Below are 138309 nucleotides of genomic sequence, written 5' to 3'. Positions count from 1 at the left end.
ACATATATAATGTCTCAGCAATGTTTCTTACTCTGCCAAAACTTCTTAATCTGTTGCCTTTAGTCAGGCTGGTATGTTGAATGCAGCTCTGGATTTTGTTCTGCTAGCTGATCAAATCCTTAGAAATTGTCTGCAGTCATGAAAGTGTTTATAATTTGTGTACAATTTGCATATGGCTATATCTTTGTTTCTGGGGATCTTTCCTTGTAGATACGTAAAGCGCTATTTTTCCAATGGCAGTAACATCAGTTTCAGCTATGGTGATCTTCTCAAAAGGTGATATTAAACTTTTTACACCCACAAGCAAAACCCAAAGTTGCCTCCTCTGAACATACTTGCATGTAATATTTTTAGTACACAAAACCTGCTGCCCTGTGGTTTAGATGCTGCTGTTGTTACCCCGGTAGTCCTCTTTAACCTGTCCATGAGGAAACTGAATTCTACCTCTGATGAGAGATGGTCAGAGGGCGTCAGGAGCGGGGCCTCATCAGTTAATTTAATAGAAGATAATTCACTTAACAATAAGATTTGCATCACATGAAAAACAGCCATCATTTTCCTAGTGTCTGTGGTTTGCTACCTTAAGCCCACGTTTACCGTAGCAAGGAAGGTTTGTACTGCGTTCTTGCCCTTCACCACCACCATCTACTCCACTAGCTCAGTGCTTCCTCCAGGCCAGTCGGCTTCCTACAGATTTTAGGGTTTAAGTGTTTACTGCCACCCCATGCTCGGAGGCGACGGTGCCCATGCGTGTGGTCTGCTCCTGGCGCTGGGACCTGCCGGGGCTGGGGAAAGCGTGCTGTGACCCAATGGCCATGCAGGAGGTACGTCACTGCTTACAGACTCATTCTCATAGACGATTCTCCCTTTTCCAGCCACTGGCATAGCATGTTCGGTACTTGAAGTAGTTTGTTGCTTCTGATGGCTGCTTGGTTAAACGGCATTTATTATACTGCATCGATGCTCTCCGTGAAGCAACCTCTGAGGTGCAAATCCTACAGCTGTGCCTTGCATAAAATACAGGTGAAGCCCTGGACTGGTGGAACATAACAGGAAAAATAAACGGAGACGACTTCCAAGCTAAAAACCTTAACCACCTCAGAAAAATCCAATAAGTGTTTATGCTCTTTCCTTTTAAGCAATTCAATCTGCTTATTTTAAACCCAGAGTTAGTACGGACATGTCCTGTAGGGCCATAAATCAGAGCGGTCTGTCTCTTTGCCAGTACGAGATGGATGCCTGCTTCGTGTTAATGACTATTCAAACTGTACTCAGGCTCTGAAAAGCAGCGTTGAAGTGCAGGGCTGTCAAGGCACGGTGCTGAGGGTGTATCATCTGGTTCTCTTCATCCCGCAGAGCAGGAATATACCAGCAGCTGCCTCGGCAGTCTGGCCCTGGAGAGGCTCCCAGGCCGCTCCGGCACGGCTCCATAGCTTGTTTAGTGCCTCTCGTCGAGCATCTGCTTGTTACTTGCCCAGTAACTATTCCTTAGTGTTTTCCCTCCAATTATCTCGATTTCCTGGATCCTGTATGATTGCTCGCATAAATGTTACTTTCATTACGTGCATAGCCGGGGCAATTTCTGCAGCTCCCCTGTGTAACTGGTGTGCCCCCACCTCCGCCGGCGAGCGTTTCTGGTGGGTTTTTATTGCTGTGAAGCTGGTGCACAGCTGCTGGAGAACGGCAAAAGCCTAGGCGAAAGGAGCGCAGGAGCATAACCATCTTTTCCCAAAACTGAGCCTTTACTGAAATGCCAGGTACGAGAGCTAAACTCTTCCTGGGGCTGTGAGAGTTCCCTGATAAGATCCTGCATAATGTGCTGGATAACAACGTGGGGCAGGCTTTTTCCTTACCTCATGAAACAAAATTAGTGGAGGTTTCACAATGTGTAAAATAACAGAGAAAATATGCCAGTGGGTGGCAGGGAACGGTGCTTAGTCACTGGATATTAAGCAACGCAGGGCAAGGTAAACAAGGATTACAGACTCTTTGGGGATACCACGTCAAGTAACCATTTGGAGGCAAGCGGGAGCCCCGGCATGGGAGCCCTCGCCTGACACACGCAGGCACAGGCATCTGTCACCGCAGCCATGCTCTGGCCCAGGGCAGGGAAGCAAGAAAGGAGAGCTCCTCAAAGCCAAAATGGCTAAATGCACCTCAGCAGGGTCTTGTTACTCACCTGGGGAAGGTAACAGGAAAAGACTGGAAAAGTTCATCTTAAAACAGAGCTAGAAATGCAGCTGGCTATTCCAACAAATCCTGATTTTATTTTATTTTTTACTGTAATTTCTTAAATAAAGACATATGACTTTTATTGAGTAAAAATTAGTATCACCTTGATTTCCACCAATGTGGAAATTATTTGGTTTTTTAAACCTGATAGTGGATACTTCATTGCTAAATTTCAGCTCAGGTATTTAAACACAATCTTTAGTATACCTTCAGCTACATATTTCATTATTTTTTTATTCCCTTCTGAAATACTAATATATTCAGGCATGAACAGAGGATGTCCTCAGATGTCCTCAGCAGAAAACATTAAATGCTAAAGGTATGTGGTAATTAACTTGTGCTTAGAGAACCTCCTATGAAGCTGTTGTGTAAATCCAAAATTACAGCAGCCAGAATTACTTCAGAGTTTATTTCATTACATAAATATGCATCACCAGATCCTGACTTTTTACTCCTGTGGACAGAAATAGTCAGAGTTTTAGCTAATATTTCTTACCTGTGGTTTTGGAATAGCATAAAGTTATAGATGCTAGAAACAAAAGAGAATCCTTAGTTGCCACAGAAGCCAGGTAGCAAAGAGGCTTGGGGGGAAAAAAAGCATATTCTGAGAAATTGCGAGTGTCAGACTTGCTAACTGTCAGGCTTATGTGGAGAAAAGCACCAAGCAGGCTTCTGAAAATAAGTTAGAGACAATTTTAGTACAGATTTCTTCAACCTCACACAGGCAGGCTCTGGGCTGAGTAAGAAATCACACCTGGCTGTGCTCAGTGCGAAATGGCACGTGCAGAGAGAAGAGCCATGACATGTCCATTTGCATACACAAAGGTTTACTGAGGCATACGAGGGACTTTACCTGTTGCTCTAAATTTAAATGCAATTGGATCACAAAAACCCTCTCTGAAAAAAAATATAGCCTATCAATATTAGGGCACAGCAGCATTTCCAGGCCCTTAAAACATTATGAATTGAGTTAAAAGGTGCCCTCGCTTTGCAGCTCTGGATTTTTTGGCACCCTGCTCCTGGGGAACACCCATGTGTGAGTTGGCATCATTCCTCACCTGAACCCCTGAGCAACTCCACTCCACATGTACTACTCCCAGCTTTCAAAGATTTGGGAAAGCACATCCTTAAAGAAATGTTGTCAACAGAAATACGGAGAATACAATTGTGCTGCTGCCCCACAAACACACTACTGTGTAAATAGCAATGAGAAGTGATGCCAAAATAAGCAACGGGTCACCACCTCCCCTGCCCAAGCATCCGATGTGCAGCAGGAGGGAAGAGGGCCCTTTCTCCTGAGCTTTCTCAGCAAGCTCAGCATGCTACTCCTTCCTTACCTGTAAAAAATCACTTTTTTAAGCCCATAGCAATGAACACCTGACACTTTCTTAGAATGGCTTGGTCTTTTTGCCACGATTTAACCCATCGGCTTTTTACCAGTACCCCATACATAACGGAACTCCTTCCTCTGCTTCTGCCTATCTGTTTTGGTTTTGTACCTTTGCATGCAGCTGGTCTATTTTAACTCACTGGCTTACAGAATTTATTTTTCCTTTAGAAGAGAAATAATTTGGAAAACACTTTGGTAGGCGTGCCTCTTGGGTCTAGCCAGAAATAGTAGCTCAACCTTTTCATGTAAATAAGAAAAGATTAAGTGCATTATTGACCAAATTTGGAGAAGGCTCCTTAGAAATATGTTTACCACTAAGTTGCTGGGCTCAAGCAAGAATTTCCAGTCAAAACAAGAGGTATGAGAAAGAGGGGAAATGATGGAGCAGTTCCAGAACAGGCAATATCCTCGTGATTACTTTATTCACCTGGAAAGAGGTAGCTTAGGATCCTAATTTGGAACTAGAACTAGGTGGTGGGGGCTATAGGTATTTATATGATTTCTGTAAGTGATTAATATGATTTCTATAAGTGATTATATACTTGCCTCTTTCTTTGAATGGAGCTATTTAATTTTGCGTACATATGTCAATATACATTGAGCCAAAGACTGCAAATTACTCAGTTATTTTCACCAAAAAAATGAAGAAAGAAATCTGTGATTCTTGTAGTTGGTTTCGATCTGCACTGCAACAAAAGGAAGCATTTAAAGGGGTAGGGAAAAACTACAAAAAAGTGATGGATGGTAGAAAAGCCTTAGAAAATACACTAGCCCCATGGCTAGTGAGCTGACCTCAGACATGGCGCACGTGGGTTTTACTCCCTGCTTTGCACCCCATCTTCTAGGGAGCTTCCTAGCCACAAAATTCCTGGGTATTCTGGAGTCTTTTTCTCTCATTCTGGCTTATCATTAAAAATTTTAAGCATTTTGGTTTCCTCTTGACGCAAACAAAATTAACTTCCAAGCCTTTTTTTTGTTGTTGCTTTTATTTAAACTAAATACTAATTTTTCCGACCAAGCCTGCTCCTTCACATTCACTTCTAAACGAATCAGGCTCTTGCTGGAGTGCCAGAGACAGAGTCTGGTTTTTCTGGTTTTTCCTCTTCTAGAAAATCGTTTACACTTGAAGCACCACAAACCTTTTAATCCTTCTCTCGACATTTGAAACATCTTATGTAACCTTTAATAAAAGCATGGCTACAGAAATACCCATAATACTGCCCGGACTTGTGGGTGATAGCTTGGACTAGGACTTCTTGTGGTTCTCAGCTACCAGCACATTTCGTAAGTGAGGAGGAGTATCTCGGACTTCGGGCTCTGGTAGGGTGTTCTTCACAGTTCTCTGAGCAGAAGGGATTTGCCCCAGTTGTTTTGGGAACAAAAGGACACAAAACAAGATAAAGTCTACCACTGAGTATTTTGGAGCTGAGCCAGGCTCCACACTGCCTTACCGCATGCCCTAGGGTTGGTAAACCCAGCCACTGATGGACACTTACTTCTCTCAGATTTATGCATCATCCACCCCATAATAAACTTACATTGTTAATGCATGAGAACACTCTTTCACTCCGAGGACATCATAGAATAACATACGGTAACCTGTTTAGGATGATGATTTTGAGGATCGTTACACCTGCAGAGATGGGACATTTCACTATGTATTACAGCTTTCTCTAAGTTTTACTGTGTGGTGAGTTTTAATGATAAAATTATGTGCTCGCTTTAAAAAGTGTGGATTTTCACTATGAGAACAAAGATAAAACAATAAATCTCACTATTATTATTATGCTTAATATTAAAATTTCTTTCCTCTTCCAGCTAACTCACCTTTTCCTTTTTTTTTAAGTGAGAATCTCCATAGCATCAAGACATATAAGCCATAACCCAAAGCACAATGCTACTGAACGCTATTGAAATCTTTTTAATTAAACTTCTCCTTCTGAGGACTTTTCCTCAGGAGGAGAAATGCTTTTGAGAGGTCTCTTTGGGCGCTGCAAGCAACCTGCAGAAAAGCAGGACTTCTGACATCCACTCCACTGGAGTCCCTTGTGAGCTTCCTAAGCACTTTCTGACAAGCATAACATAAATAGGAAGCAAGCTTTTGCCTTTATGAGATTCCCACCGGGAAAATAGAGGAAAACTCAACAGATAAATAAAATGTGTCTGAATTCAAAGATTCTTGCCAATTTGGCAAGATGGTTCATTGACCAGGTTGTGACTAGGTTGTATTATAAAACAAGAAAAACTGAGTGAGTCTAGATATATATTGTCTCCAGATGAATGTTGTGATTTTAAAAACTCTTGTGCTCTAAAATCTATGCTGTCCTTTAATAGCACGCGTTATCTTTAATGATGCAGTTCTTTTAGCTGCAGAGGAATACTAGCGGCAATTGGACAAGCTTGGCTGGCCTCAAAGTTTAGTGTTCTCTATTTTTCTTGTGTGGCTCAGTGCAAAACCCCTTTTTTATTTCTTGCTAAACAGAAATGGCAGGGTGTGGAGAAGAGGCAGTGTGTTTGCACTCCAGAGGATGGGAGCTGGCTGTACTCCTTTTGAACCACCATAAATTACTAGGAGCACAGGAAAGAGATGAAAGCTACTTATAGTCCTCCCTGCAGGGTTGAGAGATGTTTTTGTTGTGTTTTGTTTTATTTTATTTTATTTTATTTTTATATTAAGGGCCCCAGGCTTGTGATCATAAAACTCACAGGACCTGAGTAGAGGGGATAAAGCCTGGATCTCATCAGGGTTTCTAGATGTAAATTCAGGGGTGTTATATGTGTATTTGCTAATGCAATCTTAGGGATGTCTTCAGGTCCGAGATCCGTTCAGGGTTCCAGATGAGTTCATCTGCTGATTTTTTTGCATTTTTATTTTCCTTTGTGTTTGTAAATGAAAGCATTTTTCTATTACTTGCCTCCTGACTTTTAAGTGTATTTACTCAGTATACAAAGACTTTTTAGACATTTTCATAAAGTTTACTTTCTAACTGTGTGAGCCAAAACCAGACATGACAAGGTTGAAAGATAAATCCACATAGATCTTTCTGAATAATAAAAAATATTAATTTCAATGGACTCTTATATTTCAAGATCACCTTAAAAAGAAGAGAGATGAAAGACTACTTTAAAAAGGGTATTTATATCATATTGGCTTATATTGATGAGACTATATGGAGGAATAAGAATTGTCAGACTATTTAAATAGCCATATAATTTGCCATAGACAGTTGCATTGTACTCTGTAGAGTGTTACAGCTAGGGTTAGGTAAATGTACGACAAGCAGAGTGTAAAATCTTTCCTATTTGATGAAAAGGGTAAGACTGAATGACCTCGTGTCCATTCCCTTGCAGACGTCTCTGCCTTGATGGGTGTTTCCACTCCTGTTCTGCCATATTTTTTAATGTAGTAAAGCTAAACTACTTGCGGATGAAGATAATTCTTGGTTGTTGGAAAGCTTCTAGAACAGCTTCTCAGAGGAAGTGATGGAAACTTGGTTGAGAACACTGGGACTGAATGTTGTCATGGCAGCATAAGAGGCTCTAAAATCATAAAAAGTAGAGTTAAAATGCAGACACCGGTCCTGAGGACCTACCTGTTGGAGGCTTATGCAGCTTAAAAAGCAGGGGTGTTCAACTGAAAATAAACAGTACAAGGCAGAACATGGACTTAGGTCTTCTGAGGAGAACACCTATTTTATCTACTGTCCTGCAAGGAGAAAGGGAAACTATGAGTAAAAGTAAGGCTGGTGTTTATGAGCCTTGGAAGTATTAGCTCCGAGGCTTTTTGTCAGGAGGGTAAGATGCCAAAGGGTTAGCTTGCAACAAGCTTTCTTTCAGAAGTTTGATGGGGCTAAGTAAAGTGCTTACACTGAGCTGCAAGCACACCCCTGCTTTACCATGGGAGAGGTTTGTCTCCCGAGTCACGTCTAGCACCTGGGGGAGATGGGCACAAAATAATTCATCCTACAGAAAAATGGGTAGTGTGGTAAGTCGAATTTGACTTGCCAGCATTGAGCTTAAGATGAAGGAAGGCAAGCATGTGATTTGCCATTACGGATGTTTTCTGCTCTGCAGATAGGCAAGGGAATGACTGTCACTTGCTAGTGACAGTGACATTGGGACTGCTGCTTTGGAGAGCCCAGCTGTCCTACTGTGCTACATGCAGGGGCTAAAGAGAGGCAAAAAAATGATGCAGAACACAGCTGCCTCAAAAAGCACAGCAGTCCTGCAGGAAATCCAGTCTCTTGGTATTTCAGGAACCATGTCATAACCCCTTTCAGAAGTGAACTGATCTTCCTTCTGAAGGCATGTTTTGGGGTTTTTTTTGCCAGTTTCAGCTGCAAAGCTTCTTCAGAATCAGATTTCATTAATGGCAGGCAGCTGCTTAATAATTCCTAACTTTACTGCTGGCTAATCTGTATCTATTTGTTGTCATCTCTCTCTCTTGCCCTCCCTCAATCCCCAGCATATATTCCCCAATAGACTCAAAGAAAGTAATCCTTTCCTCTTCTCACCCTTCCTTGTAAGTTAGGCTCTCCCTTCACCTAATCATCCAAGCAGTCTTTCTTCCCATCTGTTACAAATCACCAGTTTTAACGTTTGACACGAGTGAGAGACAGTATAGGTCTTTTTTTACAAAGGTTGGAGGATTCTATTTTCCTTGCTGTTACAGCAACTTGTGTCTCAACTTCTGGTATTAGAATCTGATTTTGAAGCTTTTTCATGCTGGGACTCTTCACATGGGTGTTCCTCAGCAGGCCAGCGATGTCATGCAGAATTATTTTCACTGAATTGCAAGGCTAAAATCTATGGGGTGTGCATCACTGAAACCACAGAACAAATAGGACCTAGGGAACACAATCCCAGTTTGTAAACACTAATGCACCGCTCTGATTAAAGTATTTATGTTCAGAGGTGCATAAACCCATATTAAAATGTTTTAGAAGTGCCTAAGTTGCCAAATCTCACTGTCTTGCAGCTGGATTTAGGTTCTTCCATCATTTATTTGCTTTTGGTGTTACCTGAAGTTCTAAATTTCATGAATTTACAAGCTGCCATGGAAATTCATTTTGTCATAGGCTGAAAATAAGTAGCAGTTGCATGTACTCATAAACCCCTTTTATTGCCTTCCTACACAAATTTAATTTCAGTCCTTCGGCTGAAATGTAAAACACAAGGAAGCACACTTTAAGAAAACTAAAACCCCATGTTTCTAAAATGTGCAAATGCAAACAAATAAACGTGTTTCAAATTTCATTCTGTACTGATCACTCAAATATAGCTTGACAAATCATATTATGAATTGAATTGCTTCTTCCATTTTTTTGGCAAAAAATAATTTTAAATGTCAAATCAGTTGTAAACCTTTATTCTTTGAGCACAGAGAACACTTTTATCACCAAACTACCAAATATTTTCCCATGTGCATCATGCTCCCCATATGTGTAACTACAAAACAGATCAGAAGGAAACAGGAAAAGATAAAATCAAGACAAATAAGACATATTTCTCCCTTCAGCATATAATCCTAAATGCAGAATCTGGAATAATTAGCGCCTTTTACACTCAGAAACAATTTTAATATAAATGATACTGTAACCTGGGGCCCAAGCCTGCAAACATTAAAGAATATGAGGTTATTTTATGCATGTGAGTAATTCCTCTTGAGAATATTTGCAAGATTAGAAACCAGAGTAATGTGATAAAACAGTATGGAAGGAGATTGTATTACATCTGTACAGGCTGCATCAGTTAGATACCACTAATGTAGTCTATTTAATATTAGTCAAGCTCACAAGCTTCATAAAGATGACAAGGTCAGATATTTTAACAAAACAAAATTAATCTATCTAGCACAATCAGGTTGGCACGTTTGACAAGGAGAGGAAAGTCTAGCTAAAGACACCATTTTGGGAAACAATCACTATATATTCTTCAGTATATAGAAAGTAAGCTCTGAAAATCCTTACTGACGTGGAGAAAATATATTAATGGTATATACTGCACTGTACACACAAATAAGTAGCATACCTACTTGTTACCTGTTCAGAGCGGTCCAGCCCTACTGCTATTGCAGTTAACAACAAAACTCCTGGGATTGTAGGAACCAAACCCTGCCTATATTGTCATTGCAGCTGTAAGATACCAGTGAGCCAGAGACAGCAGGGTTGCATGCATCTGCATCAGCAAGTGATCTGGCCCTACGCAAGTCTACAGGAGGATAATGTTCATTTTCTATTATTTAAATATTTTAAAAGGAAATTTTACATATACACTTTAAATGCCTTTCTCTGAGTTTTAAAAGTGCGGTAATGTGCAACAGAACACTTCCGGAGCTCATCAAACTTCTGTGATATTACTAAAAACACAGTCAACGTCTTTGAAACTTACATTCCTTTCTGTACGAGAGGACCTCATTATGTGGAGATGGAGAATCTGCTGGGGACCCTAAATGGTGGATGCATTTTTGTAAGCATAAACAGTTCGACAGTAATTTCACTTTAATGTTACGTTAGCAGTTTGTATCCGTTTTGTTACAATCAGGCCTTTGAGAAAATGGTATTTACAAATCATTTTTGGCCAAAAACACTGGGGGGAAAAAAAAGTCTCTGTACAAAGCCAGAAATGTGTTACCCATCATACAGCCAAGTCCATCTGCTCTTCAGTCCTAAATCCTAAATATATATCTTAATTGTGTTCAGATTTTCTCACTTGCACCAGAGGAGAGCAAGAACCACCTTACTGAACTTGAGTGGTCTTCTGGGGTTTAGTCCAACTCCCACTTAGGTCAATGGGACACATTTAATGACTTAAGCAGAGCTTAAACAGAACGATTTCAGATCTTAGGAGTCAAACCAGTGTATTCCAGAGACTTTTCTGATCCCAGTGAGCTTTCTTCTGAGATAGCTCATCTAAAGGTACCCAGAGAAATGGTTCATTGCAGACGGACTAGCCAAGGAACACTGGAGTCAGTGAAAGACTCAAATGCAGCCCGAGGCAGCAGAGAAATTACCGCAATGCAGGGAAAAAAGCCAAAAGGTGAAATTAAATTCCAGTCCAAGCACTCACAAGGTCCTGAACAGCACAGATGCTTATTCTGTACGGTGACCCTTGCTGATCACAACAGTTCATCTGCTCAGGATAGCTATTCTCAAAAGATGTGAAATAGCAAACTTTGTATTGCCCGATGAAGACATACAATGTAAGATTTCATATAACTCTGATGAGTTTTGGTTCCTGCTCAGTTGTTTTCTTCTGTAAAGAGGAAAATCTCTCATACATACTGTAGAAATAATATATTGTCTGGCTAACATAAAGCCTACTCTGTGTTATAAAACAGTGATATCATTACAAATAGCCAGTGGTTGTCTAATATGTAGTAAAAATATTTTCCTACGATTATTTTTGCAAGTGTGATGTTTTGTGTGTGTGGTAATCAAGATCTGGAGAGTTTTCCTTAAGTCTCTTTATGAAAGGTTTTGTGGATATTTGTATTATATTTTAGGGGGAAAGATTCCCTCCTTACGAACTACTCCCTTACAGTGCAGTCTAAATTCAATAAAAGCTGATCTTTGGAATTCACTGCTAACTCATGCCTGTATTTGTGCAGGACACACACTGAATTTGTGACTTCACCCCTTTCCTACCCAGAAAGCCCTGCCAAGTTAAAGTGGGAAGTGGAGCGTACTGCAGAGGCAGAGTTTCTTCTTTTGACCACCCTTCCCTGAGGCTGAGGCAACACGTTGCTTCCAGTGATGAAAGCAGAGGGAGACTCAGCATATGTATATTCTTCTATCAAAAGGCTGTTCTGCCAAATCTATTTTGGGTAGCTTTAGGTCAATGCTAGTTCTTTTTTAAAGTAAACTCAAACCTTTAAGGGTTGAAATAACTTTTCATAAGTAAAATGACATTTTTTTAATGTTGCCATCTGTTTGCCCACCACTTTGTCTTGTAAGCTACTTTAAAACAACATTAAGCAAAGCACTTGAAAGGCAGGCAAATGTTGCTAATGCAAACTTATCTCTGTGACTGTCCAGAAAGACACAACTGAATAGCAGTCTTTTTAAAAACATCCCTGACCCATTCAAGGTGAAATTAAACATCCTGTGTTTCTTCTGAAATTCACTAGTTAAACACAATTTCATTCCCTGAATGATTTCAATTGTGTACCAAGGAAAATGTGCTTATAGGTGAGAACTGTGCCAGCTTAATTATTCTATTATGACCACTTGCAGATGGAAAGTGGTAAATTCTGTCAAATTAGTGTTTGAAAGAAGGTTTTAGTTCTGTATAGAATGCTATATATTCTGGAATTATATATAATATGTTATATATAATGTAGAATAATATGTTATATATAATTCTAGAATATATAGCATTCTATACAGAATGCTATACTATACAATACTACTATCCTGTTTTGTAAACAGGTTTGCTGTCCTTCAAAACGTAATGGTGAAGGGGCTCCTGCGAAGCTGTACTACAGGGTGTATGCTTACTACATCATACAGTAAGGTGAGTCCGTCTCATCTATATGAGGTCTTTCATAGATATTTTACATTTTATTAAAAAGGAGCATTTGCAAGATCAAGTATTTTCCTCTGGAAAAAAAAAGCAGATGCATTTAATTATTTCTGAGTATTAATTATAATTAGCATTTAGATGCATCATTGACTTTCCAGTTTGACTTTGCTTCCTCTGTCAGCCTTGTCATCAGTAAACAGCATTTTCATCTATAGAAAAGGCCGGGGAGGGTGGGGGTGGGTGATAATGACAAGATATCCAAAAAAGGCAGGGCTTTCTATATGTCTGCTACGTGCTCCCACATTCGCTAGGAATGACTAGAAAATTTCAGAGACAACTCACATAGTCAAATTTTATGTGGAAAAAATAATTGGCATGGAGATTAGGTGGCACATACCAAAACGCTGGACTCTTTCTACACATTAATCAAACAGTGTGCGAGAGATTAATCAAAAGGCATATTCTGTAACATCTAACAAAGCAAAATCTCTTGTCATATGAAGACAGAAAAAATTGCTAGTATGTGCACGACCAAAAAGGTACCAAGTTCTTCAATAGGTATAAAAGCTTGGACTTTGACGGGGACAATAGCAATCAATCACAGTGTGTGGCAGACCATGAAACTCACTCTGGACTAGGCCAATGAATCAAAGTATTGCTGAAATTGCAAATACTAATGCAACTGTCGAAGATTTAAAGTGATTAAATTCAGCAGTATTAAAGCAATAAAATTCTACCAACATGGTAGTCCTGAGGCAAAGGGATGTCTTCATAACCTTAAAATTGAATTTGCACTTTCTTCTCTGCCCTGAATCATAAATAAAAGTCCTATCATGGTTAATTTGGCCTTTCAGGTTTCCAAGGCAGACACTGTTCTTTGTGGACAGCAGAGGTTCCTCTGCAATTTTTATAAGTGTATATTGTGTCCTTATACCCATTTCTAGCCAAATTTTGTTTTCTCCACATTGGTGTACTGTGTTACATGATTGCCATTTCCCCCTTAAAGGTAACTGGATGCATATATACCTTCTACAGCAATTAGCTAGATAATTATTCAAGTAAAATTCCTTTCAGTTTGGACATCACATTTGCCTAAAAATGTTAAAAGCACTTTGAGATCATTCTTGTGAAAACACATACATAAATAAATGCTGTGGGTGTGTGATTTGTACTATCTGTGCATTAAAATAATGCACTAATTAGCACTGTTACACTTCTAAAGATGTTATTGGGATGATGAAATTTTAGAAAACTGTGTTCCTATGTTTTCTATCATCTAAAGAATCTTATAGCCCCTCCTTGTGAGTAAATTCATGTCAGCTGCATGCGAAGGAAAATACTACCTAGCTACAAGACCACTATAGACTGGTCCTGTTAACACAAGAACACCTATACACATGTATAGGTCCATACATAGGGAAAATAATTTTCCAATAGAACTAGGATGTAAGTTTACACACTGATAGAATTGTACAGAGACAAAGCTAGCCACAATCCATGTGCATTTTTTTATTCTTCTGATGGCTTTTTGGGTTTAGCACATCCAGTAACAAAGTATTTAAGCTAAACCAAATCAAGCTATTCTTGTAAAAAAAAAAAAAAAAGGCTACGTGAGAGAGGTTCATGAGAATGACTGCCTGCACAGTTGTAAACAGTGTCTCTTTCTCATGTGAAGCTTGAGCCCGAACCTTGGACCCGAGCAGAAGCCTGAAGGAAAGTGAACAAAGTTTCTTGAACCACTCTTCTTCCTGCATTTTGCCTAGCTAATCATAGAGAATATCCTGTCATATATTCATTCCCTCCGCCTGTGTCTAATGTCTAGAATAAAAAAGACCCATGTTTAGCTGCCTGTTAAGACACTATCATAAAAATATTAAGACCTTACTAATTAATGTATAAAGCAAGCTCTTCCTCTCAGTTATGGATTAACTTCTTACACACTAAGACCTCTCACCTAAAACAAACCATCCTTTCATTTTAAGTTAGCTTACACTAGAGACTGATTTCCATTTTCTCTTCAACTGGTAAAGCAACTATTTTCCAATAAAGACATAGGCTATATCACTTAACTATTGATAATCCTTCAACAATAAGTCTAGAGTGTCACCACACACACAAAAACCTACAGGATGTGCTTCCTCCCAGAAGTCCTACTGACATATACTACAGCACACAGCACCAATATTTCATGTGGCATTAAAGTGCAGCTGGTAACACACCTAGGCTAATTCATCAATGAAGATGTAAGTAATGTAACTCTGGTAAAAATGTCACAAGCTTGAGTGACACAGACAAATGGGTCTAAACTAATAATTTCATTATAGTTAGCAAAATACATCAATTGACTTTTAATGCTTAGATCTTTCACGCTTCTCAGCCACTACTGTGCACATACATTTACCTAGTAATTTGGGAGGAGCATCCCTCACTCTTTGGGAATCACTTCTGGGACCTGTTTTCCTCCGAACACTTACCAGGATAGGGATTTCCTGACCAGGGTGGCACAAACAGTTTGTCATATTAGTACTGAATCTATCAGCATCCACCTATTTTTTGAATTTTTCTTGAGAAAAATATAGCATGCTATAGACTCAGCAGTTCATTCCCTTCTAGTGGGACAGGATTAGACTTCTGACTTACACAGTGGCTACTTCTTTAATTCAAATACATTTTCTTATTTTTTAAGACAAAAAATGCACTAAAATACCTCTGCCATAGCAATGCCTAGCTTTGTAACTTAAGACACCACTGCAAAAATCTGGCAGTCCTGCAAAAATGCAGCAATGCACTTAAGTGCAGTACCTCAGAAAGGAAAAAGCAAATGGGTATTCGTACTTTTTCTTTTTCTACATATTCTGTAGCCTTATTTTCCTTCCCTCCATTGCGGTCCTGCACTGGCATTCCACTTCTTCCACTGGAATATCAAGCCTGTCATTCTTTGGTTCTCCTGGAGGACACAGAAAAGGCATACATGCCAACTTTTAGCTTTTTTATTAAAACAGACAGCAATGGCAAATTTTGTACCAAAGTTTTCTTTCTCTCAGATATTTTTCAGGTGGTTGAGTTCCACTGGTGTTACAAAAAAGCAAACACCAAACAGAATAAGCAGTCCCTTCGACTGCTTCTTTTCCATTCTTTTGTAACATTATAACCCCACTAGTTTTCCTGCTATCCAAAGAACTTCTGGTGTAAAAAGACCTAGCTTTCTCAAGTAAAAGATAATCAGAGAAAGTAAGTTCCCTTTTGGAAACAAAGAACAAACAAAACCAAGTAACTACTACATTATCAACATTCTTCACAGATCACAAATTAGAAACCCAAACTTAATTTTTTTTTTTTTTTTCCCTTCAGGTATAAATCAGCGCATATTCCTGGAGCGATATGGTTTAAGCTGAACCGTGCTATAAAGTAGATAGTGGAAGCACTACATAAAATTTGCTTTTCAGATTTTCTTATTCTCATAACGTCATTGTCCAGTTCACTGGCTCTACAGGAAAGTTAAAGCAGCTGCTTTAACTTCCGAATCTTTAGTCTTTACTGAAGTCAGAATAATGCTACTTTAAAGGTATGTTTAAACACGTATTCTTATCACACGTCTTTTGGAAAAATCTTAAGACTTATGAAATGTTGCTGAACACTCATTTTTCTCCATAGGCTCATCTGTCCGAAGTCAGAGCAGGATATTTAAAATTTCAATCACTTGTAACAGAATGGTAGTTCCTGCACCACTGTGATAGAAACATCTGGATTTTATTCCAGAAACATTCTCTGGTTCCAGCTGCTAAAACACTTTTTCTCGCTGAAAACTAGTCTGTGAGGATTTAATTTTGTTCACCTGCAAAATTCCATTCATATGACCTTTTCATTGAAACGCACAGACAGCATCCTTCAAACTGAGAGGAACTGGCATTAAAATGAATCACAGAAAGGAGAGAGTACATCACTGTCACATTAGCAGACACTTTGAGGCCTGTTGAGAACTATTCTCTTTCAAAGCAAAAAGTACAAAATGCAGACAAAATCAAAGCCGAACATCAAGAGTTATACCCTTAGAATAAATTAAGAAGATATAAATACATGTCCTGAAGTAGTCCCCTGCTCTTTTCCAGAAAGCGCCTCACAGAGTAAGTATATCATATTTGTACTTACATCAATTTAATACAGAAGGTAAATGCAATACATTAGCCCCACACATAGATTAAATTGATGCCAAACAATAAACGTAAAGCACATGCTTCACATTTCCCACAGGCAGAGCAGTATTTAGATAGATTCCATCTCCAGGGGCACTCAGGGTGCACAGAAAGATACGCGCTGCCTGTGTGGTGTTTTTAGCCTGTAAAGAGTCCTCAGTAATGTTAAGGGCGGGGGGGGAGGGCATTTTCTAGTGAACTTGCCATAATTTTGGCTGGCATCTGGGAAACACAGGGCCAAGAGGAACCACGTCCCACCACATTGACGGGCCGGCAGGCAGCTGCCAGCCTCTGCAGAGACCCACTGCTGGTCTGCGCTGCCAACACGCCTTTGCACATCCAAGGTGAACACGGCAATGGTTCCCAAAGCGCAGGCCGCTACCGCGATTAAAACCGCTGTCGCGATCGGGGCCGCCATGTCGCCCCCTGTCGGCGCCAGCCCCACCGCCCCCCCCCCCCCCCCCGCGGCCCATCCGGCAGCGCTGCGTCACTTCCCGTGCGGGCCGCAGCGAGGAGAAGATGGCGGCGCTGGGCGAGCCGGTGCGGCTGGAGCGAGGTGAGCGCAGCTCCGGCCGAGGGACGGACGCTCCTGGCCGCTTTCTGCCGCGGGCGAGCTGGGGCGGTGGAGCTGCTGGTCCACCCGCTGCCTGGGCCCGGCTCTGGGGCGTGTTGCCGGGGGTCTGGCCCGAGCCTCTGGGACGGTCTTCCCCGTCCTTCCGTCCAGCCCCCCCCCCCCCCCGGCCTGAGGCCTCGGGGAGCGGAGCACCGCCGTGCCGTGCCGCGGCCGCGGAGGAGGCGAGAGCGGGCAGCGATGGCGGTACTGCCCTCTCCGGCCCGCCGCAGGGCACCGAGCGACGCCTCTCTCCCGGAGGCAGCCGGAGAGCAGCCGTGCGGTAGCTGCTTTGCAAATGTTTCCCTTCACTCCTGGTTCTTTTAGTGTGTTGGTGGGACTTGCTTCTTCGGCTTTTCTTTATACAGCCCCCGAAGATTTTCCTCGCGTTTCAGTTTGTGGCTGGGTTTCCATGGGTGCGCTCGCCCCAGACCTTCTGTAGATGTCTGTAGTGTCAACACTTCTGCCAGCTCTTAACTCAACGTGCTAACTCCTTGTTTCTGTTTCCTGGGAAAACACAGCTGAATTCTTAGCTTTAAGTTCAATATGTTAGGTGGTGTCTTAGCAATAATAATTTACTTGTTTTTACAGAAGACGACAGACACATGCAGGAGTCCCTCTACACTTGTTCGTGGTTCTGCTCAACTCTATTACTCTCTCACATTTATGTTTTCATCCCGATTTTCCAGTTTATAGTCTTAATTTGTATTGTTAATACTGTGTAGTGCATAACTAGAATTAGTAGGGAAACACATAAAATGCAAAACCTAGTGTGTATTTTTTCTGTAGTACGTTTGTGTCTTTTATCTAGGGCTTTTAAGAAACAATGATAAACTTCCTTTCAGGGTGGTTCTTCAGAACTGTGCAAGGTCCGCAGTAGCTCAGTAAACACATGCTTGTATAACAATATATATGATTGGTTTATTAGTGTGTTTTTAGGAAAATAGGGAGGGGAAACTGGAATTTAAATGGGAAAAGAATACTGAGAATGAGGAAATCCTGTCCTTGAAAAGGAAGGCAATTAAGTGGACTGTAGGTGATTGGATGAACTGACTGTTTTTCCACTGCCATTCGCATTGGGACCACCACCTTTGCTCACGGTGCTAGATGCTTTTTTGTAGATGTATAACGCACTGTGTATACCTACTTTATACCACTTGTTTGATACTATCACGTGTTACCTACCACAGAATTTGTTTTTTCTATTTGCCTAACCCTCCTTCCCATTCCATAAGTGAAGCGCTTGTAACGTGTGAGAGAAGGCCTGTAAATAGTGACTTGCCTAAGAACTTTGCTTCCCTCTCCGCAGTTCGTCTACCCTCCCTACTCTAAAGCTTTTCAATTAGGGCAGCTGCTTTGGTAGTGGATTAGTTGCTCTTAGTAGGTCTGCTGAGTTAAACCTCAGGCAGCATCCTCCTCCACCTCATTACCCTGCCGCTATGCTCTATGTGAAAACAAACAAATCTGCAGAGTTACTTAGGGATCAGTGGAACAAAGGAGCTATTTAGTATTCTGGCATATAGGTCTTCTTAAGAAGAAAAAAGGGGCACAGTATAATGGGCCTACAAAAGCAAGAGCTTTATTTACAGAAATAAATAACCTCTGTTAATTGTATGGGGTTGACTGCAGATAACCTGATGATGAATCATCAGCAGCTTGAAAGTGAACATCACTAATGTTGTTGGCATATAGCATAAGAAAAGAGAGAATAGTGTAGAAAATTAGCTGATTTAAAATGGTTACCATATGCTTACCATCAGGGCAATTGAAAATTCTCCCCGTCTGTTCTCTCCTCTAAACTGTATTGCAAACACCACCACCCAAATTCACTGGAGTGCAGGGGTGAAAAAACATTTAACATTTCAGAGTTATTCTTATGGTTTGGTGGTGATGTGTGATAACTCTACGTACACCTTAGGAATCCAGACTATTTGAACATAAGCAGCGGAGGTGGTTAATCAGGAGTATCTATGAGGACGCTGCATTTTTCCTCTTTCTGTGTTTTGTTCACACATATGCTTGGAGTGGTGGCATCTTGCTGGCTTTTTTCCCCACATTCTTTTAGTTTAAATGTATCTTTTTTTCAGAACTTCAGTCTCGTATCCTGTGATCACAAAAAATGATTTGTGAAGAACAGGCAACTGATTCAAACAGGACGAAAAGGTTAAAAGAAAATAAAATTTTTAATTATGTCTGGATTCCATCTTACAATGAGTTTTATGGGTTTTTTAATCACCTACCTCTGGAGTTATTTCTACATCATTCCTTGTTGAAATCCATCATGGAAACAATTATGTAGTGTTCATTTCAGTCTCTGGTTCCGAACGGTTGGCCGAACTATAGTGTTAATATTGCAAGGAAGACAGCTTTCAGCTGATCGTACCCCGAGCAGTGGTTTAGGAGGAAGTAAACTACATCAGCAGAGTAGTCAACAATCTTTCCTTCTCCAGGCACAGTTGCAAGAAGGTGTGTTTTGCCACCTGTTCCCAGCCAAACTAGTTCCTTTCCAGAGCAGTGTTGCTGGGAGAGATTGAATCTTCGGCTTTTGACTAATAGTGCCTAATGCAGTTCAGTATGAAAAGGTTACACTCATTTCACTTTCAGACTGGTATAATGGGGTCCTGTAAACAGGGTAAAACAAAACAGCTGGGGGAAAAAGTGTCCTGGTAATGGGATCCATTGCCTATATCTACCTGATCAAGAGGTGCAGTGTGATAAAAGGACATCTGTAGAGTGCTGAGGACCCAGCTTTCATGCTGTGTTTGTCTCCTTTGGGTTTTTACTTTACAGCAGCAGCTTAGTCCTCTGATCTGAAAGCCCTTTTTTATTAAAGTGCATCTTCTGCTTTAGCTTCATCTAAAAGGAATCCAGTTCAGTGTATCCCAGACACTTTTTGACAAGCTGATTCTGTGCTCTTAGTCTACGCTTTATGAAAGACACAGCTGGTTCCCAAACTAGCCAATTTTACCTTAGGGTATACAATGCTATGTAGTTGAACATTTTGGCTTATTAGGAGATGCAGGTAGGAAATATATCTAGTTTATTGATGAAACATGGAGGTCAAAAAAGAGGAGAAATTAGCAAATGGAGTTCTGGAGTCTTGATTTCTGCAGCTACTCTTTGGATCAGTCGATTGCTGTCACCCTTTAAAATTTCTTGCAGTATACTAATCAAACTGTTAGATAACAAGTTCATGTACCTTACAGCTTAACATGGTTCATGGACCACAGACTCGAGAACGGCTGCATAGAACCGTACTCTTTATGTGCATGAAACAGTCATTTGTCTGCAAACATCTGCAAGTATTTAAATGATAGCTGTATTGTAATTTACATACTTACTAGACTTTTCATGAATATATGGAGTGTTGCAGGATTGGAAGTGCTGCTATTGCCATTTGTTGATCATTCTACTTCAAGCTGTTCAGTGCAAGACTTCATGAAATTAAGATAATTTGTACTGCTGTTGCTGAACACAAAGATTACTAAGGATGTTGATGATTTTGCATCATAAAAAGATTGAAAGACTAATAAACAGTCACATCTAGAACCTCTTCAATTTCATCAAATATTTTGTATATTAAATGAAATACAAATGTTTGTTAGGAAATTAAAAGCTTTAGAAACATTTTTTCCTTTTGTAATTGTTGTACAAATAGCAAATACTCATGCCTGTGTGAAATGAGTTCTCTGTAGACTTGGGATTAATAATAGCTAAAGTTTAGGTTTTGCTATTTCTTTGCTTTAGATGTCTGATGCTTGTAAAGCTTGAAAATGCTTGCCAAAAAATGCCAAGTTCTCATGGCACGTAGAAACCTTAACTCTCATCTGAAATAATTTGTGTCTTGTGGCTGTAATGATAATACTTGGATGTTCTTCCATGAAGGGTTTGTTTCCAGTCTGTGATTCAGACACAGCTTTAACTGTGCTAGTGGATGATCAGTCTGTGAGGTTAAGTTGTACCTTGTTTAATTGACTGCGCCACTTGATCTCAGTGTCGTAGTCGGTAAGATGTGTCTGACTGATAGTTTACGAAAGTGCACAGAACATAACTGTGGGTAGTCTCTTGCCAGTGCCCTTCGCTTTAATTTCAGAACATACATCCCACTGTTTTTTCATCGTTACGTAAATTCTCTCTTCTTACACTTGGCCTTTAGAAGTTCGTGGCTCTTGCACATCTTCTGTGCTGCCATGATGCCATTGAGTAGACATACAGTCACATGAAAAATGATTGCCTAAAGGTTAATTACTGAAAAAACAAAGTAATGTGCTTGGGATATAGCAGTGTCCCAGACTTCATCCTTTTCTAAAATAATCTGTGTCTTATTTGTATAGTAGATTAATCACTGCTGCTTTGCCTTTGTGATAACGAAGGTAATCCTTTCTGTCTGCTTTTCTGAGAGACCGTTCTTCTTCTCTTCAAGGACTTCCGTGATTCAGAATCATAGAATACTTCGGGTTGGAAGGGACCTCTAAAGGTCATCTAGTCCAACCCCCCTGCCGTGGGCAGGGACATCTTCAACTAGAGCAGGTTGCTCAGAGCCCCGTCCAACCTGACCTGGAATGTTTCCAGGGATGGGGCATCCACTGCCCCTGTGAGCAATCTGTTCCAGTGTTTCACCACCCTCAGCGTAAAATGTTTCTTCCTTATATCTAGTCTAAATCTACCCCCCTTTAGTTTAAAGCCATTCCCCCTTGTCCTGTCACAACAGGCCCTGCTAAAAAGTCTGCCGCCATCTTTTTTAGAAGCCCCCTTTAAGTACTGATAGGCTGCAATAAGGTCTCCCCAAAGCCTTCTCTTCTCTAGGCTGAACAACCCCAACTCTCTCAGCCTTTCTTCATAGGACAGGTGTTCCAGCCCCCTGATCATTTTCGTGACCCTCCTCTGGACCCGCTCCAACAGGTCCGTGTCTTTCTTGTGCTGAGGGCTCCAGAGCTGGACGCAGTACTCCAGGTGGGGTCTCACCAGAGGAGAGCAGAGGGGCAGAATCCCCTCCCTCGACCTGCTGGCCACGCTTCTTTTGATGCAGCCCAGGATACGATTGGCCTTCTGGGCTGCGAGCGCACATTGCTGGCTCATGTACAGCTTTTCATCCACCAGTACCCCCAAGTCCTTCTCAGCAGGGCTGCTCTCAATCCCTTCATCCCCCAGCCTGTATTGATACTAGGGGTTGCCCCGATGCAGGTGCAGGACCTTGCACTTGGCCTTGTTGAACCTCATGAGGTTCACATGGGCCCACTTCTCAAGCTTGTCCAGGTCCCTCTGGATGGCATCCCATCCCCCTGGCGTGTCAACTGCACCACTCAGCTTGGTGTCACCTGCACACTTGCTGAGGGTGCACTCGATCCCACTGTCTATGTCACTGATGAAGATATTAAACAGTACCGGTCCCAATACAGACCCCTGCGGGACGCCACTTGTCACCAGTCTCCATCTGGACATTGAGCTGTTGACCACTACCCTCTGGATGCGACCATCTAACCAATTCCTCACCCTTTACCGGACAGTCCACCCATCACATCCATACCTCTCCAGTTTAGAGAGAAGGCTGTTGTGGGGGACCGTGTCAAAGGCCTTACAGAGGTCCAGATAGACAACATCTGTAGCCCTTCCCGTGTCCACTGATGTAGTCACTCCATCATAGAAGGCCACTAGGTTAGTCAGGCAGGACTTGCCCTTGGTGAAGCCATGCTGGCTGTCTCCAGTCACCTCCCTGTCCTCCGTGTGCCTTAGCGTAACTTCCAGGAGGATCTGTTCCATGATCTTCCCAGGCACAGAGGTGAGACTGACTGGCCTGTAGCTCCTCCCCGGGTCTTCCTTTTTTCCCTTTTTAAAAATGGGGGTTCTGTTTCCCCTTTTCCAGTCAGTGGGATCTTCTCCGGACTGCCACGACTTCTCAAATGCGATGGATAGTGGCTTAGCAACTTCATCCGCCAGTTCCTTCAGGACCCGCTGATGGATCTCATCGGGTCCCATGGACTTGTGTACCTTCAGGTGCCTTAGATGGTCTTGAACCTGATGTTCTCCCACAGTGGGCGGCTCTTCATTCTCCCAGTCCCCGCCTTTGCCTTCTGTGGTTTGGGCGGTGAGGCTCGAGCACTTGCCAGTGAAGACCGAGGCAAAAGAGTCATTGAGTACCTCCGCCTTCTCCATGTCCCGGGTAACCAGGTCTCCCGTTTCATTCCAGAGAGGGCCCACATTTTCCCTTGTCTTCCTTTTATCCCCGACGTACCTATAGAATCTTTTCTTGTTGCCCTTCATGTCCCTGGCCAGATTGAATTCTGTCAGGGCTTTAGCTTTCCTAACCTGATCCCTGGCTGCTCGGACAATTTCTCTGTATTCCTCCCAGGCTACCTGTCCTTGCGCCCACCCTCTGTAGGCTTCCTTTTTGTGTTGGAGTTTGTCCAGGAGCTCCTTGTTCATCCATGCAGGCCTCCTGGTGTTTTTGCCTGACTTCCTCTTTGTTGGGATGCATCGCTCCTGAGCTTGAAGGAGGTGATCCTTGAATATTACCCAGCTTTCTTAGGCCCCTCTTCCCTCCAGGGCTTTGTCCCATGGTGCTCTACCAAGCAGATGCCTGAAGAGGCCAAAGTCTGCTCTCCTGAAGTCCAGGGTAGTGAGCTTGCTGTGCGCCCTCCTCGGTGCCCTAAGGATCTTGTACTCCACCATTTTGTGGTCACTGCAGCCCAGGCTGCCCTTGAGCTTCACATTCCCCACCAGCCCCTCCTTGTTGGTGAGAACAAGGTCCAGCATAGCACCTCTCCTTGTTGGCTCCTCTACCACTTGGAGAAGGAAGTTATCATCAACGCATTCCATCACTAATGTAACACTTTGGAAATATAAGTGAGTGATATTAATGTATTCTACTCTTGTAGAGCTGCCAGGAGCATGTCACATAGTGTTTGATACCCATCTTGAGTCATACTGGTCTGGAATCAAATCCTTCACAGGGAGTTCAGTTTCACAAAGCAGCATCTGCATTTATGAGAATATGGACAATGTGAGTTCTTAGGAACAAATTTCTAGGAACTGGAACAAAGGGGTTTGGGGTTGAGGATTCTAAACTACAGAGATATTCTCTCTCAGCTGAGAATATCAAAAGGAGTTTGGTTGTTTTTCTGAGCACTTTGGGGGAAAAAAAAAAATAGGCCAGATAGTTCTCAGCCCTGTTGTAGGGAAAGCATCGAGCGTACTCTTGTTGAACTAATTTTTTTTAATATAAAAGGAATGTTAGCTTATTTTACAATATTCTAGCTGGTTTTAACAAAATGTTATCTGTGCAGTAGATAAATTATGAAGTTATACATATGAAATGTTGATAGTGTATATATCAATGAAATATTTCAGCCTGATTTAATCTTCAAGAAAAAATCAAATTGTCTTTAAAATATACATATGGCAGTGATACCTCCAGATATGTTACAGGGTTGGATTGCTGTGGTTGACTTAAAAATAGTGGGAAAATATGGTGTTTTATTGTAACATTTTGTAGATATATAGTTTTATGGGAGAAATGAAACTAATACGTAGTTTTAAGGTGTATACAAGTACACACACAGACTGCTCCATTAACTTAATTTAAAACAAAAACCAAAACAAAAAAAAAAACCCTTGAATTTCCTCAGGCATTCCTCATTACTAGTACTTTCGTTTTCTGTAGACATCTGCAGAGCAATTGAGTTGCTGGAAAAATTACAGAGAAGTGGAGAAGTGCCACCACAAAAGCTACAGGCTTTGCAAAGGGTCCTTCAAAGTGAATTCTGTAATGCTGTAAGGGAGGTAAGTTAACTTGATGGAAGCAGTTATCTTGAGTTAAAAAACAGTATGTTACACTTTTTCCTTTGTGTTCAGTGCAATAATCTGATTTTGTTTTTTCTAAAAGCTGAATTTGACTTATGGAGCTTAACAGAACAAGACTTATTTTTAAAGGTTCAGAAGAAGATAATTTGGGATACCATAGGTGTATTAAATAATGGCTCAGGAGCAAATAACATTTTAGAGGTTATCTTGAGAGCCTGTCCTTACTGGCAGCTAGCAGGCTGTTATCCTCTTGGAATGTCAGAATGGACAAAGTACGAATTGTCTCTGTTTCTTCCAAGCTAAATCCACATCACCTTGAGGTGGAGCCTTGCACCACCTCATCTTCATTCCAGATACTCTCTTGGAGATTTTTAAGTGATTGAATACGCCTTGCTTTTGCTGTTGGTGCTACCACTGATGACAAAACCTGGAATGATTTAACAGATCTGTTTGTAGACACAGGTGTCATCTTACTGTTTTCATCCTGTCGAGGACAGTATGTTTATTGCTTAGCAAGTCTGAATGATTGGCAGGTAGATGTGAGGATGGGGATTAGCTCTCGGTGTAAGCACCTCCTTAGCATTAGTATTCTTACTGCCTCTGTGGTTTTGATACCCTTTTTTTCTTAAGGTATTCAGTCAATTGCATCAGTTGAAGGAAAATACGGGGTTTTAGGGGGAGGGCTGGGTTGTTGGGAGAGCTTTGAAGAGCTGTCCTTAAGTGGTTTTGCATGCATCCTTACTGAAGAGTTCCAGCTTGAATCAAACAAGAGCATGTCCATGTCTCCAGTCTGGTGTATTAGACTAGCCATAAGCACTTCTAAATTAATGGTGAGGTCTGAATGCTGTGGAAGGAGGGAAGATTTAGGTTGAGACCTAGATATGCACGGATTAACTGAGCAATAAAGATGCTGAGAGAGTTGTTTCTTCATAGTATGGTAGATTGTCACTTGACACCTTGTAGTGAATCAGGGAGTAACTTATTAGAGGTGTGTACTTTTTAATGTATGTATTTTTAAGTTGTAACTGATACTTTGTTACACCGTCTAAGCAGAAAAATATCTGTCTTCCCCATACTTAAACTGTTTTGTCTCTAAAGGTGTATGAACATGTATACGAAACTGTGGATATCAGCAGTAGCCCAGAAGTTAGAGCTAATGCAACAGCAAAGGTAAAAGCCAAACTAAACTGTTTACAACTGTTTGTAAAAACAAACTTGTGTAAAATACAGTAGTTTGTTACTTTAGAATCAGAAGAAGATTATTTAAAATTCAGAAGGATATTATCTAGATGTCTGATAAAACAGGTAAGCTTAACTGGTTATTAAAAGGTATAACAAAAGACTTGTTCTTTTTAAGTTTCTTCCCTTTCCATTTTATTCTTGGAGTTCTAAATTTTTCATGCTAATGTCGGTATCTAGGGAATTAATTTCATTTGTCTTAATATTTAAGTACTTTGAGATAAAAATACTTTTTCAGCCTGCTCACTGTGTCTAGCTAAGGGTTCTATGTTTAATTTCTTACAAATAGGAAAATCTTGTTTCTCACAGGCCACGGTAGCTGCATTTGCTGCTAGTGAAGGTCATTCCCATCCCAGAGTGGTTGAACTACCCAAAACCGAAGAAGGTCTTGGATTCAACATTATGGGAGGCAAAGAACAAAATTCTCCAATCTATATCTCTCGAATTATCCCTGGCGGTATAGCTGATAGACATGGAGGCCTGAAACGTGGAGACCAGCTGCTTTCTGTAAACGGAGTGGTAGGAATTGGTTTTCACTTTATGTAGCAGTAACTACTTGTTTCCACTTGGGGGCATACAGAGAATATACATGGCACAAGCTCGATGTCGTCTTTTAATCTTGGCAAAATAGTTTCTTTTTGTCCTTGCAAGAACAACTTGCTTCGGTTTCTGTAGAGTTGTGTGCATTGGGAGTTCTAGGATTATACTTTGGTTATCTGTCTCAGCTGGGAACTGTGCTATTTATGTCGTATTTCAGATTCTGAGGGGTTGTATAAATCTAACCAAAGTACTGTTTTGTGAAATAGTATTAAACTGCCATTATGGCTTCCTCTTTCATCCAAGTTGCATGATGCAGATTTTAATTAATATAGTTTTCTGCACCTTCTAAGGTAAGTAGTAAATTATGCTATGTTGCGTTAGACTGACCAGATTCTCATTATCCCAATGAAAATGCTACTGCATAATGAAAGCTGTAGTAAGATGGAACTACAAGGTGGTGTTACTTTCAGTTGTGTAGTATTTTTTTTCCTTCCACTTAAGTGTACTGAGCTTCAAAAACTGAGACTTTCTAGCATATTTTAAGGGGTATATGTCTAAAGTGCTGATGTGGATATTTATTTTTAATAAGTATCCTCTTCTGAAGATTACAATACAAAAAGCAAAACACAGGGTGACTGGAAAGAGGAGGCTATGGAAAGAGGAGGCTATGGACAGGCTTTGACTTAAGGCAGCTGCTAGTCAAATGCATGTAAATATCTCTCAAACTCTTGCTTTTATTTGCAGAGAAGCTGTATGCTAGCTTAAAATTCATGTTCTCATAATTACATCTGGAAACCCAATTTTATTTTAAGACTGAGGGTCAAACTAAATCCTGTGCTCTTTAACCTGAGTGGGTTGTTTTGACACGTGAAAGGGATAGAGACTTACTGGGTGTCTGTACTCTGGGAAGTCCCTGCTAGCACAGATCCCTGACATGCTCGGCTCCTGACTATTACCTGGGAGTCCAATTGTCCTTTTCAGGAGATGTAAGAGAAAATATGGCTGTAGTGATGCGACTGTCCTTGGCCTAGTCTTCCTGTTATTTTGAAGTGTTGAGGGACAGGTGTAGAACTGTCTTCAGATGAGGCCTTCCTCACCCACAGACCCTCTTAAAGAAAACAAAACCACCACTCCACCCCAAAGTGAACCTGATCATCAGACACTTGGTACAGCTAACAATGACTGCGTGTGTGTGCGTGCACATGTGTAAATATATATAGCCATTGTAAGAATACAGTGAGTGAGTGCATAAAATACTGTTAAGAATGCTAATGTGGTCTCAGAAGAAGAATCTTCTTCTGATGTTTACAGATGGAATCCTGTCATCTTAATACATATGACAGGCATTTTCTTGTAATTGTAATTTGTAATTTAATACTTTAAAAAAAAATTGCCACTGCCAAGACTGCAGTGGATGTGCGTTAAAACAAGTTTATTTTTTTTCAGCTGGGAGATTTTGAGTGTACTTCAGAATTCTAGGTGTTTTGATATAATTAAACATAGAACTTTACAAACCTTTTATTACCAGTTTTAAACAGAACAGCCTACACATCCACTTGAATAACAAAAATGAAAACATTCAAATGTATGTGTTGTCTAAGTCTGATAGAAGAGAAATAACTTGGGTTTTTTTAACTGTTGTCTTTCTTTCTGTAAGTAACTTTATAGTAACGGGGAAACCCTCCAATCAACAGGTACATCACCTGCCTTCTAGCTTCTAATAGCACCAGTGGGAGGTAGGCTTGGGGTAGTCCCATCATTGTGTTTAATAAGTTTGGGAGAAATAAGTTTTGCTGATAAAATGTATGCTGTCCAGGAATGTATATTTGGATGCAATTGTTGAGAATTGTTGCTTAAATTTGTAATTAGATGAATCTAATATAACCCTAATAAATTCTGAGAGTTGTTTTAGGAAAGTATTTTTATTCTGTTCTTGCTGAGTTGGGTTAGGCTGTTCTTAATCAGTTTAGAGGAAATTAACTTGAATACCTTGCATTTACTGAGAGACATGTGGAGCACTAAGATAAGCAACACACTGCATGTTGGCTGCTCTATTGCAGGTGCCCAGTATGCACTGTTATGCCTTGTCGTAACACAGGATAACATCAGGAAGGCAGCTATCTTGCAGTTGTCTGTGGCAACTTACTAGGCAAATTGAGGGTGACTACTGAATATAAAATGCATGCCAAAAGAAGATAAACAAGCCTGAATTTTAAATAAGTGTCATCCTGAAGTTGTTGATTTTTAAGTGTAATTTCATAATTGCCTAATGTTATCCTTATTTCACTGACTGTATGTAAATACAGAATTTAATTGATCAGCATAAATCTAACCAAAAGTTTCATGCCACTCTTTTGTTAATACTCATTAGTATATTCATCATCACCTCTTACTGATTTGCTGAAGAATAAATCCTGAACTTGGGTGACGCTGTCCATGTGCAGTCTTCAAACTAGAATACTTCAATATTTGATTATATGGAAGTTGTACAAAAAATGGAAAAAATCTGTTTTCAGTGTGTGTCTTTACTAATATTGTACTTAATGGTTTATGCTTTGCAGAGTGTCGAAGGTGAACATCATGAAAAAGCAGTAGAACTGCTGAAGGCAGCTCAAGGAAAGGTTAAATTAGTTGTGCGATACACGCCAAAGGTCCTGGAAGAAATGGAGTCGAGATTTGAAAAAATGAGATCGGCAAAACGCAGGCAGCAAAATTAACATTGTATGCAATAACTTAAAGAGAAAATATATTCCATTTACATTTTATAGTTTGCTTTGTGACTCAGTTGATGCAATGCCTGGGCTACAAAAGACATTGTCCTTTTCATAGAATCACAGAATGATTGAGGTTGGAGGGGCTCCTGGAGATCATCTAGTCCAACCCCCCTGCTCGGAGGAGGGTTAGCTAGAGCAGGTTGCTCAGGACTGTGACAAGCTGCGTGTTTGAGCATCTCCAAAGATGGAGACTCCAGAAGATCTCTGGGCAACCTGTTCTAGTGTTTTCATCTCCCTCACACTACGAAGGTCCATTCTTATGTTTAAATGGAGTTTCCTATATTTCCATCTGTGCCCATTGCCTCTTGTCCAGTCACTGGATGCTACTGAGAAGAGTCTGACTCTTTTTATGCCCTACCAGGCATTTACACACATTGGTAAGATCACCCCTAAGCCTTCTCTTCTCCAGGCTAGACAATCCCAGTTCTCTCAGCCTCTCCTTGACTGTCAGATGCTCCAATCACATTATCACCTTTGCGGCCCTTCACTGGACTCGCTCTTGTATGCCCGTGTCTGTATTGAACTGGGGAGCCCAAAACTGGACCCAGAACTTGAGTTTTGTCTCACCAGGGCTGAGCAGAGGGGAACAATCACCTCCCTCAACTTGCTGGCAGTGCTGTTCCTAATGCAGACCAGGAGGCTGCTGGGCTGCTTTGCCGCAAGGGTACATCGGTGGCTCATGGTCAGCTTGGTATCGTTCTCTGCAAGGCTGCTTTGCAGCTGGTCAGCCCCCCAGCCTGTACTGGTGCATGAGGTTATTCCTCCCCAGGTGTAGGACTTTGCACTTTCCTTTGCTGAACTTTGAGATTCCTGTTTGCCCATTTCTCCAGCCTGCCAAGGTCCCTCCGAATGGCTCGCTGAGAGTGTACTCTGACCCGTCACCCGTGTTATTGATGAAAATGTTAAACAGCATGGACCCCAGTACAGACCCCTGGGGTACGTCCGTAGTGACTGGCATCCAGCAAGACTTTGTGCCACTGATCGCAACAACCCTTGGCAGTTCAGCCATTTTTAGAATGTTTTCAACCTCCATGTGTTTCACGGCTTAAGAGGAATGTGTACTTTTAAAATGGCCTAAGATACTCTAAAAAAAGTATGTATGTTGATATTTCTATTGATTTTTTTTTTTTTTTAAATAAGTCTCTCTCATGTCAGACCTTGAAGCATGAAAGTGAATTTACGGATTTTTCAAAGGCATTTAATAAGACATATTTCTACAATTGGCATCCCTTTTTTCCTGTTTTCTTTTGGTATTACTTAACATAGAATCTGCAGGTTTTTTTGCTGACTGATTTGGGAAAAAAAGGTTCTTATGTAGCAGTATTTTGGCACTTTTCTTAAGAATATGTTGTATATCAACTACAAAACTAATCATGATCTACTGTGTAGCTGATAATGATACCAGATTTTGTAATGTTTTGGTGAGTACATTATTTTTACACTTCTGCTAAATTGTAATTCGTTACTCTGGAAATTGTATTACCTCACCTGTAAATAATTTACAGTTGGTGTTCTCACATAATGATTTTGTAATAGCTGACATTTACAAATTTGCAACAATCATTCCTGTAACTTATATTATTTTGTACTGATTTTAAAGCAGCAAGGGGGAAAATGTAATTGTGTATGCAGTTCTGGATTGACTCTCTAGATGTATTTTTATATTCAGAAATAGAAGATACGTTAATGCGGTGCAAAAGAAGTCCAGATGTTTTCCTGACTTTCTGCTGTTTAAAAGAAATACTTCTCTTAACTGTCATACCTCTCTTGTGTTTTTCAGTATGTTCTGTTGTAGTCTTATCTACAGACTGCCTGTATTGGTCTCGGAATAGTTAGTACCTAAATTATTGATTATTACATTTATAAGAGTAAATGTGCTGAGGCTTATGTGCCAGGTTACCCTGACATGTGAACTTGTCTGGGGTTTTATTACTGACTGCTTCTGACTTGGAGGATTCTTGTTTGTCCTGCAGAAGTACTACATCACCATTGCTATAAAACTTTATGTGGAATGGTGCTGTAGTGGTAAATAAGGAAACCTCCGGGTATAAGTGATTAATATCTTATCTCAAGTGTGGTTGATGGTGGCACAGTTTTTGTGTGCCGTTTTGAAGAAACTTTCTGGACAGAGATCCACTTATTGGAATCTACCAGGTTTGAGGCTGTACTTGTGTAGTTTAGGTTTTGGGTTGGTTGGTTTTGGTTGGTTTTTTTTTTTTAAAGCTTCACCTTTTGGTATGTATGTAGAATTAACTTGATTGTCTACTGGGTGTCTGTTCACTTGTATGGCAGCTATGAGTGCATCCTAATTGACTGTTAGTAATTTGATTCTTAGAGGCTTAAACTGAAAAGTGCAGTTCTTGCTATGTGGCTAATCCCTAGTCTTTTCACATGGAGCAGTATGATCCATTGTGAAATAATTCAGTATGTGAAAGAAAGGAAAAGGTTAGCGATCTAAAAATGACAGCATGAAGTTTGTGCTTTGTCAGTTGATCTATTGGAAAAGAAAAAAATGTGATTGCTACAGGCAAGTGAGAAATGTGATTGCTTTCTGCATGTTTGTAAGCATGGTAAGCCTGCAAAGAGAAATTTGGATTTTAAAGATACCGATAGTTTGAAAATGCAGTATAAGTATTTATCAGTTAGATGACATTGAGCACTGAATTGCGTGGTTGGTATCTCTCATAGGCCTCTCTCAAAAGGCCTCATGTTACTGATACAACTGTGTTGTTGAATTGTATATTTTTATGGAACAGCTAATGTTTAAAGTATTGAGACCAAAATCTAGTTAGACCAATTGTGGACGTGTTTTAATTTAATTGTAAAATAGTAGAGATTTGTTTTAGAGCTATATATAAAAATATATATATTAAAGAAAGGTATGGATACAAGATAGAAATGTGCGTTTTAAAACCTGTATCCCTTGTGTTACTGAACAAAGAGGTGTGTTTTGTTACTCTACGGAAATACTTACTCTAGTGCAGCTAGAGCTGCTAAATGCAGTAGCATTTTCATCCTGAATTGTAGCATTTGGATACAGTTTGTCAATTACTACCGAATGTGGGGAGGTGTATCTGGGCATATAAATTGTACGTGTAGAATTTAATAAGTTTGTAAATTGCAACAACAAAAAAATCAATAAACAGACAACTCATTAACCGTCATCTCTAATACTATGAAACCCCTATAATATTAAGGAGAGGGTGGATTAAAATATGCCAAGAAACTTGATCTCTGTTACTACTGAGCAGTGCCTGTACTGTGTTAATATGCAGTCCCTACACACTTGGCATACTTGGGTATGCAAACAGATTAAGAAGAGGTATCATTTCTGCAGGTAACTTCTGCATCTATTGCTGCTGTGAGGGATCTTTGGGTTTTATCAACAGAAAAATAAAAGTTAAATTTCATGTGCATTGTGTTTGTGCGTTTTTCTTCTGACTTTCCATTTTGAGTACTGTTTTTAGACTGCTGTAATTGGCTGTTTATAATCTCTAGGGCATAACATAAACACCCTGCACCTGTGTGGGCATCTGAAGAGAAAAACTTTAAATCTGTTATTATTTTGTCCTCCTGATTGCTTACGGATCTGCCCTTTTCTACCCCAATGTTTTGTGATTTGTTGGAGAAGAAAAGTAGAATGCTATAAAGTATCTATCGTATCTTGGACCTCCTGCATTTTTGAGACCTCCTTAGTCTCAGCTGCATAAACTTACATGATGCATATTATTCTGTCAGATATTATCTTTTAATTGTTTGAAGCAAGTATCTCAAGTAAGATACTTGATGTTGAATTTCTGTAATTAATTATTTAAAGACCTTGTAAGGTTGTCTGCTCCTCAGAAAAATGTGCCTGGAGTTACGAACTGAGATAAAGGTAGGAGAAAATGCTTCAGTTCTGAATGTAAGACGACTTTTTTTTAATGTAGGTAGGTTGGACTGCAAATTGAAAATATATGCAGAAATACTTATATGAGTATTTTTATTCGATGTAGAGGACTGATAACACATGAACTGGAAAACTGCAACAGAAGTTCCAGGGAAACCTTTTAAAATTTAATTAGCATTGAATTTGAAGTTTTGATGTGCTACTATTTCTTCTCGTTTTAGAGACCCATCTTAGGTCTAGAGTGACAAGATCATGAAAAGTAAAACAAACTCTTTGCATCCCTCACCTTTGTTTGTTGGGGGATTTTTGTTTGGGGTTTTTTCTAGGTAAATTGGGTGTTTCGTTGGTAACAAAGGCTTAAAAGGTTTAAAATAAAGTCTTCCGCTCACACACGCTAATAATTTCTTCCCCACTTCTCAAAGAAAAATGAAAGGAGCCTTGTTGCACATTGCAAGACTTAGGAAACTGGATCTATTCATTCCAACCTGAACAATCCTCAGATACCTATAAGACTTCTGTATCTGGTTAATTGTGTAGTTTGATGTATTGATAAATCTTGCTTACATAGAAAGGCTTCTGTTAATATAAAAGCTGGAGTAAGATGGATACATTCCGATATTGCTGGGCATTTGTGTTCAGTCTCATAAAACCTTGCATTGAAATGATGTGTCCTGTTGAGAAATGGTGATATTTAAACACTCGTTTTCTCCCTCTAAAGTAAATTTCCCCCCAACCCTCTTTTCACCAGTGTTTTAAAAATAGTGTATTTTCCTGGCTGGTTAATCTGATTTGATAGCATGGAGGCAAACGTGGCTATCTACGAGTTACCCAGGTTTTTGTATGAAGTCACTGGATTTTTTCCATCATATCATCTGTTACAGGCACTCAGACATATGTTCTTCCATGTTTCTTTCTCATTTCTCCTTGGCTAGCTAGAAAATAGATCTGTAGAGGGGGAAAAAAAACTAAACCACCCCCACCCCCACCAACAAAAAGTCAGCTTCCCGAACAGCGCAAGACTTGAGTTGTGTACTTCCAAAGGTAAGTAAAACCACCTGTACATGGTTCTTATCGCAGCTCAGCTTCTCCGCCCGAGCAGTACAGTAGCACTGCCTGAATAAAATCTAATCTGTGTTGGAGCCTGGGTGGCTAACAGCAGGGAAATATAAGTCATCAGGCCTTTCACCTGCTTCAAGTAGCTGTAAGTAAAAGGCAAAAGTTAGTGATTTATTGTATTACTGGCATTGCAGTAGCGCCTAGAAGTCCCGGGTGTGGATCAGGATCCTATTGTATTTTGCAGTGTACAAACACAGAACAAATAGTTTGGCTCCAGAGAGCCTCAATCTATTGCTAAGAAATCAGAGGTTTTGTGGCTGGTATTGTAAGATAAGTGTTTCTGAGAAGTGGGGGGGGGGGGGAACAGTAGAAAATGAAATAAGACTTTTTGCAGTTTCTTCGGCGATTTCATTTGGGGCACATTTTTTTTTCTTCCTCCAAGGAGTACAAAAGTGAGCCTGTCCCTCAGCAGGAGCAGACAGCTTGAGATGCAAATACCTACTCTGGTATACGTATTAAAACTTGCTATGTTTTTGGCAGGCTCCTGACCGTAACCTTGCTGAAGCCAAGAGCCTGCAGTAGCCATGCTTTGTTTCAGTCATCTCCATGGTAAATGTGGAGTCCCTAAGAAATTGTATTTGTGTTGCTGTCTTCTGAAGGTATTAAATGTGTATAACGTGTCTGAGCTGCTGCTGGCATTAGACGTGGGTCACGCTGCAATTCAATCATACAGCAAGAGCTTTAGATAAATGTGAGGACGTATTCAAATGAAATAGCAAGAGTAATTCTAATTAGACAAGCAGAATGCAACGAGGTAAGTAAAAAAAAAATGGATCATGGTGATAAAGGATTGCGGTTACTTGTGAAAAGTTATGGTTGTGTCTTTGACGTTTCTGTCATCTATTAAGCATTGCCAAATAGGTTTGTTGCTTGGTCCTAGGTGTCCCCCAAAGTTTTCACATTCATTTCCATGTCCTGTCTGGCGTGCTAGGCAGTAATATCGTGGTGTTAGGCCATTCTTGTTATGGTGGCCAGTGGATATATGTCCCAAGTAGCGATTCATCAGTGGCTGGTACGTTTGCTCCCCTCCACCAAAAGCATCTTTGAAAAGTGCCTGGCCCCCTTGGAGAGCATCAGTGTTTAGCGTGTGTCAGTTCTCGAATCGGCACCAGCCCCTCCGCAGTGGAAATACATACTGTGACCTTTAGCATTGGTTGTGATTTCAAAACTTGAAGTATTTGTTTCAGCTTTTATATACCCTTCTCAGTATCTAATGACAGAGAAGACGACATAAAAATATTTCCAAAAATGGGCTGGCTGCCTCCAAACAAGCCGATGCCCAAGGTGGAGAAACGCTCCTGGCTTCTAAAGGATTTATTTCTCTGGCTTCTGTTCTGCGGCATACACCCCATCTGCAAATACTGAGGGCAAGCTTGGGTTAAGCCCGGCTTGGCGAGGGGTGCCACCTGGCAGAAGAACCGTGACAACCCGTCTTCTGCGAGTTAAAAGCAGGACCGTTCTCTGGGCGAACAATAGTGCGCTGGCATTTGCAGCTTTTCGGTTTGTTTTGCAGGCGCAGTCATTTTTACATTAACCTCACGCTACAGAACAAAACTTGAACCTCCCTGCATGGCAAGCCAGACAGAAATCATGGGAAATGACTTAGCAGTGAGCAAGAAAGACAAGGATAAAGAAATTGGCAGAGAGGATAAAATAGGCCCAAAATGATGAGTGTATGCTTATGCCCCAAATTTTGAAGATAGCTTAGTATCTGATAGCTCAACTTGATGATAAATCTTAATTACTTAGCAGTCAGCTTCCCCTCCTCCCCCCGAGACACAAACTACTTAAAATAAGGCTGGGATTCCTCAGTTACTCTGGCAATAAGGACTCTGCCGAAACCTGTTGAGTCAGTTGCCTTGTAACTCTAAGAGCTTTTCAAAAGGACGTTCTAAAGTCAATCCTACAGAAACTAAGGCACCCACAGATTAGTAATGTTTATACTGCTTCAAAATGCGAATAAAAATAAAATATTTGTTCCACTGCAGCGTTTGAGTGAGAGACAAGGAACAATACAGACAAAGCGTTAGATAGCGGTGAGGAATCGCGTGCTATAACAAAACAAAGCCAACGCTTCTGTTCATCTTCAAGGCTCCACGCACAGGAAGAAATCAGCCTCATGCAGTGACTTAGTCATTTCAGAGAACATCCCAAAATAAGGTATCTGGCATGTGCGCAACGTGATTTAAATCAATACATTGCACTTGGGAATGTTATCGGGTTAATTTATACTAATAAAAAATTCAACTCGAAACCTATGGGGAGTGTATCCCCTCGGTCTTCATCAGGGATATTCTCATATCTATGACTTAAAAGGAAATCATTTGTTAGCACTGCACTGAAAATTGTTCATTACCAAATGATTACATTATGATTAACCATTCCCTTATACGATTCCATGTATTTCTCCATGTGTGGTTTTTTTTTTTCCCAGAGCGTTTGGGTTATTCTGTGGTGATGATAGGTAATGTATCAAATCAAGTTTTCTTTGATAAAGAACTTAAACAAAAGGATTTTATTCACTCTGACACAGAAGCTTTAGTAATATTTTGCGAAACAGCTTAGGATCGTGGGCATGTTCTGGCAATAATTTATCATCGAAGTTTACTCCTTTACATTGCTTCAGCTCCACTATAATTCTTCAAAATAGGGTTTAAGTAGGATTTAAAGCTACATAATCCTTAAGCTGGTCCTCTGCAAAGGCAGATTTCACCCCTAAAGCACTGCTTTGTTTAGGTTTTTTAATTCCTAGTATAACGTCTTGCCTTAAATTTTAAACTGGTCAGTGCTTCAGTGGCTTAAAAAATAGGCTGCGTGACCCAAAAAATAAAATTCTTGTTGTTTCCCGTGGGGGACCTCGGGAAAAGGGGTATCGGCAGGGCAGTAGCCGTTCCCCGTGCGGCGGAGCGGGCTGGGCCCGCGCTCGCCCCCGCTAGATGCTGCCGGAGAGCCGCCGCCGGGGCTCCCGGCCCGCCCCGGCCCGCCCCGGCCCGCCCCTGCCCGCCGCCTCACCTAAACGGCTCTCCTCGCTACCTCGCACCTGGCCACATACCGTGAAATATGCCAGAGTGCTTAAAATACGTATCAGTGGACGTGGACGTTGCCTTCTTAGCAATTCAACTAGTGGGTAGGCTTGGCTTTGAGCGATTAGGCTTTGTTCTTGCAGGTTGTTTCCCTATTCAGCTCTTAATAACAGTGGCTCTGTCTTCACTGAATTACATGTACTTCTTTGTAACCTCTTCCCTGCGAAGTATTTGCTCATCATATATAAACCTTCTGGTCATGAGCTGATTTCACTTTGGCTATGATTTGATTTGTCTTAATGTTAAAAGTATTTCACGCTAGAATGTCTGTAGAAAATCTTGATCGCGCCGTGCTTGTAGTAAGTATTTTATAGAAGAAAATTAACTTTTAAAACTATGACTCACCTGCATTTTAGCACAGACCGTTCCCATTTCTTTAAAATGCGTGAGAGTCCGTTAGCTCAGCGTAACTCAGAAACTTGTTGAATTACCGCGAAGTGCATACAAAGTCAAGTGATGCCCGAATCTAAACCAGCATATCGGAGAAGGAGGCAAGTGGTCCGACAGAGAGGAGAGGTGCGCAGTGTCTGCCCGTCCCGGGGGGTTCTGCCAAAGGCCTGCAGTTTGGGGGGAATTCATCTGAAAGCAGGAGAAGCTGGGATCCTGCCCAGGGAATCAGACTGCCCATCGCTGCTCTGGGTTGGGTGGGAGTGGACAGGAGGGGACGGTGCCCGAGGGACGGGTACTCGATGCTTCCTGCCTTATGCCTGCTTTTATACAGTAAGACGAAGATGTGCTGTTCTCTACTTACAGTGGAATATCGTACTGCCCTTAGAATAAGATGCACAATAGGAATTAAAGCCTGTTTTAGCATCTTTCAGTACAACAATTTCTAGATGGAACACAGATTGACATGAATATTGGGCTAAAACCTAACCTTATGTACTAGTTATTTTGCCCTAAATCACTTTTTCGTTCCTGTGTAGTTACCTATTTTCAACTGATCCCTGGGTTAAAGTGCTAAGATAAAATTAGTTATGTTACGATGCTATTACATTATAGTGGGAACTGGTCTCCCTTTTATTTAAAAGAGACTACATCGTACTGGAGAATCTCCAGAGCTAATTCTAGACAGCAGAGGAGCTGACACTCCTAGGCTAAAAAAAACGCCAAACCAACCAAAAAACCAACAACAAAACCCTCCACTCTCTGGGCTGTCCTCTCTTTTAGCTTCGCTCTATTCAGTTTACTGAAGGTGTTGGAATAAACTGTCTGGTGTTATTCTCTTGTATTTATGGTGTAACATCCCTTTTCTATTCACAGCCCAGCTCACTGGATTCCGGAGGCAGCTTTTGGGGTGACTGAGCAAGAATAGATTTACCAGGCCAGCCTGCAAAATACATTACGCTCTGGAGCATCTAGGCAATGCGTATACAGAAATAGTGTTAGAGGCACTGTACCGTTGGAAGTTAAGTATTGTTTACATACAGAGGTAATATTTAATTATCAGCATTTTAAAAATTAATTTTCTCTCCTGTTTTTATTCAGTATTTAAGTTGTGCATTTCTTCCCCTTACTCTCCATGTCCTGTTTTCAAACTGTGGATCTTAGTGGTCTTGCTTGTCTTCGTTAGTTTGTCTTGTGTTATAGAGGTGTAAAGTAGGTATTGACAAAGCCATTTTCTGGGCAAGATTTTGGCCCTACCAAAACAATTCTTAATTATTTTTTTTTCCCAATCTAATATTTTTTTCTGAAGTCTTAAATTGTTTCTGTGTTTCTGCTATATCAAGGTTTGGATCTTTGCAGTCATTTTCTTGACAAAACTCTGAACTCTGTTTAGCCTCTCTCTTTCATTTGACACTTGTTTCCTGAAGCGATTTTCAGTTCTACTTCAATTGAGTAAAAGTTTCAGCCTCGGTTCTGGGAAGGAGTAAACTTTAATTTTTAAGAGAACTTGCTTTGTCAGTGCAGATATTCCAGACTTTGTTCTTTTTCTACTCACAGCAGCTCTATGTGATGTTCTCCGGCATACCATTAAATTCCTTGGAACTGGAATCAAAGTGTTAATTAATTTCTCGACAATATGGGACTCGAATGGGGGGATGGAGCAGCTCACAATATAGGACCAACACACCAACAGCGTGTCGGTCCCTGCCTCCCTCTGCCAGACCTCTCACCCCCTTCAGACCAATATTAGCATTAACCATTTGCACAATTCCATCTTAAATCAGCGCTGCTTTCATGGCATCAATTGGCAAAAACAACGCCGGAGAAGAAAAATCTGAGGATGATGCTGCTGGTCCAATACTGGTGAGCTTCCTGTTTTATAAAGTCTAATCGTTTCTTAAAGCAAAACAAACTTTTTTGTCATGACTATGAGCTTTACGCCATCCTCCCATGGCACAGCTCCAGCCTCGAGGAGTTCTGCTGCCCCCGTCAAACTTCAAATTGTATTTATTTTTGTGTCAGTGCTTCGGGTGTTAATCTGCATGCTCTTTCACATCGAACTCCCATCAAATCCAAATGAATTCGTGTCTTTGAAGTGTTGCTACACAGTTTTGTGGCAGTAGCAGAAAAAATCCTACGTGCAGACTTTTGTCATTTTTCCCTACATCTTTCAAGCTTTCCTAATGTCTTTTCAGCAAACGCCTGACAAAAGTTTCACAAACACCTGCCTGTACGATGGGCTTTAATTCCAGAAGATCTTACGCAGCGATAGACTGGTTTATGGTGCTTCCTAGTTTTGCTGAAGAGCAGAGCGTAGTTTCTCCACAGCTCAACTGAAGCAAATCTTTCATTTTTTTTTTTTTTTAATTAACTTGGTTGTTACCACCTCATCTCCTTCGGCTGGCGTATAGCACACCTTGGGGTTTTTCTCTCCTTTGCAGCTTTTTCTATTAAACAAGGTAATTGCTGCCTTATGCTGTATTTTGGAGGATGCTTCTTGGAATTTGTGGTGTTGAGGATTGTTTCAGACTAGGTTTTTTAACCATGATAATTTCAAAGCCCATGGGTACAATTTTTAGTTAAATAGGTCATTTAATAAAATGTACCCATTATTTTTTTCAGCTTAGAAATACCTTAGCATGTAGATCTTTGTTACATAAATAAACCAGCTTTGCAGTAAACATTAGGGGTTTCCTTATAAAGGAAAATAAAACAAATAAGTGCCTGCAAACACGTGGCTGCATAAGAAGAAAGAGAGAGAACTGTGGGATGTTGATGGAGAGGAGAGAGCAGCGCTCCAACAGTGCTAGTGAGAGGCAGGCAGAAGTTGAAAAAATAAGGAAAGGATGGAAGTTAATTTGCCAGTTAATCCTAACTGGAAGAAGCAAAGCAGTATCATCTGAACGGAAAGGACAAGAGATTGCTCCTAGGACAGGAGTTTGGAAGATGGAGACTTGAGATAGCTCCACTAAGGAAAAAACACCTGAAGCAATGCTGGGAAAAGAAATCAAAAGATTGAAACCAGGCAAGGATTGAGAGGAAAATCTAAACTATTCCAGTGTTTCAAAGGATGAAAAAAAGTGCTTTGTTGTTCTGCTTTTACTAGAAATCTTGTCCTTTTTTTCCAGAAGAGAAGTTCTGCGGGCTTTGCAAGTCGCCAGTACTGCAGTACAAAGTATGCTGCATGCCACTGTTTGTCTTCCGAACGCCACGCAGCCGCCGAGGGCTGCTTCTGCTCCCATTATTTTTGGTTAGTGAAGTGAGACTATTTGCAGAGTGAGTATAAGCACTTTGCTATTTTTCTTTGCCAGTTGGGAAAAAAAGGTCACTTTTTCTTATCTGGATTGGTTCGGGTTTGTTTTGTAAAAGTATGCCTAGAAAATCATTCCTTTTAATTTTTTTTTCCCCTGCTATTCTGGTTCCTACCCCTCCATCGCTGTCCCTGAGCGCTGGCACAGAGACAGTGACATGAATGTGCAGTCTCTTTGGCCCTGACAGTTGTTAGAACAACACGGATTTGACTCGGTGTGTTTCCCCTGCCAAGATCAACCAGGGAGAAGGACAAGAGCTAACCATATGTGTCTATATACCTATGGAAAGCTTTATCATATGTTGGTAAATTCAGCTTTGGTGAGAACTTTGTACTGCTCACAGGGTATAGGACAAGCACGCAGCAAGTTATTAAAATGACCTTATTTTTGCAGTGATGAATGATGATGTTCATAAAATATCAGTGCATCAGGAACAGGATTCCCAGTATGGAAGAGAACGATATTTTTAGTAACTAGGTAAATATTTTTAGAAGGGAATGAACAGTTGAAAAAATGATGGAGAGAAAGCTAGGAGGTGGAGGTGGTGGCTGGAAGATCTGTATTTCCAGCGTCCTCAGTGTGTACTCTACCTTCTTTAGCACAAGTGATTTTAAATCTTCAGGTCTCCACTATTTACATGCCTGATTTTTAAATTTCACCAAATGACCGCTTTTAGGCTGACAGTTTTCTTCCTTGCACTGACTGAGGTGGGGGAAAAGACGGTGTGATTAGCCCAGACCTCAGCTTGGCATGAAGAGTGTCCTCTGCGATGTCCGTGTCGGTAAGGGCGGCCCTTGGTAAGGTATAAGGTATGGGCCCCTCAACCCTGACTCGTCTGCATGTGCATCGGAGCACCGGTGCTGGGCCAGGGTTGCTGTGAACGCTGCCTCTTCACTGCATGTCTGCTGGGGGCAAGCGTGCCTCATCCCCGACGCGTTTGACTTGCTGTGTGTGCGCGGGTATTTGGGATTTTTCGGACGAGATTGCAGCAACTTGAGGTAAGTGCCACCGCGCCATGTGAAACCCTTGCACTGTTGCTCTTGCTTTGGACTGAGGGTTCAATCACCATTGCAAATCCGCTCCTGGCATTGGGGAAGTTGGCGGAGCTCACTGTGCGCACAGCGCTGTGGTTCGTCCCATTTCCCTGCTGCAGCGGAGGCAGGTTGTCAGTCACTTACCCGTGACTGTGCTCCTCCATCATCCATCCATGAAATGAGGAGAACGATACCTACCTACCTACGTAGCAGCAGAAGGGCTTAGGAAAGCTCTGCTCTTTAGTGGGCTCTCTGGGTATCTGTGCTGTTTATGTTGGGCTGCACAGGCACCTGCCTGGGTGTGATTTAGGCTGCAGCTGGGGGCTGTGCCGGCGGCGGAGGAGCAGGGCAGGCAACTCCCCAGGCGTGTTCAGAGCATCCAAATGAGACATGTAAAGTAGATGGTGCAAGTGCTTGCCATCAGGGCAGGCTCCGGTGCCTTTGCAGTGCTCGCTTCAGCCAGGTCCGTCTACTCAGAGCCCGTTACAGGGTCTGGGCCGTAGGAAGCCAACAGTGAGAGGCCCCAACTGGTGTTACCCGAGTGCTGCCGTGACATCCCCAGTAAGATACGTGATTGCACAGAGCACGCTGCGTGGGTGAGCTGAGCTGAACATGTAGCGGGCTCATTCCTGGTGGTGGCTGCAGGTTAGAAGTGTCCAAAGGAAAGAATGTAAAAAAAAAAAAAAAATTAGTTGAAGAGAAAAGCAGCACACACATGGTGATGGAGGGTCCTAACCACAAGGACAGACAGGTTTTCAGTTTTGTTTTGTTTTTTTTCTTAAGGCAGTAAGGAAAAGAGGACACAGACTGGCTGCCGGCACGAGTTTGGTTACGACGTATAGGTTTTATAAAAGCCAGAGAGCATCGGTGGTGTTTTGTGTGCCAGGGAAACAGGTCTTTAACAGCAAAATGATTTTGAGAAAAGTTTGTGATGCAGTTGCGCCTGCTTTGGTAACGGAAGAGTGAAATGCTTAAGGTCCATACGGAAGAGAGACGGCATGGTACCATGTCCCTGCACCAAGATGGATGTGCAACGCCAGTTGGGATCCTCTTGTACTGGGCACCGCACGGGGCACAGGAGCCGGCTGCTGCCCTTGTCACCTCTCGCTGCAAGCCCCAGGGTGGCTTCATACCGGTGCTTGACGGCTGGGCTGCGGGATGAGGGTCTGGGAGCGGGCACGGGTCCCGCCGCGGCAAAGGTCGGGCCGGAGCAGGGGGAAATGGTGTCCTGGGGTGGCGGGGCCCGGCGCTGGCCTCGTTCACAGGGCCAGCCCGGCCCCGGCCCCGCGGCTCCTCTGGTCGTTCAGTCGCGTTTCCGTAACCAAGCGCACCCCGGCGGGCACCGGAGCGAGGGGCCGGGGGTCCCGGCCGCGCCTGCAGAGCGTCCCCGGGGCCGCGGCGGGAGCGCGGGGCGGTGTCGGGGCCCGCCGCCGGGCGGCCCCGCCCCCCGCGCCGCCTCCCGCGCCCGTTGGCCGCGGCCGAGCTCCGCTTTGCATATTCACGGACCCCGCGCCCGCTCTGCGCCAATAGGGGCGCGGGGGCGTCCGCCTCATTAGCATACGCACCTCGGCGCTGGGCGCAGAGCAGCCGCCGCGGCTCGCAGCGACCGAGGGCCGGGAGGGGCGGGCGGGCGCGGAGGGCAGCCCCGCCGCAGGCAGCCGCAGGGGCCGGGGCGCACGGCCGCCGGCGCGCTCCCTGGGGACCGCCACCCGCCGGCAGCGGCGCGGGCGAGCCGGCCATGGCCGCCCCCGCGCGGTACCTGCTGGGCTGAGATGAGCGGCGGCGACGGGCGCTGCGGGCGTTGGATGGGGCGGGCGGGCGGCGGAGGGCTGGCTTCCCGGGCGCGCCGCTGAGGCAGCCCCAGGGCCGCGCCGCGCCGGCCGGAGGCGCCTTTTTATTTTTATTTTTCGTTGCTATTTTTTTATATATTTTTCCGCCAGCCGGTGGAGGGGCTTGGTGCGCGGAGAGCGCCGGCGGAGAGCGGCAGGCCGAGCCGTGCCGAACCGAGCCGGGGGAGGCTGGCCGGCGGTCGGCGGGGGCCGGCGATGCGGTGCCTCGCTCTGCTCGGCCTCGTCGCCTGGGGCCTGGGGAGCTGGGCCGGGCCCAGCGGCGGAGCGTCCCCCCCGCCCTGCCCGGCCTCCTGCAGCTGCGACGGCGACCGCGGCGTGGACTGCTCCGGGCGGGGGCTGGCCGCCGTGCCCCCGGGACTCAGCGCCTTCACGCACGCCCTGTGAGTCGGGGCGGGGGCCGGGGCCGGGGTGGGCAGGTAGCCGCGGTGGGGCCGGGTGCTTTGTCCCCCTTTTATTTAAGAAAAAACCCAATAATTGCGTGTTTATGTATTTGTTGTCGTCGCTGCTGCGGGCGTAACACGGCCGCCCCGGGGCCGCCGCGCTCCCCGCCGGCCCGGCCAGTCCCGGCCCGTGGGGGGCGGCCTGTGGGCAGCGGCGGGGCCCGCCGGGCCGCACGCAGGGCCCGGCCCCGCCGCCCCGCTGGGGCAGGTGAGGGCGGCGGGGGCCTGAGGCGGCACCTGGCCCCGGGCCCGGCCGCCGCCCCGCTCCTCGGAGCCCCGCGGGGGGGCCCGGCCCGGCCTGGTGGGCGTCCCTGGGCTCCGGCGGGCGGAGGTGAGCCGGCTGCCGGCTGTGAGACCCCTCCGAAACCCCGAAGGGATGGGCCTCGGCGATTTAAAAGGCCGGGAGGGTTAGCGGAGTGAGGCGGGGGGAGCTGCTGGGGTCCTGTGGCCCCTGTGGGAGCGAGGGGGGAGATCCCGGTGGAGTTTGGTGGGGTCCGGGTCAGTCCTGGTGCCGTCCTGAGGCGGGGGGGAATCGCCTGTACGTGTGTGTGCCTCTACTCGAGGTCTTCGTAATGAAGCGCCTCTCTCTTCAGTTCTCTTCAGAAACCGGTTCCCAGGCTAGCCGATCTTCTCCCAAAAGTCAAGGCATTTTCAGTCCACAGCATGCGTAAATCCAGTTAACTAAGGATGCCTTCGCTTTTGCAAAATCTCTCGGTATGGGATGCACAGCTGAACCTTGAAAAACCAACGTAAATAAGGCTCGGGAGCTTTGTCGAGTTTTGCTTATGGATGGAGAAAAATATAAACTCTTAAAAAAGTTTCTCCGGTGTCCTATGGTATTGTAAACTAGGCACAAGCTGGTGGATCTTGTGCTGAGTTTTGATAACTTTAATAATAAAACCTTAATTGAGGAACGAACACTCTCTTCCGTAGAGACATGACGGAAGAGGGATTTGCAGCTTTCAGTACGGTAGTTTTGCTAATCCACAAACCTGTTAAGTTTCACAATAAAACCTGTCAGTCTTGCCCCACTTCTCAGCAAAGATTTCACAGGCTGGATTGAGGTCTTGTATGGGCCAGTGGTCAGGTCTGCTATTACTAAAGCTTCGCTGCGTTTACAACATATAATAGAGAGCGCACTACAGCAAATTACGGCGCGTGGTTTCAGATCGGTACTGACCTGCTGCGTTGTCAAAATACGGTAGTAGTGTATGCCTTCGAAAATGTCACCTTTTTTTTTTCCTCTCTGTTTGCATACACTTAATATGCAAAGGGAGTCTGATTCTTAGTTATTGGAGGTTTTGTTTACTGAGCAGGTTTCCAATTTCTCCTACCTGTTTGGACACTTTTTTCTTTTAGTTGTTCAAGCTGGGTGGAGAAAGATTACTGGGCCTTTTGCTTGTGTAGTACTTGATGAATGGCAAAAGTTACAGGTCTCGCTTGTTACCTGCGCTTAAATATTTTGTTCCTTTTTGTGCTCATATGGTGCTAGTAGGAGCTCACTTTGTGGTGGTTTTTCTGTGGCAGAAATGGTGTTTTGTGAGTGTTTGGGGTAGGGCGTCAGAAGCTGCCGTTGTGAAGCCTTGGACTCTCTGGTAAACCGTCTTCTCTTTCCTCCACAGGTTAAACCAGCGATGTTACCCAATTTCATAAAGTACTTGAAGCCTATCTGGTAAAACCCGCATTTAAGCGCGAGGTTTTATGGCTACTACATTGTCTGGCTGTCTTGTAAAATGGGCTGGGTACATCCCTGCGTGTCTGCAACATGGCATTCGTTGTCTAATTGGGTGCAAGTCGTCATAGCCAACACCCATTAGAGATAAGGTTGCCAAAGAGTTTCCGTTTGTAAGTTCCTACTTACTGTGCAGGTAAAATTCCAGAAGCCGACTTAGGCTTACAGCAAAAGTGAGAGGAGACCTGCACGCACTTCATGTTTTGGGATGAGTTTGTGTCGCTGTTAGTTTTGCATTCTTTAAACTCGAGTAGAAACTTTTTCACTATCTCATTCTGTGGCAGTGGAGGATACTTTTGGTCCCCATTTGTGTTTAGTTGCCGTTTCCTTATTTACAGAAGGAAAAAAATGGGTGACTTCTTGGCACTTCTGCGCTTGAATAGTCTCTGTTGTAGCGAGGCCACTGGAAGTTTAGGGTATGTGGAAAACAGTTTTGTAGGCAATAGAAAACTCATATCTGACCTGCTTGGGCTGTGCAATGTATAGTTTTGCCAGAGAAGCTGAGTTGGCTTGTGTGGACAAAAAAAAAGGAAAAGGAAAATAACATCACACCCCCTAGCTGACATGTTTGTGTCATGGCAAAGCGTCTTAGCTATGTGAAGAGAAGAAAGCTTTTCTATGCTTCGTGTCAGGCAGCATAACGATGCCAGGAAATCCCCTTAGCGTTGCTACGGGGCTTCTTTTGATTATAGCCATAGCAGCAGAGAGTCCGTAGTGTAGAGATGGCTGAGAGTGTGTTACAAGCGATGTTCTGTAATACTAAAGCAAAGTTGTGCCCACGGTTTGGCTTTGGCCGGGAGAGAGCAACTGAGGAAAGGTTGCTCACAGTTAACCCAAGTTAGCAGTGAATGAGTTTCAAGGCAATTGAGAACCATGGAAAGGGGCTGATGTTTAATTTTTACTACTTCTGTTTACCTGCAGTCTTAATTTCTTTGCATTGATTTTAATAATTTAGCATAACTTCCAAGGTGTATTTTTAAAATACAGCCATGTTTCTTGGGCTGCCACAAATGGTCAGGCAGCGATTTCTGTAGAGCCTCCGAAGTGTATCCTTTCGGATTCCCCTTCTCTTTCCTTACTTCTCTTTCTTCAGCTCTTGACTGATCTGCTGCTCATTCCTTGCTTACTGCGGTGGTTAGAAAGCTCCTCCAAACACAGCAGATTTTTCTTGCGGAACATGCATTGAATAGACACTCCACTGCATTCATACCTGGCTAAATGCGTTATAACCATAATGCTGGGGTGCAGGGAGAGAAGGACTGGGGTCATAGCAGGGGGGTTATATGGTTACCGAAGTACGGTGTGGTCACGTGAGGGCAGTTGCATCAGACCGAGCAGCTTGGAAAGACAGAGTATCTGCTCATTACTTTTGAGTCATCGGTGTGCTGTGAGAGATGGAATTTGAATGAAGAAAGGTGAGTACGTCGTCCCAACCGCAGTCATCTTGAAGAGATTTTTGGGAGATGTACAAGTGCTCGGAAAAGACAGAGGTGGCAGCACTAGATCCAAACTCTCTGAGGGGCTGGAGGGGAGAGGATGGGATGGATGGGAAGGAACACAGAGGGAGTCAGGAGGACATGACCAGGGATAATTACCTGATACTTTTACTGTAGGCGGCCATTTGTTCTGTGTAATTTAGGTAGGTGTTTATGTAACTCCTAATTACTAGCTGCCTGTTTTTCTGTTTATGAAGGTTGTGATTTTGCTTTGTTGCAAAATAACTGTCGTCCAGCAAGTTGAGATGCCTATGCAAGAATGTGAAAATGTTGTTTGTTTGGGTTTTTTAGTCAATGCAGTACGCTCCTGATCTTTGCTATGATATTTCATGTGCCGTGTGCTAGAAGACATCCATGTTAGTGGAAGACAGTTAAGGTAGGGCACACTTGTACTTGTGTTTCTCATGGGTGTCAGTTTGAGAACTCAAATTCCAGTCGTCCCAACCGCAGTCATCTTGAAGAGATTTTTGGAGGGCCTGGCTGTTTTAGGGGCTTGCCTGACAACCATGAGGAATGCAGTCCCTTCTCAGTGTCTGCTATTATATTTTGGGCACTTGAAAAACAAAAACGGTACTGATAATTTTCCTTCTAGTGCTTCTTGCTTGTATTTTCAGGGAATGGCAGGGTCCCTTGCTTTAATTTTACTTTCTTCAAGTTGTGAAGGGAGGGCTTCCGAGCCCTGGCTGCACTAGAGAATAGACCTTCAGGATGAAACGATTGTCTTGGCTTTTTGGTTTTTATTACTCATTTAGCCTAATACTGTCCATCTTTGTGTGCTGTGTTATGCACTAGCTTTATAAGATCAAGATGTGGTGGTTGTGAAGGATCCTTTTTTCGCTTGTTTCATACCGCAGGTTGCTTCAGCAATTGCAGAGTGTTGATTGTCTTAATTTTCAGTATGCAGACTATCTGGAAGTACCTACACTGTCTCATGTTTAAGTTAATTCCCTACTCCGTTTATGTATAAACAGAAAAATGATATGGTTCTGTTCTCATTCAGCAGAGCTTGCACTTTTTTTTTTTTGTCTTTTCATCTGGCACTTTTATTTTTTGTAGAATGGTGATGAAACGCAGTAGGTAGATGTGAGATGTCGTCTTCTAATACGTCCGGTACTGACACACAGATATTTAGCATCCTGCTATGGTCAGATAAGCACAGTAAGGACCTGGCTGAGGTTTTGTGAATGCTGTCTAGCAGAGTTATTATGGTGAAAAGTAAAGATGTCCAGACATGACCTTGAGTCTGGAAAATGTAGCATAATTGCAGTCCTCCTGAGATAGAAAAGCCTTATCTAATTAGAGGTTTGAAGGTTTTACAGTTACACTGTTTAGTTTTTCACTTGCCTATGCCATATGCTGGTGATGTGATGGCAAGTAATAAAAGGCTTATTCTGTCTTTTTAAAAACATGCTTTCCATACTTCTTTTGGAAAGACACGATCATGTCATTTTAATATGAATATTCCTATTAGTTGGCAGAAACATTACATTTGTGCAGGCCTGTGAAATCCCATGGGCAGGAGAGGGACTTGAGTTTGCCAGCGCAGCATCCAGCGCCTGATGGTGGGCAGAGCCTGGCAACGGGACCAGGGTCCGGTGGCTCCAGTGGCAGTCTCTGGAAATCCAGTGGATTTCACCCAAGAATTGGAGTCTTTATGATTCATTTTAAACTGGCTGATTTTGTCTGTCAGTTGTGTAAAAAAAAGTAGACACTTAGGTAGGGCACAGAAAAGTGAAGTTGTTGTTTCAGAGTTTAAGTATTTTTTACCCCTTTTATGTTCTCTATTGGCAGCAAATTTGGTGTTTTCCTTTTTTCCTTTTATTCCTCCCCCAGAAAACCCAGTGCCCTGCCATAGCACGTAATTTGTCAGGTATTTGGCATTTATTTTGTATGTTGACCTCATTTGTATCAGCAATATGTCACTTCTCGTTTGGTGCTTACTGGCAGGGGCTCGTAAGTGTGACTCTGGGGAATAAATACTAAGATAAGTCTGCAGCATGGAAAAAAGTTGGACTTTAGTGTAAGTAAGTTTATACTAGCAAATAATTACCTTTTCAGTTCTTGAGAGGAATTTACTTGAGATGGAAAATATGGAAGCTGTAATATAAGGACTGAAAAACAAAACAAAACCCAAAGAAACCTCCTCCGCAAGGATCTTTATTTGTTTTGTATTCTACATCTAAGCCAGCAATTTTTGCAGAACACAAGCTCTTATTTACCCAGAGAAAATTACTGGCCTATATTTCAGAAGGGCTGAGCACCCATATCTCATTTTAGAGAGCATGGGAGCTGCGGGGCTCCGGGAGTGTCTCTGAATGTTGGAGACCCTCCTCTCCCTTCCCTCCTCTCGGCCACTCTTGTGCTTTTCCTAAAAGCTTGTTCCTAAAGATGGTCCTCTTGTTGGGAATGGGCATGAACTAATGTTGTGTTTATGTTCTGGAGGATTTGCCAACAACTCAGGTTTGCCTGCTTCTTGTTTTGCAAATAAGCAAGGGAGTGAAGTGGATGGGGCTGGTTAGCTTCAGCATGGCCGCATGGGACTTCATGGCCAGCAGTTATTCTATTAAGGGATGAATGTGTTTCAGGCTGCAGCTCTGTACTGCCAAGTTGTGGTTTTGGGGTTCTTTACGGAAGAAGCAGAAAGTCAAAAATAGCTTGAGGAAGAATTAGAGAGATCTGTATGATCCTAGAAATACGAGACAAAGGTGGGAGAGGGTACATAAGAGAGGATAAGAGGAGAAGAAGCCGTCCCTATGTGAAGAAACCTCTTAATTGAGGCAACAGAGATTTAAATGTTACGAGACCTTTGTTAACAGAAGTATCAACAGCATGTCCCACATTAGAGGTCCCTGGCCATCCTCCGCACCTGGTAGACTCACTGTCTGCTGCAGTGGCGACCTAGGATTTTGCCATAGGGAAATACTCTTCCGTAGTTTCTCATACCTGCCTTTCAGGTACTGCTGCAGTTTTCTGATAAGATGTTCTCAAACCTTGGTCTGAAAAGAGATTTCTGGTCATGTGATGTTGGTTCTTAATGCTTTCCCACCGCCAGGTTGCCCTGCACAACCCTTTTGGAAATGTGGAGGTAGCTGTTGATATTTCCTTTGCTGACAGACAGGCAACTGGTTCAGTTGATGTAGAATTGCACGCGGCGATGGCTGTCACAGTAGCTCACACAGAGGAGAGGAAGATCTTGGTGTTACTATGTCCTCACCATAAACGTCTTTGAAAGCCTTTGTTTCAGAGTCAGGCCCAGATTTATTCAATTTTGTGTTCCAAATAAAGCTGGTATGTCCAAATCGGAAACATCTAGCATTAGATGTATGGGTGCCTGGAAAGCGTAATTAAATCATGCAGAAACGGCGTGTGATCTACCTGGCAAAACAGTTGACCTTTTGGCTTTTTTTTTTTTTAAGTGCTGAGTTACTGCAGCTGTCAGTGAGTTTCACTGAAGTTGAAAGTTTCCAATATTTTCAAATCGTATGTCATTTATTTTAAAATACATAGTTGAAATAGCAGAATGCATTTTATTTTACTGTTGAATGACTTAACTGTTACAGGATTGTGACAAGGTCAGAACTTTCCACTTCCCAGAAACATATTACTGTCACTGAAAGATTAGGGGAAATCTGTATTTTAGCTTCACCCTGAATTTGAAAGCATATTCTGCATACAGCCAGTCAACTTATATTATTAATGATATACATCTTTTACAAAACAACAGGGAGGACTGTAGTGACCTCAGAAATAACAGTTTAAAGTAGGTGTCTGAAAACTATTGCTGAATTTGAACATATAACTGATGGCATTATACATAATGTGAGCCAATATGATAACGTGTTTTAAAAAATGCAGTTAGCTATTTTTGAACAGATGATACCGATATATAGTCTCTGGTGGACTGGGGTCTGACATCTGTGAGAAATGTGTTTGGTTTTGGGAAGTAAGAATATAACTTCATGAATTTTTGTCAGCCTTGTTTTCCTGGTGTGTTTTTTATATTTGCTGTTTATACTTACTGAGTTATAGGGAAGTCCTATTTTTCTTAGGTGGCCTGTTTCAGTCATACAGTGTGTTTTGGAGTTAGTAGAACTTTGTTGGCTAAGCTTTTGACATAAATTTTTTTAAACCTATTAAAAAGCATATTATTCAATATATCTTGTTTAATTGGATATCTTCTCAAAGGAAGAACGGTCTTCATGGCATGGCAGAAATAAAAATGAATTCCTCATAGGCTTCTCTTGTGTGCTTTTTGCATTTCTATTTGATGAATACAATTCATTAAGGACACCTGAAAAGTTATGAGCATATGGAAGATAAGAGCAATACATTTTTCACTATTGAAAAAAGTTTCTTGTGTTTCTCAAGCTTTAAACGTAGCCGGATGTTTGTTGGCATATAACTCTAAAACATGTAAGGTCTGTTGTTGAAATTTGATGCTCAATGTGCATCAGTGTTGGCTTTTTATTCAATCTAATATTAATAAGTACACATTACTTATTAAAAGTAATTAAAAATCTTGTTTTGTAACTTTGTTACCTGTAGGTAATTCAGACAATGGATGGTGATTTTTGACAACTCAACCTCAAGATTTTGGCACAGTGAAGATATAATAGAATTAATTTTTGAGTCTGAAAATTTTTTTGGTATTTTTTTGATCTGAAGTTAAGAAAATACTAAAGTTAATTCTTTTCTTCAGGGGTAGAAAAACTATTATGAAGCTTAAGAACTCTATTACTTTTTTAAAAATATAGTAACTAATTCCTGTAAGCTTTGCATTAAAAATGCAGGAGGAGCCTCAAACCGTCAACATGGTCTGGAAGAAGGGATAGGAGTGACACAGACGGTGCTGTCTTTGGGACAGAAAAAAAGATTTTATCCCCCCCCCCCCCCTCCAAGAGAGCAAGCGCTAATTCTTTATCTCAAGGAAAAGATGAAGAAAAATCCAAAGTCAGGTGAAGTTGTTGAGAGCACTCTGAAGAGCACCCTGAGCAGTCAGGCCCTCAGAGTAAACAGCTGTCTTTGCAGGTCTGTTGAGCATTTTCTCACTAAAATATAAAGACTTTTTTTTTTTTTAAAGTGGTGTACCTCCTCCTACTTTTCTCTCCTGAACCAATCCTGGAGGAATGCTAGGGTCTTGCAAGGACTTTTTTCGCCTTAAAATTTTGAGCAAATGTGTTCGGACTTTTAAATGGTACACAATTAGCAATGAATCATAAATGGATGTGCAATTCCAGAGGTATGCAGGGGAGGCCTAAACCTGTTTAATTTAGCTTAATAATGCTGCAAATGCAGTTGTGTATTTTATAACCTTGCTCTGTGAAAATGTGTTTCTGTTTGGGAGTTTTCCCATTACCTTCTTGACATCTGCATGGTTACAGATGAATAGTCTGACCCAGTGCCCCAGCAGGGAGAGCGGCGTGGCTGGGCTTTCAATAGGCATGTCACTGACAAAGGAAACATATGGAATATTTCATTCCCGTCTTTGCAAGCGGTGTACAGGGCTGTAAGGGCAGAGGGCTGGGGGCTTCAAACTTCATGGTAGATCTGTAAGCTAGCCACAAGGTTTGCTGTGAGCCATCAAAATGCTCTTGCCGAAGACATCGTACTTTGCGTGATGCCGTGTTCTGCCATGGGACCAGAACCCCAGCTGTAGAGCAAAGCCATTTCGGCAATGCAATATTAATAAAGTGACCATGCGGTAGAGTTCACCGTGGTCGCATTTCATTCTTCCCGATACGTGATACTAAGTGATGTTTTTTCTGAACCATTTGGGCACTGTGGTGATTGGTATTTGGTGTTCTGCAGATGCAGAAGATGTGAATGCAGATGCGAGGGTCCCACTGGAGCATGCCTTGGGGTCTGTCTCCCTCTACGCCCATTACTTACCCTTTCAGAGCACAGAATGGGACCAACTGTTCCCTGTCATCCAAACGGGACACCACAGTGTGTTAGCCTGTAAAGCGAGAGTTTGTTTTTCCTGCACTCGGGGCTTTGGGGTTGCGGCAGGAAAGCAGGGACGGTTTGCTTCTGTTGTAGCACCACCTTGAATGAGAAGATGGTGTGAGTCAGGAGCAGGAGAGGACATCTGGGGAAGCTTGCTGCTCCATGTCTGTTAAAAGGACTTGGTTGTGTCTAGCTTCAATCCTTTCTTCATTACTAAAATTTCATGTAAGGGGTGTCCTGGCTATCCTTGTTAAAATTGCATTTCGTATGTTTTTAAAAATAACTCTTACTTCAGCAGTTTCCTTGCTGTTTTTCTAAATGCTGATCTGGAACAGTAGCAAATACAGTTGATTCACCTGGAAAAGCGAAGGGACGCTGAAACCTGTGACTTTGGTGTGCAGGCCTCTCTCTTTGGGGCAGCGGGTCTTTCTGTGTGGAGACCTGTCTGTTGTTCTTCACTTGGCAGAGCTGGTGGATCTGGCCTTGGCTCAATTCTTGCATGTAAAAGCTGTGAAGGAGCCATCAGGTGCCTTGGTTGAAAGCCCTGGAAATGTTTTGCATTTTTAACTGCGAGAAACGTTGCCCAGACTGGGAAACGTGCTTGTAGCTCTCTCAGCAGTTCTCTGGGCTTTTCCTACAAATCAGGAGCCCTCAAACCTACTCAAGGGAGCCCTGCGCTGTTTGGAAGATGGATGCGTTTAGGCCCAGACTTACATGTTCTTTAGGGGAATTTTGCAAAGCTGCCACCAGCAATCTACAAACTCCTTGTTCATCTCTCTCAGTTGCACTCAAGTCGCTGCCCTCTTGAGGCACTAAATGCTCAAGGTCTCTCCTTGGGGTCTTGGTGGTCTTCATGGAATTGGAGGGGGAAAAAGCTGAGCTGGGGAGAGAAAAGGATATGGTCCTGTGTAAGGGCCCCTACTCTGAGAATGTAGTTGCTGGTGGTTTGGACCTGGACAGGCTTCTGCCTTTTGGTACTTTTTTACTGCTGTTGGTTTTAACACTTGGGGTAAAAAAAAAAAAAAAAAAAAAAAAAAAAAAGTATGTGCTAATATTGACCAAACTGTTAATATTTTACAGAACTAGTGTGAGTCTTGCTAGGTGTAGAAAATCCATGTCTTTTCCAAGGGCAAATCTGCTGGCTTTGTGCTCAGTGTGTAGTGGAGCCATTAAATCTCTTCAATATCCAGGTCAATTAATCATTTATTTAGAATTGACTTGCTCTTGCTTGACATCTCATTTTCAAAAATTTCAACTAGTTTGTTTACGTGGTGGGTTTTTTTTAACCTGCTTCCTGCAAAAACAGGTCTCCCATTTCCAGACCAAAAACATGCAGTATCTCAATGTTTAGGAGTTTTAAGCAGGGTTTTGATTTGTATTGAGTATAATAAATGGTAGTCATTTATTGCTTCAGCAGAAGCCTCTGCAATTGTGCAGCAATGCCAGTTCTTCCTCTTAAAAAAAAATCTTTTTCAGCTCTCCTAAGTAATTGTGCCAGTTGAACGCAAGAAATTGTGCTCTTTTGAACAATGTGTTCAAAAGAGAAGGCTATTGTTTAAACAATAATATATCAGAAATCCTGCTTAAGAGTAAGACTGCTTGCACTGTCATTGTCTCTTCACGCACAGAAGATAAATTTTTTTGCCCTAATAACTAACTGCGTCAATGGGAGAAATCCTGTAACACACATCAGATTGATACATATTTCCAAATACCCTGGATATTTGTCTCACCAAATATATTCCCCATTTCCTTCAGGCAAAGTGCATTACCTGGTCTCAGCTGATTGGGTGCCATCAGCAATAGAGAATAGTGGAATAATAACAAATAACATAATAACATAAACATAAAAAAAATACTCCTTCCTAATGCCGTTTTTTAGTGAATTGAGCTCTGAGAATTCAGAGTCTGGTCGGATTTATTTTACTCTAAAAGGGTCAGACTGATATTGTAGGCCACTTTGCTGTGCAAATTGCTCTGCCCACCAGTTTGTCCTTTGGCATCTTCAGTGGGATTAGATGGCTTCTGTTTGATCTCTGTCCTGCGATTGCCTGGCAGGAGACACGGCTTGGGGCTTGCTCCACGCTCGCAGTTTGTATGGAGCCACTGAGGCCCTTCGGGCTTGTCTGTGTGAGGTATTTGGGAGGGCTGGGGGAGCTTTGTATAGTTTGATCCTTGACTGCTTGTTGTCTTAATGTCCGTGCCAGACTAAGAATTTTTTGCCCATGTAAGCTTTGTTACCATAATAAATATAATAGAAACAAATGCTTCAAACTATAGGAATGTAATGTGCAAGTAATCACAAAGTTGAGAAATTCTGCCTTACCATGGCAATAAGACATCTTCTTCCATGAACTTCAGTTGTGCCAGCAGAGAATACGTAGCTATAAATGTCCCACAGTATGGATAGAAGGGCAATGTTTAGTTCAATTCCTTTGTTTCCTGGTGACTGCAAGGTGTGTACTTGAACACTTGCGACTTGAACATCATACCTGTACTGTCCGACAGCCTGCTTGGCCAGAATACACATTCTGCCATAGGTTCCCATTGCACTTCTGGTTTTGGGCTGTTTTATAGAATGCCGTGCAAATTGGCATTTGTGGATGTCTGTTTTGCTATGTCTGATAAATACATGTTATGCTCACTGGAGGCCCCCCTCCGCCATTTGGTGAAGTACAGCTGGACTTTGATCTTTTTTATCTACAACCTTGGCGTAGTAAATACTAGTCATGGCAAAAATGGGTATGGAGTCACCTACATGGAGCTGGATCTGTTGAATGGCTAAAAATGCAACAGGTACTATTCTGAACTTTATCTGGCTTTTTAAAGTAAGAGCTTGTGCCTTTTTTTCCTGCCCTGTTTGTGTATTGCAGCATTCAGGACTGACAGCATCACTGAGGAACTATCCCTGTTCCAGAGTACTTCTCTTCAACAGGCACTGGTTGAACATGGGAGTTTCACTGATAGCTCCTGTGCAACCAGTGTCTGCTTGGTTTTTCACGCTTTAGAGGTACTGGGGAAACTGAGCATTCCGTGTGGTGTTTATGATATATGTACATTTTTAAAAAAAACCCACTTCTTTCAAAAGACGATACGTTAGTTGCGTTGTGCTGTTATGTAGAAAAAGGATAGCAAGTATGTAGTGCCAATAATCACTCGTCCCAGGTGTTAAGTAAGTTTTAATTGTTGGTGCCCTTCTTTAAACTACTATGTCAAATTGAAAAGTAGCTTCTGATTTTAAGAGAACAGGTGAACACAGTGTGAGTCAACAGTGAAAATGCAGAGGTATTTTTTCGTATGACCATTTTCAGTATTACAAAAGTCCTTTGGATCTCTTACTTAAAGAAAGAACAACCATTGAGTAGTGGTACCCTGCTTCAGGATTTGAGCCCTGCCTGTATGTTTGCATTGCAGTGCAAGCCTTGTGTATGATAGTGGTGAGGATCCCTGCCTAGACACTGTTCTGTTGTACATCGATGGAAATCTGTTGGTATGTAGAGATATCCATCCAGCTTTGAAAGTTAATCTAAGGGCTTTACTAAAAGGGTTAAGAGACAAGTTATAAATTTTTAAAGTTTGGTAAAAGAGACAGAAGGGTTCTCACAGCAGAACAGTGCTAGCAGACGCTGCTTTTGAGGCTGGTAGCAGATCTCTTAACAATGCGTATCTCCAAAATTATCGGGAAGGCCTTAAGGTCTGCCTACATTACACATTTTGCTTCTCTCCTTTTGGAGCTCAAACACACAAGCATGGCCTTAAAAGGGATTGCTTCTTAACCTGTCATTATGAAGTGTAGTGTCTTTTTGGTTTAGATCTCCCTGGAGTGCATAGGATGTTAGAAATTGCTTTATATTTTAAAAGCAGTTAGCACATAGTTATTTTTCAGAGAACACAGGCAGATCATCCAAGAAGCTTCAGCAAATAACAACCAAGAGTTTGTGCAATTAAAACTGCAAACAACCCCTGTTCTGCTGCCATGTTGTCAGCAGCAACAGTGCATTGCTGATGTCGTAGAAAGGCGCTTTGCCCCAGATATGCAACTCAGAGGCTCAGAAGGAGATTCTGTTACAGCTTTTCTTCACCAGCTTTTCAGGGTTGTGCAAATGACTTTCATTAAGTTTTCACACAATAGCCTAAGGCTTTTGAGGAAGGACTAGACTAGAAACTCATCACACTTATTCCCATATGTTGCATTCATTTAGACAAGGCAGTTTCCAAAACACCGTGGCGGTCGAAGCATAAGAGACATCTTAAACATTGACAATCTTGGTCGTATTTTAAGCATTTTTAACTGTTAAAAAGATATTATCTGCAGAGAGATTAATGAGCAATAAGTAAACTATGTTGGATCCAGTCTTGCTGAATGCAGTTTAACTGCTTAAGATTTCAGCATACTCATTTAATTACTGGGTTACTGAACGTTTTCTCTGCTGTCAGGGGGTATGCACATGTGTGTATGGGAAGCGTGTACATTTATACAAAGAAGCGTGAATGAAGTTCGGGGATACTGCCTTCATGTTGCCTAAACAATCCCGCTTTAGATTACCCCCTGCCTTAATTTTCTTTCAAGAAGATTGTAGATAGGTCTTGCTATCGCTTACACTCGATTACTTCAGTGTTCACTTCCCCTATGTGATTTAACATGCACAAGCTTAATTATTCTTTTCTGGCCTAGGGAGAGGTTTCCTTCCAATAATTACCTTCACTGCCCTTTACCCTTCTGCACATTAGTTTGTTTGGAGAAACATAGTTGCTCAGTAATCAACTCCAAACAAGGCAGCGCCTGGAGCTGTCTCGGAAACGTAATTTATACCTTTTACATAGCATGTTAAGCTGCAGTTTGCTGAAATCCAGCTACTAGATGTACTGAGTTAGCAAGCTCTGAGCATTTCTTCCTTAAGTAAAGGCGGTATGAGTTCAGCAGAAAAGCACCAGTTTACACTGCACTTCGATACTGTAGTGGGGCGATACGTGTAAAAAGGAAAGGACATTTAAGTTAGCAAACAACATTCATTAATTCAACCATTTCTTTTTACTAGCAGCTGTTGTTTAGTCATACACTATTTAAATGTAAAAAGAGAATGACTCCTATGAGATGAATGTGATGCAATGCTGCCAGACTGATTGCTCCTGTGATAGCAAAGAAATACATATTTAATCTTGTGGAAATTTCTCAGGATTATATCCTTCTGATTGTTCCTCATGCTGTCCTTCCTAATACATAGTATGGAGGAAAAAAAAGAAAACATGAATAGTAAAGACCAACAGGAATAAAGCGCATAAATTCTTTGTTAAAATCTTTTTTATTTTAAGTCGGTGGTAGTTAGAGGAGGTATGACCGATAATTTCTTGGAATGGGTGGTACAGAATTAGTTCTAAAAGCTTTGTCTTCTGCAACTTACATTAATCTGTATGTTACGCAAAATACAATCTGATAAGTCAAAGAGATGGGGATGCTTCCTTCTCTACCATGTTTACTGTAAATAGTCCTTACATTATTATAACTATTTTGTGGTAAATATAATGAAAAGTAGCAAAAGGTTCCATTTGTCTTGGACCCCTGAATATCTAGTGCTCTTATTAAGATGGAATAATTATTTAACTCTACTATTAATTACGCAGTAAGTAAATATATTTGTAAAATCGACTGTTTTCATGTATGTGGAAAAAATAAACTGTTTTGAACATGACAAAGCCATGTATGTTTTTACATTACACTGCCTTCATTATATTCTGATGTTTGATTAAAAACAGACAAAAAGAGATCATGTTCTGAATGTTTTCTCACCTTTTATTTTAAGGTAATCTCTTAAAGCTCTAATCTCTGATCTGTTGCAGGATTACTTGTCCCTTGAGTAAAAGTTAAAATAAATTACTACATCTGCTTTATACTTTTTGGATGTGGTAGCGAATATAAGATGTGTTGGTATTTATTGTGGGATCTGACACCGTAATTGCAGAGCACTACTTCATTTCTGGTAGCTTAAATATTGATGTTAATAGGTGTATTGTTATTAAAAATGAAAAGAGGATAGGGTTTGCCAGTTTCAATAAAAACCTTTTCATCCTCTCAACTTTCAGGGGGTGGTTTTTTTTTTTCATAGTATCCTCACAATTTTGCTGGTGATAGATTGGAAAAATTGATGTGTTGATGGTAGTAAATAATGAAATTGGTAATGGGGAAAACAGGGTGTCAGTAGCACTAAGGTGTCCGTATTAGGAGCAGGTTTCAAGCTGCATGGCAAGTTTTACTGGCCCCAATTTACTGATTCAGTAAAACCCATAGCCTTTCAAGACAAAAGAAACCGGACTTCTTTGAAATAAGTGAGAACAAGAAAAACCAGATCTTTTTATTAATGGAGCTTGAGAGGGGTATTCTTTGTTCACCTTGCATCCATTATAGTTGTCTTCACTGCAACATAGGTTTATACATCAAAAAGGAATTTACGTTGACCGGTGGCTTTTAGGTAGGAGCTAGAGTGTGTTTCCTTGCCTATAGGGTAGCTATGATGAAGTAAAAATATACCCGTGTTTGTTGTGTGGAGATAGCCAAGGAGACAAGGGTTCACAAGCCCAATTTTCTTCTTGGAGTTCATCTGTAAAATGCATATTGCCGGAAAGATGCATGTGCTATTTCTGTCTACAAGCAGGCTAGAAATACAGGTGGATTACTTGATTGCCTTTTGTGGGTCTCTTGCTTTTCCATCACACATGCGCATTAGATGTGTTTATATAAAAAAATTGATCCTACGTACATGATTAAACTTGACAAGCCTTAATCTCAGTTGCGAAGAGTGTGGGCTGGATAGTTAACGTGGTAGGTCTTTGTTTTTCATGTAAATACTTGTAATGTTCTGTTTGCATTAAGTATGCTGTTTTTTTCTTGACAGTTTACTGATTAAAATCTACTCAGTTTTAAATAGGTGTAGTCATGTGAATACGGAGAACGGAGTTAAACTGAAGAGAGAACTTAACCTTTTCAAGAAAATTACTAGTAATAAGTGCTTCCTTGACCTCTTTTCTTTATAATGGCAAGCGATGGCTATCAGGTTTTTTTTGACTGAGGGTTTCTGTGAAAGATTTCATTTGCTTGTATACATTTTCCTTAAAAATTAGAAAATATGCTAACTTTTTATTGGTTTATATTCTTGGGTCAGCAATGGTAAGTATTATTATTTTTATTCATGTTAGGGCAGAATCCAGAAGTTCAGAGCTGTACTATTGAATTTGGTTAGCACAACTGTCCAGTTTGGGGTGCGATTCCTAACCAACAAAGCCACGCTGGCGAGCACCTCTGATGTCTGGACAGGTTTTCTTGGGGGGGGGTGTTTTTTGGTTTTTTTTAGGAACATAGCAGTTTAGGTACTGAGATTCCCCTGTCCTGGATGCTGAGCCATGCAACTAGTGAGAGGCAAGCCTTACCCTTTGCATGTGCTACTTGGAGCTGTGTCTGGGGCTTTGGGGGGCATGGGAGGGGCTGGCTCTTGTTTTGCCTTTTTACATTATATTGCAATTTTATCAGATGCTCTTGTGAGATTTTTATCAGCACGGTATGAATTTGGATTGTAGCTGATGCGTTGGATGCACTTAGGATGATGCTTCGTGCTCGTTTTCAGAATTTAAATTACTTTTCTTGCTCTTCGCTGCTGGAGAGGAGTCCCTCTTGAACTGCTGTGGTAAATAATCACAGAAATTGTCAATAATATAACAGAACTTGAGAGCAAAATCCTGCTTGATCGATGTTGAAGCTCTGTCAAGGTCGGTGATACAACATGTTCTGATAAAGGCTTGTGGACAGGCTTTCCAAAAATGTGTGCTTGGAGTTAGGCCTTCAAAACCATGCCATGCAGACATTGTCTTTTTTTTTTCCCCTCTTATCTTTTAGTACAGTTACATCATATTTTCTTGTAGGAGGAGGAAACAAGAACACCATGTAGGACAGGTGATAGTCCTGTATTATTTGTTGGGGCCTTAATTCAGCAGTCTAAGGTAAGGCTAGAAGAGATTTCGGTGTATAATACCTAAATAGGCAATCTGATTTTTGAAAAGCAAAATCACTGAGTACTGCCACTAGATTACCGTTCCTGGAAGGCAAGTTACTTCCTTGACTATGTAAATACAGATACAAGCAGCTAACTCTTTGGTATATTTAAAAAAAAAAAATTTATAAAAAAGGGTCTAAGCTGATTTATACCCAGTTGCATTTTGCCTAGACACGTGAAGCCTTTATACCAAGTGGTGCTTGTTAAAGAATGCCTGCTGGATACATAGGTAGTGTAGAGAGGAGGATTTTAAACCATTGCTTTTTGTGTTCGCTCAGATTGGTGTTAGTAATAAAAATGTCTTCATTCTGTTCTCTCTTCATGTTGTGTGGGGTTTCTGTCAGTCACAAAAAGGCTATTCCCATTTTCTTGCAGGGGAGAGAGCGTTTTGGAGATTACCGGAGCCTCAGCCTGTGGTTCTTTGACGTGAAAAATACCCTCTGTTAATGATTTTGGTAGTTTTTGGCTGCGCCTTCTGTGGCTGGGCTGGTCTCCTGCGAGGAAGCTGCCCATATGCCGCCTTTCACGGGAGAAGGGCATTTACAAGACAATGGAGGGAGCACGCTGGAGGGGTTGGACCATCGCTGGCCGGGTGATGGCTTTGTTAGGTGGTGGTTGTACCTGGTGCTCCCCGCTCACCCCTGCTCCCTTCACCGCACACACTGGGTGCCCCGCAAAAGCCAGCGGCCACGTTAGCCTGCCACTCGGGCAGGTTTGGAGTGGGAAAGGGCTAGACGACTAGGTTTCCCCAAACTAGCCTGCGCCTACACGGATGGTATTTCAATGGTGTTTTCTTAAACCTGTTTTGTTTTCTATTTGTGGCTGGGGGAGAAGTCGTTCAGGAAAAGAGCTGCTGTAGTTTGCTCCGATATTGCAAGTTTCTAAAGCGTTTCTGTTAAGCAGAGACTGCCTGTGCTGCTGAAAAGCAGAGGTAGTCCTCAAATGTCCTGTTTAATATAAAAACATTACATCAGTTCGGTCCTAAGTAATGGAGTACAGATTATCTTCACGTCTGTTAAATGCAAGCAGATATTTAATTGTACACGAGGCCACTAAACCCAGCGGGGTATATGCCTTAGCCTTCACAAGCTCTGATTTTCAGACAATGCCGGTGCGTCATGTGCAGTCTCAACAAATTAGTTCCCTGCATTACTCGGTCCTTTCTCAGCTGTCTGCTTCAGGATGCCCAGGGATGTTTCATCAACATGCGTTGTTCCACTTGCCTTCGTTTTGGGAGCTGCTGGCTCGCGATGGATTTGGGCGAGCTGTTGCAGTTATGTCAGATTTATGACCACCTGTATTTTTTTCTTGACGTAGCAAGGGACATACAGCAAAGAGCGGGCACAGTAAGCTTGAACTTCTTTTTATTGATGATAATATTTAAAAGCTAAAATGTAACAGTATTTCAGTTGTGAATACATGGAAATTGTGTGTACTGCTTAATGTGTTTCAGAAATCCCTGTTACTTTTCTTCCTTAAATACAAGAAAACAGGCGTGTAATGCCTCATTGAAAGAAGCCTGTAGGGGTGCTTTGTGAGGGTCTTAATTAAGGGCTTTGAGAGACTAAACAAAAGGAAAAAGAAAATGCTACAGGGTTATTGTTATTCCAGCCCATTGGCTCAGCGAGCTGACCATCCATTGGTGCCTTCTGTCCATTTGGGAGCTGAATGACACTTTTGTTCGTGGTTAACAGAGGTGAAAGAAGCCAATTATTGGCTGTCTTTTCCACAGGGCAGCTGCAGACGGATTTCACTGCAGGCAAATATGGACTTTTCTGCCACAAGGATGGTTGTGATGACAGTTATTTTTGTGGAATTGTATGAAAGAAAACAGATTTTTTTTTTTCCCCCCCCTCCCGTGACTTGTGTAGATGTTTATTGAAAACTACTATGAATATGCTGGCATGGAATGGGAATGTGTAAAGGGCTGGATTCCCCACGCTAACAGTATACTCGGCTTTTTCTCTGGGTGTGTGAGAGAGTGGGTTTTTTGGGGTTCTTTTTCTCTTCTTATTTTCTTTTTTTCTTTGCAATTGCAGTTAATTTTAACTATAGGGTTTTTCTAATTGGTGTGCAGTGTGCATTAACCCTCTTATGGCTGCCAGATCAGCCTGTGCTGGCTGCTTTGTGTGCTGTAGTGACAGAGGGACAGCATCTGCAGGTTAGTAGGAAGTCCTACAACGGCAAAATAAATGTCTGCATGCCATTAGGGACCTTAGAAAGTGTCTCTGTGCCTGAAACTTGTCACCCCTTCTCCCACATCTCTATTGGTTGGTCCATTATAAAATCTTTTCCCACAACCCTTGCTTTTATAATTCAAAATATATTCCTTTCCCTCCAGATTTTCTTTGTTTGAGCCTCTAGTTGGAGTTTAAATGTGTGAAAAGACTTGGTTGATGAAGAACCAGGTTCACCAACTGTTTTGATTCTGGAGAAGTCTCCTCCAGTTTGGGGCAAATTCTGAGTAAGGACCCACGTCTCAGAGTTGATCCATCTTAGTTTGTTACGCTGAAAAACTTCTCGGCATGTTAGTGGCTCAGGAGGCCTCTTGGTGGTTGTGGTAGGTTGCTTGTGGGGGCCTCTTTGTGTAGCCATCCAAAATCTGCGTTTAGGCATAGTTCATAATAATAGTATTAAAAAAAAAAAAAAAAAAAAAGAAAAAGGTGGTGTTCCTCATCTTATGTGACTTTCTGCTGCAGGTGAAAGGAGGGTCTGCCTTTTGTTCTCCCACCTTCAGAGGTAGAAGCACTATGAGGGCATTCCTCCTTCATCTTTTGGTGCATACAGAGGAGTTTTAGTGCTTTCAGTTGGTTTCTCTTCATCCAAACTGATTATTTTCCTTTACAGATTTTTTTACTGGAAGGCTTGTTACCTGCAGTTGTGACTGCTCCTGCCAATTTGCACTATATTGACAACCCACTTTGATTGAAGTTAGTTGTGTCCCCCTTGGGCTTAGCATGGCACAGGCAGCCTCTCGAACCGTCGGAGGACGCGGCTCTCCGGGCACTTGTCATCTGTTGGCCGGTGTCAGCGGTAGGGCCGTACCTCTGCCAAATTCCCGAGAACGTATGGGATGCGTACGTGCACAGTGTGTGAAGTTGCCTGCACAATGCTGGCAGTGATGGCTGCGCACGCAGACACATCAGCAATGACAAGGGTGACTGTCTCCTGGGCGCGGGGGCCTGGCTTGCCTGTCGGAGGGAGCGAGCGAGCGAGCAGTTCGGCTCTTGGGGAAGCAACGTCCTGCAATCTGATGCTCCAGCAAAGGGAGGTCTCTAGGCGTGAGACCCTGCTCTGTCTGGTGGGAGGCTGGGGGAGAAGGCTTTGTCCAAGGGTTATTTGCAGAAGTAGAACTAGTCTGTCCATCTTCTGGGAGAGAGGACCAGTTGGTGGCCAAATTTGGAAAGCAATGGAGTAATGACTTCTCTCCTTTTTTTTTTTTTCTTTTTCCCCCAAATGCTCATAACACTAGCTAGTTTTTTGCTGCAGACTTTGGGGGGGAAACCCACTATTATGTATACGCACACCACAGGTGCTGCTGTCACTGTAGATCCTGACCTTTGATGCATATTATGTTGCTTTAAGATGACAGCAAATGCAGGTTGGGGCAGGAATAAAAGCTACACAACTTTGACCACCGAGGAAAGAGTTGTGTTTTTTCACAAGGCAAAGCATACGTGAAGTTTTGCTTCTTGAAATGAAATAATTAGCTCTGTGTTAAGTCAGATAAGAATGAGGTAATTCCCGACACTCTCATTATACAAGAAGTAGTAAAATCGGTTTCGAATACTTCCTTGATGTCCCTTGTTCAGTCCTGTACTGTTGAAGTAGAAGCTGAACCTGTAGCCTTCTCTAAGAGTGTCCTGGCAGACGTTTTGGGCAGCTTTCATTTCGATTCGTGTCTAAGGTTCACTGGAAGGTAGTGTGGATGCTCAACCCGTGTCTTCGTGTGTGTAAGGGACTTGGCCATCCATCTCAAATAAATCAAAAAGGGGAATGTAGCTGAAGCCAGTGTAACTCAAAAGGTCAGGAAGCTCGTACAAAGCTAGCGAGGCTGTTTAGATTCTTGTGTTTAGCGACACGTCTTGTCAATAGGCGGCAACCCTTGCTTTACCATTTGTTGAAGGTACCATTTCCTGAGTGAAACGCAAGGGTTGTATGTTAGCACGCGTGAATGCTGCCACGCGGGAAACTTCAGAAGACTTCGGGTAGAGTTTAATCCTTCAAATGTCATAAAGTGGAAATTACTCTTCTGTTAAAGTACTGTGCGATAACTGATGATTCATTAATGTCCAAAACCTAAGTTTTTTACATCCTATCAAAACTGCTTGTGCTTCATCAGCTACTCTAAGGTGCCTTGAAAATTGCTACGTAAAAGCATGTTTGGTTCTATAAAGGCTATTCCAGGTGCTGCCATGAAATCTATTTTGACACTAAAAAGCTGTACTGTGTGCTTCTAGTTTTCCCACAGTACATAGATAATTATAGCGCTGTATTGCAGAAAAAGATTTATTTTTGCCAGAAATAATTTTTAGTTACATCCAAGTTCCATGTTATATGTAACTGAAAAAAAAATTCTAAAATGCTAAAGCTGTTGTATATAGATTTGGACTGATCGAGATGTTTACATTTTGTCTTTTGGCTTCAGGGTATCAGTTACTGCGTTCATACACCAATTTTGTTTTGCTTTTTTGCTTTTAGCCTTCTAAAAATGTAGGGCTTACCCAGACTTTTGAGGCTCAGGTTGCTTTCTAAACATTGGGTGGGACAGACTAGGAGACCAAAATAAACCAGAAGAAAATGAATAAAATTCAAAGTACTTCGAGTTACTAAAGTTGGCATTTTTATGAAATTGGATTTGTAGCTGTTCACGTTCTCTTTTTGCAACAGAGCAAAAACACAGTGAAAATGCAACAGAAGATTTTTATATGAACATATGTGTGTAATGATAGCACTGCTTTTCTATCAATGTAAACAGATTTAAGTGCTGGGCTCTGCCTGGACAGCTCAGAAGCATTGGTAGCTTTATCCTCCCCCTTCCTTGCAGAGATGCAGAAGAGATTATTCTCCTTTGAACCTGGGGTTTGGGAAGGGGAAGCAACCTGTCCAAACCCACAAAATGAGTCTTTGCTGGGGCAAGGAACTGAACCACGACGGGTCTGTGTCCGGAGTTGTTAACAGGGAGCTTTTGGTGTGAAATGTTTATTGTAGTAAATACTGTGTTGCTAGGTGGAGCAAGATGTGGTGTCCTCGGAGTCCAAAGGGTGAGTGTGGCTCCCTGCACTCCTGTTGAGGCGGTTTAAGTTTTATGGAATTGCCCTTGAAGCTGTTAAATGGAACGAAATGTGCCTTGTAGGTGTTTGTGGGTGTGCAGCAGGGACCTGAGGCTGGAGGGGGGGAACCCAGATCTCATTAAACTGGTTAGATTACATAGTTTGGTGATGTTCCTAGTGTTTCAGCAATGGTTGTTCACAGAAGTTTTTGATAAGGAAAAAATGCTTGAGAACTTCCTCAATAGTAACGAACAAAACCTTGGCCTGGTCATGCGTGAAGTGTCTGTGTCGGGTTAGCAATGTGTGCTTTAAATTAAAACTTGGATATGTCTCTAACCGGGGGCTGACTTAACTCATTAAAGGCAAATCAAAGTTAGAGTAACTTAAAAATGACACAGTTACCTTGGTGGTTGATGGTTCAGTGTGACTCCACGACGGTAAGGACAATTGCTGCAACTGGCAATTCTGCCCTATTTTAACGTGGTTGCAAACATAGTGTTAAACTTTATTTACTTAAAACATGACAAATACATTTCTGTAAAACTCCTTTAGGGACTCTGGTGTTGATTTCATTGAAGGTGTAAGCTACATGTTATGTTTCCTTTTGGTGCAAAGTTCCCACAGTCCCCTTCAGTACCTTTCCTCATTCCTACTACCGTTTCGGTTTGCCCCGTAATTGTGCTGATACAGCTCTCTGTGAGGCCATGCTATATAGAGGACTGCTAACCCCATCTGATTTAAAAACAAAACAAAACAAAACAGGCAAAAAACCATAAATACTTTTGTTTAAATCCAGATTATTATAATGATCTGATTCTAGCATGCTGCCCGTAAACAGTTCCACCATGGAGGTGGAAAGCGATGGGAATATAAGCCAGTTTTCTTCATCAGAAAGAAAACACATCGTGCAACTGCACCCTGGAGGGTGTAGTAGGTTGAAGCCTTAAGCACGTAACCTGTTGCTGCATTCTCCTTTTCCCTTCACGTGTGTAGACCTATGGATTAAAAAAAAAAACAACAAACCCTTCTGCTTACCTTTACTGGCTTTTACAAATAATCTCAAGTCTTGCCAAAAATGATGGTTGTAATGAATGGTTTAGATGCACGTTTGGGCTAAGATGATCCCAGGTTCAAGCCCCTTACCTGGAGAGTTGTTATTCCAGCCAGTTTACTGGGACTATTGTTAAATCCGATGAAGGCATTAAAGTATTCCTCATAGTTTCCCATATCTGGAAGACGTGTCAGTGAAATACAAAAGTATCGTTAATAGGAGGACAGCATTTTGAACACTTGCACCCAAAGGCTCCACCGCCAGGTTTACAACTTGCTTTGGCTTCGCGTGTAGCCCCAGCCGTTCTGTCTGGAGACAGGAGACAAGCTGGATAAAGTGCAGAAGACCTGCAATCAGCATAAAATAGTTACATTGCTTAGATTTGATCCCCCTCAACAACTGCTGTGCTAGTTGCAGGGAATGATGAGTCTGCCTGGCAAAGATGCTTTGCAGTGGTCCTTTGAAAAATGTTGGTCCGTACAGATTTTAACTGCTCTGCTGCTCTCCTGAAGCCCCCCTGTAGTCTGTGTTGCCTCAAGTGGCTGTGAATCCGAGGGAATTATCACCAAATACTTACAATGACTTTTCTGACGTTTTAATCTGTAGTTACTCTTGGAGTCTTGGATAACCATGTTACTTTTTATAAATGATTTTTAAAAACTTTCAAGTCAGAGGGTAGCTGTGATGTAACCACACTGAGAGCTTCCCTACCAGGAGTTTGGGTGGTAGCAGGACATGCGAGGTTGGTTACAGATCAGGGACGTGGATGATCCGAGTTCCCACTCGGTTTTGTCCATGGACTTCTTCATGGTCTTGCACAGATTGGTTGTTCACATTTTGTGATGGATACTCATAGGTGTAGGAGGAGTATCTCAGCACAGGCTTGCCCTCAGACTGCTTGACTGCTGTGCCTGTCACACTCATGGCCTGATTTTTTTTTTTTTTGTACTTAATTCCCTGGCGTTACTGTATTTGGGAGAGTAAATAATTATAAGCCCGTATTTGGGAGAGTAAATAATTATAAGCCCATGAATAATGCATAATTTTACTCTCTGCTATAAATAATCTCTATGTAAGGGAAATACTCTTGCACTGAAAGGCATTTTGGTTCCTCCTCCAGTTTACAATAAGCCCTTCCTTCAGCCCGTAATCTGCACCAAACGTGTGGCTCTTAAAAATTAACCGAAGAGCATGTTAACTTTTGCTATATTCCTATTCCAGGATACAATCTCTTTCATAATAATGCAGTGGAATTTTTTTCTGGGTTAATTCCCCACCATGTGTCAACATAGGCCATTAACCGTATGTGTGATTGCTTAATGGCTGGCCTGCAGTGACTCAAATACCAGTTCAAAATAGGTCTCTGCATACAAGTATTGTTCTCTCTAAGATCTTGATGATGGCTTGATTGGCACATGAATAGGGTACATTAGAGCTAGTTACTGTGTCTGAAAGAAAGCTAAGACATCATGTTGGAAGGAAAAAAAAAAAAACAACAGGTTGATGTGACATGGGAAGGAGGAGGCAGGAGAAATAACTTACAAATATGGTGGGGGAAAGAGGGGGATGTTACTTCTCTGGCAGGAACAGACCTGTCTGAAATTTTTCAGCCTTTCTGTGGCTGTCAGTGAAAATGTTGTAGGTCCTGCTTCAGCAAAATGCTAAAAGCTTACTAGAATCAACAGGATTTATATGCTTTTTTTGTATTTGTACTGAAAAAAGGCTCCATGTACCCCAATTTCCTAAAACTTCTGAATATCTCAATCCCCTCTAATAGCCAGGGTTGGTGGGTAGTCTGAAGTTGGATTGCTTCCATGAAAAAGCAGGTTAAGTGCTTCATCCCCATGTGAGTGGTCACACAAACGTTGCAGTTAGTTTGAGCCACAGAAAAGAGGATGGAAACATTGCATATAAGCTGCTTGCATAGCTCTTAGAGCGTAATTTCTTTCCGCTGCTACCAAACGGAGTGAACCTACACATCTAGCAAACAAGAAACTGTCAGAACAGTCTCCTGTCCTGTTTCCCTGGTAAAAAAGAAAAAAAAAAGGTAATTCATTTGTTTTGCAAAGGACATGGTGGGTAGTAGCTGGGCATAGCACGTGCAAGCAGCATTGGGCAACTGGAGGGGGCTCCAGGCTCCGCTGGTGACTTTGGGCAGGTTGCTTCACCTCTGCATGCCTGTTTTCCCTCCCATGCTGTTTGTCTTGTCCATTTAAGCAGCAAATTCTTCTAGGTGAGGAGTGTCTCCAACTGGGTATTTGTACAGCGCCAATCACGTTGACATGTTGAACTAGGGCCCTTAGCTTCTTGTTGCAATACAAACAACAGATGATAAGACGTTGTGCTCATTAGAGAGATAGCATGGGTACTTAGGAAATGGCAAGTGTATTTGCTGGGTGGGAATGCAACCTGTGTCTTATTTAGCCAGTCACAGCAGATGTTGACTAAGGCTTTAAGTATTTGGATATTTCCTTTCTTACAAGAATGTTTCCTAGAAGTGGAAAAGGAAACATGCTCATAAATAAAAAAATGGCATGGCTGATAGGCTTTTTGTGGCTGCAAAATGGGCTGTGAATACAGAACAGGTTTCTGTGCTTTTTAAGTGTTGGAGGTCCCCGTGATCACGTTGGCGACAGTAGGACCATACTTAAGATTGTTGGGGAGAGATGGAATCACAAGGAGAAAAATCTACATTAATGTGAAAACTGGTTTCAAATCTTCCATTTTGCTTTATTGTTAGCAACTTTGTCCGTGTTAAAAGGAACAGTAGATGAAGATCAGAAGAAGAAAAATGTGTTGGGGCATGGCAGTAAGGACTGGAGGGTATGGGATAGTTAATACTGCAGAGTCCTGGCATACCCAGAGGTGCCCTCGAGCTGGGCCCTTCCTGCTGGGAGATGGGCACTGGTAGTTGTGCAGACCTTGTCAGAAATTGGGAGAACGTAAATTTTAAATACAATAGCAGCCTAACATATTGGGGCATCGGTGAGCTACTGCTATAGGCTGAGGTAGCCAAACCTTGCAGTGATAGATGTAGGTAGTATGTAAAAGGTAAGAAATTAATTACTCAGCGTATTACTTTAACTTTTTTTTTTTAACTCAAACACCACTGCAAGCTCCAACACTTTCCAAGTGCAGGCTCCTCTGTAAACATCATCTTTCCTTTGCCTGATATTTGTTTGCCTCCTGTTCGTGATTTCTAGCTGTTGAGGTTGGCATGTCTGCACATAACCTATATCCTTGAATTTTAGCTGCACTCATTGGATTAACAGTGCAGGCAATTACCGTTCAAAGCAGTAGTTGTGAGGTGGTGCTTCTGGTAGAGAATTGTTCGCTTCTTGTTATCAGGAAGATACAGTAAAACAAACAAAAAAACCTCCCAAACTTTTTTCTTTTTAATCGAATGAATTTAGTTAGAATTTCCTTGCTGATCCTCTAGGCTTTTTATGCTTTCATTACATACCGAATACCGAATAAGATATGGGACAGTATTAATGCAAACTCATTTACTTCCTTCCCTTCAGTAGTTTTATGTTCATCCTGAAGGAACTGGCTAAATGGGAAAGTAGGTCTATACCAGGGATGTAATTCAGCTCCTGGTCTCCCCTGGGAGGGACTGGCTGCTGAGGCGTGTGATTTGGTTGAAAATTACATTGGTTTTCATCATGTGAGCATGTTCTTACAAGGAGTTCGGCACCGAATGTGTTTCTTCAAGACTGTAGCACTGCAGTACAGTACAGTTAGATTGGTCTAACCTTGAGTTTCCCTGATTTCTCCTCTCCCCCCCTGCCCACCCTCTGCTCCAGCTCCTCTGCTTCTCCCTGCTGCCACAACACTAGGCAGTTCTGCTGGTTAATGCAGATGTGACCTGGACCAAATTTAAAGCACTGACCATCACCATACAGCTACATATACTTCTGTCTCTTTTTTTTTTTTTTTTTTTTCTTGGCTAATCGGCAAAGAATTGTTGGTCTGGTATACTAAGAAAAATATCTGTTGCTTTGTCTTGTTGATCTTCACTGATGTTAATGTAATTGGGACATTATCCACATATCAATGGTCCCAGTGGTAATGGGTGGCTAATTGTTGCTGAGTATTTTCCAGCATCATGTTGACTTGCATTTGCAATAACCTGGCTTATTTAACATAGTTTCTAAAAACATTAACAGCTCCAGCTTTTCCTAGTACTGCTGAAGCTGGATCAGGGTTACTACCTGGGGAATTTTACATAAGATTAAGACCTTTTACCTAATGGTTTTGTAGAAGTAGGTAGGAGGGCTTTATTCAAATGTAGATAGCTCTGCCTAAATCATTTTGTAAGTGTTATAATTAAATAACTCGGTGGCAGAGGGCCCAGACCTTGGAAAAGACTGAATGGAGCCTACAGTATTACATGCTATTATCTATCAGCAAACAGGTTAAGCTTGCTCAGAGGGAGTATTTTATAGGATTTTAAAGGTGCCTTGTTGAAACATGATCTTCTTTCCTTCAACAAACACCCTCTCCCTCTCCCCTTCTAAACTTCACAAAAGATAGAGGTTAGGTGGAGAGCCAAAAGTAGTCAGCTATTAATGAAGTGCAGGGGAGCACAGGGGAGTATTTTGATTTTATTTTTTAAGCAGCCAATCTCGATTGGGTTTGGCTGAGATCTAATTTTCCTTTTCAGTAGCTAGATATTTCATGTTTTTCTGACTTAAGATCTTTTTACAAAGTGGAGTATTTTAGGTCGTTAGCATGCCTTGCAGTGCACAAATGTGGTGGGAAGGTGTACGTGCCCCCAGTTCAGTGCAGATCCAAGCGTTGATAGCCGAGGCTGCAACGCAGGATAGAAAGCGTAGCACCGGCATCTCCTGTGAGTTTTAGGAGACATGCCAGCATGCCAGAGCTGGGTAGCGAGGAAGGTTTCTTTGCCTAAAATGTGCACACCTTTTGGCTGGGGAGATGCAGTGAAGAACGGTAGGTATTGTCAAACAGAAAAAAGGCTGTTGCAGCTAAATGTCCCTCAGTACAGAGAGACAGGCATCATTTTCCTTATCAATGCCCATCAGTTGTTGTGGGTTGTTAGCTTTCATTCTCTGCCTATATCTTGGGCTAATTTATTTATCATTTTTGCCTGTCCTTTCTGTAGCCCTCTACAGGAAGTCTGTTTCCCATTTTGTGGTCCCTCTTTGTTGTTGCAGCTTTTCTTCCCGTGCAAGAATTATCGTCCCCCTCCTCCATTTCCATCGTCTCTAGTCAGCTGTCCTTTCTAGCCAGAATCCCGCTCCGGCAATCGGTAAGAAAGATGTTTAGGATAAATCTAACAAGGGTCAGGCTACTTTATGGTAGAGGCAGTACTTTAAAATGAGAGACAAAGCGATCTATGCCCTGCAGGAGACGCTGTGACATGCTGTGCACTTTAATTCTCTTTTGCGTGATACCACTGATGAAAGCTGTGACTGAAGCCGCTTTCTAAACATAAGTAAGAGTTTCTTTTTTTTTTTTAAATGTGAGAGAATTAGTAAGTTGCCATTCAAGATATGAAGTATTTCTGCTCATCCTGAAGCCTGGGGAAGTTTGACTTTGGCTAGTGGTAGAATAAAGAATCCTTAAAACAAACAAAACTTTCCATCAGGAACTGGAATTCTTGCACAGAAGGAGTATAATAAAAAAGTTTAAGTGCATTATATTGCCTAGTTCAGGTTTCTGAAATTTCCACTGCTGGTCGCTTTAAGAGTAATTTAAATCTCCTGCTTTATGCAGAGAAGAGATGTGGTGCTGTGTGTTTTTTTATTGTGTCCAGCAAAGGTGCTTTCCTCTCCCAAGTTAATTTATCTCATTTGATGCCTGTTTTCAACAAGAGGGAGGTTTTCATAGCTTTTAGCGTCCTTGCTGGTTAGTATATGTACAAGTATTTTTAAAGATCTTGAAGTGTTTCTGTGTTAGGTGAAAGCAGGGGACTTTGCTAAACTAAGCTGGAAATAAAGATCAAAGTAGTTGTCAGAATAACCTGAAGGGATCTACTGAAGCAGACAGCAAATGACTGCTGGAGTACCGTGGCTTGATTTTCACCTTGTAAAAATTAGTCTCTGTAGTACCTGGGATGGTGAAATAACATTTTCAATACATTTCTTCAAGCTACTTGTTTTAGGTTCATTGGGGTTTTTTTTCTTCTTTTTTCTTTTCTTTTCTGTAGTACCTTCCTGGAAGAAGGACAAAACTTCTGATTGAGTGCGAGAGCCTTATTCATCATTCAAAACTGCAGCCACGGCAGCAATAGCACTGTAGGAGGGAGCATGGTTGTGTTTATATTCTGGTGTTACATCTCTCCTACCTGAAATGGCGAAACTAATTGTAACTATAAGGCTGTGATTCATGTTATCCCCGAGATGCAGCCTCCTCTTGCTAAAGAGGTTGCCACCTTTGGCTGCTCATCATTTTAGTTTCGATGCCAGCTCCTTGCCCGATCACGCCCTGACCTGTCTCCGTTAAAGTTGGTTAGCGAGCGAAGATTTAGCCTGGCTGCTTAGTACGTATAAGCCGGGTTAATGGCTAACTGCTGAAAGGTGCAGGTCTACCCCTGGCTTCTTGTTCATTTTCCTGATGGATCTATGGTGTAAAACCATGGCATCGCTGTCCTCATCTTTTCCCTCTTAAAGCTGTCCGTTTTGCATCTCCCCGGGAAAACATCCCAAATATAAGTGTGGGGCTGAGTTTAATTTCACAACAGAGCTGTAGGTTGCTGGGGCCGACAGATCATACTGCAAAGTGAGGAAAGAACAAGAAATTTAGGATAAGCCTTTTGGATACTGAGTCTGAACTTCAGTGTACCAGTAAAATTTAGGGCAAGTGTGGGGGTTTTCTGGTGTTTTGTTTTGTTTGTAGTTTTTTAGGTTGTTTTTTTTTGGTAGCGATCGAAAGGTTTGTAGGTGTTGTGCTGTTTTTAGGGGACTTACGTCTGGATATAATAACCTGATCCAGAACGGGACCTTCAGCGTAGTCCTGCTGAAATGGGGCATCAGGCAACTGCTGACATGATCCTTCTGTTGTGTGATAGCATCATTCCTGTGGATACTGCTAGAGGTTGGGAAAGTGCTCTTAGGTATTCGTTTTGTTCGTTCTTAAAACTTTATTTTATATATTAGGACCTTAAATGAGCTCTGGGCTCGTAGGCCTGAGGTCTTTCTGGTAGAGGCAGAGGAACATGTGGAGTAGGGCAGCTTCTCAGTGGAGACTTCTTTGACGTATACAAGGCCTGTAGTAATATTTTATCCTTATTATGTGGACAGCCTCCTTGATTCTGCATGCACTGATTTGTTTTTTGAAGTTATAGAAATAGTAAAATGAATATTTTCTAAAATAAAAGCGGTAGAAAGTTGGCAAGGGCTATTTTTGTTTTGGGCAGTGTTTTTTTGGGAGTATCTGCCATTATTTTGTCATAATATAGGGTGCTAGTCCATTTTTGTTGTAGTTCTCCTATAAAACGTGTTATTAAAAGCACCTTCCAAACTGACTACACAAATTTTTTTACAGAGTGGTTATTAATTCATCTAACTTTAGTGATATGGGTATCTGTTTGCTAATACTGTTTGTAAACGGTTGCATTGAAGCTCATGAACTACTTAATATTTTATTACCAGCAAATAGTGCCCATGAACTCACTCTTTGACTGAGGATGTTCTGTAGACTGGAAAAAAAAATTAATTTTATGTATTTAAAAAAATAAAACCAAGTTTCTTGTGGCTTCTACAATTCTTTGTAGTTTTTTCCTTCTGTATTCATTGTTCTTTTGCTGATAGTGCACTTCAGATAACATTACTGAAGACCTTCTCATCCCTTACATTGAAACTTAATTTTTTCTAGCAGTTTTTCGAAGTGTGACCTACCCAAGTCTGTTGATTGGTAAGGCACTGGCAATCAGTTTGTGATTTCTGCAGCAGAACTGCTTTTACATCATGTTTTAAATCAATTTTAGTTTGATTAAAAACTTGTATGGTGGTCATTAAGAAACTTTGAAAGTTGGTGTCTTGATGTTCCCCAAAGTCTGCGAATCAGTGCTATAAAGATTGGCTTATTTACTGAGTAGGAGTTACTGTCATGTGTAATGAAGGCAAATACAGAAACTTTGTAATAATTCCAGCTTTTTAGCAAGGTGTCGGGATAAGCAGTCCCTGAAGATTCACATCATAATGCTAAAGACAGAATTGCAATGCATCTTTGTGCCTGTTTTTGTTATATAAGTGCAGTTTCACTGAAAATAAATGTCAGTAGAATTTGTGGATATTGACGATGCTTCTCAAACCTTCATTATTAAGGTGTTCTGTTTCATGCTTACAACCAAAGAGTCTACTCCCCATGTTAAAACTGTAGTTGCTAACACTTGGAGCTACAGGCAAAAAACATTCTTTGCTAATTTCAGATCCCAGAGAAAGCAGAAATTGTGTAGAATTTGGATGTCAGCCATGCTGTCTGTCTACATGATTTCCATTGACTTAATTTAGGATTGCATGTGACACTTCTGAAAATCAGGCATTTATAGCTCTAGATTCAAGACCGTTGCTTTCAGACAGATGTGATTTCTTACTACTTCTGTCCTAAAGAGCCATCACGTAGTGCAACAGATGTGGTTGCAGTCAAAATCCTTGACAAAGTGATGTATAGCCATTCATAAAGCACTTTCTGATGCTATGTACTGTTGACCTATTTTTACTACCACCATTTAATACGATATATATGATCATATATATATATATATCACCTGGACAGTCTTTTAAGAGAGTTGTGATTTTCTTGCACAGGTTACTATTTCTTAGGATTCATGTAGGGTCTCCACTCCCTTCTTACCCTTCTGCCCTCTTCATAAATGCTTCCCAGTTGATACTGGGAGGGGATGTGTAGTCATCTGGAAAGGAGGGGACTAGCCTGGATGTGTGAAATGCGTGTATTCATGACAATTTGAAAAATGTATATAGGGAGTAGGGAGAATAAAAGTTGCAGTTTCCTGTAGAGCAGACAGCTGATGATTCACGTATCTGATACTTTTATTTACTTTTCTGCGCAAGAAGAAAAATGTCCCCCGCAGCAACTGCAGCATCTCACGGTACCCAAGCTGCTGCTGAGATACAAAGCACCTCTTAAAACACGCAGGCTGTGGCGTTCAGAAATAAATCATCTCCAGTTCAGCTCCTTCTGGAGCTTAGTGAAGGAGTCTGTTATGCTGCAGTGGATTTTCTCGGTCATCTTTCACAATTGGGTTTGTTTTGTACATGCTGAACCCTATTTTGATCTCCATTGCTCTTGAGTTACATTAGTATACTCTTAACAGCTGCTGAGGAGTAACTCTCTTGGTTTACACTGGGGTATGAGAAATGGAGTTTTGGCCTGCTACTTAATAAACATTTCGTTTAAAGAAACAATTGCATCTAGATTTAATGTAGGAGTGCAATGTTCACGTCGGTGGAGGCTGGGGGCCTGTGCTGCTCCGTCGGGGGCAGCAGACAGTTGCCAGTTACTTGTTAATCTCAACATAAATTCACTGACATCAGTTGACATTGTCAACTGCTGTGGGGGAAAATTTTTTTTTTTTCCCCAGTAAACATGGGGGGTTTTTATATAGTGCATTCTTTTGTCAGTATAAATAAGGAAACTTTTTTTTAATGAGCTATGTTAGACATTATGGTCTGGCAAATGGACGAATAATGTGGGCACTCTTTGCAAAAAAGTGGTTTAATTAGCTGCTGCAACATTTTTGGTAGGTTATACAGTACTGACATGGCATTTGATTAGTCACAGCATGAAAGAAGGTACAAATGTCCCGAGGCACCATTTCCTCAGAAGTGGCACCGACCCCTCCGCATGCTCCTTGCTCCCCTTAGGGCTCTGACTGTGAACCTCCCAAGGTCAGCACCAAGTCCTGTCGTGGGTGGGAGCTATGGAAGATATCCTGAACGTGAAACTTTTTAATTTCTCAAGGGGGCTGGTTTTGTTGCTGCAAAATGGTTCTTCAGGGATTTGTGCCATTCCATTATAGCAAGGAGAGTCTAAATTGACCTTTTTCCGCCTCATCAGAAGTGATAATTCCAGTTGAGGCAGATGGTTGAAAACCAGTGGTGGCTATGGATGGGCTAAGAACATCTGCCCCAGCAGTAGGCAAGGGCTGGTACTTTATTCTGAGGTGAGCTTTTTAGGTGGCAAACAAAATCTGCTGTCCTGCATGCAGTCACCAGCCCTTCAGATCTTCATGCAGGAGCTTCAGTGGTACTTGTTGACTGTCAGTGAGATGGAAGGGGTGGTTTGGTTTTGTTTGTTTGCTTTTTACCAAAATATGTGGGGAGGTGGCACATAGATGCTAGAGAACGATGTGTGGAAGACAGCAAGCAGAAGGAAGCTGGGAGGGCTGTACTAACGAGTCACTGAATTGCTCGTTAAACTACATATTAAAAAAAAAAAGCAGTAACCAAGTGGAAAGTGAGAACTTGGGTTATGTCATAAATTGTTAGGCAGCTATTAGTTTAATTATCAAACTGAATTGTTTTCGTGCTACTTTTACTCACATTGAGTAATAACTTGCTTTAGGACTGGATTATCTGTGATGGTTATGTAGGTGTGAACTGAGGTGATGGCACCAAGTTTGCCACTTACTGCTCTTTCTGAAAGAAAAAAGCTGAACAGGTCTGCATACCTATCATGTAAGCACTTGCTGATGGCCTGTCTCTGCTCACGGACTGAGAATGAAATCTGCTTAAAACTATTACCTCGAGGACTTCTATAGGTTTTGTAGAAAAAAAAAAATGACTGTGGTAGAGCTAGGACATGTTTCTGCTATTCTTGTCAGTTGTTCCAGAAGCCATGTTTGCCAGAAGCTCTTTATTAAGTCCCAATGCATGTATTCTTGTTTTTTAAAGACATTGTGGGATGAAAATTTGCGTGGTGGGTGGTCACAATCTTTTTAATTTTTTTCGTATGCTGTGGTTTTAGAGCGGTCTTAATCATCTGTGTTAAAATTGTATGCATGTGTAAGTTGGTAAAAATTAGTACCAGGGATAACAGTACTGTAGAGCCTCTTCCATATATGCATACCCTGTAGTTTCACAGTCATTTTTTTGCTTAGAGGTGTCAGAAAACTTTATCAACTTTCCATTATATAGGTCTTTGCTGTGACTGGATTCTCAAATTACTGTGCTTTGAAAGTTTAACATGCAAATTTCTGGAAAGAGATATTACTGTGTGATGCTAGAACTTTTTTTTTCTGTTATCATACCATCTGATTAGGCTTTCTTTTTTCTCTTCCTTTTCCTAGAGTGTAAAAATCACTTACTGTTTATTGATAAATCTGTATTTCTTCTTTTCCAGAGATATCAGCATGAATAACATCACAAGGCTACCAGAGGATGCGTTCAAGAACTTTCCCTACTTGGAAGAGCTGTAAGTATTTCACACACGTTAAAGTTTTGCTGCAACATCAGATGGCTGCGTAAAGTGGAAGGCGGGTGGGGAAAGAAATAGTGTTGAGTTGAGCTGTGAACAGAGAAGGCAATTATACTTTAAAAAAAAAAAAATCCTGTACATGTTTGGAAACCGGAACAGTAAATGCTACTTACAAGGGACTTTTTATGGTAATTATTTTAATCATGGCTACAGTGATGACACATGCTAATTACAGCATTATCCAAAGATAACACGAGGTGTGTAATTACCATTGTTTCCGAAGGAGCTACAGTATAGTTGTTGCATAAGTTCCATAAAATATATGTTGTTTCATTTATTGAGCAGCTTGCTCCCATTGCCCCTGTAGGCTGCAGATGCAGCGCTCACAAGCCCATCCTGACCTGCATCAGAAATTCAAGTTCTGTGGTACAGGGCTTTTTGTTCTTAGTTTCTCTGGCAGAAATTCTCTCTCCAGTTCCCATCTCCCTCTTGTCCCACTCTTTTTTTAGCTTTTTTTTTTTAGGTTTTACTTAGGTGATACTTGGACTTCTGAGTCCTCGAGCTGCACTAAGACTCATGTGTCCAGTGTTTTGCTGAACTGAAGTCTTAACTGAGATGCCTTTGCAAAGTTGAAGCACCCTTTCACAGCATAGCCCTGGATTAGGTTGGGTTTCAGAGTCAATAAACAGGGAGAAGGCTTTGAATTTCAATAACTACTTTAGTAAGTACTATTATATGACAAGTGACTTCTCTGTGCCTTAGTTTCCTTATCTATGAAGAGAGGGTAATGGTTCAACCTTTGCCAGAGAGCGTTGAGAACTTCCAGTAATAAGAAATAGATAAGACAATACCACTGCAATTTGCTTTGCTTCGCTTGCATTTTCATAGTGTCAAAGTAGCATTTCTCATATCAAAGAGTGTTTAAAATACAAAGTATGGCTGTCCTTATTTGTGACTTTGGCTAGACTGGAACTATGAGTGCTGTGTTGAGAGATTTTTCAATAAATGCACCTTAGGGAAACAATAGCTCATTTCCCCAAACAGACAAAACCTTATGAAGTAGGGAAGTGTTGTTCCGACTTTACAGGTTCTGGTTTATTCCCTCCAATTTCAGGTATTGCTTAAATTTGCAATATAGTCGAGAATACTTCATGAAAGAAAATAGATTTACCAGGACTTCATATGGTGCCTGCGTGTAATTGACACAATTTAAGAAAGGCTCTATGGCATGAGTAGTCAATTAAAAAAAAATAATGAGAGGTCTGGGGAGGCTTGCTTGGCTCAGAATATATACTAGCCAACATTCCTTATGTGCTTTATAATATGTGCTGCAGTATGTCTGAGTGTTGTTTTGTTAAACTATATTTGTAGTCCACTCTTTTCCAAATTCTTTATAATCATATTTCACACCAAAAGTTGAAAAAACAAACAATTCTGTTTTCCCAACTTCAGGTGACTGTGGGAGACTTCATTTTTTCCTTATAAGTAATTAAGCAATAAAACCTAAGTGGTGGGTGTGCATATTGTGTAACTTCCATAAACCCTGGGGTGTGTCAGGAGGTAAAGAGAAAAGGCAGAGCCTTCAGCCATCATCTGCTGTGCTTATGGCCTAAGAGCCATTTGCTACGTGTACATCAATGTCCCCCTAAATTCCAGCATTTCAGTTTGCAAAAAAATAGGCTAGCTTTGAGCTCAGAATTATATGTGAACACCCAGAAGCTTTAAATCATTCCTAGCATGCTTACTTGATATGTTAAAGCGACTTCTGAAAAAAAAAAACCACCCACAACCAAAACCCAACAACTTTACAGTAAAAATGATACTTGCCAAATGTTTGGACATATTAGAATCAGTCATAATTCCTTAGTACAATGGAAAAATACAGTTTTCATTTTATGTTCGAGTTACCTCCTACAGCTGCAGTGGTAGGAGAATCTCCAGAAAGATTAAAAAGAAAAACTCTCTCCAATTCAACAGCTATCACGGATGCAGAAAGACAGGAAAACGACATGAGAGCAGAGCCATAAGTAGGCAGTATCTATGTACAGTACTTCTCAGTTGAAAACCATTAACCGAGACCTGTGAGTCGTTCGTAAAGTTTCGCAGCAGCAGCCTGCTTTGACTTTGAAGCCTATTTGTAGAGGCTCTGGCCATGCCCACTGGCAGTGAAATGAGGAAGGTTTCTTCCTTCTCTGTAAAGACCTGGTTATGGTCATCTGTGCACAAGTCAACTCCAGGTTCCCTTGCTTCAGTTCACGTTCTTCCCAGAGGGAATATAATAGACTAAAGTAGATGCGAACAAAAGCAGCTTCCCTCAATAGAAATGACCAGCACCAGATGTGACACGTTTTTTCCTCATTCTGCTCATTCCTTTTTCTCTCTGGGATAAGGTACAGAAATTTTTCAGTCTTTTATTTTTGCTGGTTGTGGACAGAAAAAAACAAACTGTCATACTTCCCACTGTACAACCACAATTTTCCCTCTCCACTCTAAGATGATTTTCAAACTTTCTTCCTGGCTTCTATTTATAGTTGAACAGATCCAAATTCTGACTGCCAGGCACTAGCAAATTTGCTTTTTCAGCACAGAAACCTGGGTGTTCCATGCCAAAGAAAAAGAGACAGAGTTAAAGCAAAGTGGTGTTGAAATCTGTGCTAGAAGTGACGTTTCCATCTAGAACTTTTTTCCCAAGAATTACACGCCTAAAGCAAATGAAAATCCCACAGACTTAATGGGAATGCAGTAAGTACCTACACCACCACAGACTCTAGTAGCTCTTCATCCAGGAGACAGCCCCAGACACCTTTCTCTCTATACCATGCTTTACCTCTGCCGTTTGTCAAATGCTCCGGGCAATTAGCCCCTGACAGACTTAGTTAATTAATATTGCAAAATAGTATCACAGAATTTAATTGAATGTAAATGGGAGGCAATTAGATGTATTACGTAGGCAACTGAGTCTTATGCAGTGCACGTATAGAGAGTATGGCATTAAAAAATGCAGTAGGAGTAATTTAAAATGGGGGTTGTCATTTTCTTAATGCAATGAATTACTTGGTAGTCTGGAGAGACATCAGAGGATCGTTTTCCGAGTCCTAAAATGAATACTAGCGAATAAAAGTTGAAAGAAGCAGCGTACCAGACTTGAAAAAGCTGGCTGCTCGATTAAAAGGTGCCTTCTATGTCACCGAAGGGGGAGCGACCCAGGTGCTTCAGTGTATGCATCCTGTGCCGTTTTCAGATGTGCTGGGTTATCCGAGACACCTGCACAAGACTGGCAGGTCTGACACAGATGGGAGACCGATGGCCGCCTGGAGTGGCAGTTGGGGCCGGGTGGAAGAGGGCATCTGAAATGGCACTAAATGGCTGTGTTTAGGGAACTGACTCCCCTGCGAAGTATCAAATTTGCAGGTATAATCTGAGGTTTTTGTACCTTTTGAGATAGTGTCCTACCTGAGTATTACTTGCAGGTACAAGCAAAGGGATTCCAGCTTGTCTGTGGGCAGAATCCACCCGTTGGGTTATGTGCTCCACGTGCCCCTCTTCACAGCCTCATCGTGCATGTCACTGCAGTTATCATGTGTCTGTAGGATTCATGCACTATTTATAAATGTTATAAAAATTCTCCATCTCTGTGTAACTGATACCCATCTGGAAGTAATTTGCAAATGATTGAGACGGCAATGGTCAGAGTCAGTGAGGAGCAGACCACCAAGGGTTTTGCCACAGCAGTTAATGAAGTGTATTCTCCAGAAAATGTTAATGTAAATATGCTGCAGCCCTGAACTTGATATGGAGACTCTAAAAATCCTTGAAGAACTTGGCCACAGTTTTCTAACCACACCTTAAAGTATTTATAGAAAGCTAGAAGAGGGAAATATAGTCAGATAATGCAGTGTTTTTAGAAAGCAGAAACCATTTTCCAGTGTGAATTTTTAACTGGAAGAGCCAGGCTGTTTTATGTTTTGATGCTCTTCTAAATGGTTGCAGTTCCTTCTAATATTTAAAGTTATCTAAAGCAGTCTGAAGGATTTTAACTATATGATTTCCATTCACTATATTTGTGAATGATCTGCTGGATTAATTAAAAAGACACTCTCTCATCAAGGAAGGCAAATCAAAATGATTTTTATTCTTGGCTGGTTTTCCAGTCTGGCTTCAGAAACCCAAACCACTCGAATAAAGCAAAAGTCTCCTTGACTTAATGGCCTTTTAACCTTGTTTTGATTTCCACTCTTAACCTTTTAAAATGTTGTTGTCTTATTTACCCTGCACTGATGGGTAAGGTTTAGATGATAAGGTTTTGGCTGTCTGGCTGCGGGTTTGTGTGAGAGCTGGTGGGAATGCAGAGGACAGCAACCTGTCCTGCTGTCCATCTGTAGGTTGCCTGCAACCTACACAAGCACACGGTTGTCCGAAGGGGAGCACCGGTCACCTTCCAACCGGTCAGCCTCAGGGCAGGGCTCTGACCTTCTCCAACAAGGGTTAGGGAGGATGCTCTCTGACTGTTGGGGTTTTGAAGACCGTATCATGCCCAGTAATACTGCAAGGAAGATAATCAATCCTGAAGGCGTCAAGAGACAGCAGTGCTCGATTATCCTCCCGATGTATGCTGATGCCAGGGTCTGTTGTATTTCTGGTTTTTGTTCATAAATGATATGAAACAGTCTCTCTTCTGTGACGCTACCCTCAGATATTTTTTTTTTTTTAATCAGTCAAGGGCAAACTTTATTAAGGTTTTTATTTAATAGCTGGTGAAAATGGTTAGGGAAATAAAGTGATAAGGGGAAGATTTAGATCAATAAAAGTTTTCTCTTTTCTGAAAGGCAATGCTAATCTACTTTTTGAGATGAATAAACAGCAAGCAAGAGACAGCACACACGCAACTAATTTTTCAGGAAAAGAAATAGTACAACTGAGAATTTGCTTGACTAATTATATCCATGCTGATTACAGCACTAAGAGATCTGCTTAAACATCTCAAACCCCCTCCCCCCGCCGCCAGAGTCTCTGATCATGGCTTTTAATTGACGAAGTATATTTTAAGAACATAAAGATTAATTAAAATGCATACTGGCAGTGAAAATGAGGTGTTTTTTGCCATAAGGTTGTAATCAGGAAGTATCTGCAAGGGAAATGTCTAGAGTTATTTTTCCTCTTGACTGCAGCTGAAGATGACCACCTGGCTGAAATGTCACAGCTGCTTGCTTTTGTAGTATCTATTTCAGTGTGTAATTTAGATGGTCCCCTTCCTTCTAATTTCTGCATCAGCACCAAGTTGTATTATCCTTGGGGAGGGAAGGGGAGTGTCTGTCTCTTTTATTACTTCGGTTTTATGAATAAGGCATGTCTTGGAGTTCTGCCAAGGCCACCAAGGCTGAGCTGTTAGTTTGGGATGCAGTGTCTTTCCTCACCTGGCTGTGGAGCATTTGGTGGAAGGTGGTTTTTGTCCTTCAGTGCTAGGTCTTTTAAAATAGTATTTTCAAGGTAGCGTGCGAACGTTGATGAGATGGTGCAATTCCTTTCCCTTTCATAAACGTCAATAGTCACAGGATTTGTAGCGGGAAGCTGGAGACAAAGGGCTTGTTTCGAGTAGAAAAGGTAAGGATGAATCTTCATGAGAAAAGTTGTCCTGATGCCTTGTGTTAGTCGACATGCGGTAACTGAGGCTGTGGTTAAACATCCTCTTGTGAAACTAGCTGGTACGATTGGAGACGTTACCACCCCATATCTGTCCATTCAGCCCCACCAGCAGAGACTGAGGAACACGCCAAGAGCTCTCTTCAGCTGCTTTCCTATAAAGACAGCCAGTGTAGACGTCCTCTGTTGGTATTTCAAAAATAGCTGTCTGACGCTGGGTTGGAAGCTGATGAGTGCTCTTCATCCATCTGCCAGCTGCGAATATTTGAACAGCTGGAGGAGGTAATTTCCTCAGTTGCTCCAGCTTGAATTCCAAGAGGTAGAGTTCTAATGAAGAAAATGCAAGGTGTAGGTTTCACGTGTGGTAGCAAGTTAAGAGCCTAAGCTTTGACTTGACCAGCTAGCACACATTAGAAATGTTTGCTGCCTTGTGTGTGCCGGAGCTTTAGAAAGTGTGTTGGCGTGTTGTAACTTGCACCTTTAAATTCTAGTCAAGACAAACCCTTTAGGCAAAGACTCCCAAGTAGAATTAACCACAGTCAGCTAAGATATTTTTAAACATCACCTACTTGGTCTGCACTAGATGCTAAATGATGTTTAAAAACATGTTGGCCAACCTGTGTTTAATTAATGTTTTCTTATCTATGCAAGTCCTAAATCAGTTTGATTCTGGATGAGTTTCAATCCTGCTGATACAAGAATATTTCTGTAGCTTAGAAGGTTCTTGCTGTGCTTAACAGTTACGTATTTTTCCTGTTTGTGGGGACAGATGCTAGTAGGTTCAGTAAATTCCATTGTTTTTAGAAGATGAGGAAGCTTCTTTCCAGTTTCTGTTTCTACATGTTAATTTCAAAAGTTGGCATGGTTGTGTATAAGGATCCCAAGACTGGTTATTCTGCTGCAAGTACATTTAGAGGGAAACAAAACTTTTTCCCTTATCTGTCCTCTTCGAGTTTCAGTGTTCAACATTATTTTCACATGCGCATGCACACAGAAGCTGGCTTAGCTAAATGGCCTGGAGGCTGAACTGTTCGGTGTTACGCTTCAAGACCCGTCTTACAAGCCTGAATTTATTATGCTGCCTGAGCTGCCAGGTTGGGGCTGTCTGAACATACAAACCAGATGAGAAACTTCTGGAGGCCGAGCGGTAGCCTCAGAAGCTCTCAGGCTGGGTCTCTCCAGGTAGAGTCCCCCAAACAGTGCTCGTACCGTGCAGTCCACCTTCTCTTTTTGGTTTCAGGAATGGGAGTGTGGGACAAAAGATGTATGTGTGCAAGTGAGCAGGCAGCCAGTTCCAGGCTCAAGCCTCAAGAAGAGTCACAAAAGCCTTAGATATTCAGACAGAAAAGCGGAAAAAACAAATCCTATATGTTGGAGGGGTAAATGTATTATCCCTGTACTCTGAGAAAGTAATTGAGTGCATTCTGTCGTCATAGTATCTCGGCATGACACTATATGTTACCATAAGAAGACATGGTGAGGAACTAAGTCATTCTTTTACCTCCTTTCCTCTTGGGTGGTTGTATTTTGGTATATTTTTTGTGAGTACTGAGGTACTCTTGCCTAATTAGCATTGGCAGATCTTATCCTGGCACAGAAGTAGTAACCTGTACTCATGTAAAGTTCTTTTCCTGCCTTTCCTATATAAAAGTAAAATTCTAGATGATTCTGATAAAATACTTGCTTTTTTTTTTTCAGCTGGGGAAAAGTTAACAGTTGACCTAAATCTGAAACAAAGAATCATATTGAAAGTTACGCCCATTTCTCTAAGGTCATTCATTGTGGAGGTGTCTACAAAACGTGGGTCTTGTATTTACCCAGTATGTATCTGAAGTGGTTAGAAAACTGGTAACAGAGGTTTAATTGCCAAATATACGTAGATTTAATCCACTTCCACATTTTGCAGCGTCACCTGCTAGATGCATGGTCATTCAAAAGATCCCATGCCTGGAAAGCCAATAAATGCCAGGGCAAGAAACAGCCTGTATGGACAGATTGAAGCAACTTTGAGGATTTACTATCTCAGCAGTCATTTTTTCCACTCTCTCATGTCTAACCATCAATATATTTCATGATCTTGGACACCTTCTGAGCATCTAAATAGGACTACCTGCTAAAAGCACAAATCTATAGTTGATTTAATTGTTGCACCCCAGTTGATCAAAACTGAGCTTGGTTACTTTCATCTCTGTGTGTCTGCTTTACAGACTACGTAAGTGAAACGTATCTATAGCCAGGAAGGAGCATACTGATGCTGGAAGAGTTCCTGTCAGTTCAGTGTAGCAGCCCATCTGCAGATCTGCATGGGCAGCAGAGAGCCTGTCTCTCTCGCGTGCCGCTCTCTGCGCTGGCCCGTGGTGAAGTCGGTATCAAATCCACAGATCCCTCTCAGAGTGGTGGAGCCCCCTGAACTGGAGCTGTCAACCACAATTCCCCCTCTGCTTTCTCAGCAGCTGGCTCATCACTGTGGAAGTCATTCCCATAGCACAGCTAAGTGCCCCCAATCTCTCAGCATCCACAGCGAAAAGGATAAGTTAATGTTAGACATGGCTTTTTGAGGGTACAGGAAGAAGAAATAAAATCCTGAAAGCCACCCAGCACCCCGCTACTCTGCCACTGGAATATTTAGGTTTGTGCATCACGGTGAGGAACATGGGATATTTGTCTCAGGTAGCTCCTTCTCCAGTAAACACTATGGCATGTGTAATGATTGCTATTTGTGCAATGAGAAATTAGAAGGAAATAGAAATCGAGAGTGGCAGAACCTAGATAAGCATATGCAGACTCACCCGAGTGCCTTGAAATAGCCATTGAGGGAGAGGTCTACCTGGCCTATGGTAGAGCAAAGGAAAGGTATCACGACACAGTGCAAGATGTGCAAAGGCAGTTAGGGAGAAGAAGGTGTATTTTATAAAACGTATTCTGCTTTTTGCTTTGGAGGTAAGAGGAATCAAAGTTGCATACTGCAACAATTTGTCATTACTGCTGTAGACTAGGTGTTACCAATTTTCAAGACGACACGATATTGTTGCTTATTTTTAAGACATGTCCATGTTAGAAAATTTGTGCAAACTTCTGTTGTTTTGCTGGAGAATACTAGTTGGGACTACAAAGACAGCTTGCTTCAACACCTCATATTGTATAATAATTGTTTTAGGTTATGTGTGTTTCCTACAGCGCATATGTGTTGTAGCCAGTGGGCTCTACTTCAAGGAGGTCTTGCCCCAGTACAGATACTGCTTACAAATTGAATGATAGAGTATATTTTGCATGGATGGGAATGCTTGCTTGCTTCAAAATCCATCATTTATTTTCCTGTTAACAGGAAAAAAATATAAGTATTCTTTGATAGTTCATGAAAAGCAATATCATAGAGCCATATTTTGTCTGGTGACTTTTGCTGACAATTTAACAGTAGAACTTATGGACAGGCTTTAGACTTCTTTTAATCAGTCAGTTTAGTTTACTTAGACATTTTAAGTTTTTAGACAAGGAATGCATTTTGAAAACAAACTAGTACCTTGAAGGTCAGTATAACTTTGAGAAAGCTGTAACTGCTAGAAAGGGAAGTCTTAGGATGAGAAGTGCCTGCTGAGCTGGATGGAGTTGGTGCAGTTTCAGTGCTGGTTGTAGTTACAGACTTCCTTTTTCAGTCCTGATGTGTCCTGGCTTACATACTCACGATTTTATAAATAGCGGTTGAGGTTGTAGAATACTGAAACTACTGCAAGAAAAGGAGAAGGGGACAAATGCGTTTTCCGTTAGCAGCAGCAGAGTAAAGTATCCGTTTAGTTATGCTGAATTGGCGTGGAAGAATTGGGAGTAATCTGTAGGTTATTGATTGGCTTCACAGTCGTGCAGCAGGCTGCAGCTGACAAAAGTCCCAGAGGGGCTGTTTGCTAATCACAGATAAGCAAAGCAAGGTTTAGTCTGGTGATAAGGCTTCCATTTATCAGCCCGTCCCCTTCTGCAGCTGCCCAGCTTGGGTAGGAGCTGTCTGCGCAGGCATGTGCCCTCGCCAGGCAGGGGATCTCTGCACAGGGGAAGCAGTGAGCCCCTGGTGTTTTCCTGCAAATGGCTGTACCTCCTGTGTAAAGCTTCAAACCTGGATGAATAAATTGTAGCACATAACTATGCATCATCTGTTAAGAAAACTGAATTCTGTTCCAAAGTGGCTGCTTTTCTGGAATAAGTGGAACCTGAAGCTCTTTTCTGAAGTTTGAGAAAATTTAATCTATGATACCCAGCAGGTGTGTCTATAAGTCATTTTCAAAGGTTACTTCTGTTGCAGGAGAACATGAAGTAAAATTCAAGTTTGTGTGGGAAGCACAAAGAACCCTGAAAAAGTTGATGTTAGGGACAGGCATGTTAAGGATGGCAGAATAGTTTGATGCAAGACAGCAAAAAAGTAAAGAAATTGCTAAAATGCAAGTGGGGAAGCAATGGAATATTTTCCAATGGGATGAAAATAGGTAGGTAAAAGTTGGGAGAGCTAAAAGGAGGTGTTGCGTGGGTAGACAGCCAGTGGTGGACAGTCTGAAGGCGACTGTGGAATGTTCAGACTTGACTAGGTCTTGGGTCTTACCAGAAAGCAGCTAATGTAGAAATAAAAATAATATATCAGGTGATTTATTATGACGTCAGGATTGCAGTCTGTGTCAGTATTTGAATTTTCAGTGAGGAAGTAAGATTACAGTTGATCCATGGAAAAAGTAGCCAATGTATTGTTATCAGAGACAAGATGGACAGATAAGGTTAGGAGGATCCCAGAATACCGCCAAAGGAAAGAAAAAAACACAGCAAAAACACTTTGTGTATGTGCCCAGGATCTTCAGAAGGACAGAAGGAGACCTAATTCTTTGCTTAAGTAACCTGAGGTTCACCACCATCTGGGATGCAAGGCAAGCGGAGAGGTTTCCAAGAAGTTTGTATTGCATCCTGTCAAAATGAGAGTGATGGTTTTAATTGTTACGGACAAAAATGTATCCCTGGGACATCCTCCCTGATTTTGGAGTGACACCAGTGATTAACTTGGCTCAGTTAACATGCAGCCGGGTTGCCAGACCCATAACTGTAGAAGTTTTAATTTCCCAAAAGAGAGAAAACAGTCTTTGCTGCTTTCAGAGGAGTTTCAGTGCAAGCAACTATGCTTGCTGTGTATTCTGGGAATGAGATACCGTGGAAGATCATTCCCCAGCCAGATTGTATCCTGATTTCTGTAATAACGACAAGGTGTCCTCTACATCTGGAGATCACTTACTGTGCCACTTAAAATAATGGTTAGAGGGTATTGCTCACCTATATATGACAGGATAGCAGAAGTATTTTGTCCTCCATATGTCCTACTCTGTTATCCTGCTATGCTGAAATTGGTTTTTGTCTCTTTTAATTTGTCCAAATTTGCAGAAATTTTGTCCCCTTGAAACACTCATTTTTTATTTTTATTTTTTTAAAGTAAAAATAGAGGACTACAGTTTTCAATACCAAGCAATTACAGGGGATTGCCAACCTAGAAGAAAGATACTAATGTGGTCACACATTACAACTGTGATTCCACTGCAGAAGCCTCCAAGGTGTAACTCTGCTGTCTCCAAACAAGGGGAGTCGCAATCGAGTTAGCAGGAAAACTCTTGGTCAGTGTGATACGCATTTACACCCCACTTCAGATGATGCCTGCTGCTGTGTCTGCGTATCTTGAGAAGTAAAAGACAGCAAATTAAGTTTTTGTGACCTATAGCATATCAGGGCACTTTACAATCGTCTGTTCAATTAAGTCTTTACTGTCTTTGTGGATGAATCTGTTTTACAGTGCTCTGCCTTTTGGAAAAAGAGCTCTAACTAACGGTGATGTGCCTTGACTCAGTAACTATAGATGGACTTTCAGACCAGGTCTCTGAGACTCTTTCCACTCAAAATGAAGGGACGGATGGGTACTCGGCTCTTGATAGTGTAAATGTAGGGCTGCCTTCAGGTAGCTTCATAGCAGTGTGGAGTTGTCCCACCATGGGCCGGTCCCAAGCAGGTTAGTGAGTCTTGTTGCAAGGAGATGAAGCTTCCTTCCTTTCTGTTGTGCTGGAGTTTGGGGCTTGGTAAAGCTGTGATTTTCCTTAGCCCATTTACTGTGTGTGTGTGAGAAACGGAAAGAGGGAAACAGAGGTGCTTTTTAAATATTTAATTGTTTTAAACATTATATTTGAAAATCTGAATGTGATGATTTTTAAGACATGCTGAAAGGAGGTAACGTGGAAAACCTGACTGGACTATTTCAGTGACGTCTTCATTTATATGCTGTATGTGTGCTATATTACATGCTATTAATTTTTCGTTTCCCTCTTTAAAATGAACCTCCTTATGTAAAGAGAAATCTTTCCGTCCTCCCAGCTGCTGCATGCTGCAGCAGAGGGAAGCATGTTGAGAGCAGCGTATGATATGTTGGTCTTTGCCTGCTGGAGAGCTGCAGTTGAAACCTCCTAAGGAGCAGCCATGCTCCCCAAGGCTAGGACGTGAATGATAAATGTATATTTGGCAAACTGATTAGTAAAGCCTTTGCACACTTGGCTAGTTGTATCCTGTTTCCTGGAAGGTTGCCAGATGGAGGAGAAACGGAAATGTAATGGATTGCAGGTTGTTTTTTTTCTGTTGGTTGGTTGCAAAAAGGCTGAATAAACAGGAGTTGCCTTGAGGCAGGCGAAGTCTTGTTATTTGAAGTCACGCAAGCCTTGCTCTGGCTCAGCTGTATTTTGTTTCTAGTGCTCTGTAGGTTGTGTTAGTGACACTCAGTGAGACTGGGGGAGGCTATTCAACTGGATTTAGTTTAGCTTTTTTAAAACAAATCATAATCCCCAGCCTCTTCGGGGGGAGGGAGAAGTTACAGCAGATGCCTGACAAGCTGCACACCAGCCCGTTTAACAGGGAACCTTGGCAGAGCTGCAGCCAGAGCTGCCTGACGCACATTTAGCAGGGCTGCCTCTTCTTGAAGCGTGTGGTAGGTAATCAACATCAACTAGTAGTGTTTGAGTGCCAAAATAATTCCATGCTATAGTCTCAGTTAAATTTTGCTTGATTTAAGGATTTCTATTTTGATGTTTTGAACACTTTTTAAAATAAACATGTGTTTTGCAGATCACTGGTCCTCTGTTGTAGAGACCCAGCATGTTTAATCAATATTTCTTTCTGTTTACAGTGAACTTCTTATGAAATTGTTCAAAAGAAAGCCATGAAATATTGCAAACCTCCCTCCATGTCCCCCCAGATAAAGTTAATGCAGTTGATTCGGGCAGCTACTGACAACAAAATGAATTTTAAGGGAGTGTTGAGTTGCCACCTGGAATTTTTCATTCATGTTAAAAACTGAAAGTATTTGAAAAACCATGTCACAGCTCCAAAGTCCTGAGGTTGTTTGCAGGCAGGAGATTTCAAGAATAAGTATACATTGATTCTTTTTATTTTTCTTCTGGTTTCAAAGATGTTTGGTTATACACAAGCCATGCAGACAAACTTTTCTCAGCAGTCAGGAGATGTCTTTTTTTTTTTTTTTTGTTTAAGATGGAAGAAGTTGAGATTTAAGCATGCTTGTAATGATGTCAGAGCCATAGCTATGGCAATTGGGGTGTGCGTGAGAACACAGGGACTAAATACCAAGGTCTACTTTCACAAATGATAGTAACACAGTTTTCTAAAACCGAGTAGTATCTGCTGCTGCTGTCACCTTTGTGTTCATGAGAAGCTGTCCTCTTCTCCCTTGGTTTATAAATAAAACCATCTACCTTTGACAAATGGATTTGATAAACATAACTAGCATCCTCTCTATCAGGCAGCATTTTATTAAGTCATTAATTCTGTTGCAAGCAGATTTATGTAGGTATCAAATGTTTTGGGTAATCTCTTTTATGTAGTTAGAAATAGAGACTAAGATAAAAACGTAATAATGTTGATATGTTCTGGCAAGCTGATACTTTAGATGATGCTCTCGTTACTTCCTTCATTTACCTCTTTGAGATAGTATTTTCCCCTTAGTGTGTCTGGCTTGCTTCACAGTGCCCTGTAACAGCAGAGGTGGGTTTTGATAGTCTGTAACCTTTGTTAAAGCACATTGAGTGTTTTTTAATTATTAAGGCTTACTGCATTGTACGTAGTATTTCCACCAGATGATTTCATTGTACAACCTTCTCCAACGTTGCTTTTGCTCAGCTTGGATATGAAACCAAGTCTGAAAGCACATACTTCTGCTGAAATGATGGCATCTTTTGGCAGCTATGGGTTACCAGGTGTTCTGCATTATTGTCTTTTATCCTTAATAAAATACCTTGTGTCACAACTATTAGCAGCTCAACAAAGGTTGGACCACACAGGGTCTGCTGGTCAGGATAGTGGTAAAAAGGTTGAAGAAAAAAGGAGCAGGGGAAGGGGAAATGAGCTATTTGAAAACAGCTGTTTTGGCGGCTGTTTCTGCTTTCCTGCTTTGTCTTCTGCAGTGTCTCCTGTATTTATTACTTTTAATATCATGGTGGTTTTCACATGGTGTTAGTATCTAGCAGTCCAAGTTTGAAACCGGCCACATCTTGAGAGAGAGTGGGTACGGCTCAGAATCCTGTTCCCTTTTTCCCTCCTCCAAAACAGTTTTCTTTTCTGAAAAGTTTGTCCAAATAGCTGACCAAAAACATGAAAGATTACCAGGATTACGTCTTGGTAATATCAGTGGGCATCCTGTCAGGTGTCACCACCGTGAACGTGTACCACCTGCTTGCAAATATCATCTTCACATTTGGGATTTGCATAGAAACTTCTACCTGCCTCACACTAGCATCTATCTATTTTTACTTAACTGCATAGTTTCTTTAGAAATCGCTGTATAGATTGAAAACACATGGGTACCAGAGCATGTGTTTCAGCAGAGCAATGCTGAAAGCCAGAGGATCATGTTAATAGTTGATAAATGAACTTTTCAAACCTAGTACCATAAGAAGATTCTTCATCATTCTGGGGTGTGTTTTTTCTAGCATGTTTGCAAAAGTATATCCATGAGGCTGAGTAATGCATTCTCGTCGTTAAAATATGCGCGATGACTGAAATAACTGATGCAAACTTGGAAGACCATGAATATGGCATAATCGGATGCAAAAATGCGTAACTGCTTGCAAGATTTGATGTATTGGTGATTTTCCTTGTTAGATAGTTGTATTTTGTACTGAATTTTGTGACTGAAATTATTATTGCAATTTTTTTCCAGGCGACTGGCTGGCAATGACCTTTCTTTTATCCATCCGAAGGCCTTGTCTGGGTTGAAAGAACTCAAAGTTCTGTAAGTAATCGGGTTTTAGAGCTTCATAGCTAGCAGTATGCTTTCTTAGTGCACAGCCAGCCTGTTTACTGGTAGGCTGGATTAATTTTTTTTCCCCTTTCTCTGCTGGCCCCCCCAAAATTACAGCTCGCCTACATTCATTATTTTTTTTTTAATAAAGCCTGCTGTAAGTGGTGATGATGAGCAGCAGTGAATTTGACTAAACTGTAATTACTTCATTTAATTAGAACACTTGCTTCTGAAGTGTATCTTGTAGAAGAAGAATCCTGCGAAGGAAAAATTCTAAAAAGGACATGTAAAGCTTTTTGTTGTTCTCCACCCCCTCAGCTCACTCCATCAGGTGCCCCGACATGATCAGGTAGTACTAGTACTTACAGAGACTTAAAATACTCTTTGACCTTTGAATCATCCCCTACCAGTGATAGAAATAATTTCCATAGTTTGATGCCTCTTTAGGTGAAAATGATTTACTACTAGGAAAAAAGTTTTAATAAAAAAAAATTTAGAATTGTATGCCCTGTTTCCCATATCCTGTTTTTCTTTCTGAGATAAAAATATTCATTTCAACTGTTTTTCCATAGCTAAGGATAAAAAGAGCTTTCTGTTGTTTGGGGTTTTAAAAACCTGTATCCAGAAATCGTAGCATTTATGCTGATGTAAATATTTCCGATTGCTAGTAGGGTAATAGATAGTTAATTAAACAGATATTTTAAAAACCTAGTGGAAAAGGACCCTGAGGTTATAAAGAAAGAAGCACAAACAAACAGCATAAGCAGGGTACAGATTAGGAAACTGCCCATCTGCAATACTACTTAATGATGTTTTGTAAATCGAATTAAGTGTGTCAAGGCTCTTGAAGGTTTCTCCATCAGGATACTCAACACTGGAGGTGCCTGAAATTCTAGTGGTTCTTGAAAAATTTGGGACTTGGATATTAGTTAACAGTTAACTTACTTGTTCACTTGCATTTTGCCCCAGTATGTACCAAAATCTAGTAATAATTTATAATGTGTGAGAACTCAGTTACTTACATTCTCTTTATAAAAGAACTCATCATGCAATAATATGTCGTCCCATAAGAGGAGTTCTTAAAAAAAAAAAAAAAAAAAAAAAAAACAAAAAAACAAACCAGTATAACTTCATTCAGCTTGGCTCTAGTTTCATTCTGTGTCTTTTTAATGTTATGCCCAGAGGTGCTTTGTTGTGAACACACTTTGTATATTAGATTGTTAATGCATTGTGTATTGATGCGGCTTTAAGAAAAATTAGAGGTTTATGTATTTTCTAGCATGTATAGGATGATTTCACAAGAAAATAATAAAATGTCATCCATTGTAGCAAATTTGTACTAGCGTTAAGTTGTTCAACCTCTTCAGTGAGTTCCCAGGGGAATTTCAGCCTATAATGTCAGAGGCTTGTTGTCTGCAAATCAATGCAGTTAATTAATGAGTTGTAAATAAAACTAAATCGACCATTTTCTCATTTCATCGTTGGCTTTGGGTATCTGGTCTTGATAATTCTACATGCTTTTATGTATAATAGAAATGTGTGAAACCATAACAGCACCATGGGCTCTTCTGTCATCTCTATTGTTGATAAAGATTACTGTCAAATTCTGCTTTACTAACACAGTGGATTTTTACAGAACCCTACAGAACAATCAGCTGAAGACTATACCTAATGAGGCCATCAGAGGATTAAGCGGCTTACAGTCCTTGTAAGTTTTCTTACTTTGCTTTTTTTCTTGCATTGTTCTCCAAGTTCCACTTTCAGTCACTTTGTACATGCTTGCTTCATTCTATAGAGTTTTGAAGTATAATCATGTATGTGTAATAACGTACCTGGACTTTCTGATATTGCAATTTCAACTGGAACAAAGTTTCCCAAGTGAAGTTCATAAGGAATTGTATTCGTCATCTTTGGTGGGGTGACCCAAATCCAAACTCTTTCAAAACCCAAACCCAGGTACAAGATTGCTGTATAAATGCAGCGGTGATGGAATTAAACATTTATCATCCTTCTTGCATGTCCTAAGGTGTTTAAGCAATTTTAAAATGTTGTGCAAAAATGAATCATGCCCAAGTCTTTTGTATCTGGAGGAGGGAAAGGGGTTTCTGGGAAGGAGTATTGCTTGAGACATGGATAGTATTGGTTTTACTGGAAGGTGTTGAAATCACGTAGACAGTTATGAACACCTCAGCCATTATCACTAGTTGCTCATAAGATATTTCATATGTGCTTATACTATCTCATGGCTTATTATGTTTTATAAAGCATCTTAATCAGACCTTAATAGTTAGTTACAGCTCTCTAGGTGGTAGATGCTTATCACTGTGCTGAGGAGGTGGAGGGGAGAAGGGCTTCAAAATTTTTCTTCGTTTCTGCTTACGTACAGAGAGAGAGGGCAGATCATCTATTCCCTCTGTGCCAAAATTTGGGTTTCTGGCCTAAGACCCTGTTTCTTTCAGTGTTGCATCAGATTATGGAATAGTTTTGCAAAAAAAAGAAAAAAAAAAAAAAAATCAGTTTTGCAAAATAGCTTTGCAAACTATTACGCAGCTTTTGCAAAGGTGCTTTCTGCATTCCCTAAACTTGGATCCTGGCCACGACCTTCTCGTAGCTGCTCAGGTATTCCCGCCTTTTCCATCTGAAGAAAGCACAGTAAGCAGCATGGGGCAGAATAAGATTGGCTGCAGATTATCCCGCTGGGGAGCGGGAGTCTGCGCAGTGCAGGGACGTGCCACCTCCCCCACCTCCCAGTGCAGCCACGGACCTGCTTCTGTTGGGCTGCTTACCAGCGAGGATCTCCTGCACGCGACGGCGAGCGTGGGAAGCACACAGCTCATAGCAGGAGTGAGCGGCGAGTTTTGGTGCCACGAGTTGGCGTGGGCTCTTCCAGGTTTTTGGATCCAAGAGTAGGACGGATGCAGGTTTGCATTTGCAGCCGTTTTGCAAATTTAATGTCCACGTTTCCCTCTTGTTTTAGTGTGTGTGTAGAAGAGGAGAACACCTTGGTCTGAGGGCCACAGTCTGCTTTGTGCAAATGCTATGCATCGTAATAAAAATCCTTCAAATTACATGATGTGAATAACCTTTTAGTAATTATTTAAAAAAAACAAAACTCCTTCCTGGCTTCCAGCATTTCTGTGATGCCAAAAAAGAAACTACTTTAGTAAATACTTTTGCTGTCTACAAATCATCCGTTTCGTTTCCGATGAATGTGCTTTTTTCTCTACTTACTTACAGTAATGTTTGTTCTCTAATTAAAGTTTAAAATATTAAATCTCCAGTTGCTGGTTTGATGATAATTTTATGTGCAAAAGGGAAGGGACAAAATTAAGGGGGAAATAATGAATGTGTAAATTAAGCCAGCATCTCTTTATTTTTTTTAAATTCATATATTTTTAATATGATTGGAAACAAGATGATGTCAGAGCCATTTAAAAAAAGCAGACATTTTAGTTGTTGGAAAAAAATCATGGAATGATTATGTAATATTTTGTAATGTAACCAGTATAATTGCTTGACATAATATCATTGTAATTAAAATACAATAGTAACAATTTAAAGTGTGGTGAGGATTCCCTTTTTAGGAGCTTCATTGTTCGTAGGCAAATGATAAACTGTATCAATTTTAGGCGGTGAAAAAGGAGGAAATTGGGTTAATAAGTAGCAAGCTACTTGTTACATCTTTTTCTGAAGAAAACCTTGAGTTTTCAGAATAGCTGTTAGAAATAAGGTGGGCAAATCCAGTCTGGAGGCCGTCAGTGTCAGAAGCTCAGAAAGATTTTTCTTCCACTGGTGTGGGTCATGCTTTGGGTTGTCCCTCTCTCTGTTCCTGAGAGGGATATCTGTCTCCATTGCAAGGTCACCATAATTTGTTAGAATTGGCAACAATTTGAGAATAAATTGGGTTTTGAGACAAGTGTAGCGAGAAATGTAAAGCATTTTTCCTATGCAATTTGTTTACTTCACCAGAATGCATTTCTGTCATTTTAACGAATTTCAGGAAAACTTTCAGTTTATTGCATCACTCATAAAATTACAGTGTAGTTATGCATATCCCCTACTAATGTAGGGGGCAACTTCTGGTAAAGGAATGTAGGACTGTTCCTCTGAATTTTGTGTGTGAACATGGAAACTTCAGTGCCAGCATGCTGCTTTATTAATGTAAAAAAAAAAAAAAAAAAAAAAGTTTGTTCCCCTCCCAAAGGAATTTGCGTCAAAAGTGGATTTAAAGCTCCTGAGCTGCTGTGACCTTCTTCTAAAACATAAAACTCTTTGCAGAATATATGTTAGAAAACCTGCTTCTACCTTTTTAATATGTAATCTCCATCCAAAACCTGCAAGTTTAAACATCACTTAACTGACTCTCTTTTGGCAGTTTCCCAGTTTGCTCTGAAGTAGGCTTTAGGGGGATTTTTTCTTGGTGAAGACACAAATTACTTGCTCATAAAACTTTATAGCATATTGATAATCATTTGGTTGCAACTCCTGTCGAACTATCCAATTTCCCTCTTAATGTGCTCCAATTTCCAGCTGCGTAGGAAGACGGTTGCCACACCGTATGTATTAATGAGCCCAGTAAACATACCTGGGTGGAAATAAAGATGATGGTTACAGGAGCTTCATGATCTCTAATGTTAATATTATAGCTGGCAAGTAGCCAGCCTCATTCAGAATACTAAATAACAGCTCTTTATTTTCTGTTTACATTGGATATTTTCCCAGCTCTGGCCTCCAAAAGAGAGTTAGAATAGCGTCCTTTATTTATGGAGGTGAAATTTAGCAAAATGTAAGTTTTACTGAGTGGAAACTTGCTGTCTAGCACCTCAGAAAAGTTTATCTGGCAGGATGCATTCTGCCATTGCAAGATGCCGTGCTATCTGGGACCGTGGGACTGCACTACCCAGACAGAAGGCACTGGTTGCCCAGCTTGAGCCCGCCGCTTTTGGTAGCAGAAAGACCTGACAAATAAGGAGCTTCACAAATGTGAACAATAGTTTTGATGCATTTCAGTTTACTGCAAAGCATCAACAGTGTATTTTTTGTTATCACAAGGTAATGAAGTGGTGTACTTCGTACTTTAGATCTGGAAATGGTGTTGGTGAAGTTTATTGGCAATCCAAGGGTCATACAGAGAGGTAGAGGTAGTAGAGTGGTGTGCTGCTCCAGCAGCGTGTGCAGAGCCTGAAAGGACCAGGAAGCCATTTCAGAGGGTCACTTGTTTAGGTGCCTTAGCATAAGAAGCATATTTGACTGTGATGACTTTTTTTTTTTTGTAACACTGCTTATTCTGAGCTTCAGCTGAGAATGTGGGGACTTGCAAAGTGGTTCTGTGAACTACAGCAACTTCTAGGGTTGCTCTAATTCACCCCAGAAACCCAGCTACATATGAATTTTAAGTCATAGCACAGAATATTCTAGTACAATCCTCAGTGTGTGACGAATACTGAAACTGTGTTATTTAAACAAAGGCTTTCAGATGCTTTGGAAAGGAGAACTGTGTTCCATTTAAACTCAAAAACCGAATTGCTGCCAATTTTCATGGGCATTTGCTGTCAAATCCAGGAGTAATTTTTGAAAGCTTGTCAATAGCTGCTATCGTATTGGAGAGGATTTATTATAATTGTAGTTCAGGAATCACCGAGTTACTGTCCCTGCACATGTGCACACGTGCCCACATGCAGGGAATAGTAGAGCGTTCTGCGGCAATAGCTCAAAGCACTGCAGCTACGCTGTTATGCCAGGTTCCCAAATTGGGGGTATTGGGACCATGCCAGCATGGTACTCGACTTTTGATAGCTCCTGCCTTTCCCTTTGTGTGGGTGTTCACCTGAGCTGCAGGGTAAGTGTCTTCATGCATGTGGTCAGCAGTAATCTTCTGCGGTACCCGGTAGCAGTTCTGGCTCCCTAGCCTGGTCTGCTCGTAGCCTCCACTGCAGGATCATAACCAGTTTTGCCGTCTGTCTTCCTATCTCGGAAGGCTGGAGCAGGCTTGAGGCGGGATGAGACAGGAGGTGTGAATGTGCTGAACTGGAATGTGATTATATTTTCTGGGAGAGGGAATGGGCTTGGCCCAGGCAGGAAAGACTGGGGTCCTGGTGTGGGACTGAGAGAAATGAGAGCAGGATCTTGCTTTGCAGGGTAAAAATGTGCGGAAAAAGGGTGGGGACAGAGGATGGAGGTGTATTTCAGTCAGGACACATTTTAAATGTGCTATAGCACATATCTGCTATAGCCTTATTATTATTTTTTTATTTTAGGAAGGATTCCTTATACAGATCAAGTTACATCTGTATTTATAAAAAAAACAAAACTCAGATCAAATCTAGAAACATTCTGCTGGTACCATAATGAAACCGCACAGCTTTAAGCGGTAGTTCACGCTGATGACAACAATTTTAGTAATGTAAACTGTAAGCACATTGAGAGGTGTCAGAAGGGAAGGTCCCTGAGTTTGGAGAGGATAATGCAAACGCTGTCTTGTACCAAAAAATACACAGTTCTCTTTCAATGCTGCTAATTTTTTCTTACAGTGTATTCTATGGCTTCTGTTAATAATTTAGTGATTCTGGATTAGAGAGTTTTGAAGGACAGGGCTATCTGTAAGGATAATCTTGTCTGGGAGACTGTGGAAGATGTTCATTAACAGCAATGACTAGATGAAGTTATGCATTGTATGTTCTTATGTGTAGCATGCACCTTTAACAGTGGCAGGTGGTTTTTCACCTAACCAACTCCTAATGGGTCATCTTCTCCAGAGGTGTTTTAGTTCCCTACTTCACTGTTATTAAAGGGTTAAAGGGGACCAGCCCTCAAGTGAGTCTGTGTTAAGCTATAGGATTAAACTATGGGAAAGGGAGAAATTCACACACATTTTCTTTGTAATCTGCAAAACCAATACAAACTTAAATATGCTGAATATGCTTTTCTCCCTTGCATTTTTTTTTAAAGAATGTATAAGAATGTGTTTGATTGTGCTTAAAAATCTTTAAATATGAGCAGTTTAAATATACTGCTTCATGAAGGTTACATACTTGCTGAATGACAAGCATCTCATTTTTCTATGCCATGTTCACTTTTAGAAGCTGTTCTGGTTTTCTTGAAAGTGAGGTATAGGTATTTCTTGTGAGCTTCAGCAATCTCTGGGATTTTTGTAACCTTATTTTTTTTAACTGTCTGGGCTTGCTTAAGGAATTGCTAATATTTAAATAAAAATGGGGAAATTAGAAATGGAACGATCAGAAACTTAACTGGGATGGTGGAAGTTATACAGCATGTAGGTAAAGATCAGCTGAATCCTCTACGGGTAATTTGCAGCAAACTGTGATCGCTGACTGGTACCATCTTAAACGTATAAATGGAAGAACAGATATGCTGGCACATCAGTACTGGTGGTTGAAATCGCTTTGGCATGTATCATTAGTTTCTGAGAGCTGCTGTAAATTTGTCTTTGAATAAAGCAAATCCTTGCATTGACGTTCTCAACACATAAGGTACAGAGAGCTGCCGCTTGATACAGTGAGCAAACGTGCTGAGTATTTTAAAGTACCTCTGTTAACATGGTGGGTTTATTGCCTTGCATTGTAGCAGAATTTCCTAGGTACCAGGCTTATCAGTACTCAACTTCAAAACCTAAAAATCTACTCCAGTGTTACTTGAGTGATTTGTTTGTGGTTTTTGAAGGAGCACTTCAAAGAGCAAAGTTCTTTAACGATTGCCATTGAGCAGAAGTGGTTTAACACAAGAGTCAGGAGTGATACTCCTTTTATTAACATCAATGTTAAACTCTTGCTATTAGTACAAGGCTGTTAAAATTTCCCAGTCGCTGAAGCTTGGAAGGCCAAGTGTGGTCACAGATGAGAGCTAGCGAGGCTGGGACGGTAGCTGCAAACAAATCTCCTCTTCCCAGACAAATAGTGTTAGCAAAATGTGTGGCAGTACGTTCATAATGAATATTATTACTAAGATTATGTTTATGGGATGTATCTCATGACACCCAGGTGGCCTTCGTGGCGAGGATCGTGGCCAGCTCCTCAGGGAGCATCTACAGTGATGGCCCCTGGCATGCTGTTGGTTGGTTTGCCCCAGCAGAGCAAGGGTTGATCATAACATGCTTGGAGAGACTACAGAATGAGAGCAAAACACAGGATTTCTTTTCTCCCCCTACTGAGTTTTGTGTCCGGCTCTGCCCCTCGTGTTCCTGCTCCCTCCGGACCAGCTGGGATCACGCAAAGCTGCTGGCTTCGCAGTCTGGCTGCGGCACGACCCTACCTGCATGGCCGAGGGATGCTCTGCCTTGCCTTCCCCCAGTCCGGTGGGGAGGAACCCTCACTGCCTAGCACCTGGTGTTTTTTGGAGGATGGGAAAAGAATAAACCAGAGAAGCAGCACCGAAGGGACTGGGCAGCTGGAGGAGATGTGCGAGTGTGGTCCTGGAGGCCTCCCCGGCGCTACCCACGAGGGATGCAGGCTGTAGGGAGCCTGCTCTAAGCAGTGCCGCTGGCCAGCCCAAACGAGGCCATGAGTATCCTTTCCTTTTAGCCTTTTTAACCCTGTAAGTAGGCGCTCTGCCCAGTAACAGTGCTCCTGTGCCCGCTTCATTGGCAAACACCTGCTTTTGTACAAGTGTCTGGCACAGCAGTTTCTGCTGCAGTTTAGTGTGGTGCAGGGGCGCTTCCGAGACCAGGGGTGGAGGGGGCTTGGCTGCCTCCTGGGACATCCCGAGGAAACATTGAGAAGATTTGATTTTTTTTTTTTTCTTAAGCTCCTAATGCTCCAGAAATGAATAAATGTATCAGTTTTTTCCTGCCTCCACCCCCCCCACCCCCCCGTAATGTGTTAAAAAAGCTGGATGCCATGCTGTGCCACTTCCCAGATATCTGCTCTCCATACACTAGCGTACTCCTGGCAGGCCTGGCCTGAGACTTGTAGTGAAAAGCTTTATGAAAATTTAAAATATACTGGAGTTGGAATGGTAATTTTGTGTGTGTTTATATTACTATATAAATATAAAAAATTCATATATATGTATGTGTTAGACTTTGGAACTTTTATTCATTTGAATTGAGGTAGGAGTTCATATTAGTTTTACAGTTTCCTTAAAGCTGACTTAATTGTTTGAAGAGCTTTAAGTTGCTATGTTCTTTACTTGTTTTAACAATATGTTGAACTGATATAAGAGCTGCTGAATATATAGGTTTCTGTCATCCTCCTTTTCTTTCTTCCTGTGGAGTTGGAGTTTGTGTGAGGAGGGAACCTGACAGGTAATAAAAGTGAAGACGACAGCTCCACAAGTGAACTCTGAATTTATAGACTAAGAGTAAAGGTCTCTTGCAAGCCAATGCCTATAGGGAAGCTGGAATTGGAGTAGCTTCTGAAAGATTAAGGAATTTAAGTACATGCTGCAAGCCCTAATTTAAAGAACATAGTCTTATCTTTAACACTTTAATGGAAAAGGACAGTCTTTGTAAAATTTCAGTCCAAGCGAAGAATGTTACTTGTACTTTGCTAGTTATTGGAGCTAGTGAATACTCCTTTATCCCATCTTAAAGAAAAGATGCGGTCCTTCATTGTAATATTTTGTGGAAGTTGTCAAATATTTTAGGTTTGCTTTTCAGTTGTTTCACTAAGTACTCCATTATGTGCATTTCACATTAAGTAGAAGCATTTCAGCTGTGTTTTGTGCATTGAACATAATGTGGATAAGCTTTGACTGTTTGGAAGAGGAAAAAAAAAAGAAAAAAATAACTATGGCACATCAGGCTTACACTAACAGGCATGAAGGAACACAAAAAATGTGGATGAGACAGAAATGGCCAAATTAGTTAAAAATAAGTCTTGAGGTATGACAACTAATAACAGAAATCCAGCACCAATAAATATTTTTTTGTGTAATCATAATAATACCCACTTTGGTTCTTTTGATGCTGTGCTTGTTCCTATAACATTTGTAAATCACAGGTTTTCCCTTTAAAACTGTGAACGCAGCTCAGTGAAAACTCTGGGCAAACCATCTGTTTTCAACTATTTTATTGATATATCCATTGGCCTCTGGGAAAACCCTGGGCTAGCACAGTGATCTTCAGACTTGGAGATCAGGAAGTTGCTATGTAAATGGGGAGTGAGAGACACAAATAATCACAGCAAGATGTCCTGTCTTTCTGCTTGACTTTGGCTTTATGATTTGGCATCGCTGATTACTTTCAGCTCTATTCAGACGTTGCGTTTGTTAAGATGATGCCAAATGTTTGCAAAAGAAGTGAGAGAGCGCTAGAAAAGCGCCCTGTTTCACCTTCCAGACTTCCCTGCTCAGTGACAACGGTGGGTGGTGGTCTTCTTTCCCCCCCTCAGTTTGACTGCTGTGGGCAGGAGAAGATGAACATGACAGACTGGATGGCTGTGGAGAGCCATCAGTTTAAGATGCAGAGCTCCTTGGGTACTCGATCCGTCTGCGCTGGGAGATGGAGGTCTTGGCAAAGCAAGCTGGGGATGAAGGGTCCATCATCTTCTCCATGACCCTCTTTGTTCTCCCTGGCTGAGAGCTCGACTCCCTCATTGCGTGTGTCCGTCCTTCCTCTGGTCATCATCTGCTTTAACTGGGTGGGAGGAGGAGCAGGGCTTGGGGTTCGGTGTGTGTGTTTGTTTTCCAAAGTCTGATTGAGTAAATGGAATTTAGCAAGGAACACAGTGAAAGTACAAACATAGGTGTAGACAAGTAGTCACAATGACTGAGGCCTGCCTCTCGGGTATGCTGCTTCGCTTAAAAAAAAAAAGGGGGGGGGGGCAGGGAGAAATTAGTTGAAGAGAAGACTCGGATATGTTTATTCCACTGGAAAATAATTCTTTTGATCTTCAGGGAGGTGTGTGAATTTAGGAGAGAGAAGAAAGACAGGTAATTTCTAGTTTTGTGTTTCTTTCTTTTTTCTTTTTTTTTCCCCCCCCCTGAAGCAGAGCCGCAGGCTTTTTTCCTTACCTCCCCTTATTTATTTTTTTCTTTATTATCATCAGACACTTAATTTCTCTGAAATGTTCCAGTCTCAGTGCAGCCTAAAAACATTCAAACAGAATAGCGTACACACCTGTCAGACCATGGGGCAAATGATAAGGGGATGCCAGTATATGAACCATAGGAATTGGCTCTTTGATGTACAGCTTTAGAGTTAATGGCACCTCCCTCATCTTAGGAGACAGTCTTTGACTACGGGCAGTTTTATAAGTTCCCACTTATATTGGTGTATTTGTTACTTAATTGGATGCATTTCTTGACTTTTTATTACATGAAAATTCAGCTGCTGACTTTTTTCCCTAATAATTTGAAATATTTAAACCACGTACATCACAACAACAAAACTCTCTTTCACAGAAATAGATTAAGTGCATTAATTCTTGATCAAGCTTGTCTTCTCCCTTTGAATTCATCACGTCCTTTAAGTGTTGGGGTCCAGAAGCACTTCCAGTACTATTTGAGCTGTCACGACTGTGCCCGGGGACAAATGTAGCGCAGTCACTTGGTCCACTCTGCCAGCCCAGAGAGGGATGGGATGAACGGCTGGAGGCAATGACTTCTTAAACTAACCCAGCTAGACTTTCAAGAGCATGTCTGATCATGGCTTTAGAAACACAGCGAATGCTTAATATAACTCAAAACCTGTGCTGATTTGTATCATAATGAACATCGATGCTAATGGAGGAGCGAATACGTGTTTTGTCTCCCCAGACAGCAGCATACATACCACGGCTGGTACACCAGTCATTTCAAAGCAGTTATGCAAGGTGTTTTCTTCCATGTTTGCAGCGAAGTCACCACAGTTCAGCTGCGTGTTGACCTAGAGAAGACAGCCTGTAGGTCAGAGGACAGTCAAACATTGCCTATTGCTCTTAGCCCTGTGCTGGCTCGGATCTGTTACAGTCCATTTTTTTTCATCTTGTGGGCTGTCACTGCTGACCTTTCCTCTCATCGCCTTATGAAGAATAGCATTTTATTAAAGTTTTGCTGCTTCCTGGGTCATCCCTTGCCGCTGTCTATTCCTGGGGCTTCTGTCTGTGTAAATCCAAGCTTAAGCTTTTAGTGTGGGTGGTTTTCCACTTTTGTCCCCAATGCATCTGGTTCCATGGTATAGTGTGGATAAACTTGAACCGGTCCCCGTCTGTGCCTTTTGCCTGCCCTGGTTGCCAGTGATGCTATCCAAGTAACTACGCTGCTAGTGTAGGAAGATGGAAAAACAAATTGCTTCAGAGTGTATTGCATGAGGAAGAAGCACATGTCATTTTGCACGAGAGTTTCTGCTGTTGCTGCCAAAGCCATCAGACAAGGAGTTGCAGTTATCAGGTTTGTCAGTTGTCATGGATAAGGATTCTGAGCGAGACTCTGACAGTAACACCTGCGCCTCCCATCGTGAGGGCTTCACATCTGGAGTCGGAGCTGAGGACGTGCATTTTAGCCTCCTAGGTTTCCAGGTGTGGAGTTTGGGTTTGGGTTTTTTTTTTATGCTTTGAAACCTGAAGAAGCGATGAAACCCCATAGCGTGTGCAAGCTGGTAACTGTAGCAGAACCAATTGTCGCACGTGGTTTGCTGTTCTTTGTGAAGGATATCTAAGTCGCTTACCACATGCGTTACTACTGCTAACGTTTGCGATCAGAGTTCATTTGGGGAGAAAGTGTGATGGCAAATCCAATAATGTACAATAGTCAACAGTGCTAACGTGCTATTTTGCATTTCTTTTGTGGAGCATGTTACAAAGGATCAGGTGCAAGAGTGAAGGATGTTTCTCGGTTTTAGTTGATGACACAATGTGTTATTTGCCAGGATAATTCATAGCTCCAGCTTTGTTTGAGAACTGCTTTTAGTAATCCTGTTCTCTGAAGTAGTCGCTTAAGGTGTATACCAGTACCACAAAACAAAGCGTATAACGGTATACGATGCTATTGACGACGTAGCTATAGGGATAACCAGTTCAAATAAATAAATGCCTCTGCAATCTTTGGTACAATATCAAGCTACCGTTTTAAAGACGTATTCCAGTATTAGCAGCTGTGGGGTTTGTAGGGGAGAGGTGTCTATGTAGTTACCAATTCACTTTAAGGTGATTATAAGCACATGAATTTGTTAAAATGTTTTATTAAAAATGTCTGAGAAGAAGTTTTTTTGCAGCTTTCTTTTTATGGGCTCTTCATTTGCCTTGAAAAGGTCTTCATGTGTCGTTCAGTAAACCTTCAAACTTTCAGATGTTAAATTATTTCAGTAAAGCATATTTAAGCTTAAAAAAAATACTCAGGAGTAGCAGGACTTTAATTGATATTTTTACTTATCTGTAGTTTGTAAGTTTACCATGTGAATTCTTTCTGTTTTCATGTAGGCGTTTAGATGCTAACCATATAACTGCCATACCAGAAGACAGTTTTGAGGGTCTGGTGCAGTTGCGTCACCTTTGGTTGGATGACAACAGCTTGACAGAAGTTCCCATCTATCCGCTCAGCAATCTTCCCTCTCTGCAGGCGTTAACGCTGGCTCTTAACAAAATAACACATATTCCTGACTATGCATTTACAAACCTTTCAAGTCTTGTTGTTCTGTGAGTATTTGTAATTGTATTTCATAGGTCACTTTGATTCTTTCCTCAGTTACAGTTTTGATTAAGCTAGGATGGCACTGAAAATGGTATTTTGCTATGTTTTAGCTCAGTTGTCTAGTAACAGCCTATACCAACACGAGATGGTATCACGTGTACTTCGACAACCCGCTGAAGGTTTGCTAAAGATCTTCTAAACAGAAAGTCAAATGGGCTATGGATAGGGAGATTGCCGTGTATTTTCCTGACGTCTCATTTTAGCAACGAATATTTCAAACCAATGGTTGTCAGAGAAAGCTTTCAGAGATATTAAAAGAAGAAAATATCTGCCACAGACCTGTTTCTGCGTAGTCTTAAGTATCTCCAAGGATTAATATGAAAAATTACTTTGATTTATATGTTTAAATCATCTTTTTATCACACTTCTGGATAGTGAGTAAGGGTTTAAAACAGGTTGTCTTGACTGTGGGTAATCTATTCTGTTCCCATATGAGGATGAAATATTTCTGTTGAGAAGTGAAAGACATTCTTCTGTATAATCCACCCCTTGTAATGTTTTTTCTAAACCATTTAACTGTCTTGATTTCATAGAAATATCTGCTAATATGTTAACTTACATGAAATCATTCACTTATTTTCATACTTGTTTTGGTTTTGTTTTTTAGACATCTTCATAATAACAAAATAAAAACTATAGGAAAACACTGCTTTGATGGATTAGACAACCTTGAAACCTTGTAAGTATGCTTCTTAAAGTAACTAATTGTTCAGTGTTTGTCTCATTCCCAGCTTAATCAAGGTTACTTTACTGGTATGGTGAAGATTTTGCAAATAAGGCATGTGTGCACAGCACAACACATACCACTGACACAGCTCCAGCTCAGGTTTCGGAACTGAAGGCTGGTATCAGTGCAGTGCTCCACCAAAACTAATTAACTATGTTGAGAAGCAGGTAAATATTAGCCTGGGTGAAATGTCACAGTGGATGATGTGGGTCTAATGTTCCTAGCCCTGATCTAGCTGGTGTATCTTTGCATAGCACTCCACTGAGTCAGGTGGATGTATCGAAGTGTTTTGAGTGGCCCTGTGGGTGATAAGGGACAAATATTTGTTTCTCAGATTTACTGTAGGATTAAGCATATTTAAGATACACTGCCAAAACTCTTGTGTGTTGATAGGAGGTTTCTCAGAAGGCCCCAGCGGGCTGTTTCTCCACTGCTCCTGCATTACTGGTTGGGCACCACTGCTTGCCAAGGAGGCTGTCGCTCATGTGTCCCCACAGCTTCTGAACCGATCCTCTGTAGGCTGGTAGAAAACAGCCCAGCTCCTGGTTCCCAGCCTCTCATACAAGAGATTCACCTGAGTTCACTTCAAATACTGGCAAATATTCAGATGATGGACTGGTTTATCTGAAACAGTGAACCTTATGTTCCTTCGGACAGGAGCAGGGGATGGTGGCGGGAAGCATCACCTTCCCCTCGCCCCTTGTCTGTTGTCCCAGCTGACAATTCATACTCCCCCCAGAACTGGGTGTCCGTAGCGGCCAGATCCTAGCTCCACAGTACTCCTCAACCTCCAGAGCACCTTCTTGGTGAGGAATGGCTTTCAGCCGCCGTTACACTCCCCATTTCCCTTCAGCTTGCTCATTGAATGTCTAATAAGTGGTATCTCCTTCAGCGGTGCATTTTGTTATGCTTAGGAGAATGCTAAATAAATAAAACAAATGAAGGAGGGCAAGGGCACGTTAAAGCCAGGGACAACCTCTGTTAACATATGAGGAGTTTGGATGAGTCCAGGAATGCTGCTTACTCCAACTATCTTGTCATTCTCTTAGGAACTGAATTAAGGAATAATTAGGCGCTATGTAAACGTGCACAGCTGATGTAAGATGTAAGACTCTCAGAATGTTTTTCCCTCTCATAAAGAATCCCTTTTGCAGAAAAAAGACTGTAGCCGGTCCTGATGTTACTGCTAGAACGGTGACAGGTTAACTGAGATTTCAACAGATCCCTGTCACTGATGTGTGATGATTCAGTGTGATGAGATTTCCCTCTGCTTCCCTTCAGTATTTACAATTGGTTTTGCTAGAAGGTCTGCTATTACCTAATGGCTTATTTACTCTTTATTTTATAAAACCTGAAAGAAAAGTTTTCTTAGTAAGCTAATAAAGAGTAGTCATTTGTATCTACTTTATTTTTTAAACTTTGAAATCTTAGTTCATTTCCGTGTAAATTCTGTTGAAGAAAAGTCTGTGAGTTGTTGAAAAATACTGAGCTTTGCTGTAAGGAAATGTCATTTGACTTAACATGAATAATCCTCTGGATAATATTTAATATCTTACCTAAGTTATTAGCTGGTTATAAAGCATGTGCAACATCAGAAGACTAAATCTAAGTTAAAAATCAAGTTATTCTATGGTCTAGTTAAAGATGTTCTGAGAACTTTTTACTTTCATTGAATTGCGTTAAATAAAAATTATTTTAACAATTCATGATAACTATTACGAATTTCATGATTTTCCTGCTTTGTTTCCTCTAGGGATTTAAATTATAACAACATGGTAGAGTTCCCCGAAGCCATAAAAGCACTCCCAAGTCTAAAGGAGTTGTAAGTATTACTTATTCTCCCTTTTTACCAGTTTTCTTTCTCCTTTCCATAAATAAAGAGAAAAGAAATTCCCGGATTTAAGAATGCTTGTCTCATTATGCAGCAACCTAGATCAGATTAAGTTATGCTAAGCGATGCTGTAATTAAAGGAAAATGTAATCATCGGCTAGAGAGGGAACCTATTCAAAATTATTTTGGAGTTATATAAGCAAGCAATTTATTCAGAACGATTAGCATAGATCTTAATCATGAGCTGGTTTTGGCCTCCAGTAGCAGAATTAAGTATTCACTGATCACACATGTTTTCCTTGTCCCCTCCTTAAGAGGGGAAGAAGAAGAGAGAAAGCACAGGATCGTGTTTTGGACAGAACAGTTTCTTTGTAATGAAATATTTTCAGTTTAGCTGATGTGCAGTAGACAGAAATCATACCTTCGAAGTTATTCCTACAGTTTGACTTACTCCTATTTAACTACAATCCTATTTTTGGCAGGATTGGGAATTGAGTAGGTGTGAAGAAAATGACTATTGGTTGAATCTACTGGCAGGATATTTTTAAGTGTTGGTTTTCTTCTTTGCTAATATCTTTAGGGGATTTCACAGTAACTACATTTCCATAATTCCTGATGGTGCATTTGCAGGAAACCCCCTTCTAAGAACGATGTAAGTAATTTTCATGCATCTATTTTTAGTCTGTAGCAGACAGTGACTGTAAGAACAGCAATTGAAACATGTTTTTCATTTCCCAGACATTTGTATGATAATCCTTTGTCTTTTGTGGGGAACTCAGCATTTCAGAATCTGTCAGATCTACATTCCCTGTAAGTATCATCTCAGCTATATAGTACAATATATGGACATGAAACGTTGTGGCTAAGAACTCAAAATAACTAAATTTTCTGACTGCCTCTTACCTTACAATTTTTTTGCAGTAAGCTTTTATAAACATTGTTATTGTTGGGAATATCCAGTTTCTTAAGAAGCTCTAGTAAATATGCTCTACAACTTTTTTTTTTTTTTAAATCTTCATTACCTTGCATAAGACACATAACCTCAGGCCAAATGCTCAGGTTCTTACTTAAACAAACTGCAATATGTCCTAGGTGGTTTTTGAACAGGGATGTACATTGTGAGAATGTTTTGCAGGTTAGTGCATGCATACTCTCAAAAGATACCAGTTCTGGGGGTGACGAGAAAGCAAAACGGAGTGAGACTTTGGACTTTGAACTACAAACTACCTACGAGTTTATGCCCTTTTCATACGTGTATTGATACGACTCTTTCCAGCTTGATGAATTCCAGTTGTTTGCTAATGGAGGAGTAATTGATTAAGCAAATTACTAGTATAAGAAGCAGTGAAAAGACTATATTCATGTGTAAAATTTAAACAAAAGCAATGAGGATATTAGACTGTCTCCTTAGTGAAAATACCTACCTGTTAGCAGGATTGAACGTCACAATTCTTTGCATAATACAGCTAATTTTCATGGGGATTTTTTTAGGGTCATCCGGGGTGCCAGCATGGTGCAGTGGTTTCCTAATTTGACAGGAACCATTAATCTGGAGAGCTTGTAAGTATCTTCTACAGAAATAACTTCCAATAATTTCTTGGTTTTGCCTCTTGTGAAGTGATTGAAATATGATTAGTGGGTCTGGAGAGCAACTGGATGTTATGTTCTCTTCCTGTCAATAAATGTTAAGTAATTATATAGCTTTCCTTACTGTGATACCTGGGTGCCTCTTAATTTTTTTTTTTTTAATAGTGTAAGCTGGCAACAGCCTATGAAAAGGCCATTGATACTAACCCCCCTCTCACAGAACTGAAAAACAGAAAAGTTAGCCTCTTCCAAACAACCAAACCAAAAAAAATTTGCACCCCGATAGCTGAGACACCATCCTTCTTCTGCTCTTACGTATGCTTGTTATGCCATCTACCATCAACAATGCAAACATTTATATACGGGGTTTTTTTCACAGAACTCTAACAGGGACCAAGATAAACAGTATTCCTGTTAATTTATGTCAAGAGCAAAAGGTGCTGCGAACTTTGTAAGTATACACATTGTGCTCCTATTTTCATCTGCATCAAAATGTTTTAAAAGAAATTTAAAGCTAATTCAAAGCAAAAGTATTGCTTAGAATTGCTCATCCTAGTAGTTCTATCAACGTTAGAAATCTGATTCTGGTTTCTTGATTCTTCAAATCAAGACTCGTGGCACAGTTGATGTAATGCCTTGTATTCTTGAAACAGGGTCCCCTTTATAGGGATGCACTGTATTTCTTTCCTGTGTTACAGAAGATATGTAAGGTGGTGCTGCAGAACAGTCTTTGCATCTTCAAATTCACTCCGCCGCCATTGATTCTTAACACAACAGTAATCACTTACATTCAGAGGTTAAGGAAGAGTTTAGTTATAGTGCTTTGACTTTTGTGTTTGGGAACACAGGAGAGAGCATCAGAAACCAAGAGAAATGGAGGTGAGGATTAGGAAGAGGATAGTAATACAAAGGCAAAATAGAAAAAGCAGTAAGGGTGTGTTAAAATAAATGCAAAAAACCAAACTGTAAAATGAAACCACTCGGGGGGGAGAGGCAAAGCCATGTTTACAAAGGGTACATGCAGGAAAATCTGGAACAAAAGCAAGTGCTGAAAAATGGAGGAGAAAAATATGTTCTGTTTTATAGAAGAAAAACTAGGGAAAAAGAATGATGAGGTAGGATTTATTTTCAAACGGCAGTTTATCTTTTGAACAGAAATCTGAAGATTGCTTGCAAGTTTCTAGTCTCCTTTTGCCGCATAGTTTCACAGGAAAATCTGAACTTTCCTAGCTCTGCTTAGGGAGGTACCAACGTGCTAAATAAAAATTTGCACCAAATTCCTGTGTTGCATACCATCTATCCAGTTTATTCTAAAAAAGCAGATTATCAATTAACTTTTTAGATTACAACTCTCAGAATTCAGGGAATTTGTACAGTATGGTTTTGGGGTATGCATATACCCAGATGCAGAGCTGAAAGCAGTGCCTATAGAATCAAAAATGTCAGTTGGGAGGGATCTCATGAGCTGTTGAAGCCACTAGAAAGGCACGGCCTGTTTCTCCATTACTTTCCAATTACAGAACACTAGTTTCAGTTGTTAATGTTTGCCAAATAGAGAGTTTTGGGATGATTTTTTATTTTCCACGCTTGCTTGCTTGCTTTACATCACTGGTTGAATATTTCAGGAAAGTAAAACAAAAAAGTTCACCGAATTCAGAGACAAAAAAGGGGAGAGATATAGAAATGTAGTTTTTAAAAGGGTTACATGGATAGAGTGAATAAAAGGCAATGAATCAACATTTTACAGAGTTATATAGACAGCCTTATTTCTGCTATTTGCTGACTGTTGCAAACTTGACATAGCAGTTATGTCTTTCTACGTTTTTGGGTGTATATAATATGTATAATTGAAGTGGGGCTAGTTAGGATGGCTGTGGAGAGATCACACTTGTGATTCCATTCAAGATTTTCTCTAAACTGCCCTTAGTTTTTCCACGGAATATTAGTAACAGGAAGACTTTTCTGCCAATCCATTTAATGGTTACAAGTGATGAGATGTTTCAAGTAGAAAAGAGTTGAACTAAGCACCTTTCTCCCATTTTCTGTTTTGAAGGGACTTGTCTTACAACAATATAAAGGACCTCCCAAGTTTTAAGGGCTGCCACTCCTTGGAAGAAATGTAAGTAGAAATACATGTTTTTTATCTTTATTACCTCCTTAGTGTGCTTAGTCCAAGTCTCTAGAAACTTTTTTGCTTCACGTTTGATCATAAGTTTCTAAGATTAAGGACGGAGAGAGATGATATAACCATCTCATGTGAGGAGTGTGCTGGATAGAGAATTCAACCACTTGTGTTTTCCTCAATTAGCTAAGGTTTAATTGTTCCTATGGCACAAAAAAGAATGAAGGACACCTTAATCCTGCATTTCATAGTAGCATTGCTATACGCATAAATAGAACGAGCATTTATGTATTTTTCTTCCTGCCTCGTATCTCTTCCACTCTTCAGTTCCCTCCAACCATCAGCCTGTGCTTGTGTAAAACGTTTTCCTCTAGTCCCTGTAAGACACATTCAAACCCCATCTTTGCTTTTCCTTACTTCATTGCTTTAAAGCTTAAGCTTAATTTCCAGACCCTACACGATTTTTCTGCCTTCATATATTCCTACTTCTCCTTCTACCTCTACTGCTCTCAAGCTTCTTTCCCCTTAACCAGAGTGGGGCTAATAGACTTCTCACAGGCTTTTGCTGTTACACTCTTGACATCTTCGGGCTCATTGTACACATGGTTCATTGTAAAGGGAGCTAGTGAACTGGAAGTATAATTTGCCCATTAGCTCTTCTCAACGTGTTCCTTTCATAAATCCATATTTCGAGAAGTAAAAGTGCACCCAGGGTAAGAATATGGCCTAAAGATTCCTTCAGAATTAAATAGATTTGTTTTAAATCTCAGTGTGACTCTTCAAAGTTCACAAAGTGTTACTTTTAGCTTGGAAATAATACAGTCCACACTTAACAGTCTCTTCTAAGTTAAATGAGTTGTGAATTGGGATTGGGCAGAGGCGCCACGAAAGAGCTTCATGGTTGTATAACATGGCTAATGCGAAGTGCAGAGCAGATACTTAAAACAGTTTGCCTACAAGGGGAAATGAGAAAAATCTTGCCATTGGTAAGGCTAAATCTGTGTATTAGCAGGCACCGAGCTATCCCTTAGTTTGAAGCCAGCCCAGTTTGCCAATAAAGCTCTGTTTCTGCTTCTTCACTCTGCAGTTCCTTACAGCATAATCAAATCCATGAAATCACAGAGGATACCTTTCAAGGACTGTCCTCCCTTCGTATCCTGTAAGTGCATGTAGTTGCATACTGAGTAAAACAAGATAATGTTTTTGATTCCCATGTAAACTGATGTCAGGGTTTGGTGTTACACATCTGATTGATGGCAAAAGGCCAGGTATGCTGGGTCCTAAGGTGAAGCAAACCATGTACAAGAGATACTAGCAGCAGCCAGTTTCAGTCCCGTTCTTTCTATTCTCCATTTTGTTTTTCTAGCCTATAAAGAAATTTTTAATATATATACACATACATGGAGATAAAAAAAGGAGATTTTTTTCGGTAGTCCACTATTTTGCATTATATTATTACTATATTATTCCATTATATAGTATTTATTGGAGACATCCTATCTGTTTTCCTCAGGAGGAGCAGATCAGTAAACAAAATTTTCCCCTCCCCTTACATCTGTAGCTATATGAAGATGATATAGGAACATTGAAATTATCAGAAAAAAAATCCACAAATTGACAGGTGTTTTAAAAGGAATGTCATAATATAAGTCATGGTGGTCCAGCAGGAACTGGATCTGGATTTTGAAATCCAACAAAGCAGATGCCCTTCTGCTTGTTCTTTCATTGCCTTCCCCCACCCCTGCCGGCGTGCCCTGCTGCAGGTGCGGTTGGCACCGAAGGGATTGTCCTGGCACCTTCAGCCTGGGAGAATGGGTGGTGTCCGCGGCGGCCTCTGCCTTGGGAGCGCAGGCTGAGCTGCTAGCAGAAGGAGGGGGAAGGGGGCAGGAATGGGAGATGGATGCTGCCTTGGGGATGAGGTGAAGCAGGATAGATACAGCTGCCCTACCACGGGATTTGGCTGCTACTGCACCTGGCTGACTGGGGAGAGAGGGGAAACAGGAGTGTTGTTCGGCTTTTCTGACAAAGACATCATGTATTTGTCACCTTAGCTTTTTTCTCAGTACAGTGGCTGTTACAAAGTTTTGATGAAACTGCTAAAATCTCATTTGGCATTCATTGCAGCGACCTCAGTAGAAATCGGATCCGTCAGATCCACAAGGAAGCTTTCACCACTGTTGGAGCTATTGTTAACCTGTAAGTAGGCTATTCTGTGCAGCAGCGTCCTCCCTCTATCATTAAACTGCTGCGAGAGTAAATGGTTTTAGCTTAAAACTGGTATGCGCCCATTGTATGTTTCATCTCTGTGGATCACGAAACCTCTCACTAGCTGAATATATGCAGGACAGACTTCTTGAAAGTGCCTGCTGCACTGACGGGCATTTGCTAGACCACAGCCTCGGTGTGAGACTTAAAAAGCCTTCCTACTCCAATGAAGTGTATGCTATAGGATCTTCAGCCTTACTTTGTTGTAACGCTGTCTTAATATTCACATTTCAGAGACCTAAGTTTCAACGAACTCACTTCAGTTCCAAGTGAAGGATTGAGTGGACTGAACCAGCTTAAACTTGCAGGCAATTCTGAGTTGAAAGAAGCTTTGGCAGCAAAGAACTTTGCAAAGCTCCGGTACGTTGGTAAATAACACTACAGAGTGCCTCGCTTATTTTGACAGTAACAAGCAACATGACAATAAATTAAGCCAGTTTAGATAATTACTCATGACAAACGATCCGCTGAGTCCTGTAGGGCCTTAATGTTGGCCTATATAAAAGGGCATCTGACTATTCTGATATAGAAGCCATTTGCAGACAATTTTCTTGGAAACTTTTCTATTTTTCCTCCACCACTTTTCAGGTAGATATCATCCGACTTTGGAGTAGTGGGTTGGGTGGATTCCATTTGTTACTGAACTGAGCACATCTGTCTTTCAGAGTGTGGAAAACGGGAGAAGACACGCGGGTGTCTGATTCCATAATCACCACCCTTTATACGCATGCTGTTTGTTCTTGGAGGCGAACGATAAGAGTAACAGTAATCATTCAAATGGAAACCTGGTACTGATTTCAGTGGGAAGTGGATCAGACAGTGGTTAACTGCTTTGCATTTTCAAAGATCTTTCTGCACGTTAATATTTCGCTCCTCAAGAAGCAGTTAGAAATTGTTTCCCATGTTGTCTGATGGAAAAAATGGAGATGAAGATACTGTTAATTTGTCTAAGGCCAGCAAAGGAATCCGTGTCAGGCCTCAGCAGTCCTGTGGAAACAGCAGATTGTTTTTTAGGTTTGGATCTGTGTTTGTGAACTAATGCATTGTGGGATCCTTCAGACTGACGTTCCTCCTAAATATTTACAAGAACAGAATTCAGGAACAATACTGCAGGTAGTTGATACTGTAGCCTTGAGTCAGAAAAATTAGCTTCTGGTCTGCTATTTAGGGAAGTGATCGTGCCCCTGTACTCGGCACTGGTGAGGCCGCACCTCCAGTACTGTGTTCAGTTTTGGGCCCCTCACTACAGGAAGGACTTTGAGGTGCTGGAGCGTGTCCAGAGAAGGGCAACGAGGCTGGTGAAGGGTCTGGAGAACAAGTCTTCTGAGGAGCGGCTGAGGGAACTGGGGTTGTTTAGCCTGGAGAAAAGGAGGCTGAGGGGAGACCTCATCGCTCTCTACAACTACCTGACAGGAGGTTGTAGCGAGGTGGGGGTCGGTCTCTTCTCCCAAGTAACAAGCGATAGGACGAGAGGAAATGGCCTCAAGTTGTGCCAGGGGAGGTTTAGATTGGATGTGAGGAAAAATTTCTTTACTGAAAGAGTGGTGAAACATTGGAACAGGCTGCCCAGGGAAGTGGTGGAGTCCCCATCCCTGGAGGTATTTAAAAGACGTGTAGATGAGGCACTTAGGGACATGGTTTAGTGGGTGGTGGTGTTGGGTTCACGGTTGGACTCGATGATCTTAGAGGTCTTTTCCAACCTTAATGATTCTATGATTCTATGATTTCATTGTTTATGTGGACTTTTTAAAACTCCGTATGCAGCTGTACTTCTTCTCTACCAGGATTAATAGTATGCACCATTTCTGTCAAACATACAAAAAGACAATAGCAAAAACAAATATCTTATTTTGGGGCCACAAAATGAAGAGTGAGAAGGAAAGATGTAATTTTTAATATTGTGGTTATCTGGGAATTAACTTTCTTAGAAAACAGTTACTTTTCAATTAACTTGCTTAATTAGTTTTCAGTTTAATTTGTACAGCAATGCCACAAACACCAATCAGAATTTGTTTTGTATATGGAATAGAATGAGTAGTAAAGAGAGCTAAACATCACAGAATTGTCTTTGTACTCCTTGCAGCAGAGAAGACTTGGATGCATCACCTGTCCTTTATCTCAGTGCAAAAGTTCATCAGAAATGGTTACAACTGATCCAATTTGAAATAGTTTTTTATGAGCAACTGTGACAAAAAGAAGCTTCAGTGTAACTCAGGTTACAATGGGTAACACTCTGTTGTTCTGCCTGTATTTCAGGTCACTCTCTGTACCGTATGCTTACCAGTGCTGTGCATTTTGGGGTTGTGATTCTTACTTAAACTCTAATGCTGAAGATTCCAGTCACCAAGATCAAGGTGCCTTGATGGATCGTGAGAAGGGTAAATGATTCATTGTACTAAACCGGCAGTATTATTTTGGGCCAGACTAGACCGAGTAACAGTGTGTGCTTGTCTTTGAATAAGGAAATTTGGAAAATGTAAATCTTTATAGGGATACAAAAGCTGACTCTGAAAGTGCTTAGTGGCTGCTTACAGATAGGCAGTGCCATGTTCTTTCTAAATGTGTAAGACCTGTCTAAGGAAAAAAAAAAAAATCTTTTTTTTTTTTAAATTCTAAACTGCCAGTATTGTTTCTGTCATTTTCTGCCAGAACGAAAATGTTTTATGGTTCTCAGTATTTCGAGCTTCCTGTTCAGAAAGGGCTTGTCCTTCCACTGTCTACTTCAGGGCCCATAGATCTTTCCCTGGTGATGAAAGATGTTGCTGCTTTGTTACAAAGCATTGTGAGTAGCTGGGACAGGCAGTAGTAACTCAAACTGCTGCAGTGATTTCCACGCTGAGCATTCAACCTTACATGGCAAACTAGAACAGCTCCACTTGTTAAAGGCTTGAACGTTGGTGAAGTGTTAGGTATTTGATCTTTCAAAGGACTACTTCCATCCTAGGCAGCTTCACTGCATTTTGCTTCTTTTTTTGATTCCTACAACTAACCCGTTTTTCATTTTTACTTGGATACAGCTGATGCAGATGCTCTAAGAAATGAGGAAAATGAGGAACTGGGACAGACTATTATTCACTGTACACCAGCAACAGGTACATCTTATAATATGCTTTAGCCACATTGTGAACTTCGGGCATGGTGTTATGCAAATAGTTGTCTGCAGAATTACATGTTTCATTCCTCGTAGTCATTCTGTACACAGAAGATTAAATTCTACACTGCTTGGGTGAAACTTCATTTGATGTCAGTGTTGTTTTGGATGAGCAATCACAAAGATTTGCCTCAGCTTTAAACATGCAGCACTATATTGGAGAAGTAAGCATAAGCAGAACATACAAAACTGTAATACTTTTATTTGGAGCTTGCTGTGTTTAATGCACTGTCCCCTAATTCTGCATTACTCTTGCCAAAGAGATGTCTGTGGAGCAGACTGTATGAATGCTCATCTGTTTCAGTGAGAAGTCAGCCTGTGCTTTAAAAGCTTAACTCGAATGGCTGTCATTGGTGGTTTTAACTAAGCCTGATGTCTTTGCAGGAGAGAGGAGGAGGAATGCACACGTGATCTGTTCCGCAGCCCTGCTATAGCCGCATTAATTGACAGCAGAGGGCTGTTACAAGTAGCTGGAGCAGGCAGTAGCATCTTAAACTGCTACAGATATTTGTGCAACGAGTAGTCTTATTAGCATACCAGAACTACTCCAATTCAGGCTTGAACAGTCCAGGAGTGTTGAAAGTCTTTGATCTTGCAAACAAATACTTTCATTCTAGGCAGCTTCATTGCTGCCATTCTGCTTATCTTCCTCGTACGGCAAATTTCCACACACGGTTCCACTCAGCTCCTAAAGCGCTTGCTGTGGTGGTGCCTCCTACTTCCTTGCCTTTGCCACGGGCTCTCTAGAGGATTCCTTCTATACATCTTTTACCCTCCTGTTTGCATAAACAGGAACGCATAGATGGGGGAACAGAATGCTTCCAGTGAAGTTACTTCTGGATGAACAGGGGTTTTCCAAGTCGTCTTTCATTCTCTTCTCCTAAACTGGTATTTTACATTCATTACGAAAATCTGTTCACTCTTCATCTTTTGGGCTAGCTCCAGCTTTAGTATATAGAATAGCGCAAGGATTTCTTGATCACAGCCAAAAAAAATTGTGATCAGAAAGTCAAATATATTATTAATGTAACTGTACGTGATCTGAGAATCAATTTGACCAGTGCTGCTTATTTGCTTTTGATCTCCTGTTCACAGAATGAGAATTTGGATGGTGTGTTACATGGGTTAAATCTTTAAAGCCTTTAGCTCTCTCTTTTTGCCCATGCCAGAGATGCTGTAGCTCTGAAAGGAATGAAGAGCTTGTTTTACAAGTTCACAATTTGCCTTGTTTTTCACCAGTCCCTCCCATACTAACAACTTGTTTTCTATGCCATGCTGTCGTCTGGTCATAAGTAGGACACTCCACCCACCATGTAAGTTCTGAATCATTGCTCATCTCGTAGATCCACTTTCCACTTTGCCTAATGGCAGGAATGGATTGCTGAACAGTGGCGCTCAAGTAGCGTAGCACTGAAAGCTGCGAAACTCATCCTTCCGAGCATGGATTTTCCCCGGTGGACTAGGAATATTAGTGAGAGAGGAGGGTAACTTTTAACTCTAAGGATAGTTAGACCTTGGCAGAAAGACAGGAAAGCGTGGTGGGTTTTGTTTGTCTAAAGGTACCTCATTGTACAGCTACGAAAAAACAGACTTCAAACTGATTTTGGAAGCACAGCACTGACATTTTTAAATCTCCTAAAATAGGAAGTTGGTTTTATTTTTAAGTAGATTCAGCTTAGCAGGTATTGTTGCATCATGTGAATGTACTGTAAAAATAATTATTCTGGCAAGCGTGTCTTACTCAGGAATACCTGCAAAAAAAGGGATTTTACTGCTGATTTTACCGGCCTGATAATGCAGTTAGTACCATTATTTCTTGCCCAGAAATGAAGCTTGCTCGTTTAAACAAACAAAAAGATTCTTTTTTGACTTGTCAGTTCAGTAAATTCTGGAAGTTGCTGTAGGCCTTGGGAGATTTTTGCACTGACATTTAATCATTCTCCATAGTTGCTCCAGCCTGCATTAGGGATGGGTTGTACTTAACTTTCACCTGCCTAAAGGAAGGGCATGAGCTGTGCAGAGCCGGGAGTCGTGGGCTGAATCCGGCTCAGAAGCTCCAGCCCAAGGTGGCAGAACAGTCTGGCATTTTTCTGCTCTGCCTTCAGCTCCCAGAGTGCCCGACTGCAGGGAGAGATCCCCAGCTATTGTGCTTTGGACAATTAGCAGTGCCTAATGGGGATGTAGGAGAGGTTAAACTCTTCTAATTGTTACTTAAAATCAGTAGGATTTCCCTATGGAATAAATAGCAATTAGAAGGATTAGAAGGGTAAGCAGTAGTAGTGACCTTTTTTCCTTGTCTCGCCTCATGTTGTTTTGCTTGTTGGACATTTTTTATTATTTAAGCTTTTTTAAGTGGCAAAAGAAGAAGAAAAAAGAAATCATTTTTCTTATATGACTTTCCAAGCTCACAGTGCCTTTCAGTGATGAGGGTGGGGGAGAGGGCTTGTGGTGAATTCCTGTCCCTATTAAAGCTGATTAAATCGAATTTGTCGGCTGTTTTACAGATGTTTCCTTGTGACCAAAAGTTACTCCAGAAGACATGTTTGTGAATCATTTTTTGAGAGAACATGTTACTTCTAAAAAATTCTTTCCCCTTACAAGTCGGTTGTGAACGTTTGCTTTTATTTTGTTACCAACCTTTTTAATGAAGTATGAAATCTAAAGAAAATAAAAAGTATTTAGGTGGCACTACTAAAAGCTATTTTGAGTAGCCAAAAGGTAATTAAGTTTGTTTAGCTAGCTTGTTTATACAAAGTATTCTCAAGTGACCATTCATCACAGTAATTATTATTTCAGGCATAATTAATTAGTAAATAGCTTCAGCAGAATAGTTTACTTTCAACTGACCTATTTAGCAGTTCAGCTGTGTACTCTATTCATGAATTAATGAGGAGTGCTCTTGTAATACCTTTTGAAAATCTTGCTTATTAAGGCACGATTTTTTTCCTAAGTTGGTTGTCTTTCTGTTATTGTTTTTTTTTTCTCTTCTAGGTGCTTTTAAGCCTTGTGAATATTTATTGGGCAGCTGGATGATTCGACTTACTGTCTGGTTTATTTTTTTGGTTGCTTTGTTCTTCAACCTGCTTGTCATGTTAACAATATTTGCATCTTGTACTCCATTGCCATCTTCCAAACTGTTTATAGGCCTGATTTCTGTCTCTAACTTATTTATGGGAGTCTATACTGGTATTTTAACTTTCTTGGATGCTGTCTCTTGGGGAAGATTTGCTGAATTTGGCATATGGTGGGAGACTGGCAGTGGTTGCAGAGTTGCTGGGTTTCTTGCAGTCTTTTCGTCAGAAAGTGCCATTTTTTTCCTGATGTTGGCAGCTGTTGAACGGAGCTTCTCTGCGAAGGAGATCATTAAAAAGGGAAAAAGCAATCGCCAAAAACAATTTCAAATTGCAGCAGTTTTTGCTTTCCTGTGTGCTGTGGTAGCAGGATGCTTACCACTTTTTTATAAAGCGGAGTACTCGGCATCACCCCTTTGCTTGCCCTTCCCCACTGGAGAAACACCTTCGTTAGGTTTCACAGTAACTTTAGTGCTCCTGAATTCATTAGCATTTTTGCTAATGGCTATTATCTACACTAAACTGTATTGCAACTTGGAAAAAGAGGACCTCTCCGAAAACTCGCAGTCCAGCATGATTAAGCATGTCGCTTGGCTAATCTTCACGAACTGCATCTTTTTCTGCCCCGTTGCGTTTTTCTCATTTGCACCGTTGATCACTGCAATTTCTATCAGCCCTGAAATCATGAAGTCTGTTACTTTGATATTTTTCCCCTTACCTGCTTGCCTGAATCCAGTTCTGTACGTATTCTTCAACCCAAAGTTCAAGGAAGACTGGAAGTTGCTCAGGCGCCATATGACCAGGAAGAACGGAGCGGTAGCAATTGCCGTCAACGCTCAAGGGGGCTGCGTGACACAGGATTTTTACTACGACTGTGGCGTGTACACCCATTTGCAGGGTAACATCGCCGTGTGTGAATGTTGCGAATCGCTCCTTTTATCCAAGCCCGTGCCCTGTAAACATTTAATAAAATCACACAGCTGCCCCACGCTGGCAGTGGTGCCTTGCCAACGGCCGGATGGCTACTGGTCGGACTGTGGCACCCAGTCAGCCCACTCCGACTACGCGGACGAGGACGACTCCTTCGTGTCGGACAGCTCAGACCAAGTGCAGGCCTGCGGCCGTGCGTGTTTCTACCAAAGCCGAGGATTCCCTTTGGTTCGTTATGCCTACAACATACCAAGAGTTAAAGACTGAAAAGGCTTTTTGCCATCAGCTGCTCTAATAAAGAGGTATAACGCTTCGTAGACTGTTGCCTGTTTTGACCTTTCGAGCAGGAAGCACTTTTGTAATCATCGTTTAGTGTCATTTGTAAAGAAGGGAAGCGGGCAGTAACTTCTTGAGCCATACATTTGAAAATAATTAAACAAATAAATCAATTGCCCTGACTGTAAATAATTGGTAAACCAAATCTGCTACCCAATATTTTTACTCTTTCCATGCAATAGTGGTTTCTTTTACACAGTTTTTTACATGCTAATGGTGTGTTTCCACGTTGTACTCCAGTTGTACTTTGCTTCTGCTGTTGGCAAGGTAAGTTCTGTTGATTTTTTCTTTTTTTTTTTTCTGCCAAAGCACAATATAAAGGACAGCTGTTTAATATTAAAAAAATTATTTTTAAATGTGACTTTTCTATAATTAAGCAAGAAACTCTCTTGCTAGCTTTGTATAGTGTATTCAGCATTGAATCTCAGGATGAATTTTACTGCAGGGCCAAAAAAGGGATTAATTCTCCCAAACACAACTGTGACAGCAATATAGGAATACCATGTTTGTTTTGTATTTCAAGCCAACGTTCAATTTTAAAAAAAGGTTTTGTTACAACAAAGCACTTGTAATCCACAATATCTGTAGACTATGAAATAAGCATATTAACAGCTGTCAGGAATAAGAGGGTTGAACATATTTTTCCAGTGATGATGCATTACTTCAGGTGAACCACAGGAACTTTCTTCAGTATTATGCAGTCGGGTCACACTGTTGGAAGGAATATTGATGCATCGGGGGGGTGGGGGGGGTGTTAGCAGTGCTGTCCATGTATACAGCTCATGTCTTTGCAGAAAGACCGGCTAATACTCTGCGGCCTGTTGAATGTTACAGCACCCCGATAGTATCTACGAATAGACTGAGATTTTAGCAAATGGAGGAAAAACAGAAAGCAATTTTGCAATAAAAGAAAAGCATTTTTGCCAATTATTTTACCGAGAGTGAAGTGCACTGTGCAAAGTCACTGGTTTTCATGTAAATCAGTGCATTATTTTTAAACCATTCAAATCCTGAGACCCAAATGATTTAAGTACAATCAGTGATCCATTTATCTATATTTAGCTTGAAATCCGATTGATATAAAGTTATGAATGCATGATTAAGTAATTATGTATGTTTCTTGAACAATATGCTAAATCAAGAGCAAATCCACTGCCATCCCAGTTACTCTGGAGACATTCTCATTAAGATTTAAAGCTAGATTGCTGTTTTGAGAATTAAACTGTATATACTGTTCATACAATGAATTTTTATCTTTGTATTGTAAATTATTTGATAGAACACATGATGGGAAATGTGGCTTCAGTTCATTTTGTTAATTAAAGCTACCTCCTAAACAATAGTGGCTGCCAGTAGCAGAATGTTTAAAATGTGGTTTATATACTTTTTGCGTTGTAAATAGACATGGTTGTATATTGTCACTGTAATAAAAACAGAATCCTTGTATATCAAAATCATGTAGTTTGTATAAAGTATGGGAGGATTATTTACTGTATGCTGTTAATTTTGTAAGCCAAAATATTCACATGTAAAAACAAAAGAGAAGAAAACCAACCCAGAGTTGTTAATTCTTATATTTACTCATGAATATTACATCTGCAATTAGCATGGAATGTTACACTGAAAGCAAATAAAGGGTACATGAATATCGATTGTTATTTATCTCTGTTTTTCAAAAGTTAAGGCTGAAAATGGTGCACATGTAAAATTATTGAGCATGAATAACGTGTCATCTGCTCTCCACTACGTGTGGTGAGAATTTTGGGAAAGAATTGCCAGCGAAGTAAGAAAGTTGCCAATTTACAAGTGGATTTATGATCTCGGACTAATGCTGACTCTTGGCATGCAAAAGGTTAAAACCTTCAGAGAAGTGTTTGCCCTCTTATAAAGCAATCTCTTTAATAAAGACATTATTGCATATTGTATTTGAGTTGAAATGTTTTTAGTATGGCTTGGAAAATCATAGAGATGATGATTTTGGTTTTGATACTATTTCCATGCTGAGAGTTGTGGGGGGTTTTTTTAGCCACAGTTTTGTAAGAGTCCCAGTCTGTTCCACACTCCCTCTGTTGGCCAACCAGTCACAGGTAACGAGAATACTTCTCAAAAAGGACAATAAATGTCAGATGCCATTTCATGATCGGTAGGGAAGGAAGTCCAACTATCAATTTCAAACAATGTTCCTGAGTATGGATTTATTTCTTCTTCTGTTTTACGAATGAGTCTTCACTAAAATGCTATTAAAATGCTCAGATGCGGTCTATTTGGAGTTACAGTATTTAATTTATACATCGATATGTTTTTGAAGTTACAGTTACGCTAACGGTTAGTTTTTAATGCAGTCAGCCCAGTGTCTTCCAACACACGCAGGTTTTATCTGCTGGTAGAGGTGAAAGAATACAGGCACTGGCTACTAAAATCAACCCGTCAAGAAGCAGTGCTGCAAAACTTGCCTGCCTCAGCATCACCACGTGCCCAACACCCATGGACGATCCTATAAGGAGAACCCGGAGAAATCCAGCCACCAGGTATTTAATGCCTCCTTTGTCGTGTCTTTGCTGGACAAGCTGATCTCGGTAGCAGGGCATAATGTTCAGATGTTCATAGCCGCAATAGAAAGCCATCCGCTGAGAACTCGCTCCCTCTCCTCCCCGCTCCAAAAGTGGTACCAAATATGTGGGGACAACTTGCCTTAAAGCTGTGCTGTGTTAGTAATGCGTGCGGTTTTTTGGTTACCTCTGTACAAGTGGCTTTCAGAGCTGTCACCCGGGCAGCCATCTCCTCAGCTGGGCAAAGCTTCCTAATTTCAGTTTTGATAACTCAAACAACTGAAAATTCAGAAGTTCTACTCTTCTGGGGTGTCTGCAGGAAACAAATCCTCTGATTTCCTAGAGTCAAGCTAGCTGAAACTGTCACTGCAAGAACAATGTCACGTACCTTGCTTCTAAACCCCTCTAAACAACTGTTGTACTGAGCTCCCAACGCTGGATTTAGCAGACAAAAAGAATTTGCTGTTGACTTTAAATAAAGGAAAACTTACGGCAAGGAGAACATTTTGTCTGTTTGTTTGTTTGTTTTCCTTCCTCATCTTCTGCTGTTGTGAGGAAGCAGCTTTCTGCAGGGGGACAGAGTCACAAATAAAATCACCGAAGTTGTTGCTAAGGTGTTCCCTACCTTCCCCCCCCTTTAGAGTAATTTCTTACGGACAGCTATTAGCCTGCTCTGTGGCAGTAGGCTGGTGAGATCTCTCAATTTGAAATGGAGCCTTTTTATGCATCTACTTAGCAACTTTTTGGTCTAGATCCCTTTTGCCCTTTTTCATTTCTTTCCAGTAGAATTTCCTGTGTTTATTAATAAATTTACTCGGAAATTTCAGTGTTATACAAAGATACGTTTCTCCAATAATTCTTTTGACCTTGATTACTATTTTTAAGCCTTCAGTTTTAATTTACAGGGTAATCTTTTTAATTAAAAGCACAATGCAGAGTTTGTTTCTCAATTTAATAATTTTTAATTACATAGATGCTTTTGATCTTTTACTGCTAGCTTAAGAAGTTTATTTGTAGCAAAAGATTTTTTTAATACTACCTTTCACATATCATACAGTAGAATCTGACCGATTTACTTTTAGCACTAGAGTTCAGTTGAAGATAGTTCAGTAAATAAGGAAATTAATTAAATCTGAAATGGGATAATACATCACAAATTACTGTCGTCTTTACGGTTGTATACTGTAAGAACTTGGAGGTTGAATGGACACATTTCATGTGTTGCATTCATGGCACTACATTACTATAAAATACCATACTTTAGGTTTTACCTAAGAAATACTAGTTACCGGTCGCTGTGGCATTTACTATAGGGAAAATTATTTAGATTTGAAGGTAACAAAATACGAAGTGTCTCACTGGTTTCCAGTAACAAAAGTATAACCTGTAAGTGTCTTTTGAAAATTTCAGCCCCAAAATGAACAACTAAATCTGTTAATAACTGAAGCTTTAAAAGAGGTAAAGACTTTGTGCAGAAGCATAAACTAGCTGACCAACCGAAGGCTGTTCAAAAGCAGCAGGGCTGTGATCTCCAACTAATGTAAAACAACAGAGTTGAGGAGATCCTGCTATTGATTCAAAAAGATGGGATTTGAATATAAATGTGTTTCATAGAGTTCTTGCAACATTCCCCTAACCAAGAGAGAAATTCTCACCTTCTCAAGGCCTCATTCCTTGAAAGCAGATGGCTCCACATCAATCAACAATTGATCAATTGGATCAATTGTTGGATTGATCAAAAAATCAATCCAATCAACAGCATCTGGGCTGGGTATTGCAAAGATGAGAATACACTGTACCGTGAAGGAAAACTGAAGCAATCCAAGACCTCTCAGATTTCACAGCCTCTGGTCAAGCAGAACTACAAATGCAGGCACAAAAATAGCCAGCAGATGAGTATAGGCAGTGCTCGTTCGGCTCTGATACTGAGTGCGGAGCCAAGTAGCTTTCTTCCTCACTGCCATGGCTCCTGCACCATTTTTCCCCACACGGGAAAATCTGAAGACTCGGGAAGACTTCTTAAATTTGACTACATTTGGTTCAAGTTTTCTGTTTTGTTTTTTTTTTCCAGGTTGCAAGTAAAATTAAGATAAACATTTTCTTCATAAATGTATGCTTAGGCAACAAACTTCAGGCATGTTGTCTAAGCCTTAGTTTGTGCCTAAATTTAGTACTTTTTTTTTCAGTAGGATTATTTTTATGCTTTTTCTGTGTTCCTGAATGCAAGTGTGGAACTAGACATTACATCTGAAAGCAATCTCATCTGATTCTTTTAATTACTTCTGGCTAGTGTTAATCAAGTTGAACTAAGAGGTTTCCTTCTGATGGCTCTTACGTTTTCGGAGACTGAGTTTATCAGGTTACAGTTGAATTTTTAAAATTCAACTATTTCATAAAGAAGAGTTGGCAAGTTCAAATATTTCAGAGTTGTCAAATCTGGGTAGTTAGTGATTCAGGGTAGTTGATTTATGCCTAGAATTTAATTAATTTCTCTGTTTGTTACCTGTAAAATTGCTTTCTTGACATCACTTTCCATGTAGAATGGTTTTTCAAATACTGTGGATGGCAATTAGGGATTACTTGTGAGCAATTTGTCAGGAGCATTTGGATGTTCAGACACGCTGATTGGCATGACTGAACAAACAGAAAGTATAGGTCTGTGAACATATCGCTCTGTGTTTACTCTGAATTTAACTCCCTGTTGCTACGTAGCTTAAAGCACTTCTTCCACTGTCTACGATGGTGTTGATTCAGTGAGCACTGAAAGACTGAATGCAGTTTTTGTCATTTCTTTGGTGAGAAATTAGGCTGATTTTTCACAACGGTAACAACCAGAGGAGGGTGTGTATATTTATTCACTACACTCAGTTGTTTGTGGCAACTTTTGTGCTTGTGTCAGTTTGATTTTGCCCATAGGCTCTAGCAGCGTTGGCACTTAATTCCTGCCACGGCAGATGCTTTTTAGAGGCAGACTTTCCTATTATGGCACTAAGTTCACAGAATTAAGGTTTTGCCATGAAGCATGTCCTTGTAACGTGCCATTTGTCTGCTTGTCAGTCCTTCTATGGCCATAGGAGTTGTGTACCTGAACCTGCAGGATTGTTGTTTCAATCGTTAGTATTTTACAAAATGACGTTGTTTGGGCTCTTACCTTGCCTGTATTAACTAGGGTGCAGTGACTGTGGAGCTGGCTTCACAAGCTGGGCAGAACAGTAGGAAGAGGGGTAACGGCGATATTATTTTATACTTTCACTTCTTGTCAAAGTTGGATGCTTCCGCCATTCCACTAACGATGTTTTAATTCCCCGAAAGGTGAACTGGCTTTTGCCACCCTCTGTATAGGCAGTCTCAATGCATAAACTCTGGTACCTTGTCACAATACTAAGGTTTGTTAATAGAAGCTGTTTGCCCAATTCCTGTTCTCGAATCCCCAAGGAATTATCTTATTCCGTATAATACTACAGGGAGGGAAGAGAAAGACTCAAAAGTTTGTGTCTTTGGCAAGAGTGCAGCTGGCTGCTGCCTTGCCTTGAGACATCCATGTCACAGTTTCTGGCCATGCTAGATGAACAGCTGTGGGCCTTCATCAGAAGCGAGAGATGCCCAGTGCAGTGAGCTCCAGAATTCTTCAATTCAGTGAGACAGGACATCTTTTTTTCTTTTTTCTATTAATTTAAGACTGTTGCCAGTTTTTGCTATGAAATGGACTTTAAGGTCGGGGGAGGTTTTCAAGCCTTCATATCAAGCCTTCTTATCAAGCCTTCGTGAGATGTTTTGAAATTACCTTGGTCTGCAGCCTGTTGAAATACTTGGAAGTTTTCATGCCCGCCATGATGTGAAGCTTTGCTCACAGTGCTTGTTTAGCCATGTAGTCAACAACTTTTATACTTTTACTTCTTAGCTGCCTGCAGCACACACACAGACATTCATGTAGAACTATAGATGGTTTGTGTTTAACAAAGCTGAGGCATTGCATTGTGCACTTTGTGTCCTAAGAATTCGGTCCGATTTGAAATTTTCTTGTAACTTTACTTGGCACGAAATTCAGGTTCTAGTGATATTCTGCTGTTTCCAATACCTGAATCGTCAGCTTAAATTATTTGAACAGGTGTAATTTGTTGTCTGTTAGAGACTCTAGCTAGTAATACTTGAATCTATTTGATGATGATCAGCTCAACAATTTACCGCAAGTGGCTAGAGTTGTTTTAACATCATGAATATCAATTTGCTGCATGACGATGTAGTCAATGTTACAGGAGTGCTTAGATCAGAGATTCATTCAGGCCTATTTTGTATTTTTCAACTTGCTGGAAAACCATTCCAGATGATCAGCTGGTTATCAGCACATATTACCAGCTATAGGGTAACATTCATTTTTTTCCTTACAGAAACCATAATGATATTTCTCCAAGCTGCCAAAACTGCAGTTCCCATGAGATGGTAAGCCAAATTAAGAAGCTCCACCACTGAAAGGGGGAAATCCCTCACACCTCACCTCTGCCTCTCCCTTCCTTCCGCTTTGTGGCCGTGCACTCCTGGTACTTGCCTTGTTTTGGCCTCAGCGCTTGTCAGATGTCTCCCTGAGCTTTAACTTGCTCAGACCAGACCCCAAGTTGCTTGGCCAAAGAGTTGGATGTTTTTCTACTAAGTAAGTAAGGTAATGTGGCTCAGTGAAGGGTCCGGAGAGCAAGAGGGAGGGAGAAGTATGTGCTCCTGAGAGACAGGAGAGATCCAGCCCTCTCAGTAGAGAAATGATGGATTCGGATACCCGTGAATCTGCAGCCCAAGCACCAAACAGCCCATCTTAAAATTCCCGAGTATGATCATTTGGGCATTCTTTAGGACTGTTAATGACGGCTTTGAAATGTCTCCCACCTCACGGCACTCATTTTTGGTGGTGTCTAGGCACACACAATGGTTGTGTAGGTTTGATGGCCTTTTTATATCGTTGAACCAGTGAAATTCAATTTTTATGGCAAGTCAATTGCCTCAAATGTCACAAATGACTTTCCCATTTCAGACAAAGCATTTTGAATACTGTTGCTTATATTTCAACTTGCCTATCCCACTAAAAATACATTTCTTGTATTCTTGTAGGTGAGTTTAATCACCTACCTGGAGAATCTTGGCAAGAACAATTATATCAATATAGCAACCAAATTTACAACCACTTTCAAACTTCTATTATCGTTAATATCAGTAACCCTTCTGCTTAGTCAGCCACAGCAAAATGACTCAATGAAGTTATAAAAAGCTACGCACTGCTAGTCAGTGGTTATCTCCTTGGTAGATGAGATCCGAAGGCAATGAAAAGCTTTGGTGATATATACGATTGTTGCTGATCCTGCTTAAGGATTTGGCTAAAAAGGCAGTCAAGGTGGCCCAACATGGGCCGTGAAGAGGGACTGTGTTGCTGGGATTTGGAACCGTGGTGGAATACTGACAAAGTATCTAGTGGCAAACAAGAAAGGACAGGCATGTATAAAAAAACCCAAACCTGTTTTATTTAGAACAAACAGTTGTAGACTCACTGGAGAATTAACTGATAGGAGGGAAGGGAAAGGACGCCGTTAGCCTAGCAGAGGTGTATGAAAAACAAGTCTTTAGAACTTTAAATCAGAAACAAGATTCTAATTGTGCAGACTGAAATGGGATGGTGCAGTTTAATATAAGGATAGATTACAAACTTTGACGTGGCTGTTAGAAAATGCTAAGCTACCTTCTTCTGATGTATTGGAATCATCACCTGTGGATGAGGTTGCTGGTTCCTGTTTATTTGAACTGGTAAATGTGCAAAAATGTTATTAAGTAAGAAAGAACCGCTGAAAAGAGTTCATATAAATTAGCATAGGCGAGTCTTGGTGATCACCGTGGAGGTGACCATGCAGGCAGGCGGTTGCGGGGCCTGCTGCCTCCCCTGGGCCGGCGTTCCTCCCTCACCCCGGGAGAGCGTGTGCTGGGAGGGCTTCACCCGTCGACACAAAACCGGCGGCCGCCGGTTCTGCCCCCGTGTTTCCCCTGTGTCTCTTGCCAGGCGCTGCCTCAGCCCCCGCCGCACAGGAAGGCGGCCGCAGAGCCCGCGGGGTAGCGGCGGCTGGAAGGTGAGGCACGCCGCGGGGCCGGGGGCCGCCCGCTCGCTGCTCCCTCAGGCGGGGAGGCGGCGGCTGAGGCGGGTGCAGGCGCGGAGGGAGGCGATTGGCGGCGCGGCGTCCCGGTTGCCATGGCGGCGGGGGGAGCCGCGGGGGCCGCCGGGAGCGCGGGTGGTGCCGTGCCGTCTGCGCCTGCCGGAGGCCGCCGCTCTGCTGTGACGGGCGGGCGGGAGGCGGCCGTTAACCGCCGCTAACCGCCGCCGTCTCCCTCGGGTTCCACCCGCCGGCATGAGCAGCGGCGCCCGGACCCGCGGCAGGAGGAGGAGGGCCGCCCGCCTCAGCCCGCCGTCCTCCGCCAGCTCCGAGGGCGAGGAGCCCCTCAGTCTCTCCGGCTGCTCCCCGCCCTCCCCCGCGTCCCGCCCCAGCTCCCCGAGCGGCGAGGAGGAGGAGCGGGCGGCGGCCTCGCGGAGCCGGCGAGGCGATAGGTAACCCCTGCGTCTGGGCCCAGGTTCGAGCAGGGAGCTTGGGGCCGCCCCTTGCGTGAGGAGCCGGACTCCCGTACTCGCCTCCCTCCGCTTGAGGCCTTTGTTGGGGACGGAAGATTATTTCACATAAGTGTAGATTTGTTTGCATAGATAAGCGCTCTAGGCGCCTCGTTCCCTTTTTACGATATCTTGGGAAGTCGCAGGTTATGGCAGTCTTTTCTACGGGCAGTTGAGTATTTTCATGGGTTTGTAAACTATCTAGAAGCTGTTGACCTGAGCCTCAGGGTGTTTGCAAGTTAAAAAGCTACAGCCGTTCCTGTCATCCTTTTAAATGTTCTTAGAGACTAAAGGGCTATTTTGCCTAGTGTATATAGCTATATCCAGAGTCAGTTTTGTGTGTATGCATTGCACAGTTCTTGTTCCAGTGGCTTAATTTCATTCCCTTTTAATTATACGCAAACTTAATTTGCCTTCTTTCCCTTGGGATCTCCTCTGCCTGACAGGAGAATAATTTTTGTTCCTGCCTTTAAAATAGAAGGGGGAAGAGCAGGGACTGCCTGTCTCATTCTGGGATACGACCTTTGCAATGGAAACGTCACAGATCTGTGCAGTAACTGATGGTGGATGTAACTAGCAAGACTGAACTGAGCTAAAAGTGCCAGTGGGGGTAAGGGAAGGACAGCTGAGCTTCACGGGGGTGCAGGGTTCCTGGGTGGTTCTCAAACTTCCACGGAGAGCAGTGAAGGAATGTGGACCACACTGAACTTTTCTTACAAGCATTTGTTGAAAAAAGTGCTAGAAGTCCAGGGAAAGTGTTCAAATGGAAGCTTCAGAGTGCAAAGGGTATTAGCCAGTTTATGGTCCCTCCTGTTTCAGGTTTTCTGTTACCTTTCCTTTTACTCCTTCCTAATAAGCAATTTTGTTCATGTACCTTGAAGTTCTGTAGCACTCAGCTCAAACTACTACATGTCTTTGCAGCTTGAGATACTACTTGAAACAGCTCTCAATTTTTGGGCCTGTTGCTGCAGTATTCCCTGGCAGCGGTAAGATGCAACTGAAGGCGACCTCTGTTAGGGCCTGAGTTAGAACAATCTCACGAAACTCTGTGGGCACAATATATACCTCACTCATGCAGACACTGCATCTGAATAATACTGCTACTCTGTTGTAGTAAGTGTCTACCAAATGTTCATATAGCAGCTTCCGTGTATAACTGCCAAGATCTTAAAAGTGTAATAATAAAAAACACTTCTTCTTACACAGCCACTACCCCCCCACATATGCACACGTTCTCTCAAAGAGTCTTTTTGTTGTTGTCCTCTTAAAACTACACAAAAATTAGCCGGAGGCAGACATTTAACGTGGGAAATGCGATATTTGCAAAAGAGAGAGGCTGAAAACGAGGCTTTGTGAAATGGTGTTAGGCATTTTCATACTTTCATTATGGATCAGTGTTATGTTTGATGGTGTGACTTAAGTGACTACATGGTAAATGATAATCACAGTGTTTTCTATTACTCAGACTTCAGTTCTAATGCCAAATGTATCTAATTTGATTTAAGATACTTATTTAAAAAGAAACGTGCACTTGAGAATGTGGCGCTTTACAAAGTCTGTTATTTTAATTATTCTGAGGAAGGTCGTAGCTGTGAACATGCTAGCATTTCAGAAAATGGTCCCATGAAATTCAGGGTCTGTGTGGCTTGAAATGCATCATCAGTGTGCCAGGGAGAGTGCGACCGGTGGCTGGGATGCACACTGAGAAGGATTGAGTTCCAGTCTGTGCTCCGGTGCAATCTGGGAGCTTTAGACACAGTACTGCAGAAGAGAAATGTTTCTCCTAACAGTTCTTCGTATTGAGCTTGTGTTTTCCTCTGTTTAAACTTCATTTTCTGTTATTTCTTACTTGTATACAATAAGTTTTTAATTTATTACTGTGAATTATTTTTTTGAGAAGTTAACAGCTTTAACTCTATAACTACTGATACAAGAAAACACATAGTAAATATTATTTTTCTTAATTCATTCCTTCTACTAGTACTTTTTCTCAGGTTGGTCTAATATGTCAGCATTATTCTAGTGCAAGGTGCCATAATGCAAATCATGCACAGCAAAAGAATGTATTGAGGAAGTATCCCTGCCCAAAATGTCAAGTCTGGACAAAGTTGCGTTGGTTTCCTGAATTTGAATGCACAATACTTTTATCCTTATCTTTAATAAACTTTCAGAGAGTTATTTTATAACAAAATGTGTTACTATGCATTCTTAAGTTGCATCCCTTATTATATGTACCTGTTTAAAAACTGCCTCTGTTAAATTTTTGGGCTTTGTTAATGCTGTAGCATAAAAGCCCTAGGGTGCAGCAGAATGTGTTGGACAATGCTGGGCTTGGGAGTGCTTGGCCTGTGCTGCTTCTGTCCGTGCAGTGTCTGTGTGTCAGGGTGTGCTGTCAGTTCTGTTGTGCTACATCTCTGTGGCAGCACAGTATAAAGAGGGTCGGGGGCTGATTCTGTGTGGGGAAAACAACCCTTTTCCAGGGTAGTTTCAGCGTGAATCGGTTCCCCTGGACGTGTCACAGCTTGACCAGCGAACAGTCATGTTAGCGCACACACATGTGGGTAACAACAATGGAGAAAAGTAGGACAAAACTCCTTAGCACTGACATTGTCCCCAGATGCTTTGTATCGCAGAAATATATTCTAAAGATTACTGGGACACAAAATGTTTTGCAACAGAGTATTGCTGTTCCCTGTGAATACATAATACTTTTATATTGATAACTTATTGATAATTTATATTGAAAACCAGATATCTTATGCTTAAAAGATTTCTTTCAGAAGCATTAACATAATATGCTTGTTTGGATGCCTCTTCTGTAGCTTGAATTCAGCAAACAGAATTACTCACTGTAGTGAAGTATGTACGTAGGTAGGTATTTCCAGAGCCCATATGTCCATATAAAATACTAAAGTGAAGTCTAGTTTCAATGTTTTGTTGTTAAGAAAAAATTCTGTATAAGACAGAAGAAATCTTATAAAGAAATCTATTGGCATGTTTTCAATTTTTGTTCACTTAGAGCCTAATATACTGTCTTACTTATGGGATAGTACATGTATAAAATATTATAAAAGATATTTCTGGCCTGGGGCTAGGATTGCTGCATTATTCATGAGTAAAGAAGTTATGAGTGAGTTATGCAAGGTATCCTATTAAAAGTCTAATAGAACCTTGTATAACATCATCGAGTATTGTATGCACGCCATATTTCTTAAGTATGTTTTCTGTGAAAGCTTTTTAGGGTGGAAAACTTTACCTATTAGAGCGAATGGACTCTTAATGCTGAGGTTGCTTGGTATCATGAATCCAATTCTATAGGACTTGAAGGAAGAAAAAATATTCTTGATTATTCTTTGCTCGTGCTAAAGGCCGCTTGATACATGGAGCCTCTCTGTGACCAAGGACAGGATGTTAATGTTAAATCTCTGGTTTCCCTTGGTTTCCTTATGTGAGAAGGAAGGTGACACTCTGATGTTTCTGGTGTTAGCTTTTGTTTAGTTCATAAAAGGTAATGGTTGAATCTGTTCCGCAGTTTGGAACAGGGTGGGTGGGTGGGAAATCACTAACAAGCTAGAATTTAATAAGTAGAACATAAGGGGGATGGTCAGAGGTGCACTATAAATGCCGTTTATCCATTCTGGAGATTACTAAGCAAGTAGAAAAATGATGTCGTTGTTGTCATAATAGGCCGTAAAAGAAATGTCATTTTTCAAGGCAGTAGCACTGCTTAACTTTTCAATCAAATATATTACAGATAATATTCTTTTACATTTCTTGTTTTTAATTCAGGAAGGCTGAAGACTCTGAAATAGCAGGGGGGAAGAAAGAGTCACCCTTGAAAGATAATCTTTCACCATGGGAAGAATGGTTCATTGGCAAAGAGAAGGAACTACGTGCCCGCTTACAAGCTAGAGCCACAGAGGTGAATACATCTGATTGGCTTGATGTTAAGTCTAATAGAAGGTAGCAAGCACAGGAATTTTTTTTTCTACTTTTGGTTGTGGAAACGCAAGTAGTTTTGTCCATTATTTTTTAGTGTCTTGGGCCTCCATAGTGTTTGGTTTAAACAATGCTGACATGATTCATGCTATGTGCATTCTCTTTTGCTAAATGTTATGCTTCATTGAAGTGGTGCTGTATAATATTTTGCTTATCCAACTGTCAGTTAATGGTTCGAGTTTAAAGGATTAAAACATATTTATGTAATTGGTACCTTGATTTTCATCATGGGTACATATGCTTGCATGTAGGTAGTAAAACACGACAGGGCGTGTGCTGGGTGTAAGTATGCCAAGCTACTTGGTTAGATATGAGGCACAATGTTGTTACCCACTTAGTGTGTAATTATGCAACTGTTTGGTGTTCTTTCCCAGGATAGGTTTCCCTGTCCCAGCATTTTTTTTCCTCCTTCTATCTTTTGCCCCCTTGCAAATGAACAGTTCTTGAATACTGGGGTAGAATTAAGTGAGAGCTACCTCTTTTCTTGATTAATATGTGTGGTGGGTTGACGCTGGCTGGATGCCAGGTGCCCACCAAAGCCACTCTAGCACTCCCCCTCCTTAACTGGACAGGGGAGAGAAAATATAACAAAAGGCTCATGGGTCGAGATAAGGACAGGGAGAGATCATTCACCAGTTACCGTCACGGGCAAAACAGACTCGACTTGGGGAAATTAGTTTAATTTATTACCAATCAAATCAGAGTAGGATAATTAGAAAATAAAACCAAATCTTAAACCACCTTCCTCCCATCCCTCCCTTCTTCCTGGGCTCAACTTTACTCCCGAGTTCTCTACCTCTTCTCCCCCAAGTGGTGCAGGGGGTCGGGGAATGGGGGTTGCGGTCAATTCATCTCACGTTGTCTCTGTCGCTCCTTCCTGCTCAGGGGGAGGACTCCTGACACTCTTCCCCTGCTGCTCCAGCGTGGGGTCCTTCCCATGGGAGACAGTCCTCCACGAACTTCTCCAATGTGAGTCCTTCCCATGGACTGCAGTTCTTCACGAACTGCTCCAGCGTGGGTCCTTTCCACGGCGTGCAGTCCTTCAGGAACAGACTGCGCCAGCATGGGTCCCCCATGGGGTCACAAGTCCTGCCAGCAAACCTGCTCCAGCATGTGCTCTGCTTTCTCCATGGGTCCACAGGTCCTGCCAGGAGCCTGCTCCAGCATAGGCTTCCCACAG

General features: G+C 41.4%; 3 protein-coding genes across 3 annotated transcripts in view; all 3 read left to right on the top strand.

The window, feature by feature from the left end:
* The first annotated feature begins 16827 nt into the window (after nucleotides 1-16827).
* LIN7C (lin-7 cell polarity scaffold C) lies at nucleotides 16828-32715 on the top strand. Its single transcript, XM_076343858.1, has 5 exons — nucleotides 16828-16894; nucleotides 24609-24727; nucleotides 25847-25918; nucleotides 26297-26506; nucleotides 29089-32715. Exons 1-5 carry the CDS (start codon nucleotides 16858-16860, stop codon nucleotides 29242-29244), a joined length of 594 nt encoding a protein of 197 aa, XP_076199973.1. The 5' UTR covers nucleotides 16828-16857; the 3' UTR covers nucleotides 29245-32715.
* Nucleotides 32716-43943: 11228 nt separating this feature from the next.
* Nucleotides 43944-125875, top strand: LGR4 (leucine rich repeat containing G protein-coupled receptor 4). The gene is made up of 18 exons (XM_076343857.1): nucleotides 43944-44351; nucleotides 79283-79354; nucleotides 94227-94298; nucleotides 95944-96015; nucleotides 107660-107875; nucleotides 108538-108609; nucleotides 110411-110479; nucleotides 111069-111140; nucleotides 111227-111298; nucleotides 111980-112048; nucleotides 112455-112526; nucleotides 114129-114194; nucleotides 115285-115356; nucleotides 116322-116393; nucleotides 116697-116822; nucleotides 118719-118840; nucleotides 119480-119554; nucleotides 122605-125875. Exons 1-18 carry the CDS (start codon nucleotides 44167-44169, stop codon nucleotides 123879-123881), a joined length of 2853 nt encoding a protein of 950 aa, XP_076199972.1. The 5' UTR covers nucleotides 43944-44166; the 3' UTR covers nucleotides 123882-125875.
* Nucleotides 125876-132817: 6942 nt separating this feature from the next.
* The window catches only part of CCDC34 (coiled-coil domain containing 34), a 25697-nt gene continuing 20205 nt past the window's right edge, over nucleotides 132818-138309 (top strand). The window contains exons 1-2 of the mRNA XM_076343856.1: nucleotides 132818-133073; nucleotides 136920-137052. Coding sequence (XP_076199971.1) covers nucleotides 132877-133073; nucleotides 136920-137052 — 330 coding nt within the window. The 5' untranslated portion in view covers nucleotides 132818-132876. The remainder of the gene's footprint in view (nucleotides 133074-136919; nucleotides 137053-138309) is intronic.

Source organism: Aptenodytes patagonicus, chromosome 7 (genome assembly GCF_965638725.1).
Source record: "Aptenodytes patagonicus chromosome 7, bAptPat1.pri.cur, whole genome shotgun sequence".
Taxonomy (NCBI): Eukaryota; Metazoa; Chordata; class Aves; order Sphenisciformes; family Spheniscidae; genus Aptenodytes; species Aptenodytes patagonicus.
Note: the sequence above shows the minus strand (reverse complement) of the source record. Positions and strands in the feature narration are given on the sequence as shown.

Excerpts from the sequence above, each read along its gene's own strand:
- LIN7C (XM_076343858.1), top strand. The coding sequence starts at position 16,858 with ATGGCGGCGCTGGGCGAGCCGGTGCGGCTGGAGCGAG. Across the intron at positions 24,728-25,846 it reads TCTGTAATGCTGTAAGGGAG|GTGTATGAACATGTATACGA; the intron begins GTAAGTTAACTT and ends TTGTCTCTAAAG. Across the intron at positions 25,919-26,296 it reads GAGCTAATGCAACAGCAAAG|GCCACGGTAGCTGCATTTGC; the intron begins GTAAAAGCCAAA and ends TGTTTCTCACAG.
- LGR4 (XM_076343857.1), top strand. The coding sequence starts at position 44,167 with ATGCGGTGCCTCGCTCTGCTCGGCCTCGTCGCCTGGGGCCTGGGGAGC. Across the intron at positions 110,480-111,068 it reads CTCCCAAGTCTAAAGGAGTT|GGGATTTCACAGTAACTACA; the intron begins GTAAGTATTACT and ends TAATATCTTTAG. Across the intron at positions 112,049-112,454 it reads ACCATTAATCTGGAGAGCTT|AACTCTAACAGGGACCAAGA; the intron begins GTAAGTATCTTC and ends TTTTTTTCACAG.